The sequence below is a fragment of the Suncus etruscus genome, chromosome 2, assembly GCF_024139225.1.
Source record: "Suncus etruscus isolate mSunEtr1 chromosome 2, mSunEtr1.pri.cur, whole genome shotgun sequence".
Classification (NCBI taxonomy): domain Eukaryota; kingdom Metazoa; phylum Chordata; class Mammalia; order Eulipotyphla; family Soricidae; genus Suncus; species Suncus etruscus.
The window spans coordinates 99,536,445-99,658,340 of NC_064849.1; the positions used below are offsets into that span (position 1 = coordinate 99,536,445).

Sequence of the window (121,896 nt, forward strand, 5' to 3'; positions counted from 1 at the left end):
GGCCCTGAAAAGGAGCTGCCTCTGCCTTGGAAGGAGGAGCCCAGAACACCTGAGCCACTACCTCGGGAGAAGCTGTGCTTTAACTTCAGACTGTGTGCCAGGCCCTAGTTCGCTCCATTTCTCATGGCTCTGCCTGTTTCCCATTCCAGGTCCAAACAGGAGCCAAATTGGTGTCAACTGGCTTATGTTTGGCTTATGGCCCTGTCCTTTCTGGTTCTTGACGCTGTTTTTCTTTAAAGGCATTCTCGATTTTCCTTTCATAAATTTGTCATCCCATTTAAACCAAACTTTTTCGCACATTCTGCTTAAGCATGTGTGTCTCTCCAGGCTGCTCTGCATTCCTGCCTCCATCCGTCACTGGCCCCTCATCTCAAGTCTAGTTCTCCAGCCTTCCTGCTAAGAATATGAGCTAGCCTGCCTGCCTTCCTTTCTTCCTTTCTTCCTTCCTTCTTTTCTTCCTTCCTTCCTTCCTTCCTTCCTTCCTTCCTTCCTTCCTTATTTCTTTCCTTCTTTCTTTTTTGGGTCTCACCGGGTTATGCTCAAGGGTTACTCCTGGCTATGCACTCAGAAATCACTCCTGGCTTGGGGGACCATATGGGCCGCCGGGGGATCCAACATGAACCTTAAGGCCCCCACTTCCTGCAAGACCCAGCATCCCTCTTAGATTGGTTGTTGCTTGGCTTGCGCCACTGCTCTGGCCCCTCTTGTTTTCTTCCTTCCTTCCTTCCTTCCTTCCTTCCTTCCTTCCTTCCTTCCTTCCTTTCTTCCTTCCTTTCTCTTTTCTTTCTCTCCCTCCCCTTCCTTCCTTTATTTTTTCTTTCTTTCTCTCTCCTTCCCTCCCTCCTTCCTTTCCTTCCTTCTCCTCCTCTTCTTCTTCTCTTCTTCTTCTCCTCTTCCTCCTCCTTCTTCCTCCTCTCTTCCAAATAGAATGCTCAGTGGATAGTGGCTCCTCCTGTTTTCATTAACTACCCTAGTTCTGATATAGCTTCCATCGGGTCCCCCCTAGCTGCTGCCACAATGATTCCCACAGTGGAGATCACTGCTCTACAGAACTTTGCTGGTAGATCTGGACATTCTACCACTTTGGGCTTTTGCAAGTCCTGTTCTGTGGCCTGCAACTGTTCTAAGGCCACCCCTGAATTAAGACTTAGCCAAAAATCCCTCCATCTTAATACATCAGCCATTTTATGCACACTGTCTGACCTCTCAGGCACACACACACCTCAACCTCCCTGCTCTTTGAAATGAGGCTCTGTGCAAGCAGACAGGGTGAACTGACCTCTCAATCACTCCCAATCTTACTCTGAAACTTCCCAACCATGTCTTGAACAAAGTATCACTCTATCAAATAAACAGAAGGAAATTGGTGCTTTGACAGTTCCCAAGAATATGTGAACAATTCTACCTTCCAGGTAGAACTGACCTATCATTGTAAAGGACATAAGGAAATTGTAGGATTGCAGTTTTTCAGAATATAAAAGTAAGACTTTACCGAAGGTCGGAGTCACTCTCCTAAAGGAAACGGCCTTGGCCGGTCATCTCAGGACTCAACACTTGCTTGCCTTTGGATTTGTGTATAATAAAATCTTTCATACAAAGTTCATTGCTTTGTGTGATCTTTTAGATACTAGACCCTAATACTGTCTTCCCACAAGTTTTTATCTATTATCTCCTTTTACTGGGATTTCAGTTCAAAAGTCAGCTCTGTGGGGAAGCCTTCTCTGCATGCTGGCTCTTAAACAACTTTGTCACTAATCTCCTCAGCCTGCTTTTCCTTTCAAGGTTTCCATCATTAGTGAGATCAAGAAGCACAGCCCCGGGGCCGAAGAGATAGCATGGAGGCAGGGCGTTTACCTTGCATGCAGAAGGATGGTAGTTCAAATCCGGCATCTCATATAGTCCCCTGAGCCTGCCAGGAGTGATTTCTGAGCCTACATAGAGTCAGGAATAACCCCTGAGCGCTGCCAGGGGTGACCAAAAACAAACAAAATAAAAGAAGCACAGCCGGGGCCGGTGAGGTGGCATTAGAGGTAAGGTGTCTGCCTTGTAAGCTCTAGCCAAGGAAGGACCGCGGTTCGATCCCTCGGCGTCCCATATGGTCCCCCCAAGCCAAGGGCAATTTCTGAGCGCTTAGCCAGGAATAACCCCTGAGCATCAAACAGGTGTGGCCCACCCCCCCCCCAAAAAAAAGGCACAGCCCCTCCCTCACTCCTAGGAACTGGTCTGCTGGGCACAGCCAGGTCCAAATGTAGGATATAATCTTTCTGTGATCTCCAAAGTCCCCTTCTTATGCATCCCCCGAGTTATCTTCTATTGCTGTGGTCAAAGCCCTCGTTTTCATGATAGTTAAACTTTGTTGAGATACTGTGACTTACAATACTTGACAATGGCTTCATGCATAAATCTTTCCAAAAGCACATCCCACAGCAAGGCACCCCTTCCTTTCACCAAGGTCTCAAAGGCCCCCCTCATCCCAGGAGCTCAGTTCTGTGAACCAGCTCTCCAGGCGATTTACTGCTCCCTTGCTACTTTGGGGCGGAGAGTTGAGCCACAGCCAACAGTGCTCAAGGATTTTCCTGGCTCTGCACCCAGAAATCACTCCTTGCAGACTGGGGTGGGGGATGACAAAAGGGAAGCCGAAGATTGAAACTAAGACTATCCCTGGTCGGCTGTGTAGGCAAATGTCTACCCACTGTGCTATCACTCTGACCCCACTACTATTTTTATTTTAAGAATTATATTGGGGGGCCGGGCGGTGGCGCTAAAGGTAAGGTGCTGCCTTGCCTGCGCTAGCCTTGGACGGACCGCGGTTCGATCCCCTGGTGTCCCATATGGTCCCCCAAGCCAGGAGCAACTTCTGAGCACATAGCCAGGAGTAACCCCTGAGCGTTACCGGGTGTGGCCCAAAAACCAAAAAAAAAAAAAAAAAAAAGAATTATATTGGGTTGGGCATGCCAGACTGATCTTCAGGGCCACACCTGGTAAATCGGGCCCTGGGGGGAGGGTGGGGGAGAGAAATTCCTCTCCTATGCATACACAAACTACAGAGGCAGGGGCTGCACCCAGAAGACTCCACATGCCAGTTCTCTGTTTCTCTTCAGCTGGTATGTTGGGGGCTCTGGACAGGACAACTAACCATAGGCCTCCTGGAATGACCACTTAGTCCAGGGGACTGAGATCCCCTCATGCCAGGCAGGTCTTCATGGCCATGCCTGGTAAATCGGGCCCGGGGGGAGGGGGAGAATGGGGGAGAGAAATTTCTCCCCTATGCATACTAGAACCCATTCAGGAGTTCTTTTCTTACTAGTATTCATTTTCAAAAGCACTTCAGGGACTGAAGCAATAGCATAGCAGGTACAGCATTTGATTTGCACGTGGCTGGCATGGGACCAACCCAGGTTCAATCCCCGACATCCCATATGGTCCCCTGAGCCTGCCAAGAGCAATTTCTGAGCACAGGGCCAGGAATAACTCTTGTTTGTCATCCCTGAGTAACCCCTGGCCAAAAAAAAAAAAAAAAAAACAGAAAGAAATTGGGTATTTCAGACAGTTGAAGATTTTTCCTATCGATGACTAAACATAAAAAGACAAGACTCTTGGCGCTGGAGAGATAGCACAGTAGTAGAGCATTTGCCTTTGCCTTGCACATGGTCAAACCAGATTCCCGGCATCCTATATGGTCCCCCAAGCCTGCCAGGGGCGATTTCTGAGCACAGAGCCAAAAGTAACCCCTGAGCACCACCTGGTGTGACCCAAAAACCAAAAGAAAAAAAAAAGGCAAAACTCTTGTGTGAAACATTCAAGAAACTACAATAGGCTTCTGTACATCTTTATCAATGCAAGCTATGGGCTACCAGGTCTAATTCTGGCAGAACCAATGCCCTACCTATTCTCAACCTGCCCCAGGATGGCAGAGATGATGAATGGCCCTCTGTGGTCAGAACTCATTACTGGGACTCTCAGGCACAGAAGCGCTGAGGGAGTGGTATACAGGTAGATTAATTCTAAAAAGACCTTATCACATCTTTGGGGTCCCCTGAAATCAACTAGGCCCTAGGTTGGAATTCATTTCATAGGAAAGGAATGTCAGGTACTATTTCTTACTGGGAAAATGTTAGAAGCTACGTGTTGGTATTCTAACCAATACACATGTTGAGGCCCAATCCATAATGTGAGTGTATTTGACATAAAGTTTTGGAAGGTGACGCGGTTAAATGGAGTTCTGAGTGTCAGAGCAATGAGTGATAGTACAATGGGTAGGGCACTTGTCTTGTAGGAGGCCAATCTGGGTTAGATCCTCAGCATCTCATATGGTTATCCAAACCCTGCCAGGAACTGTTCCTGAGTACAGAGCCAGGAGGAGTGAGCCCTGAGAATAGTTGGGTATGGCCCAAATGCCTCACAAAAAGGGAGGCCGCTAAGGATGGGACATTTATGAAGGAACACTAAAGACTCTCTTTAGCCTCACTCCCTCTTTTTCTATTTCCTCTGCCCCTTTCTTCCTTTCTTTCTCTCTTGATTCCTCCCTCTCTCCCTTTTCTTCTCCTCTTTCCTCCTCTCTCCCTTGTTCATTCCCCCTCTCACTTCCTCTCTCCCCTCACTATCCCCTTCTTTCCCTCTCTCTCTCTCTATCTCAGATTGCCTATGCCAAGGAAAGACAAAATGAGTAAAAGCAAGTAAACCATCTCCTCACAGGAAGCGAGCTCTCAGCAGAAAGCAAGGCTAGCAGCCCTGGACCATGCACTTTGCAGTCTCTTGCACTGTGCGAAATCGTTTTCTGTTGATTTAAGCCATCCTGTCTGGTATGTTGCTATGGTAGCCCCAGACGACTGAAACAGCAGCCTTCCCCTTCTCTAGCCTAACAGAATCCTTATTTTATAATGGGTAAAAATCCCTGGTGACAAATACGAAGAGGTTGAAGAATGTCTAAGGCAATCATTGTAATACCAGTCCCCCTTTTCAATAATGGACTTATGGATGGACATGGCAGTTCTAGTTAATCTCTCTCTCCTCCCATCTTTCTCTTACTCTCTCTCTTACACACACACATACACACACACACACACACACACACACACACACACACACTACTAAAGAATCATAAAATATCTCTTTTCCTTTACCCCTTCTGCCTTTAGAACACAGTCTGCCATCTCAAGTCAGGTAATAATACAGGCCAAGAAGTAAACACTTAGGTGATAGTTAATTCTTAATGCATTAACCAAGGATGCTTAATACTACGACTGAGGCTGTTTACCCAGCGCTGGACTTTGCAGCTAGTAACCAAAAATAGTCTGTACTGTCAAGTCATACTAGTAAAATCATTAAGCCAGTGGCTCGATACAATGGTCTGAGCATGCAATGCTGCTTCAGCCCTGTGGTGCCCCAGACACCCAGGGAACTCTGGAGTTGCACCCAGTGTTGCCAGAGAACCATGTGGAGCCGGGGATAAACCCTGAGTCTGGCACATGCCTAGCATGCACCCTAACTGCTATACTAATTGTTTCAGCATGAATTGATAGCATTAACTTCAACTTTCGTATACGTCTGAAATGGTGCTTATAATGATCTAGCTTAGCATGTCAGTTGGCTTTGATGTAGAAACACAAAGCCAAGTTGCTCCCAATTAGAAACAAATGCCTTTGTGGTGAAAATAGAAGAATGTTCGGGCCAAGTTCTTATCAAGACTTGGCTAGGGCCTGGAGAGATAGCACAGCGGTGTTTGCCTTGCAAGCAGCCAATCCAGGACCAAAGGTGGTTGGTTGGAATCCCGGTGTCCCATATGGTCCCCCGTGCCTGCCAGGAGCTATTTCTGCGCAGACAGCCAGGAGTAACCCCTGAGCAATGCCGGGTGTGGCCCAAAGACCAAAAAAAAAAAGACTTGGCTCAAGTTGTTACCTCTCTATAAAGGACAACATGGATACCCTTGTCTGCTAGGTAGTTAGATGCTGCCCCTAGCTCACACACTAGCTGCTGGAACATTGCTTACTGCCCTTTTCAGTCCCACTGAGCAGTATCAGAGATCTTCCATTGGGTGCATGTTTGGTAGGCGCTCACATCCAGAAGTGCTCAGGGCTTACTCCTGACTCCATACTCATCAATCAGTCCTAGCACTGCTTGGGAGACCATATATGGTACCAAGAATCAAATCTGGGTTGGCCACGTATAAAAGAAGTACCTTAACCCTGTACTGTCTTTCTGACCCTGATATATGCTATTATTTTATTATCAACTTTCCCTCTAGAGTTTTCTTTTTCTTTAAATATTTTTTGTTCATGACCACACCTAGTGGAGTTCAGGTACTATTATTCCCAACTCTGTGCTTAGGTGCCACTCTGGCAGTGCTCAATAGATCAGAGTTGTGGCTCAAACCCAGGACCTCCCACATACAAAGGAAGTTCAGCTCTTTTAGTTCCCTCCTCATTCTTTTTCTTTATCTTTTAGAGAAGTCACCCAGGTGATTTCACCTGTCTAGGGCCTAGGACCACTAGTCCCAATGATACTTGGCCGGCCCCTTATGGGGAGGGGGACGGTTCAAAGTTCAGAGCTAGGCCCAGTAGCACTAGGGGCCCCCAGAGCCACCCCATCCTCCTTTCGTAGACTCTGGCCTGCCTGGCCACCCAGCAGAATCCACTCTAGATGTGCTCAAGACTGAATTTGCTTGATTTCAGGAGATGGCAGGGAGGAAAGGCTGGCAAGTCACACAAAGAAAGGCCTTGGCTGAGTCACAGCCCAGCCCCACGGGGGGGTGGGGGGGGACGACGACATTGGGGGGTAGGGAATTGCTTGTCAAGGGAAGGATGATGATGACTCAAATCTCAGCAGAGAAGGGAGAGCTGCTCAGCTGAGGCTGCAGGAGGCAGGTGGAGCTGAGCTCACAGGTGGAGCCTGGAGTGGGCTGAGAAGGGGAAATGTTTGAGAATGAGGAAGCAGACTTGGGAGGTAGGAGTGGAGAAATATGGGTACGAATGATTGTGTTCTCAAGACAAATGCAGATCAGAAATATCTAGAACTGGGGCTTCAATGGATAAGTAACTCACTTCAACAGGGGAAAAGTTTTGTTTCCCCTCAACCAACATAAAAGATCCTAGCATAGGGATGTGTAGGGGAAAGTCTTCTGTGGGCTCTTAGATTCCCAGAGTCCAGTCTCTCCCCCAAAGTAAGGAGTAGCCTCCAGACTTTTCACATCCTCGGGAGGTTGGGGTGAGCAAAATGCTTCTTTCCCAAGCTTCCCTGCTGGTGAGAGTCCCTTGATGGTAGTGGTGGTGGTGTGGGGGAGAATTGGAAGGGGGGATGCTTGCCCAGCAGAGGGTTTTCTGCCCAGTCGGATTCCAATCTAGTGATACATGGTGGGATTTAGAGACTTGCGTCATGGGAAGAATTTCTGTGTGATCCTTTCTTATCGTAAAACCTGGATTTAGAACAGTCTAACTCTTTAAAATATCAACTGTCCAAAATGTTCTGTTCTGGAGAAAAGTCTTCAGTGATCCTCCTTTGCAGATAGAGATTAAAAAGGGGTTTCTGGGTCCAGAGAGATAGTACAACAAGTAAGACTCTTGTATATAGCAGATCCAGGTTCAATCCCCAGTACTACATATGATCCTCAAAGCCCCACCAGAAGTGATTCCTAAGTGCAGAGCCAGGAGCAAGACAGGAGCATTGTGGATGTTCACCCAAAAAAAGGGGGAAGGGTCTCCTAAACAATGAAGAATATAGATAAGCACTTTTGAAAGGAGTGATAAGGATAAGGGATAAGGAGAGAAGGGTGCTTGCCTTGCATACAGCCAACCCAGGTTCAGTCCCTAGTACCCCAAATGGTCCCCAAAGAGTGAGTCCCACCAAGAGTGAGTCCTTTCAAAAGTTGGCTAAGCAGCACCAGATATGGTACAAAAATAACCAACAACAACAAAAAAGACATCTCATGGCATCGGTTAAATTTTTTAATGGGGCGCCAGAGAGATAGCATGGAGGTAAGGTATTTGCCTTTCATGCAGAAGGACGGTGATTCGAATCCCGGCATCCAATATTGTCCCCTGTGCCTGCCAGGTGAGATTTCTGTGCATAGAGCCAGAAGTAACCGCTGAGCGCTGCCGGGTGTGACCCAAAAACAAAAAACCAAAAAAAAAATTTTAATGGACCATAGCAATAGTACAATGGGTAGGGCATTTGCTTTTCATGTGCTGGCTCAGTTTTGATCCCCAGCATTTTATATGGCCCCCAAATCCATCATGAGTGATCTCTGAGTGCAGAGCCAGGAGTAAACCCTGAGCACCACAGGTGTGGTCCCCAAACAAACAAAAATAAGATTTAAAATAACCCTCCCTCCAAAATATACAATAAGTCATCATGCACGGCCTTTGTCAGCATAATACGTGCAACTCCCTTCCTTGGTTCTGTTGGTTTCCACACCTCGCAACCTGTCACTCAAAAGAGAGGAGTATCTTCTCTGGGCATTTTAGTGTAGAGCAGAGAGCCAGGCTATCAGAGGGAAATGTATAATAGTAAATGCCCTTTTTAAATCTGTCATCTGAATTCTGTTTCACACACCAGTTCAAGGGCCAGCAGAAAACAGAGCAGTGGTTTTCAACCTGTCTATATGTGTGCACTGGCCCCACTGGTACTAGATACCATTGATGTATGGCCCTGTATAAAATCTGGTACATGGGGCCAAAGAGAGTCCAACAGGTAGAATTCATGCTTTATATGTAGGAGACCTGCCTTGATCCCTGCTCTATACTGTACCCTAAATTCCACTGGGAGTGATCACAGAGCACTGAACCAGGAGTATTCCCTGAGCACCCTTGGTGTGGCCTCAAACACAAAATACGAACTAAAGATGTGGGAAGTATCCAAGGAGTATTTGTGGACAATGTTTAGGCAGCCTAAACTTTCTCCAGTGAGGGTCAGGTTGCTTTAGCTCAATTCGCAACTTAAGTAACTAGACCTAGGGAAAAACCTAAAACTCAAGACTAGGGGATGGGGAAGGAGGGAGATGGGTCAATGGTCCTGGGAAGGTTACACTGGTGAAAGCGGGTGTTCTTTCCTATAACTGAAACCCAACTACAAACATGCTTGTAATCATGGTGCTTAAATAATGATATTATTAAAAAATAAATAAAACTCAAGACTAGGGGCTGGAGTGGTGGCGCAAGCGGTAGGGCATCTGCCTTCCACATATTAACCTAGGACTGACAGCAGTTCAATCCCCTGATGTCCTATATGGTCCCCCAAGCCAGGGGCGATTTCTGAGCATATAGCCAGGAGTAACCCCTGAGTGTCACCGGTTGTGGCCCAAAAAACAAAAACAAAAAAACTCAAGACCAGCTCCTTCTAGCAGGTAAGGTAGTTGCCAGAAGTAACTGCTATGCCCCCCTCCCCCAAGAAAGAAGAAAAATTCAAAGGAAGAGAAAAGCTTCTTTAAAAAAAAGCTATTTTTCATGAAGGTAGTACTGTTAGTAATATTTTAGTGACTGGAGTGATAGCACAGTGGGTGAAGTGCTTGCCTTGGACATAGCCAGCCCAGATTTGATCCCTAACATCCCAAATGGTCCCCCGAGCACCGCCAGGAGTAATTCCTGAGTTCAGATCCAGAAGTGACCCCTGGGTATTACCAAGTGTGCTCCTCCATAAAATATAGCAATATTTTGGGCATGCAATGTTGCTACCTGTTGCATAAAAGCTCTTGGATGGGCTTGGATGGTGGTGGATGGTGATGGAGGGATAAGAGGCCTTTCTCCTCCAGCCCAGGCCACGTGTCTACAACTCCCTCCAGTCCGCGGGTCAGCAGGTTCAGGATAGCGGCGAGGAAATCATCCACAGACAGGTTCCAAGAGGTATCAGCTTTATTCATGCCCTAGCCACCACATGTGTGGCCTACAATCTTAAACATATTTAAGCATGCTCCTCAGCTTGCCCTACTTCTTCCTCCATCTCTCTTGCTGAATCCTCCTCAGTCCCCTCAGGCCAAATCTTTTGTTACCTACCAAAGACCCCTCCCAGAAATGGGCAGGTCTTATTAGCAGGTAAGGTTACAGGAAGAATGGAGGATGGTCTAACAGCTACCTTACATCTACCTCCAGTTTCAGTGCCCTCCATCACTGCTTCCCTTTCATCCCTAGCCCCCAAATTGAGTATACTCAGTCCTTTTGCTTTGCTTTGTTTTATTTTGTTTTCTACCACACACAGTAATGCTCAGGGGTCACTCCTGGCTCTGTACTCAGAATTACTCCTGGTGGTATTTGGGGTCAATATGGGATGCTGAGAATTGAACCCAGGTCAGCCAAATGCAAGCCAAGCACTCTACCCCCCCCTGAAACTCAGTTCTACAGGCAGACTCTCAAGATCTGTGACATAGGCCATTATTTATTTCTTTAATGTGTTTGTTGTTTTTTGGGGGTCACATCCAGCAGTGCTCAAGAGCCATTCCTGGCTCTGTGCTCAGGAGTCATTCCTGGCAGTTTTGGGAGACCATATGGGATGCCATAGATCCAACCTTGGTTGGACACATGCAAGAAAAACACCCTACTGCTGTGCTATCACTCTGTCCCTTGTGTGTGTGTGTGTGTGTGTGTGTGTGTGTGTGTGTGTTTGGGGCCACATCTGGAGGCTCTAGCTTTACTCTTGGCTCTGTGATCAGAATCCTTCCTTGAAGGCTCAGGAGACCACATGGGATACTGGGGATTGAACCCAGCTTGACCACATGCAAGGCAAATGCCCTACCTGCTGTGCTATCACTTTGGCCCCTTATTGTGCTTTCCTTTTTAATACTCCACATAATGAGGGCCCAGGGAGATAGCACAGCGGTGTTTGCCTTGCAAACAGCCGATCCAGGACCAAAGGTGGTTGGTTCAAATCCCGGTGTCCTATATGGTCCCCCGTGCCTGCCAGGAGCTATTTCTTTTTTTTTTTTTTTTTTTTTTTTTTTTGGTTTTTGGGCCACACCCGGCATTGCTCAGGGGTTACTCCTGGCTGTCTGCTCAGAAATAGCTCCTGGCAGGCACGGGGGACCATATGGGACACCGGGATTCGAACCAACCACCTTTGGTCCTGGATCGGCTGCTTGCAAGGCAAACACCGCTGTGCTAGCTCTCCGGGCCCCTCCAGGAGCTATTTCTGAGCAGACAGCCAGGAGTAACCCCTGAGCACCGCCGGGTGTGGCCCAAAAACCAAAAAAAAAAACAAAAACAAAAACAAATACTCCACATAATGAGAGATTATTCGATATTTGCCCTTTTATTTTGGGGCACTGCAGTTTACAATACTGTTCATGATACAGGGCTTCATAATGTGTTGTTTCAACACCATACCCTCCACCAGAGTGATTCCCTTCCCTCTGCAATTGGTCACCTCCACCCTGCACTCTGCCCACTCCCTCCCTTGGTAAGCTCAGTTCTATGACCTGGTCTCAAGTTCTGTTGCCTTTGAAACCATTTGCTTTTTTTTTTCTTACTCTATTTCTTTATCTGTATGTGAGACAAGATTCTGTTCTGTTCCTCTCCTTCTGACTAATTGCACTCAGCATTCTGCTCTCTAGTTCCACTCAAAGAGTGGCAGGTTGCATGACCTCATCTCTTCTTGTACCTGAGTAGTATTCAATTGTGTTAGACTACAACTTCTTTAGCCATTCATTTGTTTTTGAACACTGGGCTGTTTCCAGATTTTGGCTATTAAGAATAGTGCTACATTGAACAGAGGAGTGCAAAAAACTACTTAGAAGGAAATGTTGGAGCCATTGGGGTAGATTCCAAGAAGTGGAATTGCTGGGTCATATAAAAGCTCGATTCTTAGTTGTTGTTGTTTTTTTTTTGTTTTGTTTTGTTTTTGAGACATCTTCATATTTTTTCCAAGGAGATTGAATCATTTGACATTCCTAACAGCAGTGGTTCCTTTTTCTCTAGATTCATGCCAACTCTGGTTGTGTTCTTTCTGATATATGCCAGCCTCCCTATGTGAGGTGATACCTCATTGTTTTGATTTGCAGTTCCCTGAATATAATGATAGAGAGCATTTTCCCATGTACCTAATGGCCATCATCTGTAGGTCTGCTTTGGGAAATGTCTGTTCACCTCTCAAAGGGGGCTTCTTACAGTGGAAAAATCTCTTGTATGAACATATACATTTATTTTCCTGCTTGAATTACACCCGCTGTGGGACTGAGCTAATTGACACAGGTGCTCAAAGAAGCTGGTGAGTTGAGTTGATTTCAATCAAAGTGAAGGTATAGATATTAAAGACTTTTGCTTCTTTCTACTGATATTTCTGACCTAAAGGAAATAAGTCCTCTTAATGTGTTTATTTTGCAAAGTTAGAGTTGTTAGTCATGCTAACTGGTTGCAATAAACCTATGGACTAAATAAAATTGGTTTCAGATAGAAATTCAGAATGTGTCAGCATGTGGCACTGCATTAAGGAGCTGAGATGAACAAGAGACTTCTTCAGGACCCATTTCTCTATGTGTATCCTTTGGGAAGTTGGGCTTGGTGGTAACTTATTTTTATTGAGTCTAAGATGCATGATTTTATTTCCTTTATGACAATGAGATGGGAGGTTGGGCCACAGCTGATTATACTCCTGGCTCTATGATCAAAGATCACTCTTGGCCATGCTCAGGGTATTGGATGTGGTGCTAGGGATGGAACCAGGGTTGGCTGCATGCAAAGCAAACACCCTACCTACTGTAGTATCATTCTGGCACTTTTTTCTAGTTTAATATCTCTAAATCTAGAATATAACTTATAACTCATGGTTTCTTGCAATTGTTATCAGCAGGTTTCTTTCTATTCTGCTTTTACCATCTACAACAGATTAGTGGGGGGCAAGCAGATAGTTCAAGGAACTGGAGAGATGCTTTGAATGCTTTAAATCTGGCTCAATCCCTGGCACCTCTACTGTACCTCCAGAGGCTACCAAGCACAGCTGAGTGTGACCCTGTTGACTCCTTAGAGCCCCAAATGATGCCAATGGCCTGCAATCCTATAGGCATAGTCCTGGACACCTCTGACTTCTCTTGGGTGTAGTCCCCAGCCACTCTCAGGCCTCCCAGTGCTGTCTGCAGTACTAGATGTCCCAAGAAGCAGAGCACAATTTAGAGAATATTGCCAAGAGTAGTCTCAGAGCCCCCTGAGAGCCTCCATCAAAAGGAATTGACTAAACACTGTACCTACAAATTTAATTCTAACTGAGGCTTCTAGACTCTAGAAAAAGACTGAATCATATATTCCACAGTAACTATTATTAACTGTTTATAAAGAACTAGGCATTATCTTAGGCACCAAAACCATAAAGTTAAATAAACACATATTGTAATATTTAAAAAGAAGAAGAAGAAGAAGAAGAAGAAGAAGAAGAAGAAGAAGAAGAAGAAGAAGAAGAAGAAGAAGAGAAGGAGGAGGAGGAGGAAGAGGAGGAGGAGGAGACAGAGCAGTGGTGCAAGTGGTGGGGTATTTGCCTTGCAAGTGCTGATCTAAGACAGACACAATTCAATCCCCCAGCGTCCCATATGGTCCCCCAAGCCAGGAGCAATTTTCTGAGCTCATAGCCAGGAGTAACCCCTGAGTATCACCGAGTGTGGCACAAAAACCAAAAAACAAACAAACGAAGAAAAAAAAAAAGAAGTAGTGTATATATGAGAAGAGGCTGGAAGGTATAACATACTCTCACAGGAAGATGACCCAGAACCCTGATACCTGATCCTGAGGTCTTGCTCTCTCTTTCTGCAGCCATGCCTGCAGCCTTGTAGAAGAACCCTCTTGTAAGTGGACCCATTAAGGAAGGAGATAAATAAGAAAGACTCAAGGGCCTGCAGCATTCATCGATCTATGGTCAGACAACAGTGGTGAAAAGAAGACTCCCCAGAAGCAGTATGTGGGGTCTATATCTTATCTTCTGCTTCATGTTATATAAAAAGAGACCAAATCTATCTATATATATATTAAAGAGCGCTGCTTGCCTAGCTGGCCAATTGATTCAAATCTGAGAAAGTGAGAGGTCCTAAGTGATAATACAACAGTGTTTGACTTGCAAGGTTTGATCCCTGACACCCCAAATGGTCCCCAGAGCCCACTAAAAGTGATCCTTGAGTACAGAGTCAGGAGTAAGCCCTGAGTACTGTTGGGTGTTCTCCCATAACAGCCCCAAAAAAACAAACTTAGAATATAGGAATGAGATATAGTGCAGAGTAAGATATTTGACTTGCATGCAGCTGATCCTAGATTGATCTCTAGATACTGCTGGAAGCAACCCAGAGCACATAGCCAGAATAAGCCTCTATGCACTACTTGGGTTCCCCCATTCCCCCAAAAAAGTAACTGAAGAAACTAGAGAGATAGTACAGTGGGTAATGCACTTACCTTAAAAGCTGCTTACACAGATTTGATTCCTGGTACCCCATATGGTTCCCTTAGCACTGCAAGAAGTGATCCCTAATGTGCAGAGACAAGAGGATGCCCTGAGCACCATGGAATATGGTCCCCATTTCCAAAAAGTTAGCTGTGAAGACAGATGTGTGCATTGGCAGTAGCTGAAGGGACAGTGGCTGTCACATTCTGGCCATGCTATTCTCCGTTTCATTGCAGTAAATGACTTCAGTGAACAGATACAGGATGAAAGAGTTCAGTTCCTGGCACCATCCCACAAACTGGCCATCTTCTCACAGGCACTGCTTTTTAGGGTTTCCAATAGCACAACAAAGGGTTGGCCTATCTATATCACACTACCTCAACCAAGTTTGTGTGGGTGACCGGGCTATCATAACAACAAATGGAGAAAAACAAAGAAACCAACCACCACAACAAAAAAGATGTGTTAGCAGGTTGGAGAGATAGTATAGTTGATGCATGCAAGCCATCCCTGGTTCAATCCCCTGCATCCCAGAAGGCCACCCATGCACCACCAGATTAATTCTGAGTGCAGAGACAGGAGTAATTGTTGAGTACTGCTGGGTGTGGCCCAAAACAAAAACAAAACAAACAAAACAATCTGTGTTTATTGGGGAGTGAGTACATTGGGACAAAGGGGAGCATATTTGTCAAAGATTGGAATTAGACTTTCAGCATAGAACACATAGAACTTAATGAAGTCCCAATATTGGTTCTCAAAGATGCATGACTGATGATGTATGGCAGTGTTCGAATGCAATGATCAATATACAAAAGAAAGGCAAAACAAAATGTCTTAGTCATGGTCCCTATTGAGCAGTGTATTGGGGTTTTGCTGTTTTAGCTTTAGTTTTGTTTTCTGTTTTTTTTTTAATAATTTTTATTGTGACCAACTTGAATTACAGTCTTTCACAGTAATATTTAAGGTACATAGTGTCATTGAATCAAGGGTATTCCCACCACCAGTGTTGTCCTCTCTCCAACCCTGTTCCCAGCATCCCCTTCCTTTGCCCCCCAGACTGCTAGTATTACTGGTCCCCTTTGTTGTTGAAGATTGGGTATCGATTCTGTTGTCATTGTTGGATTTGGCATTTAAGTATGATCATTTTTTATTTCTACTCAATGTTCATACGACTGTTTGATTCTGGTGCCAATCATTTTCTTTCCCCTCAATTTATGAGGCAGACCAAGATGATTCAAATTATGTGGTTCTGTTTGGAAAAATGAAAAGAAGAAAATGAAAAAAGAAAAAACAACAAACAAAAAACTGGGAGGAGTCCTTCTAGAGATTATAAATATCAATTTAAAAAGAAGAAAGTAAAAAAAAAGAAGAAAAAATAATAAAAAAACACAGACAACAAAAACCATGTTTTCTGTTGGAACATCCTAACATTGCATGAGCCTTGACTTCAGGTATGTGAATAAGAATTAGCTGAGACTGGACAGATGGCTCAGAGTGCTGGAATACACTGTGTGTAAGACCCCTAGGTTCAGTCCCTGATACTTCATGGGCTGAGCCCTGATGGGAGTGACCCTTGAGTAATAAAGTCAGTTGGGAACCTTAAACAATAAGGGTGTTGTTGTTTTTCTTCCCCTTTTAAGCCCAACATAATTTTTTTTTTTTTTTTTTTTTTTGGTTTTTGGGCCACACCCGGCGGTGCTCAGGGGTTACTCCTGGCTGGCAGGCACGGGGGACCATATGGGACACCGGGATTCGAACCAACCACCTTTGGTCCTGGATCGGCTGCTTGCAAGGCAAACACCGCTGTGCTATCTCTCCGGACCCAAGCCCAACATAATTTTTTGCCAACTAATATCATGAGTGAGCCTGAGGTTTTTATCTTATCATTTTGTTTTTGTTTTTATTTTGGGTTCACACCCAGCAATGCTTAGAACTTACCCCTACCTTTGTACTCAGGAATGACTCCTGGTGGTGCTCAAGGGGCCTTATGGGATGCCAATAGTCAGCCATATAACAAGGCACCCACATTTGAGGTTTTTGGAGTTGCACAGTCTGACAGTTGAAAGAGCTTCTTGGGCTGGAGAGATAGCATGGAGGTAGGGCATTTGCCTTGCATGCAGAAGGATGGTGGTTCGAATCCCAGCATCCCGTATGGTTCCCCGAGCCTGCCAGGAGCAATTTCTGAGCATAGAGCTAGGAGTAACTCCTGAGCACTGCCGGGTGTGACCTCACAATCAAAAGAAAGAAAGAAAGAAATAGCTTCTTACAAAAATTTCTCTTTTTTCCCTCCCCTTACAGAAATTTCTTTCTTTCTTTTTTTTTTTTTTATAAAATATGGAACGCTTCACGAATTTGCGTGTCATCCTTGCACAGGGGCCATGCTAATCTTCTCTGTAACGTTCCAATTTTAATATATGTGCTGCCGAAGCGAGCACTCCTTACAGAAATTTCTTACAGAAAGTTGGCAGGTGCTATAACCTACAGAGAAGATCATCTCTCTCTGATTGCTCAAATTGTAGGCTCTATTGAGGTGAGAACAAAAAATAACTTGAAGATCTATTTTGTTTTTTGGGGAGGATTTTGGTTTTGGGCAACACCCAGCAATGTTCAGAGATTATTCCTAGCTCTGCATTCAAAAATTACTTCTGTTGGAACTCAGGGAACTAGATGGAATGCTGGAAATTGAATCTGGGTGAACCACATGCAAAGTAAGCACCCTGTCCACTGTACTATTGCTCGGGCCCCTTGAAGGCCTATTTCACCGACAACTTAGAATACTAAATATTTGGTTTTAAAACCTTTATAAATGTAAAAAGTTGCCCTCACTTAAATAATATAGTTTTCAAAGCTGAATGTGCTCAGTGGAGCTTTTTTTCCTCCATAAAATACCAAAGCTACTTCTTAAAATCCTAGGTAGAAAGACTACTGTTTGGAAGATCTGGGACTGATCAGTCTTACTTGAAGATAATTACTTTTTCCCCTGAATAATGGTGTAAAAAAAGTAGAGCTTTATGAAAGTCAAAAATAAAATTTGTGGGGGCTGGAGAAATAGTACAGCAGGTATTTGCTTTGCATGCAGCCTATCCAGGTTCAATCCCTGGCATCTCAGATGGTCCCCCGAGACTGCCCAGAGTGATTCCTAAATTCAGAGCAGGAGCAACCCACTGAACACTGCCAGGTGTGGCCCCAAAACAACAACAGCAAAAATAAAATAAACTTTAAGAAAATGAAATTTGGGGGACCAGAGAGACAGCACAATGGTAGGGCGTTTGCCTTGCATGCAGTCAACCCAGGAGGACAGTGGTTCAAATCCCAACATCCCACATGGTCCCCTATGCCTGCCAGGAATGATTTCTGAATACAGAGCCTGGAAAAACCCTTGCGCAATAGCGGGTATGACCCTCCCAAAAAATATCAAATTTGTGCTTGAGCTCTGAGCTCCAACCTGTTCACAATAATGGGCAGGATTTGAACTTGAAATACTAACTTCTCCACACAGAATGGAACTGGTGATGAATGAAAAGAGCCCTTCACAATTTTTGAGTGCTTAGCCAGGAGTAACCCCTTAGCATCAAACGGGTGTGCCCCCCCAAAAAAAGAAAAGAAAAGAAAAGAGCCCTTCAGTCCTGTTGAGTGGAGGGATGAGGTAAAGCAGTTTCCGAGAAAGAGAACTTCTACAATCATAGAGCCTCTATTACATGAGGAATGGACGCTGAGCCTGCATATAAGGTGCACATAGTTTTCTTTTTTTTTTTTTTTTTTTTTTTTTTTGGTTTTTGGGCCACACCCGGCGGTGCTCAGGGGTTACTCCTGGCTGTCTGCTCAGAAATAGCTCCTGGCAGGCATGGGGGACCATATGGGACACTGGGATTCAAACCAATCACCTTTGGTCCTGGATCGGCCGCTTGCAAGGCAAACACCACTGTGCTATCTCTCCGGGCTCCACATAGTTTTCTTAACAAACTTTTTGTTGCTGTACTGGCAGGGAACACAAATATTTTTACAATGAGATAAGATAAATTTATTTAAAAAAAAAAAGCTGGTTCATTGAGATAGGTGAGTAGAAGAGGAAGATAAAGGAATATTTGATATTGAATACAAGAGGAAGATGTAGAAATATTTCTTTTTTTGCAACAATTTTTATTGCTGTTGATGTCAACCAAAGAGTCATATTCAATATTAAAAGCCAATATTCTGGGGCATTAGCTCAAAAACTTTATTCATTATTTCCCTGGAAACAAGGAGCCTTATAAAGGTAACCACTGAATTAATAATCCCTTCATGCAACATATTAATTCAGGTGTGCTGCTTTAATTCTCTTAAAAAAGGAAATTTAATTAAATCATTTTCTGATATCACCATAGTATCCAAACATAAAATGGGATCATTAGGGTCAGAGATAACTCCACACACGGAAGGCCTGGATTGAGCTCTCCAGAATTGTATGGTTCCTGGGCAAAGCCAGGAGAAATTCCCCTGAAAACAAAATCATTTGTTCCTGAACACTATATTGAATGTGCCTGTCCCTGTGTGTGTGGGAGGAGGAGCAATCTCATCCCAATGTCAGATATCTTTTAAAAGGGAATAGTTATCTATCTCTCAATTAACTAGCTATTTGGTTGTTGTTCATATTTTCAACTGTCTTTTTATAGGAAACTTTTTCAGCCCTGTCTGTTGAAAAGCAGGCAGAGAAACCTCCCAGATGTCAATACAGCAGCTTCATCTCTGAAACAGTGAAGCAAGCAGGTTGCTCAAATATTCTAGAAAAGGAGCAGCAGCACATACTGCACTAATGCAGCTTGAATGATGATTAAATAATCTCTCTTAGGGCAGGAGAGATAAATAGCCCAGTGATCTTGAGGGCATGCTTTGCAGGCTGGAGGCCCAGGCTCAATTCCCAGCACTCCCTAGTTCCCCAGGAACTTCCAGGGTAACTTCCACCCACCAGCACAGAGTCAGGTGGTGGTTCCTGAGCTCTGCTGGGTGTAGCTCCAGAAATAAAGAAATAATGCTTTCTCAAAAGTTCAAGATAGCTTATTAGCATTTTTATTTTCTTCTTTTTTTTCTTTTAACTTTTGGGCCACACCTGGCAGTGCTCAGGGGTTACTCCTGGCTCTGTGCTCAGAAATCACTTTTGGCAGGCTCAAAGAACCATATGGGATGCCTGGAATCAAAGCTGGGTCATCCTGGATCGGCCACATGCAAAGCAAATGTTCTACTGCTGTGCTATCCCTCTGGCCTTTCTTTTCTTTTCTTATAATCTTTTTGGTTTGTGGGGTGGTCAAATTCTGCAGTTCTCAGGACTTACTCCTGGTTCTGTGCTCAGGGATCACTTCTGGTGGAATCAGTGGACCTATGGGATGCCGGGGATTGAATCTGAGTGAGCTGCACACTAGACACAAGCCTTATTTGCTTAATATTGCTTCGGCCCAGCATTCTTTTTTTTTTTTAACTTCTTGACTTCTAGTTGCCTTAAACTTAAATTGCTATAGAATTTTCATTTTATTTTATTTATTTATTTATTTTATTTTTGGTTTTTGGGCTACACCCAGTGGTGCTCAGGGGTTACTCCTGTGTCTGCTTAGAAATAGCTCCTGGCAGGCACGGGGACCATATGGGACACCGGGATTCCAACCAACTACCTTTGGTCCTGAATCGGCTGTTTGCAAAGCAAACGCCGCTGTACTATCTCTCCGGGCCCGAATTTTCATGTTATAATATTAGATTTTAAAATACATAAAATACTATTGTGAGTAATAGTTTGTATTTCTGCTTTAGCAGTTCCTGAAATACTTGTCTTTTTAATCATTCTGCAGGTGTGAAGAGGTTGAAAATGATTGTGCTAGAGTACGAAGAGAGATTGGAGGACTGGACTGAAATATGTTGGCGTTGGCTTGTGTCCCCGGTGCTATGTGAGGTGGTAGTTGGAGGAGAGAGGAGGAAAATACCAATGATATTACTTGACAGAGAGATAGCATGGAGGTAAGGCATTTGCCTTTCATGCAGAAGGTCACCGGTTTGAATCCCGGCGTCCCATATGGTCCCCCGTGCCTGCCAGGAGTAATGGCTGAGCACTGCCAGGTGTGACCCAAACACACACACACACACACACACACACACACACACACACAACTACTACAACCCTAGAGGCCGGAGCGGTGGCACAAGCGGAAAGGCATCTGCCTTGCCCGAGCTAACATAGGACAAACTGAGGTTCAGTCCTCCGACGTCCCATATGGTCCCCCAAGCCAGGAGTGATTTCTGAGCTCAAAGCCAGGAGTAACCCCTGAGTGTCACTAGGTGTGGCCCCAAAACAAAACAAAAAAATGAACAAAAAAAACCCCTTGTCTTTGAGGCCGGTGAGGAGGCGCTAGAGGTAAGGTGTCGGCCTTGCAAGCACTAGCCAAGGAAGGATCACGGTTGGATCGACCGGCGTCCCATATGGTACCCCCAAGCTAGGGGCGATTTCTGAGTGCTTAGCCAGGAGTAACCCCTGAGCATCAAACGGGTGTGGCCCGAAAAACCAAAAAAACTACTACAACCAAAAAACGGGGGGGGGGCAGAGAGATAGCATGGTCATTTGCCTTGCATGCAGAAAGACGGTGGTTCAAATCCTGGCATCCCATATGGTCCCCCGAGCCTGCCAGGAGCGATTTTTGAGCCGAGAGCCAGGAGTAACCCCTGAGTGCTGCTGGGTGTGACCCAAAAACAAAACAAACAAAACAAAACAAAAAAAACTACTGTCCCCCAGTACTGAAGAACACAAGACTGATCTTACTCATTCTACAAGTATTGTGAAATGCTTGTTATGTTCTCATCATGGAATTTAGTAGGAGATAAAACAGATATGGTTGGGCCTGGAGAGATAGTACAGACAACAAGTAGGGTGCTAGGGGCCGGAGAGATAGCATGGAGGTAAGGCCTTTGCCTTGTGTGCAGAAGATCGGTGGTTCGAATCCCAGCATCCCATATGGTCCCCCATGCCTGCCAGGAGCGATTTCTGAGCATATAGCCAGGAGTAACCCCTGAGTGCTGCCGGGTGTGACCCAAACCCCCCCCAAAGTAGGGTGCTAGCCTTGCCCAAAGCTGACCCGGGTATGATCCCCAAGATCCTTTCTGGTTTTTGGGTCACACCCAGTGGCGATCAGGGGTAAATCCTGGCTCCTGGCTTTGCACTCAGAAATCGCTCCTGGTAGGCATGGGGGACCATATGGGATGATGGAATTTGAACCACCATTTGTCCTGAATCAGCTGTGTGCAAGGCAAACGTCCTACCACTGTGCTATCTCTTCGGCCCCGTGATCCCCAACATCCTATATTGAGCATTGCCAGGAGTGATTCCTGAGTTCAGAGCCAGAAGTAACCCTGAGCATTGCTGAGGTGCCCCAAAACAAAGCAAAATTGAAAACCCAGTCATGACTCCTGACCCCATGAAACTTATAATTTTATCCTGGAGAATAAATCTTTTGCTTTTGGGGGAGGCTGGTCATGCTTATGGCTTACTACTGGTTCTGAGTTCAGCGATCACTCCTGGTGGGGGCTAGGGCACCATATAGTGTGCCAGGGATCAAGCCCAGGTAGGCTGCATGCAAGGCAAGAGCCTTCTTTACCTGCTGTATTATGCTCCAACCCCAGAAAAGACATTTCAAACTGTCTTTTTCTTACTTTGCTTAATATAATCCCTTCCAACTCCTTCCATTTGACTATAAATGGCAAAATTTTGCCCCCTCTCACATTACTGTTTTCCTTTTTACCACAGCTTATAAACCTCTTCATTCTCCGATAATCTATAAATGGAATTTTTTATTGCCTCTATTTCTTAGCTCTTGTAAAGAATGCTGATATAGACATTGAGGTACATATTATTTTTAGTTGATATTCTTGAATTTGACATTCTTCAAGTAGACAATGTCCAGAAGAGAGATTGCTTGATCATAAGGTTGTTCTATTTTTAGCTACTCCATGACTACACTGGTTCACTTGAACCAACAGAGTTCAAAGTTTCTTCTTTCTTTTCTTGCTCTAAATAATGTATTGTGGATATAGATACATATTCCCAAACTGTAATAGTATTGGGTCATAAAAAGCATCAAATCACTTATACATTCTACAGCACAGATGAAATAAAAGTGTTAGACTATTTGGTAGTGAGTTAGCTTTGGAACTCAGGTGGAAGATGTGAGGAGAAATGTGAAGCAAAACCCCTGAAATCTCATAATATGGTAAACCAATATCAAATCTATTTAGATAACATAAAATTTTAAATAAAGAAAATAAAACCATGGACTGGAGAGATAGTACAACTTGTAAGGAGCTAGCCTTGCACATGGTCTACCCAGGATTGATTCTCTGCATCCCATGTGGTCCCCTGAATACCGCCATGAGTGATTCTTGAGTGTAGAGTCTATGTCTGAGAATCACAAGGTGTGACCCAAAACAACCACCACCAAAAAAAAAAAAAAATTAAACGAAACAAAAGAAGCCAGACATCAAAGCAGCACATTTGTATTTCTTTGTCTAAGAATTGTCCAGTAGAGACAAATCCATACATAGAGAATTAATTACCTGTGTGTATCTTTCAGGTAAAAAATAAAAAGCAGGTTAGTTCACAGGCCGGAGAGATAGCACAGTGGTAGGGCATTTGCCTTGCATGCAACTGATTCAAAGAGATGTGGTTCAAATCCTGGCATCCCATATGGTCCCCCCTGCCTGCCTGGAGCAATTTCTGAGTGCAGAACCAGGAATAACCCCTTAGCGCAGATTAGTTCTTTCCAGAGATTTGAAGAAAAAGAAATGACTAATAATGGGAACCTGATTAATGATTGGGGTGATGAAGATGTTCTGAAATTAGATATTATTTTATTTTATTGTTTTTGAGGCATACCCACTTGCATTTAGGTGTTACTCCTGGCTCTGCTCTCAGAAAATGTTCCTGGCAGCCTTGGGGGACTATATGGGATGCCAAATATTGAACCTGGATTGTTCCCTGGTCGGCCACATGCAAGGCAAGCATCCCACCCGATGTGTTATCGCTTCAGCCTCAATTTTGTGATTTTATTAAAAATTATTCAATTTAAAAAAAGTTGAAAGAGTTAGTAGTATGGTCATTGTATTATATATATAGATATAGATATAGATATAGTATAAAATTGGGGCTGGGGTGTAGTTCAGTACACATACAAGATTCATGCCTTGTATGTGTAAGACCCTGGATTCAACCTTCTGAACTGCAAAAACAAAGAAAAAATTAAAAATATGTTAGCTATAACAGGATGACAGATATCAGTCTCTATGTCAAAAGATCCTTTTCAATAGCCATTCTTTCTTGAGGATGACCATAAGAACAGCATGAGCAGTAAGTGAAATGTGTTCAGTCCATTGAACTATTTCTTTGACCCAATGATTCTTTTTTTTTTTTTGCTTTGCTTTATTCCATTTAGGGCATTCCAAGTAGGCCTGGGATCCAGAACTGGCCATCTGGGACCTTTCAGGATCACACTCAGTAATGCTTAGTGATGCTCCTGTGGTGCTGGAGTTGGAGGAATGGCCAGGCATAGCCTGTACCCTAGCCCTTTGTACTATCTCCTCAGTCCCTCAGGGATAAATGTTATATCCTCTGTTTAACCTTGCAATTTGGATCTCAGTTTGTTCCTAATTCCCTCCCCCACAAATTCTTCATGTCTTCATCCATTTCTCTGTCATGCACTGAACAAAAGTTCAAGAAAAGGGGCCGGAGTGATAGCACAATGGATGGGTTGTTTGCCTTGCACACAGCTGACCTGGGTTCGATCTCCTTCAGCATCCCATATGGTCCCCCGAATCTGCCAGGAGTAATTTCCACACACTGTTGAATGTGGCCCAAAAAGAAATGAAAAAAAAAAAAAAAGTCAAGAAAGTACTTCTGGAGCTGGAGAGATAGCATGGAGGTAAGGTGTTTGCCTTTCATGCAGAAGGTCATCGGTTCTAATCCCGGCATTCCATATGGTCCCCCGTGCCTGCCAGGAGCAATTTCTGAGCATGGAGCCAGGAGTAAAGGCTGAGCACTGCCGGGTGTGGCCCAAAAACCACAAAAAAAAAAAAAAAAAAGTACTTCAATTGGATTCTAAAGGAGAGCTTTCCACTTCTGCACATCTCTTAGAATAATTATTGTTGCAAGGGGAGGAAAGAGAAAAGGGGAAAGAAGAAGGGAAGGGAGGAGAAAAGCAGAAAGATTTTAGATGGACCTCTCTCATGATCTTTCCCTTTCAGACCTCACCATCTGGACTATATGTATCCTGCAAACACAGGTTTTTTTTTCTGTTTGTTTGTTTTGTTGTGTTTTTTTTGTTTTGTTTTGGTTTTGGGGTCACACCCGGCAGTGCTCAGGGATTACTCCTGGCTCTAGGTTCAGAAATCGCCCCTGGCAGGCACAGAGAACCATATGGGATGCCGGAATTCTAACCACCGTCCTTCCACATGCAAGGCAAATGCCTTTACCTCCATGCTATCTCTCTGGCCCCAACAGACACAGGTTTTATACTTTCTTTTGAACCTGGAGCATTGTCCCACCCCATATGCACCTCAATAACCAATCTGAAAGCTACTTGAGCTTTCTAGACTGTTATCCTCATGTGATGTCCTATCTCATCACCACTTGCTATGTTAGTAAGGTCCTTGAATACAGGAGTCTAAAGCTATCAGAGTCATGATGACATTGGTCTCAACTGTAACACTCATTGTTGCGGTAGAAACATCACATGAGCTTCCTGACCATGCTGTGACCCTGCACCAGACAATGAAACTCCAGCAGATCTTTCCCAATTCTCCACCCTCTTCGTTGTTTCCTCTTTTTATACCCTTCTGGCCCTTCCCTTACAAATCGACCCATCTTTGAATGTGATAAGAAATGGGCAGTGATTGCTTTTTGAATTCTGACCAGAGTGTGGCAGAATTGTCCCAGAAAAACACCATGGCTAAAGAGCTATGGAAAGTGGTTCTATCCCTGGAAACGTCTGCGTTTATGAAAACAGCAACAACAAAGCCCAGCTCCAATATATACTTGGTGTGTTCTTAAAAATATTTGTGTAAAGCTATGGGGAGTTGGTGGAATTCTAAAAAAATTCTCATTTGTCAAACCTAGAAAACATGGAAGCTCTATGCAATATGCTGAATTTCTCTTGCATGCACTTGAAAAATTAGTCCTGTTGGTTCAGGAATATGGAGTCATGTTTGGGTCTCTAAAATGGAAGAATTCTTTGTAGCTGCCAATGATGGTAAAGGATTTCACTAATGTCAACCTCTAGAGCCTTGGTCAAAGGTTTATAAGTGGAAGGAATCAATCTTAAAGAGATTGGTGAACCTCAAAGAGAAGTTGGTGAAAAAGTCATATTTAAAAAACATGAAGCCAGAAGAAGGATAAATACAGAATGATACCTCTTATCTGTAGTATTCAGAATAACTGCATGAAGAAATGGAATGGTTTAAATGGGAGTTGTCTCAACACTCTTGGCCCCCAGAGTATAAGAGAAGGAAGGAAATTAAGTGGGGGGGGTGGAGCTTGGCACAAGTGGTAGGTAGGGCATTTGCCTTGCATGCACTAACCAAGGACAGACCATGGTTCAGTCCCCTGGCATCCCATATGGTCCCCCAAGCCAGAAGCGATTTCTGAGCACATAGCCAGGAGTAACCCCTGAATGTCACTGGGTTGGCCCAAAACCAAAAAAAGAAAAAGAAAAAATTGAGTGGGGAAGGAGAAACACAAATATGAAAGGATGAGGGCTAGAGGCTAAGAGGTCTCAGGTGTACAGGTATATTGGTGGTGTTAAGAAAGGACAGGAAAAAAAAAGTTAAGGGGCCGGAGAGAGAGAGCATAGCAGTAGGAAATTTGCCTTGCATGCAGCCGACCAAGGACAGATGGCGGTTCTAATCCCAGTATCCCATATGGTCCCCTGAGCCTGCCAGAAGTTATTTCTTTTTTTTCTTTTCTTTTCTTTTCTTTTTATTTTGTTGTTGTTGTTGTTGTTTTTTTTGTTTGTTTTTTTTTTTTTTTTGGTTTTTGGGCCACACCCTGTGACGCTCAGGGGTTACTCCTGGCTATGTGCTCAGAAGTTGCTCCTGGCTTCTTGTGGGACCATATGGGACACCGGGGGATCGAACCGCGGTCCGTCCTAGGCTAGCGCAAAAAAAAATTGTTGTTGTTGTTGTTGTTTTTGGGTCACACCCAGCAGTGCTCAGGGGTTACTCCTGGCTCTACATTCAGAAATCGCCGCTGGCAGGCACAGGGGACTATATGGGATGCCGGGGTTCGAACCACCGACCTTCTGCATGCAAGGCAAATGCCTTACCTTCATGCTATTTCTCTAGCCCCCAAGGACAATTTCTGAGTGCAGAGCCAGGAGTAACCACTGAGCACCACCGGGTGTGACCCAAAAACAAACAAAGAAACAGAAAGAAAAAGAAAAGAAAGGACAGAACTAGAGGCTGGAGCAATAGCACAATGGTAGGGCATTTGCCCTGCACGCAGTCAACTCCGGACGGACCAGGGTTTGATTCCTAGTATCTCATATGGTCCTCCAATCAGCCAGGAGCAACTTCTGAGTGCAGAGCCAGGAGTAACCCCTGATGAGGACCTCTGGGTATGGCCCAAAACTCTAAAGAAAAGAGACAGAACTAAATATCCAAGCCAGTGTCAACAATAATAAAATCATGAGACCCAAATTTTAACAATCAATTTTTTTTGCTCAGTGGTTACTCCTGGCTAAGCACTCAGAAATTGCCCCTGGCTTGGGGGGAACCATATGGGACGCCAGGGGATCGAATCGTGGTCCTTCCTTGGCTAGTGCTTGCAAGGCAGACACCTTACCTCTAGCGCCACCTCCCCGGCCCCTAACAATAAAATCTTAAAACAGACCATGTATGCTGGCAGGCTGGGAGCAAAGATGGTGGCATGGGATAACATCTAGGAACATTGGTTGAGGGAAGGCAACACTGATGGTATGTTTGGCCCTGAATATCTGAAATCCAACTATAAAGAACTTTGGTTCTTTGGAAACAATGGTTTCCAAAAAAAAAAAAAAAAACATGAAGAAAGCAAGAAAAGCACTAGTAGTCAAGGCTGGTGAAATAATTCATCTTTTTTTGGTTTTGGTTTTGGTTTTGGTTTTGGTTTTTGGGCCACACCTGGCAATGCTCAGGGGTTACTCCTGGCTGTCTGCTCAGAAATAGCTCCTGGCAGGCACGGGGGACCATAGGGACACCGGGATTTGAACCAACCACCCTTGGTCCTGGATCGGCTGCTTGCAAGGCAAACGCCGCTGTGCTATCTCTCTGGTCCCAATAATTCATCTTTTAAAATAAATGCATTTGAGCCAAACTGATTCCAGGCTTAGAGCTTCCAAACTCTAAGAGTTCTTTTGAATTTTCTATGCTCATTAGGACTTAAGAGTGATAGTCTAGTAAATTCACATGAAAAATAATCTGCCAGGGGCCAAAGAGATAGCATGGAGGTAGGACATTTGCCTTGCATGCAGGACAGTAGTAGTTAGAATCCCAGCATTCCATATGGTCCCCCAAGCCTGCCAGGAGCAATTTCTTTTTTTGTTTGTTTGTTTTTTGGTTTTGTTTTGTTTTTTGTTTTTTGAGGTCACACCTGGCAGCTCTCAGGGGTTACTCCTGGCTTTATGCTTAGAAATTGCCCCTGGCAGGCACAGGGGACCATATGGGATTCGAACCCATCCTTCTGCATGAAAGGCAAATGCCTTACCTCCATGCTATCTCTCCAGTCCCAGCCAGGAGCGATTTCTAAGTTTAGAGCCAGGAGTAACCCCTGGAGCACTGCTGGGTGTGAGCCCAAAACTGATGAAGAAAAAAACGAAGAGGAGGAGACAGAAGGAGAACAAGGAGAAAGTGTAGGAAGAGAAAGATGAAAGAGGAGGAGGAGGAGGAGGAAGCAGAAAAGGAAGAGAAGAGAGACTGGGTGGTGGTCTGAGCATCAACAACCAAGCAGCTCAATTCACACTTCTGAAGCTTCAATTAGGAAGTATGGAGCCTGATATCAACACCTGATACAAATGCTACTTTTTTAAAAAATTTTATTTTAGGTACCATGATTATAATATTGTTAATGAAAAGGTCTCATGCATACCGTAGTTTATTATAGTATTAATGATAAGGTTTCATGCATAACACATTCCAGCGAGATGCTACTTTTATCTTTTCTATTTACAGAGGGGCAATTGAGGATTGTGGCTGAGGTCACAGCGCAGTGTCAGAGCTGAGCTTTGAAGCCAGGTGTTCCCATGCTCTCCTTCACTGTGCAATATTCCTCTGCTGTAGAAGGTTTCTGTATTACCCTTCTCACTAACATTTGTGTTTTCAGGACACTGACCTCGACTCAAAGGAGGGACTAAAGATGACAGCAAGTAAGCCTTCTCTGGTTTGATCCACCAGGTGGTTAAAGGCTCTTCAACTAATCTTTGCTCACGGATGCTAACTTGCTCACAGATGCTAACTGGGGTGCCTAAGCGGTGCCTAAGGATGACCCTGGAGACACTATTGGTACCAGAACTACCTCCTGCATCAGCAAATATTAAATTATATTAATCTTGTGCATTCACTCCATGAGCATCAACAACCACTCATATTCATTATTGGCACCCTGCCATGTCAAACTGTAGTTTGATGAAGGGAATTCATATTAACCAAAAACCAAAGTCTAAATCAAAACCAAAGTAGAAAACCTCAAAATATGAAGCCAGAATGATAGCATAGTGGGTAGTATGTTTGCCTTGCACACAGCTGACTGGGTTTGGTCCTAGGCATCCTATATGGTCCCCTGAGCACAGAGCCAGAAGTAACCCCTGAGTGCCCCTGAGTGTGGCGCCAAAACAAAAGCAAATAAACAAGAAAACTTCATAATAAGTCTAAGTGTAAGATTTCAATTGTGGGGCCCGGAGAGATAGCACAGCGGCGTTTGCCTTGCAAGCAGCCGATCCAGGACCAAAGGTGGTTGGTTCAAATCCCGGTGTCCCATATGGTCCCCCATGCCTACCAGGAGCTATTTCTGAGCAGACAGCCAGGAGTAACCCCTGAGCACTGCCGGGTGTGACCCAAAAACCAAAAAAAAAAAAAAAAAAAAATTTCAATTGTGACATGAACATCTGAGGGAGTTCTCTGGTGCTTTAAGGAGCACAGAAAAGGTGGGAAATGAGTACAAAAAGGTCTGAAGCAACCCAGTAAGCCTGGGAAGGCAGACAAGAAATTGCAGGACTAGAGATATTGAAGCATGAAGGCTAAGTGGATAAAGAGAGGAAGGAAGCACATTCTAGATAGGGAGATTCCGTGTCAAGCCCTGCAATTATGAGCAGGAGGCTAAGATTTTTGGGAGGGAGAGAAAAGGAAGGACGATGCAATAATGATGATGATGAGATGAGAAGAAGAAGAAGAAGAAGAAGAAGAAGAAGAAGAAGAAGAAGAAGAAGAAGAAGAAGGAGGAGGAGGAGGAGGAGGAGGAGGAGGAGGAGGAGGAGGAGGAAGAGGAGGAGGAGAAGGAGAAGGAGGAGGAGGAGGAGAAGAAGGAGGAGGAGGAGGAGGAGGAGGAAGAGGAGGAGGAGAAGGAGAAGGAGAAGGAGGAGGAGGAGAAGAAGAAGAAGAAGAAGAAGAAGAAGAAGAAGAAGAAGGAGGAGGAGGAGGAGGAGGAGGAGGAGGAGGAGGAAAAGGAGGAGGAGGAGGAGGAGAAGGAGAAGGAGGAGGAGGAGGAGAAGAAGAAGAAGAAGAAGAAGAAGAAGAAGAAGAAGAAGGAGGAGGAGGAGGAGGAGGAGGAGGAGGAGGAAGAAGAAGAAGAAGAAGAAGAAGAAGAAGAAGAAGAAGAAGAAGAAGAAGAAGAAGAAGAAGAAGAAGAAGAGAAGACAGGGGGCCGGAGAGATAGCACAGCAGCATTTGCCTTGCAAGCAGCCGATCCAGGACCAAAGGTGGTTGTTTCGAATCCCGGAGTCCCATATGGTCTCCTGTGCCTGCCAGGAGCTATTTCTGAGCAGATAGCCAGGAGTAACCCCTGAGCACCGCCGGGTGTGCCCCCCACCAAAAAAAAAGAGAGAAGACAGAAAACAACGAAGGCGAAGGTGAAGGTTTCTCTCTCCTTTCCCTCTTCCTCTCCCTCTTTCCCTCTCCTCTCTCCCCCTTTTCCCTCCTCTCCCCCTTCCTTTCCCTCTCCCTCTCTCTTTCTCTTCTCCCTCTCTCTCCCTCTCCTCTCCCTCCCTCTCTCCTTCTCCCTCTCTCCTCCCAGTCACTCCTTTCTCTCTCCTTTCCCTCTCTCCCTTTTTCTTTCTCCCTCCCTCTCCATCTCCTCCTCCTCTCTCTCCTTCCTTCTCTCTCCCCTTCCTCCTTCTTACTCCTTTCTCCTTTCCTCCTCTCCCTCTTTCTCTCTCCCTTCCTCTCTCTCTTACCCCTCTCCCTCCTACTCCCTCTCTCTCCCCCACTCTCTCCCTCACACTCAAAAAAAAACAAAAAAAAAGATGAAGAAGATGAAGAGAAGAAGACAGAAAAACGAAGAAGGCAGAGAAGATAAAAAATGAAGAAGGCAAAGAAGAACAAGAAGGAAGAAGGAAGAAGAAGAAGAAGAAGAAGAAGAAGAAGAAGAAGAAGAAGAAGGAGGAGGAGGAGGAGGAGGAGGAGGAGGAGGAGGAGGAGGAGGAGGAAGAAGAGGAGGAGGAGGAGGAGGAAGAGGAGGAGGAGGAAGAGGAAGAGGAGGAGGAGGCAGGGGCTGGAGAGATAGCATGGAGGTAGGGCATTTGTGTTGCATGCAAAAGGACAGTGGTTCAAATCTGATCCCGGCATCCCATATGGTCCCCTGAGCCTGCCAGGAGCAATTTCTGAGCATAGAGCCAGGAGCAACCCATGAGCGCTGCTGGGTGTGACCCAAAACAAACAAAAAAATAGAAAAAGAAAAAATGAAGGTGAAGAAGAAGGTGGAGGAGGAGGAGGAGGAGGAGGAGGAGGAGGAGGAGGAGGAGGAGGAGGAGACAGCTGGGCCAGACCACAGGCTAAGTAAACCAGAGGGAATCATTTCGTTTTAGCCTAAGAGGAAGGGAAAGCTCCCAGGATTTGGCCAACTTTGCATTTTAAAGGCTTCACTGACTAAAGTGCAGAGAATTAACTACTTAGTGAAATAATTACTTAGTATAATATTTTGTACCACTTAAAATTTTTTTATTATAACACTGTGATTTACAAAATTGTTAATACTAGTTGTTTCAGGAATTAAGTGCTCTAACACCAATCCCATCACCAATGTGACCTTCCCTCCATCAGTGTCCCCAATTTCCCACCCACCATCCTAGCCTTCCCCGTTGCTGACACAAATAAGTTTACTTCATATTGTCTATTACAACACAAAGGCAAATGGAATTCTCAAAACTTAAATCCACAAGAGTCAATTTGAAATAATTGGCAGAGCTATTTATGGTGTTACTAACGTCAGTATCTAAGGATTTACCAGGCTGTGATCGGTGCTAGTTGAGCCTTCGATGTTACTATTTAGGCTCATTGGGCTTAGTAATTTTATGAAATTTTCCCATCAGAATTTCTGTGATACTCCTGGGCTGACACTACTATAAAATTTTGATATGCCACACCAGCCACTTGTGGCCCTGTAGTCCAGAACTTATAGATCTGAAACAAATTTGGTAACTACAGGAGTTTAATAAAGTTACATTGTGGAGTGGGGTCATTTCTGTTGTAGGGTATGGCACTGGATTGCTGTACCTTCAGGCAGAAAGTGGAACTCCGGGCCCGGAGAGATAGCACAGCGGTGTTTGCCTTGCAAGCAGCCGATCCAGGACCAAAGGTGGTTGGTTCGAATTCCGGTTTCCCATATGGTCCCCCGTGCCTGCCAGGAGCTATTTCTGAGCAGACAGCCAGGAGTAACCCCTGAGCACTGCCGGGTGTGACCCAAAAACTAAAAAAAAAAAAAAAAAAAAAAAAAGTGGAACTCCCCTCTCCTCCACGTATTCTGAGAAAGCTGCAGAAGTATCAAACAGGAAAAGATTACCTGGTTAAAGTTAATGGCCTGGGGCTGGAGAGATAGCATGGAGGTAAGACGTTTGCCTTTCATGCAGGAGGTCATCGGTTCAAATCCCAGCATCCCATGTGGTCCCCCGTGCCTGCCAGGAGCAATTTCTGAGCCTGGAGCCAGGAATAACCCCTGAGCACTGCCGGGTGTGACCCCCCCCCAAAAAAAACAAACAAACAAAAAAAAAAAAGTTAATGGCCATTATTTGCTTTTGGAGCTTGATAGAAAAGTTGGGCTATTTTTCTACAGGAAAGATAGCAGATTGGTATTCACTTTTTATTTTCTTGAGTAAGTTATTCAGCAACTACTTCTGGCATGGTACTCAGGGATCTTGTTCTGCTGGTACTAGGAGAATATACAGAGATAGGAATCTAGTTTGAGACTCCTCCTCTGAACTATCTCTCCCTGGCCCCTGGTTTTATTTTTTTTTTCCTTCTTTTTTGGTTTTTGGGTCTCACCTGGCAGCACTCAGGGGTTACTCCTGGCTCTATGCTCAGAAATCGCTCCTGGCAGGCTCGGGGGACCATATGGGATGCTGGGATTTGAACCACCGTCCTTCTGCATGCAAGGCAAATGCTCTACCTGCATGCTATTTCTCCAGCCTGCCCCTGGTTTTTCTTTTACTTAATACCTACAAGTGTTCAGGTTTTCCTCTTAGTTCTGTGTTCCGGGGTCACTCCTGACTGTGCTCAAGGAACCTTATGAAGTACCAGAGATTAGAGTCAGGGCAGCCACTGGCAGGCAATCTGTACTATCTCTCTGACTTCCTATGCCTTCTTTTTAAAAAATGGGGTGAGGGGGAAAGAGCAATAATTGTGGGTAGGACATTTTTTGTTTTGTTTTTGGGCCACACCCAGCTGCACTCAGGGGTTACTCCTGTTCTGTGACCAAAAAAATCACTCCTGGTGGCTCGGGGGACTACATAGGATGCCAGGATGAAACCCTGGTCAGCCATGTGCAAAGAAAATGTCCTAACCACTGTGCTATCGCTCTGGCCTTGATAGGGCATTTGCCTTGCACTTTGCACCAGCTGACCCAGATTTGATCCCTGGTTTCCCATATGGTTTCCCCAGGAGTGATTTTTTTTTTTGTGGGGGGTTTGGGTTTTGGGTCACACCTGGCAGGGCAGCGCTCAGGGATTACTCCTGGCTTTACACTCAGAAATCGCTCCTGGCAGGCTCGGGGGACCATATGGGATGCCGGACTTCGACCCACCGTCCTCCTGCATGCAAGGCAAATGCCTTACCTGCATACTATCTCTCAGGCCCCAACCCCAGGAGTGATTTCTGAGTGCAGAGCCAGGACTAATCCCTCCCTGAGCCCTGTTGTTAGGTGTGTCCCAATAACAAACAAACAAAAAATATTGGGGAAGGGAGAAAAGAGATAGTATAGCAAGCATGCCAAGAATCCTGAAATCTTATCCCTGCCAAGAGTGAAGAATGAATGCAGAGCAAGGAGTAAGCCCTGAGTAAGTGCTGCCTGGTTTCCCCCCCCCACCCCCCAAAAAAAAGGAAGAAAGAAAAAAAAGGGAGAGGTACAAATATTTAATCCACATACCCCCCCCCCTAGTTCAAACCCAAGACTCCACGTGTGCAAAACATGTGCTGTCCCCAAGCTTCAATCTTTCTTTCAGTCTTCTGAAGGCAACCATTTTTGGAGTCTAATATTGCTGACTGCTTCCAGCCAAGCCTCCCACCTGCTGTCCTGCAGAGGGTAACTCATGACTGATTGCCTAGACTGGAACAAAATCTTCCAGGACAAAGTCACCTGACTTTTTGTTTTGTGTTATATTGTTTTGGGGCCACAGAGCTCACTCCTGTCTCTGTGTTCAGGGATCACTCCTGGTAGGCTCGGGGACCAAATGTGCTTGTGAGGATCCAATCCAGCAAGCACCCTACCTGCTGTGTCACCACCTACCCACTGTACTATCTTTCCAGCCCTAGTTCTAGGTGAGTGACTTGCACAAAACTTTCACTTACCAGAGGTACTTTAAAATACACACACACACACACACACACACACACACACACACATGACCTGGAGTGATAGCACAGTGGGTAAGGTGTTTCCCTTGCACACAGCTGACCTGTGTTTGATTTCTAGCATCCTGTATGGTCCCCTGAGCCTACCAGAAGTGAATTCTGAGCATAGAGCCAGGAGTAACCTCTGAGTGCTGCTGGATGTGGCCCCAAAACAATATATATATATATATATATATATATATATATATATATATGTATGTATAAATCATACAACATAGCTCTTTTTACATGAATACCCAGTATTTGACATTATTTTAGAACAGCTACATCATCAGCCAAAATTTGGTTTTTTGAGGGCGATGTTATAGATATTCTTGTCCTATAGGTCTACAAAGGTTAAATAACATATATCCAAGACATTCATCTACTAAATGGCCAGGAAAAAGACACAGGTCTTAATCACCAATTCTCTTCCAAATTCCTTTTTTTTTCTTTTTTTTTTTTTTGGTTTGGTTTGGTTTGGTTTGGAATGAAGCCATATTGGTGCTTTGGAGCTAATCCAAGCTCCAGGGTTTACAGATTGTTCCTAAGGGTGTTGGGGTGGGGGGCACATGTGTTAGGAATCAAACCCACCTCTCTGGTAAGCAAATCCTGTGCTTCAACCTATTGAACTATTGGCCAGCTCTCTCCCCTAGACTCCTATTTTTTTTGGGGGGGGGGGCACACCTGGCAGTGCTCAGGGATTACTCCTGGTTCTATGCTCAGGAATCACTCCTGGGAGCTCAGGGGACCATATGGGATCCCTGGAATCGAATCCGGGTTGGCCATGTGCGAGGCAAATACTCTATCTGCTGTGCTATCTCTCCAGCTATCAGCTATCTTATATGTTTAAAAACTCTCCCACATATCTACTCTTCCTTCCTTCCTTCCTTCCTTCCTTCCTTCCTTCCTTCCTTCCTTCCTTCCTTCCTTCCTTCCTTCCTTCCTTCCTCCTTCCCTCCCCCCCTCCTTCCCTCCTTCCTTCCCTCCCTCCTTCCCTTTCTTCCTCCCTCCCTCCCTCCTTCCCTTTCTTCCTCCCTCCCTCCCTTTCTTCCTACCTCCATCCCTTTCTTCCTACCTCCCTCCCTTTCTTCCTTTCCTAATATTGGGGATAAAATAGAATTTCATGTATGCAAAGCATGAGCCTTACCATTGACCACAGCCCTGACTCCAGAAACCTCTCTGAGTAGAGAACCATTGTCAGTAATTATCACAATTGGGCCCGGAGTGATAGCACAGTGGTAGGGCATTTGCCTGGCATGCTGCCAACCCGGGACGGACCTGAGTTTGATCCCCGGCATCCCATATGGTCCCCTGAGCCTGCCAAGAGTGATTTCTGAACTCAGAGCCAGGAGTAACTCCTGAGCACCGCCAGGTGTGGCCCCCACAAAAAAACAATTTCACAATTGTCAAAGCCTACCCCATCTAAGAACCTGTCATCCAGAAAAAATGTCTCCCCGTTCTTTGCTGGTTATCTACTGCTCATTGGGGTCTACAATGCCCTCATGCTAAGCAACCAAGTATAAATTTGGCTTGAAAAGAATCTTATGGGACTGGAGACAAGGGGGTGGGGGCATTTATCTGGCATGCAGCCAACCAATGGCTCCTGAGCACAGAGCAGGGAGTAAGTAAACATTAAGCATTTTCAGGTATAACCAAAAATTAAAAAAGGACTATTTCGGGGCCAGAGAGATAGCATGGAAGTGGGGCGTTTGCCTTTCATGCAGAAGGATGGTGGTTCAAATTCTGGCATCCCTTATGGTCCCCCGAGCCTGCCTGGAGTCAGGAGTAACCTGAGCACTGCCGGGTGTGACACAACAACAACAACAACAACAACAACAAAAGACTATTTTACAGGTAACATCTGCCATATCTCCAATTTTGTTTAAATAATCTGGTAACTAATGGCTTGAGTTTTGACTTTTGCAAAGCAATTTTCAGTCTACGCCTTGAAGACTTGATTGCTCTCTGAAGTTCAAGGCAAATTACCATTAAAAACACCACTCTAACATGCTAGGTGTGGGAGATCTTTTACCTTGGCAACTAACTTGAAGTACAATTCTTTTTCTGAGGAAACATCAGTATTCTCGTAAACAATGCCACCAATTTTTCTCAAATGTTCTATATTTTCTCTCTCTTTGAAATGAGTAAGAGGAATAGTCAGGTAGGTTACTGGGCCTGTGCCTTTGTAAGAGGTCCAGGAGAGAGGCTTGGCACAAGCACCAATGGAGGTATTGTTTCTGCTCTGGCAAAAGGAGGGGGGAGAGAGCCTCAGGGCTCACCAATGAGCTCTGCTTTATTCTTCTGCGGTGGCAGACAGAGGTGAAGGTCATCTATCCTTTCTGTCTCTAGCACCTCAGCCTGGGGAAAGAGCCTGAGGGGAAATTTAGGAGCAATGAGAGTCAGCAATGAGCCCTGGCAAGGGCAGACCTCAGGTCTCACCAGTCCCAAAGAAGGTCATCAAACCTCACCAGGGGTCTACTTGTTCTGCCAGGCAAAGGAAATGACTCTTGCCACTCTATTTCCCAGGGAGCTGTGGAATCAAGGCTGGAATGAGGAACTGCTCTTTCCTGGAAAGGAAAGTCTGTTCTAAATCTTACCCAGGCATTTTCAAATCGGTTGCCTTCTCTCACGGAAAAGAATTTTAGGAGGAGAATAATAGTGAAGCAAAGCAAGTCTATTGGGGGAAATAAAGAGTGGGGGGAAGAGAGGGATTATGAGAAAGACACACAGAGAGATAGAGAACCCAGATTTCTCTAGAGACCCCAAGGACATTGGCAGTGAATTCTCAAGACAGAGAATACACGTTTTAGAGTAAGAAGTACATATCTTGGGAGAGGTGCAGGCACATGGCCACTGTTCCCTCTACCAGTAAGTAACAAACTACTGATAAAATTAATTTATGTACAGTTTTTCCAAACTTTTCCCCCAACCCTGCCCAAAGCTTAATGCTAAGAGAGTTGCCAAGAGAGAGAGAGAGTTTGGAGTTATTGATGGTCTCCTGATATTCTTAGCATGCCTTCGTTCCAGCCCTGGAATTTCTCTTGGGGTTCAGCCACAATCTGGGCCTGGAATTCTGCATCTCAATGGCTTTCAGGGCTCCTCAAGTGGGTCCTTGGGTCTCAAAGGCCTTCATGCCTTTGGGCTGATTTATGCTCTAGACTTCTCCCTACCTCACCCCAAAAGACATTACCAGGGTTCCCTATTTCTCTGTCTACAGTATTTTATTTTATTTTTTTTGAATGCTTGTGTCAGGTAGTAGAGGGACCTGAGGCAGGTATAGAGACATTGAGGAGCTGTGAAGGAGTTATTGTGCACTGACATTGTGCAATGCAAGAGGAGGAAAATGAGTGGAAATGAACAGGGACGGAGGGAGGCATAGGGTCTCTCAGAGCTCTGGCAGGAGCCACTCCTGAACACTGAGCAGGAATTGGCCTCTAAGCACCCCGAAGTATGCCCTTCTCCCTAAGGAAACCACCCAACGCAGTAAAAGGGAAGAAAGTGAGTGAGAAAGTAGAGGGCAGCTCTTAGTGTGAGGCTGAGAGATAGGATTCTGTTCTCTCCAGGAGCTATCAGGCCCCTTCCTCTCAACTCCAGACACACCAGCTTCCTGGCTGCGCTGGGTACTTCGAGGTTAGGACTCTGCACTTCTGTCTTACCTCAGGCATCAGCCCCTTAGTGCCCTCGCTTCCCTTTGCTCTGCTCAGAGGTGCCTTATGCAAACCCTCCAGCAAATGAGCGGCTCTACACACTTCGTGCTGCAAGCTGCAAGTAGCACAGACTGAACAATTTATTGGCCTTTTTGTCTGACACACTCCCAGCTTTCCAGAAGGCCAGGACTTTGGTACACTCTTCTAGGTCCAGTGCCTGACACTTTCGGGGTGGTGATGGTGGTCATGGGGGAGATTGGGGTGTTCCTACAGGTAAATTGACTCAAGGAAAAAACAAGGGGGGATTTGAGGGGTGTGCTTCAGGCCATTAGAACTGCACTTATTTGCTATGTTTTCTTTTTTCCTACTCTTTCCACCCCATCTTCCCCATTCCACTCCAGAGGCTGGGGTGATCAGCAGATGGGAAAGCGGGGAAGGAGGGGAGAAAGAGTCCTCCTTCCAACCCCTGCAACCTCTTTTTTATTCTTTTTCCGATGAAAAGAGGTCAGACAGCCTAGCCTGCTAGGGAGCACTGCGAGGGAGCGAACACGAGTCCCTGTCCCCCACGCCTTGGCCCGCAGAAGTCCAAGAAGAGGAGTGCGAAGTGAAAAAGAAAAAGGCTACTAAGTAGCAGACGTCACTTTCTCCAGCCGCTCGGCCTGACTCCGGGGCACGCACGCTCCTCCGTCGCCCGGGCGGCGGGTGCTCCGTCCCTCCCTCTGTCCCTCCCTCCCTCCGTCAGCCCCCTCCCCTTCCCCTCCCGCCCCTCCGGCCTCCAAGGGGACCCAACCCCTCCCACTCGGGGGGGCCGGCGCCCGGGAGTCGCGCCGGCGGCGGCGGCGGCGGGAACTACAAGCCGGGCGCGGCGGGAACTACAACTCCCAGCATGCCCGGCGCGGCGGCGCCTGCGCAGAGCGTCGGGAGGCGGCGGTCTGTTCTCCGCCGAGGAGGAGCGGGGTAGAGGAGGGAGGCAGCGGGTGAGAGTTCAGAGTTCAGCGGCAGCCCGAGCCCGAGCCCATGATTCCCATATGCCCGGTAGTTTCTTTCACCTATGGTGAGTCCTCGCCGCGGGGCCGGGCCGGGGGCCGGGGGCCCGGGCGGGGGCGGCGGGCCGCGGGCCGGCTGCGGGGCGGCGGCCGCCGGGGCGTGCGAGGGAGCGAGCGGGCGAGGGAGCGAGTGAGTGCGGGAGTGCGGGCGGGCGGGCGTGCGGGCGGCATTGGCGGGCGGGCGGGCGCGGGGAGGCGGCGCGGCCGCGGCCCCGGCTGCGAGCGGCGCGGGCGGCTTCTCACGGCGCTTCTCTCTTCTCTCTCCTCTCCCCCCGCGTGTGCGTCCGTCTCTCCGCGGCTCCCTCCCGCCATGGCACCCGACTCGGCGCGCCCGCCGCAGTGCCCAGCCGGCTGGGGGAAGATGCCAAAATGGCGACCGGCAACTACTTTGGATTCACCCACAGCGGGGCGGCGGCGGCGGCGGCTGCGGCCCAGTATAGGTAACGGATCGCTTCGCCGGCCTGCGCCCTCCGCGCCCGCCGGGCCGGGCCACGCCACGCCACGCCACGGCGCAGCGCAGCGCACCGCACACACCACACCACAGCGCGACGCCCCCGCGCCCGCGCCCGCGCCCGCCCCCGCCCCGGGCCGCGCGCGCCACGGCGGCGTCCGGAGCGAGCGCCCGAGGGGGCGGGCGGGAGGGAGCGGGCCCGCCGCACGGACGGACGGGCTGCCCAGCCGGGGACGCGGGGTGCAGGGAGCGCAGGCCGGGCGGCGGGCGGGCTGGCTGGCTGGGCCCCGCCGCTAAGATGGCCTCCCGCCCGGCGCCCGGCAGGCCGAGGCAGGCAGGGAGGGAGGAAGCGAGCAGGCGACAGGGACGGGCCCGGTGCCCATCGCCCCGACGGATCGGACCCCAGCTCCTTCGCCCCAGCCCAGCACAGGCCCTCGGGCTTGCTGGGGGCTCCAGCCCCCGTCTGCATGCGGCTCCCTCCCCTCGGCTGTCCCCGGAGCCTTGACGTGTCTCCACGGCCCGACCACCTGTGCGTGGGGCGGGCGATCGGACGGGGACAGGTCGCCAAGTTTTCCTCGCGCCTGCGGAAGGCCCATGGCCTGGCTCCTAGGGAGTGTTTCTGCATGTTTTCCCCCCCCCCCCTGGGGTTTTCTTTTTTAGGGGGTGGGGCTGGGAAAGGAGCGTGTGGCGTTGTTTCTTTGCACCCCGCAGACATGGCCCCCCACACACACCCCAAGGCCGGGTAGCTCCAGTTTCTCGGACGCTTCTCTGTGTGTGTGTCTGTGTGTGTGTGTGTGTGTGTGTGTGTGTGGCCCCTTTGTGCAAGCTGGACCTGCTGGTGGAAAACACTGGATTTTTGTTTTCGTTGTTACTTTTTTTTTTTCCTTTGGGCAGCCGGGCAAAAACTGGCCCCCGCCCCTGCGGCCTTCTGGCCTTCTTTCGGGAGAACGACGCTCCTGTGCAGAGAGCGGTCTTGGGGTGCCCCGGTTAAGGAGAGCCTGGACGGCTGCAGCAGCTGCTGCTTCTGCCCCGCTGGGGTTCTCCGTCCGTGGACTTCGGGGACTTCCGGCAGCGCTGTAGAGGGCAGCGGAGGGAACTAAGAAGCCGAGGTTCCAGGCCCTCCGCCTCTGTCTAGGTTGATGACGTTAGGGACTTGCTTGCATTATTTGGGGCTTTGATTTTGTTGTTTTTTTTTTTGATTTTCCTCATTTGCAAATGAATGAACTGTCGGGAGGTCTGGTGTTGAGATGTGCGATCTCGAGACCCAAAACTGCCATATCTCACGGAATTCTAAAATACTCTTTATTGTAATGTGTATTTTATGTATAACGCATCGATAGACCCACGCAGACACAGCCACCGATTGACCAGAGGCTTCCTGGCCTCTCAGTAGCAAGAACCTTAAAGTTTCGTTTTTGTTAAGCTGTTTCAATGTCCGCTTTATGGAGGACGTTAGCATTTTGCTAATTGTTGAATGCCCATAAGATGCGTGCAGGGTTTTAACGAGTAGCTTTATCTTGAGGCTCCTGCGAGAACAAGGCCGCACAATCCTGAGGCTTTTTCAGGCACTGATCAGTGCCTTGCTTACAAGTTGTGATAATTAAATTACAGTCTTAGCTACTCTGATACAGCCTTTTAGGTCAAATATTTTTCATGGAGAGAGGAAAATCAAGCTGTATTTTTTCTGGGAAATGAGATTGGTAATTAGCATCTGTCATAAATCTACTGCTTCTAAGTACTGTATGTTCTGTTCAACCAGGGCTCTATTTAACCATGAAAGGTTTTCTATTATTGTGAGCAGAGATTTGTTAGATTCTTAACTATTTACTGAAATGTAGTGAATTAGTTCTTTTTGAAGTTTTTAAATACTTTACCTAATGAGAACCTACAGATAGAAATGAAAAGGAATACTAATTTAAAGAAATTCTTATTTTTTACAGTAAGTTATTCGTATTATATCTCACCGTAGGAAGCTACCCAAATTTCTGTTCTAATTTTTCTTTAGCTTTGAAAAATCTTAAAACTTCTGTAAACAGTAACAAATCCAAGGGACTAAATTGCTTATGAAAGTGTATGTCTAAGATGACCAGTAGCTCTGTGCTTCGCTTATTCCTGGTGGGGTTCTGGGGAACATACAGGGTGCCTGGGATCAAACCCAGGTCAGACTCATGCAAGATAAGCACCTTCCCACTACACTATCGCTTAGGCTTCTAACACTAGTCTTTTAACATTACTTAAGCATCTATCTACAAGGAAAACTAATTAAGATGTTCGGCCTTGTATCCAAATATAGCAAGTACATGGGCTGTTTACTTCTAATGGAAAAAATCAGGTCCAGTTAGATGTTAGAAAGGTTCTAAGTTCTATTAACTTTCTGGTTAAACAAGTTTTTCATTTGTATAATGCATATTAAACTTTTTTGTTTTGTTGTGTCTGAAGCAAGATAGCTTTTATTAGACCTTTATTCAGACTTAAGTGGGGAAAGGGGGGAACACTAACATAGGCTGGTGGAAAAAAGTCAGCTTTGTGTTATCTTTACAAGCTAATAAATAAATAAATCTTAGTCCGTCATTTTTTTTTTCTACTCTCAGAAATGTTATCTTTTTCATTTTCCCTTTTTGGTTTTTGGACACACCTAATTATGCTCAGGACTAACTCGAGGCTTTGCACTTAGGAATCACTCCTGGCAGTGCTCAAGGAACCATAAAAGTAGGATGCCAGGGATGGAACCCAGGTCAGCCAACTGCAAGGCCTTACCCACCATACTATCTCTCGTGCCCCTTTATATTTCATTTTCTAACGTCTCATGAACTTGTTTGTTAATTTTTTTTATATGAGGAAATAAAAATATTTTCTTTCTTTAGAATTCTTTTTTTTTTTTGGGTTTTGGGCCACACCCGGTGACGCTCAGGGGTTACTCCTGGCTATGCGCTCAGAAGTCGCTCCTGGCTTGGGGGACCATATGGGACACCGGGGGATCGAACCGCGGTCCGTCCTAGGCTAGCGCAGGCAAGGCAGGCACCTTACCTCTAGCGCCACCGCCCGGCCCCTTTCTTTAGAATTCTTTAGAATTGTATGTCTATGTAATACTTCTGATTTGCTATGGTCAGAACAGATCTTAAGGGGCCGGGAAGGTGGCGCTAGAGGTAAGGTGTCTGCCTTACAAGCGCTAGCCAAGGAACGGACCGCGGTTCGATCCCCCGGCGTCCCATATGGTCCCCCCAAGCCAGGGGCGATTTCTGAGCACATAGCCAGGAGTAACCCCTGAGCGTCAAACGGGTGTGGCCCAAAAACCAAAAAAAAAAAAAAAAAAAAAAAAAAAGAACAGATCTTAAACATGGCAAAAAAAAAATAGTGATGTCATACCAGAAACTTGGTTGGATAAATAATTGGATATCCATTCCTCCATATTCTTCTAGTCAGCAGATATTTGTGATTACTATTTAAGTGGGGGTTTTGTTTGTTTGGTTTTTGTTTTTGCTTTTTGGGGCCACACCTGGCAGTGCTTAGGGATGAATTACTCTGGCTCTTGGCTCAAGGATCACTCCTAGCAGGCTTGGAAGACCATGTGGGATGGCAGGGATCAAACCCAGTTAGCCACATGCAAGGCAAATGCCCTACCTGCCCTGCTATGGCTCTGTCCCTATTTGAGTGGTTTTGACTAATACCTGGACAGTCGTATAAATTAAGTATTTGCAGGTCTAAAGAAGGCATCTCTGGGGGCCAGAGCTATACAGTACAGCAGTCAGTGTTTGCCTTGCACATAGCTGAGTTCAATCTCCCAGTACCCCAGATGGTTCACTGAGCAATGCTGGGTGTAACCCAAAAATTGGGAGGTGTCTAATGATTTTGGGGATATATTCAGGACATCTGTTTCTAAAGGATACATTCATATCACTAATATAACTTGGGTAGGTTAATCATCCAGTGAATGTTCCTTAAAAGTATATTTTCATTTGTGGGAGGGCCATACAATGCTGGTGTTCAAACCTGGGCCTCCTCCCTGCTTTTGAATTGTTTAAGGGAAAAGGGAAGTAAAGATCCTCCCACAAATATGGAGGATTCTGTCTAATGGGAACATGATTTTTTTTTTCTAGTAAGGTAATGTGTTTACAAATGATGTTGATATGGTCTTGGTATATATAATTACCTTACCACTACCAAAGTGTTCATGATTTTGCTGCCTTCCCCCAGGCACACAACCAATGTAACACAACCAGTCCACATACTCCCTTCCCAATCTGGTCTGAATTTGTTTTGTTTGGGGACTGCACCCAGCTGTGCTCTGGGCTTACTCCTGGCTCTGCACTTCTGGGCCATCACAATAGTGTCCTGGAATTTGTGCTGAGTATGTCACATGCAAGGCAAGTGGCTACTCATTGTCCTGTCTCTCTCTCCAGCCCCCAATTTAAAAAAAAAGTCTTGTGATTTGCAATGCTGTCAGAGACAGGCTGTCGTGCATACGTTATTCCAGCATCATTTCCTCCTACCAGTGTCCATTTCCCTCCTGTTGTTTAACATGGTCTTTAACCTAATGCAGTGGTCGGCAACCTTTTATCAACGGAGCCAAATCTCGCCAAAACCACGATTGAAATTTATTTTGAGAGCCACACAGGGCGTGCACTGACAGAGGCTAGGAGCAGAGTTCTGACTCCTAGAGTGGCACACAGAAGAGCCAAATTAAAAGTGTAAAGAGCCAGTTGCAGGTTTCCGACCACTGACCTAATGCATGTGATAGAAATTTACTGCCTCTTAAATTGCAGTTACTATTGTTGAGTAAGTGTTTGCTTTGTACAAGGCAGACCCAGGAGGACCTGGGTTTGATTCCCAGCATCTCATATGGTCTCCTGAGCCTGCCAGGGGCTATTTCTGATTGCAGAGCCAGGAGTAACCCCTGAGCGCCGAAGGGTGTGGCCAAAATTTTTTTTTCTTTTATATTGCATAAATGACTTTGAAATAATGAAAATCTCTTCCCAAAAGGATGGTTAGAGTTACACTAATATTCCGATGTATGTATTTCTCAGTAGTGTTAAGAGTAGGTGAACCACAATCTATATAGAATGTTTAAGGTGTTTCGTAATCTGCTTTATAATGTACTCTGGTGAAAAAAGCTTGAAGTTGAAACTAGCCAGACTTAAAATGAATCCCATCTTTATCTCTCCAGTTTCTTGACCTTTTAGAGACATAACCTTAATACTTTCTTACCTGAGTATACCTCAAGGTTAAGATGAAATGTTAAGGGGTTAGCAATAGTACAGTAGGTAGGGCTCTTGTCTTGCATGTGGCTGAACCTGTTTGAGCTTCAGTACCCTTTTTGGTTCTCCTAGTTGTGATTCCTGAGTGCCCAGCTAGTAGTAAATCTTGAGGACTGCTATCTGTGGCCCCCCAAAAATGCAGATGTAAAAATTAAATGTAAAATTTCCTAGCTCAGTGATTTTTCTTTAGTTATTTACTTTCAGTAGGGATTTTGCCAATATTGGTTTTTTAATTCTTAAATATTATTACAAGAGATTTGAAAAAACTTTTAGTTGATGTCTAATGTGTATCTAATAGTTATGCCACATTTTTGTTTCCTAAGGCATATAAAATTTTTGGTTTGCGTTATATATGTATTAAGCATGAAGGACCATTAAGTATTGTAAAAAGAAATGTGCACTCGGGGTTCAAGAGTGATTAATGCAGGGGTTAAAGCTATTTCGCCTTGCAAGCAGCATTTCCAGGTTGTTCCATCCCCAGCACTGCATATACAGTAATCTACACACTACCAAGAATGATCCCTGAGCATTGTCAGATGTGACCCAACCCCTGCCCCATCACATTTCTTTAAATAAAGTTCATTGGGAAGGAAGGAAAGTCATTGCCAGGAGGAGTCACCTGGCTGAGCAAGGTTTCAGACACCCTTTTCCCCAAGACACATACATACATGCCTTACATTGGAGGGGAGGAGGGCGACAACACACCAGGCTTACTTACATAGGGGTTCTAACAGTGCTCAGGGATCACTCCTACCTGGAGGTCCCAGAGATTGTATAGTGGGGAAGGCATTTGCCTTGCATGCAGCCGACCTGGACTTGACTCCTGACATTCCGTATGGTCTCCTAAGCCCTGCTAGGAATGATTCCTGAGCATAGAGCCCAGAGTAAAACCGGAGCATTGCCATGCATGGCCCAAAAACTTAAAAAAGGAAAAACCCCAATAAACAAAAAGAAAAAAGAAAAGATCTCTCTCTAGCATGTTTGTTGACTGCTGTTTGTCAACATTTGGTTTTTGGGGGTCCATATCTGGCAGTGCTCAGTACTCCTGGCTCTGCACTTAGAAATCACTCCCTGCAGGTTCACGGTATCACGTGGGATGCAGGTGATCAAACTCAGTTCAGCATCGTGTAAAGCAAACACTTTATCCACTGAGCTATCGCTCAGGCCCTGTCAACTTTTTTTTTTTTTCTTTTGGTTTTTGGGCCACACCCAGCGGTGCTCAGGGGTTACTCCTGGCTGTCTGCTCAGAAATTACTCCTGGCAGCCTTGGGGACCATAGAGGATGCTGGGGATTGAGTTCTGGTCGGCTGCATGCAAAGCGAACACCAACAGGCTGTGCTATCACTCTGGCCTTCTGTTTTCATTCTTAATCTATGAAAACAGCTCCTTCTACAAGTTTTATTATGAGGTCACAGTAATTTGGTTGCATCTTTATGCTCACTTCTAATTCTACTTCTATGCTCTTTATACTATAACTTGTTTTTCCATTGCAGTCATTGAATCACCATATTCTTTTTATTTTGGGGCCACATGGTTTAACTCTTGATTCTGCACTTAGGATCACTCCTGGTTTGCTTGGGGGACCAGGGATCAAATTCAGGTCAGGAGACAAATTTCTACCAACTGACATTTGTGTGTGTGTGTGTGTGTGTGTGTGTGTGTGTGTGTGTGTGTGTGTGTGTGTGTGTGTGTTTTGAGGAGTGTTGGGTTTTGTTTTTCGTCGGGGGGGGGGGGGGGGAAGCACACCTAGTGGCACTCAAGGTTACTCCTGCCTGGCTCTGTGCTCAGAAATTGCTCCTGGCAGGCTTGGGGGACCTTATGGGATGCGGGAAATTGAACCTGGGTTGGTGTGGGTCAGCTGTGTGCAAGACTGTTGCCTTACTTGCTCTGCTATCGTTCTGACCCCTCCCCCCTTCCCCAGAAGTGTCAGTCACATAACCATATCTAGACTTCCTATAGCTTTATATGCCAGGGAAACCAGATTTAGTGACACTGGTGTGTGTGTGTGGGGGGGGCGACTATGGGAAGACCAGAGGGGGGAATCTCATTTCCGATTTTTAGCAGTCAGTGAAATGGATAGACAATGGTAACAGATGAAGTCAGATTCAATCCCTCCATCTGACTTTTTTTTGGTTTTGGGTCACACCCACACACACACACTCAGGTTACTCTGGCTCTTTGCTCAGAAATCGCTCCTGGCAGACTCGGGGGATCATATGGGATGTCGGGATTTGAACCACCATCCTGCGTGCAAGGCAAGTGCCCTACCTCACCCATGCCATCTCTCTGGCCCCCCATCTGACATTCTTAATGTCATCTAGAATGGTTGAATGCTTTCTAGAAGGTTTTCAGTTTAGTTTATATCCATGATAAGTGCTGGATTTAGAATGGATAAAACATACTTCTCAAGTTTGAAAGAATTCTTGGAATAGTAATTTGCATCGGCTCTTTAACTTGGAAGTCAATTAACCTTAAAAGAGAGCCTGAGTACTGGCACAGCAAGTAAGGCAGGCGTTTGCCTTGTGCAAGGACAACCCAGGATCCAGGTTTGATCTTTGTCATCCCATATGGTCCCCCCAAGCCTGCCAGGAGTCATTTCTGAAAGCAGTTCCAGGAGTAACCCCTGAGTGCTACTGGACGTGATCCAAAAACAAAGAGAGCCATTTTGTCCTCTTTAACACTTTCTTTTTTTACTTTCTATTTGGGGACCACACCCAGCTTTTCCTGGTGGTGTTTAGGGAAAAGACTGGACTAACCAACACCATGTGGTGCTGGGGATTGATCCAGGGGTTTCTGACATGTAAAATATAATCTGTACTAGATTATAGATAGAGCTAACTACCTGGCCCCTCTCCTGAAACTTTGTCCTCTGAAAGTCTTTAGCTGTCAAAGTCTTAGATGACATATTCTTTTGAATAAAAGACTTTTTTATCTTGAAAAAATCGATTGGTGTAGTCACATTCATGAGGTTTTTTTTTATTTTAGATAGTTCATTACTTGCTGCAATTTCTATGTCAGTACTTGCTGTTTGACCTTGCTTTTTTGTTTGATTTTTTATTTTGGGGTCATACTCCTGGCTCAGGGATCCTATGGAATGCCTGGAATCGAACTGGGGTCCATTCTGTGTTGGCCATCTGCAAGGCCAACACCTTCTTACTGCTGTGCTATCGATCTGGCCCTGGCCTTACTTTTTTTTTTTTTTTTTTTTTGGGTCACACCTGGCAGCGCTCAAGGGGTTACTCTTGGCTCTAAGCTCTAAGCTCCTGGCAGGCTCGGGGGACCATATAGGATGCCGGGCATGCAAAGCAAACGTCTTACCTCCGTGCTATCTCTCCGCCCCATGACCTTACATTTTTATAACAGATATGGTTTGTGAACCACATTTGGCCTTCTTTTCTTCTGTAGGTTCCTTACCCTTTCAGCCTTTATTGAATGAAAAGCACAAGGGCTTTTTCCGGATTGGCTTTGGTTTAAGGAATGTTGTAGTTGATTTGTTCCTCTATTTAGACCAGTGAAACTTTTCTTCAGAGTCAGTAGTGAGACTTTCTACGGAGGAGCACATTCCTTCAAGAATTTAACTTTGGTGCTCACTTCGCCAGCACATATACTAAAATTGGACCCGAGTAAGTAGTTGTTTGCCTTGCACACAGCTAACCCCAGTACCATTCCTGGTACCTCACATGGTCCTCTGAGCTGGCCAGGAATGATCTCCAAGTATAGATCTAAAATGAAAAAATTTTTAACTTTTCAGGCCTCAGTTGTAGCTCAAAGGTAGAACATATGTCTTAGATGGTGAGGCCTTGTGATTTGATCCTCATCACCCACTTCTGTTGTTGTTTGGGCTATATCTGACAGTGTTTGAGGATTACTGTTCTCAGGTCCATGTCTGGGAGGCTTGGGAGGACTATATGGGATGCCTGGAATTGACCCCAGATCGGCAAACAATACTGTTACTCCAGCCCAACCAACTTTTTTTTAAACTGCTCTGTAGCAATTTCAGTGCGAAGTTCAATGCCAGTTTATTAGAGAAGTGCTTAGTGATATGTTGGTTTTTTTTTTTTTTTTTTTTTTTGCGGGGTGGGGGGGTAAGGCTGTTGTTCACAAACAACAACAAGAATGTTTAATATATGTTCTGAATCTAAAAATCAGGTAAAATTATGGTGCCGGGGAGAGATAGCATGGAGGTAGTGTATTTGCCTTGCATGCAGAAGGACGGTGGTTCGAATCCCAGCATCCTATGCTCCCCCGAGCCTGCCAGGAGCAATTTCTGAGCATAGAGCCCAAAGTAACCCCTGAGCACTGCCAGGTGTGACCCAAAAACCTAAATAAATAAATAAATAAATAAATAAATAAAATCAGGTAAAAATAGTAGTATTCCTGTTTCTTTTCTTTCTTTCTTTTTTTTTTAGTATTCCTGTTTCAATAATACTGTTAGATGATTAAATCAGAGGTCCAGTTTATAGCAAACTATATTAAGAAAGTAGAAATAAAACTAATGGTGGAGTTGTGGCAGAAATACAGTCCTGGATTTGATCCCTGGTACTGCACAGTTTCCCCAAAATGCCCCCAAATGATCTCTGAATACAGAGCCAAGATTAAGCCCTAAGCACACTCAAACCCACCCCAGGAACAAAGCCATTATTATGATTTGCCAAACATTGTAAGGAAAAGTTATGATCAGAATATTGTACAAACCAGAAGACACTAAATAAAAGAAAATAGACTGAGTTTATGGAGTGAAGAAAATCTTGACCAGGGTGGGAGAGATAATAGTGGATAGGGCTCTTACTTTTTACATGGCCAACATGGTTTTGATCCCATGAGCACTGTTAGTAGTGATTCCTGTCTGGCCATGCCAGGCTGGTATGGATTGGGTGACCCATGGCCTTGCTGAAGGCCCTAGGACTGGGGCCCTGTTGCCCAGGTGTCCTCCCCCGGCGGAAGCTTCCATGTCCCCTAGGAGTGATTCCTGAGTGCAGAGCCAGGAATGGCCCCTGAGCATCACTGTGTGTGTACCCACAACAAAACCAAAAATCATTACCATCAAGTAATCTATATTTTACTTTTTTTTTTTTTGGGTCACACCCGGCAGCACTCAGGGGTTACTCCTGGCTCCATGCTCAGAAATCGCTCCTGGCAGGCACAGGGGACCATATGAGATACCGGGATTCGAACCAATGACCTTCTGCATGAAAGGCAAACGCGTTACCTCCATGCTATCTCTCTGACCCCAGAAGTAATCTCTATATATATATTTTTGCCCCCCCCACCCTGCCCCTTCAGTAATCTATATTTTAATAAATTGGGTCCTTTTGTTTGCCAACAGTTGGTGGTACTAAAGTTACTCTTGGTCTATAAACTGGAGATAATCACTACTCCTTGCTTGATTGGATAAATTTAAACAACAAAAAAAAAAAAGAAGTTAAGTTATATCAGGGGTCCTCAAACTTCTTAAATGGGCCAGTTCAGTGTCCCTCACACCATTGGAAAGCCAGACTGTAGTTTAAAAGAAAACTATACACATTGCACATACCTTATTTTGAAGTAAAAAACCAAAAGGGGAACAAATATAGTATTTAATGTGAAGAACAAGTAATGGGAACTATGGGCCCCGTGCCTGCCAGGAGCTATTTCTGAGCAGACAGCCAGGAGTAACCCCTGAGCACCGCAGGGTATGGCCCCAAAACCAAAACAAACAAACAAACAAACAAAAAAAAAAAACGGTAGGCTGGATAAATTTCCTGTGGGTTGCATGTGGCCCATGGGCCATAGTTTGAGGACCTTTGAGTTATATAAAAAGTTAAAATTTGGGGGCCGGAGAGATAGCATGAAGGTTGGGCGTTTGCCTTGCATGCAGAAGAACGGTGGTTCGAATCCCTGCATCTGATATGGTCCCTCGAGCCTCCCAGGAGCGATTTCTGAGCGTAGAGCCAGGAGTAACCCCTGAGTGCTGCCGGGTGTCACCTAAAAAAAAAAATTAGAATTTAACATATAGTTGGTAAAACTTGATCAGATATAAAGTGAACATGCCTCTGTGACTTTCACCCAGTTCAAAATGTTATAAGCATGCCTGTAGATCCTGTAGTCTGCCTTGTGTTTTGAGAATTCAGTGAGCTAATGTTTATAAAGCTTAGCATACTCTGGGGCTGGAGCGATAGCACAGCAGTAGGGCATTTGCCTTGTATGCAGCCAACCCAGGACAGACCCTGGTTTGATTGCTGCCATCCCATATGATCCCCCTAGGCCGGAGAAATAGCCTGGAGGTAAGGTGTTTGCCTTGCATACAGAAGGTCGGTGGTTCAAATTCCGGTATCCCATATGGTCCCCCGAGCCTACACCTGCCAGGTGTAACTCAAAAAAAACAAACAAACAAAAACATATGGTCCCCATGTCTGCTAGGGGTGATTTCTGAGCAAAGAGCTCCTCGTAAATAACCCCTAAGCATCTCTGGGGTGTGACCCCAGAACCCAAACAAAAACAAAGCTCAGCATACTCTATAAACATCATTACAATCCTGTCAGTGTTAGCTATCAATGGGCTTTCAGAAAACACAGAAAACGGATAAAGTTGGTGGTGTGAATCTGGTAGTCATCTATATGGTGATAAAATACTATTGTTACAGCTCTATGAAATCAGAGTAAGTACATTTCCTGGTATATGTGAAAAATGTTGTGACTCTTTTTTGATTGTATGAAGAAAATTAGAGCCATGTTAGAATCTTTGGGGACATCTGGTTCTGATAGAATCAGATAAAAACAGTGAACAAAGCCATGGGAGGAGAGGGTTGTGAAGATAAGAATAGTTGTTAATAGGGGCTTGAGTAGGACACTTGTCTTGGACATGGCCAATCTAGATTCAGTCCCCGGTATCCCATATGGTCTCCCAGAGCCTTGGGAGAGAGCTTCGAACCTGGTTCAGTTGAACCTGTTTCAGTCACATGCAAGTAATTTCAAGCACAGAGCCAGGAGTAACACCACCTCCACCCCATAAAAGAATGGCAGTTAACACGTTAGGGCTTTAGAGAAAATCAATTACGATTAGAGAGTTACTAACATAATTTCAATGGGTAGCCATTTTTTTTAAACTATTCATTGGTTTTTGGGCCACACCCAGCAGCACTCAGGGATTACTCCTGGCTCTGCACTCAGAAATCACCCCTGGCTGGCTGGGGACCATATGGGATACTGGGAATAGAACTGGGTCCCTACCAGGTCTTCCGCATGCAAGGCAAATACCCTACTACCGCTGTGCTATCTCTCAAGCCCTGGGTAACCGTTTGTTTTTGTTTTTGGGCTACACCCGGTGACGCTCAGGGTTACTCCTGGCTATGTGCTCAGAAATTGCTCCTGGCTTGGGGGACCATATGGGATGCTGGGGGATCGAACTGTGGTTAATCAAGGCTAGCGTGGGCAAGGCAGATTACCCCTTGCACCACTGCACCGGCCCCCCTGGGTAGCCATTTTAAGACAATTGGAATTTGAATACTTTTGAGCTACAGAAAAACTAGCATAAAATTTTGCCTACAATACAATTTATGGGGTGGGAGAGAGAGTACTGTGTGTAAGGTGCTTATCTTGCTTGCAGCTGACTTGGGTTTAATCCCTAGCACCAAACAAGGTCCCCCAAGTTCCTATTTAGAGTGATTTCCTGAGTCCAGAGCCTTGAGCACTGCCAGGTGTTGTTAAAAAACAATATAAATACATTTGTGGTCTAATTTAGTGTTCAAATATTTGAGGATCTTAAAAAGGTCAAATGGGCTTAAAATAGTTGGGAAGAGTAGTATTTGAAGATCAGTAAATGAAAGCATTTTTTTGTTTTTGGGCTACAGCCCAGGTACTCTAGGGGTTGGTGCTACTGACACTAGTGCTCAGGATCACTTTGGGTAATTTTGGATTGAACCCAGTGTTCTGGCATGCAAAGCATGCACTTTAGCCTGTTGAACCAATCTCCCTGGCTTGAAATAATTTTGTTTTTATTTCTGGGAAATGATACGTATAAAGTGCATTACATTGCTATTATAGTCTGTGAAAATTTCTTTGGAAATTTGAAGAACTGTGACACTTTTTGAAAGGAGTAACAAAGCATTTTTATTTTGGCTCATACCCAACAGTTTTCAGGGGTTACTTTTATCTCTGCACTTAGGAATCACTCCTAATGGCCTAAAAGGACCATGAGATGCTGGGGGTCAAACCTGGTTCAGTCACATGCAAGGCAAATGCTCTACCTGTTGTACTATCGTTCTGGTTCCAGAAAGCCATTTATTTATTAAAAATTTAAAAAAATTATTTTGCCCAGTGTATGGGGTTGTGGCACACCTGGTGTTGCACAGGTTATTTCTGGTTTGGTGCTCAGGGGAACCTACCTACCTACTGTTCTTGGCGGATCATGCATGCAGGCAGGGAATCAAAGCCATGTATGCTTCACACATCCACAGCAAGTGCTCTGCCATTGACCTACCTACAACTACATTCCTAGCCACAGTAGCCTTTTATTTTATTCTATTCTTTGCTTATTTGTTTATTTATTTATTTTTTTTTTTTGGTTTTTTGGGCCACACCCGGTAATGCTCAGGGGTCACTCCTGGCTATGTGCTCAGAAGTTGCTCCTGGCTTGGGGGACCATATGGGACACCGGGGGATCGAACCGCGGTCCGTCCAAGGCTAGCGCAGGCAAGGCAGGTACCTTACCTTTAGCGCCACCGCCCGGCCCCTGCTTATTTGTTTATTAATCCCCAAGCAGTGTTCAGGGAGTGTGGGAGTCACTTCAAACATTACTCATCCAGTCAGGCTGACAATTCAACATGACACTATTTGGGCCCAGCAATCGGGGCCACCAGGGCCACCTTTGTGTTGTTGGGCTGGGGAAGAGCCTACCCCCAAGGCTATACCTGGCAATGTGTGGCATTCATTTTTGACAATTCACGTGCATTAGGAAAGTAATGACAAATTCCAACCTGTTAGAAATTTGTTTGAAACCTAGGGGCCGGAGAGATAGCACAGTGATAGAGTGTTTGCCTTGCAAGAAGCCTATCCAGAACGGACAGTGGTTCAAATCCTGGCATCTCATATGGTCCCCCATGATTCTGCCAGGAGTGATTCCGAGCACAGAGCCAGGAGTGACCCAAAAACAAAAAAAGAAAAAGAAAAAAGAAATCTACTTGAAATCTAGAAATCATTTATGAGATAATATTTTTCAGGTTCATGTATGAAACTTGACAGGCAATTAGTTACCTTTAGAAAACATGGTACCTTTGGGGTGTGTATGTCTTTAAAACAAGAATAATATGGAAGACAAAATTTGACTTACTATGATTTTTATTTTGAAATCTTGATTAACTTTTATGTTGCTCTGGTTTGGTTTTGGGCCACACCTGGTGATGTTAAGGGGGACAGTATGGTGCTGGAAATTGAACTCTGAGGTTCAATGCAAAGCATGTCCTCCATGGTTATTTCCCGTACTCTCCATGGTTATCTCTTATTCTTACATTAATTTTCAAATACTGTCAGGAAGGAGCAGGGAGTAAAAGTCCCAATGGATTCAGGTGGTCAAATAGTGATAGTTCTTAATATTTCTGGAATATATTAAGAATTGAAGACCCCCAAGAAAGACTATTAATTCATATTAGACACTCCATCACCCCTTGTCTTCCAGTCTGTGTGGGTGGATTTTATAAAATAGAATTTTTTTTTGTTATTCCTGGCTCTGTACTCAGAAATTTCTCCTGGCAGGCTTGAGGGACCATATGGGATGCCATAGATTGAACCTGGGTTGTCCTGGGTTTGGATGCATGCAAGGCAAACGCCCTACCGCTTCGCTATTGTGCTGGTCCAAGAATAGAAATTTTTTAAATAAGGGGCCGGGCGGTGGTGCTAGAGGTAAGGTGCCTGCCTTGCCTGCGCTAGCCTTGGACGGACCGAGGTTCGATCCCCCAGTGTCCCATATGGTCCCCCAAGCCAGGAGCAATTTCTGAGCACATAGCCGGGAGTAACCCCTGAGTGTTACCGGGTGTGGCCCAAAAACCAAAAAAAAAAAAAAGAAAGAAAAAGAAATTTTTTTTTTTTTTTTGGTTTTTGGGCCACACCCAGCAGTGCTCAGGGGTTACTCCTGGCTGTCTGCTCAGAAATAGCTCCTGGCAGGCACGGGGGACCATATGGGACACCGGGATTCGAACCAACCACCTTTGGTCCTGGATCGGCTGCTTGCAAGGCAAACACCGCTGTGCTATCTCTCCGGGCCCAGAAAAAGAAATTTTTAAAATAAATTTTATTATTTACAATTGATTCACAACAAATTGGTTGTTTTGTTTGCTCTAGTTTTTGTTGGTTTTGAGGTCATACCCAGTGGTGCTCAGGGCATACTTCTGGCTCTTTATTTGTAGTTTACTCCTGGCAGTGTTCTGGTAACAGTAAGCAATGCCTGGATTCAATTGGGTCAGCCTTGTGCCTTTTTTTGTTTTTTTTGTTGTTTTTTTTTGGGGGGTCACACCCGGCAGCGCCCAGGGGTTATTCCTGGCTTCATGCTCAGAAATCGCTCCTGGCAGGCTTGGGGGACCATATGGGACGCAGGGATTTGAACCGATAACCTTCTGCATGAAAGGCAAACGCCTTACCCTCCATGCTATCTCTCCAGCCCCAGCCTTGTGCCTTAACCCCTGTATTCTCTCTTTCTCTCTGACCTGTTTGTTTTAGGGTTGTTTTGTTTAGTTTTGTTTTGTTTCTGAACCACACCCGGCAATGCTCAAGGGTTTCTCCTGGCTCTGCACTAAGGAATTACTCCTAGCAGTGCCTAGCAGTGTGTTGTTATTTTTTAACTTTATTAATTGTTTTTTTGGGGGGGGTCACTGGTGGCACTTGGGCTACTCCTGGCTCTGCACTCAGAAATCACCCATGGTAGCTTGGGGGACCATATAGGATGCTGGGAATCAAACCAGGTCCCTCCCTGGTCTTCTGCATGTGAGGCAAATGCCTTAGGGCTGTTCTAGCTCTCTGGCCCCTCCTAGCAGTGTTTAAGGAACCATATTGGGTACAGAGTTGGCCATGTGCAAGGCAAACACCTTACCCATTTACTATCTTAAATATAAGAATAAAGTAGTTTATCTTGGGCTAATTTTGCATTATTTTTAAATTGTAAAATATTAGGGTCTAGAGAAATGAAGCTCAGTGAGGCAAGCACATTATCTGATGCAGGAGGCCTGGGTCTGATGCCCTGGCCTGAGCATTGCCAAGAGCAATCTTAGAGAACCACGATGAAGCACTGCCAAATGAGACTCAAGTGACCTCTCAGTAAAATAAAATATTAAAATTTAAGGGGCCCGGAGAGATAGCACAGCGGCGTTTGCCTTGTAAGCAGCCGATCCAGGACCTAAGGTGGTTGGTTCGAATCCCGGTGTCCCATATGGTCCCCCATGCCTGCCAGGAGCTATTTCTGAGCAGACAGCCAGGAGTGACCCCTGAGCACCGCCGGGTGTGGCCCAAAAACAAAACAAAACAAAAAAAAATTTAAGAGGTTAAAATCTGGAGACAAGGGCTGAGTTGTTGTACACTTTGCATGTGGGAACCCCGGGCATCATGTGGGCCTCTTCACTTCTGGGAATACCCCACCCAATATAGAAAGAAGTTAAAATGCTATACTTTGGGGGCCTAGGCTATAGTACAGCACCTAGGGAACTTGTTTTGCATGCAGACAACCCTGGTTTGTTTCCCGGCACCCATATGGTTTTCTGAGCCCCGTCAGGAGTAATGTCTCCCAAGTATCTCCGGATGTGGACCAAATGCATAACCACCAAAAAAAAAAAAAAAAAAAAGCTGCAATTTGACCTAGAAAAGTCCAACATGAGCTTTATATTTGCATGTTTTCCATGCAGATTTTCTTCCAGGAGAGAAAAAAATATATCTAGTAGGGTAAACTATTTCTGCTTCTGCTTGTGGTTTCCCTTGAAATTTAGCATGAATATTTCATGTAAAGTTAATTATTTATTCTTATACTAAATAATACAGAGACTTAAAAATAACCTGTGATTAGCAATCTCCTGCCCCTTTTATTTTGTGCTGTTATTGTATGATATTTTAGATTTAGGTTAGGATTGGTTAGGATTGACTGTGATTCTCATATGCTTAGTCATGTGTTCTAACCCTTTGAGCTGTTACTCAAAACATTGTAGCATTTTGAGAAAGATAGGCATTTTGTGGCCCATAAGAAGCACTGGCAAGCTCTAATGATTAACTTCCTTGCTTAGATGTTTTCAGATAGTGGTGTGGGCCTGGGGATGGCTTTCAAAAATGAAATAAGAAGAGTATTTATATGACTAGAAGCTTTTCTTATCTGAAAAGTACAAAAGTTCAGTGGTACCTGGGATTGAACCCAGAACTTTATACATTCAGGCAGATAAAGTATCACTAAATGGCATCTCTAGTTCTCAAAATACATTTTCTGTAGCTCAAAATTAAATTTTGTTTTTCTTTGCTTTTTTTTGTTGTTTTGTTTTGGGGCCATACCCAGTGGTGCTCAGGGATTATTCCTGGATCTGCACTCAGGATATACAACTGGCAGTGCTCGGGACCATAGAAAACACCAGATATTGAATCTAGATGCGCATGCAAAGCGAGCACACTACCCACTATACTATTTCTTCAGCCACAAGATTTAGGTTTTTATTTACTAGTTGCCCCTTATTTTTTAAAATAATTTAAAAAACTGCTAAATCTTATTTTATGTAAGGAAATTAAAATTTTGACACTTTTTATACCAAACCTCAAATTGGACAAAAACATTGATTTGCAGTTTAGACTTATGACTCATATACTTCAAACTGGTGTTTCTGACAGCATGTGATGCCATGGTGGGGCTCATTTGTAGCTTCAGGTTTGATTTGTGGGGAATGCTGAGTGATTTTTCTTTTTTCATGTGAAGAGGGTAAAAGGATTAACTATATTTGGGAACCCCTGACAACGCATTGATCCTGGTTTGTGCCAGTTTCACAGTTGAATGTAGTTCACTTATTATAAATTTCAGCACTTGCAACAGCATGTATATTACTTAGATATTTGCTTGAATTGGTATGTGCTCACTGGTCAGATATGTCAGGTAATAGATACTTTTTCTAAAGATACTTGAAAATGAGTGAAACTTTCTCAGCTGGATTCAAGATAACCAGAGAATCTTTATTCTGAATAGCAGGTACACTAGTACTTGACCCTCTGGAAACTGGGACCGGATCATTAGCCTTCATCATTGGTAGAGGATCAATTCCAGACTAGAGAATGGGTTAGGTTTCTGGCTTATACAGTTTAGGGGTAAGTTATAGGCCTAGGGATGGCCTATAACTGTGCACACAGTTCCTGAAGATGGTGATTATATGATTTATTATTTAATTGTGACACATAAGAGGGTGAAAAATTACTATTAATAGGGACCATATGGGATGCTGAGAATTGAACCAGGGTCTCTTCTGGGTTGGCCATGTGTAAGGCAAACGCCCTACCACTGTGCTATCACTCCTGCCCTAAAATCTGTTCTTAAAGTTAAGAAACCTTAAAAAAAGGTTTTCAAGAACTTATAGAAGGCTGGAGGCTTTTTACTATACCATAACATATACAAATCTTAATTGTATGCCACAATTTCTGTGGTGTTGTACATGCCAATGAAGGTATGTACCAGAAAATCAGACACTCTAGCTTACTGAGTACAGTCTTCAGTTTATGCTGTCTTTTTTTTTTTTTTCTGAGTTAAACTTAACTAGTGGCTCACTAAAACTCATGGTCAGCTAAAAGCTATTGACTAACTATTGCAGCTTTCCTTCTTTAGAAGGCATTTCTGCCTTATAATTCAGCTTTTGCAAGGAATTATGAATCTGATTCAGAGAACCCAGAACAACAAATAATAATTTATATGCTGACATCAAAAAGCCTTCAGTTTTGGGGCCAGCGAGATAGCATGGAAGCAAGGTGTTTACCTTCCATGCAGAAGGACGGTGGTTCGAATCCCGCCATCCCATATGGTCCCCGTGCCTACCAGGAGCAATTTCTGAGCACAGAGCCAGGAGTAACCCCTGAGCGCTGCTGGGTGTGACCCAAAAACCAAAAACAAAAAAACAAACAAAAAAAGCCTTCAGTTTTTAGATTCTCAATCTTAATTTAAACGTTAAAAAAGTAACCTGAAAATTTCTTTATATGCATGGTTTGGGGAAATGTGTTTACAGTTTAAATGGTTATGACTGCTAAGAATCTAATTTAGATATCCTTTTACAACATATGCTTTATTTTTATTTTTTGACCACATCCAGAAATGTTTAGGGGCTTTTCTGGGCTCTGCTCAGGAGTTACTCTTTTTTTTTTTTTTTTTTGGTTTTTGGGCCACACCCGTTTGACGCTCAGGGGTTACTCCTGGCTATGTGCTCAGAAATCGCCCCTGGCTTGGGGGGACCATATGGGACACCGGGGGATCGAACCGCGGTCCTTCCTTGGCTAGCGCTTGCAAGACAGACACCTTACCTCCAGCGCCACCTACCCGGCCCCTCAGGAGTTACTCTTGGCAGTTGTATTGAACTAGTGTGATGCCAGGGATTCTGACGAGGTTGGTGAGATGCAAAGCAAGTGCCCTCAGCCCCTTACTCTTCCTAGCCCCAATATGTGCTACATTTTATAGAGGTTTTTAAATGTGCATAATGAAATAATTTTATCTAAAATAATAGACATTTATTGTAGGTTTTGTATTCTAAATAGAGTTAAGATTCTGAACCTCAGTCCTTACTGACAATCTTTGGAAATTCTTTGTTGTAAGTCATTGTCTTGTGCAAGAAAGACACGTAGCACCATTCATCACTGGTTCCACATTGCATGCCAGTAGTTATTTATCACACAGCTTTCTCTGATTTTTGCCATCACAAATATCTCCAGACAGGGCAAAGCAACAGTACATCTGACCTTAGTTTGTTTCTCTGCATCCTATATGGTCTTCTAAGCACTGCCAGGAATAGTAATTCCTGAGTGCAGACCCAGGAGAAACCCCTAAACTTTACTGTGTTGTGCTCCCCTTCCCCGCAAATCTCCAGACACGACTAATATCCCATGAAGGCTGGGGATGAAAAAAATTGTCCCTATTATCCTGTTCCCTAGAGCTTGGCAGTGCTTCTCAACTTAATTTTTTTTCCTGTGGCTACTCGTCATACTATTTTGTTCTCTAGTCTTATGTCAGGGCTCCCCATTGACAATTTTTACCTGTTCCTTGAAATACCCTAGGGGTCCATATGTCACTTGGTTGAGAAATAATGAGAAACGCATCAGAAGCACTTGTGTCAGTTGAGTAATGATATCTTCCTATCTTTTTTCATAATTAGAGTGAAAATACAATATTTTCTTCATATGATAGCTATTTATTGATTGATTGATTGATTGATTGATTGATTGTGTTTGGGCCATGCTTGGCAGCACTCAAGGGTTATTCCTGACTTTGTGCTTAGAAATCATTCCTGGCAGGCTCGGGTGACCATATGGGATGTTGGGGATTGAACCCGGGTCAGCAGCATGAAAGGCAAATGCCCTACCTGCTGTGCTATTGCTGTGTGACCCTATAGCTGTTTTTCTTAAACTGTAGAACATAGGAAAGCATAATATTAAAGATTATTTTTAAATTTTCTTTGTTTGCTTTTTATCCCTTATCACGGCTTTGAGATATGATCTATGAGCTGAAATAGTATGTGTAGTTAACACATTGAGATTAAGGAAATGAAAATGAAAATTAGTAAAGTTTTGAAATATTAAAAAGTATACAACAAAAATTGCACAATAAATAATTAGTAATTAAGAAGTTTATTAAATTAAAATATTTTGCTTTAAAAGCCAATACTTGGTCTTTTGTAGTTCACAAATTATGTAAAATGTCCTTTTTATGTTCTTTTTATTTGATTCAGTTCCTTTAGTTTTTAATACTATTATTTTGTTCTTCCACTCTACAATATAGCCAGCAACCAGCTTCGGGCGTAGCCTATTCGCATCCAACGACAGTTGCTAGCTACACCGTCCATCAGGCTCCAGTAGCTGCCCATACAGTTACTGCTGCTTATGCACCAGCAGCCGCCACAGTTGCAGTTGCCCGACCTGCTCCAGTAGCTGTTGCAGCTGCTGCAACAGCTGCGGCATATGGAGGTTACCCCACTGCACATACAGCAACTGACTACGGTTATACTCAGAGACAACAAGAAGCGCCCCCACCACCACCACCAGCTACTACACAAAACTACCAGGTAAGAAAGACAAGTACTGGATTCAGTAGACATTAGTTCCCTTTCAATAATGACTTACTATCTAAACTAGTGTTTTTCACACTGAGTCTTGCAAAGACTTATCTAATATACACCTTATTTAGGGACATAGTCCAAGCATTGTTTTTATTTGAGGGGTCCCTACAGGTGGTGCACAGGGCTTACTTCTGACTGCACTCATGGGTCACTCTTGGCAGTGCCTAGGGGACCATATGAGGTTCTGGGGATTTAGGTTGATCACATGTAAGGTAAATGCCCTGTTGTACTGATGCTCTGGCTTCCTTGCATTAATTCTTTGCTTAATTATTTTCCCTCTACCCAATCCATTCTTCTCCATTTGATATCTGTGTTGGCCTTTAATTTTTAGATTTGATAAATACATTTATTATAAGCCTTTTTAAAGTTGTTTTTTTTGTGTCATTCCTAGCCCTTTGCACTAGAGTTAGTCCTCGTGGTGCACAAGGACCCATATAGTATCAGAAATTAAACCTGGTCCAGCATACAAGGTATGCCCTAGACTAGTGAAATCTCTGACCCATTTGCTCTTAGTATTAGGAAAAAATTGAGACACTGCAAAAATGCCCTTGACTTACGATATAGCTATGTCTCCTGTTTTTGAGAGCCATGGACCTAAGCTATAAAGGACAAATAATACATATTGTTTTGAAACTTTAAAAAGGTGGGAATTTTGTGGCCCACATTTTCATAGAACTGCTCCTTACTGGTATGTAAAATCATTTTTTGTCTCTCTGTCTCTCTTTCACTCTCTCTGAAATAAGATTGCTTTATAGAGAAACTTTTATTGAAAGATGTGATGGGGGAGAAAGAGAGTAAGTATGTACTCAAGGCTTGAAGAGCAAGCTCAAATTATATTCCTAATTCATCTAGTTGCCGCTTAATTAGTCTTTATAAAAATCAAGTTTTTGTGTTATATGTTTAGTAATGGCATTAAACTTTAAACTTGCCCCTAATTCTCTGGCCTGTTCCTATTATTTTGTTTTTGGGTCACACCCAGCAGTGCTTAGGTATTACTCCTGGTTCTGTGCTCCTGGTGATCTTGGGAGACAATGGGGATGCTGGGGATCAAACCCAAGTCAACAAACATGCATAGCAACTGCTCTTACCACTGTACTATCTGACACCTTGTTTTGTTTTTCAGCTCTGTCTTTTAGAGTTAGGCTTTGGTGGTTTGTTTGTTTTAAAATTCAAAAGCATTGTTTCTCAGTTAAGGTCCATATTTTCCTTACGAGGACCCAATGATATTCAAGGGACCACAGGTGAAAATTGGATGAATAGAGAGCCATTGCAGGTGTCTAGGGAACCAACCTGTAAGACAGAGGGGCCACAGTTAGAAAACTGCGAGAAACAGCACACACATAAAAGAGTGCATGTTTTTTTTGGACTCTGCCTACTTCTCCATCCTTTGCTTTTCCAGCAATATCATTGGGTCCTCGTATGTTTTTACTATAGGATCCATCTTTAGATGGTGGTTTATGAATTCTTAGTAATATGAATATAAAATAATTGAAATGTTTTGAGTTTTTTATGTCTGTTGTTCCTGAGGGTATGAATCCCTGTGGAGCTTATGGTGGTAGGATAAAGCACACCTAGGATTCAAACCTGGGCTCGTGGGGCAGGAACAATAAATAGTGCAGCAGATAGCACACTTAATCTTTCCCACAGCTGATCAGGGCTTGATTTCCAGCACTCGATATCACGACCCAAGCCTACCAGGAAAAGGCTCCGAGTGCTGCTGGATGTACGCATGCACTCATGCACACCGACACACACACACACACACACACACCCTACACACCACATGTCCCGGGCACACCGACACACACACACACACCGACACACACACACACACACACACACACACACCCTACACACCACATGTCCCAGCCACACACACCACACACATACCCTACATACCACACACCCCAGACATATATACACACACACACACACAGACCTGAGACTTATCTTTACATACCACACACATGAGAATACACACACATGAGAATAATTTTTTTTTGGGGGGGGGCCACACCTGGCGGTGCTCAGGGGTCACTCCTGGCTGTCTGCTCAGAAATAACTCCTGGCAGGCACAGGGGACCATATGGGACACCGGGATTCAAACCAACCACCTTTGGTCCTGGATCGGCTGCTTGCAAGGCAAATGCCACTGTGCTATCTCTCCGGGCCCGAGAATAATTTTTAGGGGTCAAGAAGAAACCTCAAGTGATAGAGTATGTGTCTAGCATGTGTGGATCAGTGAATTTAGTTCCTGGCACTACATTGTGTCCTAAATTATCTGTGATTTTTCTCAAACCAAACATTTAATGGTTTTGATTTTACTTGATGCTGAAAAATTAATCTTTTTTTATTTCTTTGTTTGTTTGTTTGTTTGTTTTTGGTCACACCCAGCAGCATTCAGGGGTTGCTCCTGGTAGGCTCTGGGGACCATATGGGATGCCGGAATTTGAACCACCATACTTCTGCATGCAAGGCAAATGCCTCACCTCCATGCTATCTCTCCAGCCCCTAATTTCTGTTTTTGATTTGTCTCTTTAGGTCTGGGTACATATTTAGTCTTTTTTTGTTTGTTTGTTTTTTGTTTTTGGGTCACACTGGACTAATTGAGCCTTCTGTATAATACTTTTTGCTTTTCTGGGGGGAGTCAAACCCAGCAGCGCCCAGGGGTTACTCCTGGCTCTGTGCTCAGAAATCGCTCCTGGCAGGCTCGGAGGACCATATGGGATGCTGGGATTTGAACCGATGACCTTCTGCATGAAAGGCAAATGCCTTACCTCCATGCTATCTCTCTGGCCCCACATATTTAGTCTTTTGTTTTTCTTTCTTTTCTATTTATATAGTAAAATGGGTTGTTTTTTTATTTCTGTTCAGCTCACTCACCACAAATTTTCTTTCCTTGCCTTTCTCTTTAGGATTCATACTCATACGTGCGATCCACAGCTCCTGCAGTAGCTTATGATAGTAAACAGTACTATCAGCAACCAACAGCAACTGCTGCTGCGGTGGCTGCCGCTGCCCAGCCTCAGCCTTCTGTTGCTGAGACCTACTATCAGACAGGTAAATTTCCTTAATATGTTGGTTTCACTGTAAATTAGTTCAGTGCTACACCAACATGGGGGGCTTGGGGGGGTTGTTTGTTTTGGAGATAAGCTTTTGAAGTTTATCTCAACTCAGTTGTATTATATCATCTAGAAAGACTGGTTCTGGCTATACTCTCTTTCTCTGCTGGGATGTCTTTAGTTTTAAAGAAAAGGCCATGGAAGGAATTCATAATCATGTCCTTTTCTCCTGGAAATAATGGATTTATGTTAGTATTGTAAGTCATTTAGCTATTAGACATTAGTTTTCTTTCATATTTTTTCATCTATATATGGCTCAAATTTTATACAAGACAGATTTATTCATATATTTAGGCATTTGCCTTACATGCATCTGGTTGTGGTGTAAAGCTACTCTATCCCAAATTTCTTTGATTATACAGGTAAAATTTTATAAAATAATTTTGAGGAGAAAATATGGCAGTGCCAGGCTTGGTGCTTGGGGTTGTGCTGCTGGGGATGGAGCCAAAGGCTCTTCTTTCTCACTAACGTTTTCAGAGGTGGGGGTCTGGATGGGTTGCATCAGTGTCCCTTACTCTGTGCTTAGGAATCAATTATGCTGGGTATTTCTGGGGAGCAATGGGGGGGAGGCACAGCCACTCAGGGGTTACTCCTGGCTCTGCACTCCAAAAATATTCCTGCCAAGCTCGAGGGACCATATGAGCTGCCAGGGATTGAACCTAGGTCAGCACAAGGCAAATGCCCTTTCCTCAGTGCTATCACTCCAGCCACTCTGGGCATTTCTTGAGGGACTTGTGTGGTGCCTGGGATTGAACACTAGTTGGCTTCATGAGAGCTGAGAGGTGCTTACCTGCTACCTGCTGTTCAATGTCTTGATGCCATAATACCTATATTTTATTTATTTGCGTACTTTGCCAGTGTCATTTTAGAAAGCCTCTGCAAGGATGGCAAAGTAGCTTATTAAAAATGTTGATTTGGGGCCCGGAGAGATAGCACAGCGGCGTTTGCCTTGCAAGCAGCTGATCCAGGACCTAAGGTGGTTGGTTCAAATCCCGGTGTCTCATATGGTCCCCCATGCCTGCCAGGAGCTATTTCTGAGCAGACAGCCAGGAGTAACCCCTGAGCACCGCCGGGTGTGGCCCAAAAACCAAAAACCAAAAAAAAAAAATGTTGATTTGGGGCTGGAGAGATAGCATGGATGTGAGGCATTTGCCTAGCACGCGGAAGGTCAGTAGTTCGAATCTTGGCATCACATATAGTCCCTGAGCCTGCCAGGAGCGATTTCTGAGCGTAGAGCCAGGAGTAACCCTGAGCGCTGCCGTGTGTGACCCAAAAACCAAAACCAAAAAAAATGTTGATTTGTAAGTTAGTCATTAATAGGCATTGTATCTCTTTTTTTTTTGGGGGGGGGGTCACACCCAGCGGTGCTCAGGGGTTACTCCTGGCTGTCTGCTCAGAAATAGCTCCTGGCAGGCACGGGGGACCATATTATGGGACACCGGGATTCAAACCAACCACCTTTGGTCCTGGATCGGCTGCTTGCAAGGCAAACGCTGCTGTGCTATCTCTCCGGGCCCTCTAGTTTTCAATTTACAATAATTGTAGTGATTTAACCTTTAATTATGTTTATGTCTCTTTCCTGCTTAGCCCCCAAAGCAGGTTATAGCCAAGGTGCAACTCAGTATACACAAGCCCAACAAACTCGACAAGTGACAGCCATAAAACCAGCCACACCAAGTCCAGCTACCACTACGTTCTCTATTTATCCTGTGTCCTCCACCGTCCAGCCAGTTGCAGCTGCAGCTACTGTGGTGCCGTCCTACACCCAGAGTGCTACTTACAGTACCACCGCAGTTACTTACTCTGGTAAGATTGATGCACTTTGTCTGTATATGAGAAGACAGATTGAAGATTGACTGTATTTTGCATGCACAATAACTTGAATAAGGAGCAGTGGCATGTGTGTGTATGTCAGCATTTGATCTCATTTGTTAGGATTGTACTCGTAGAACAAATTAGAAAAAGACTATGTGTGTGGTGATTTTTACTTCCAATGGCAAGAATTGAATTCAAAAATTTTTGTGCATAATGTGACTAAATTATAAATTATATGGTTTTTGTTTTGTTTTTGTTTTTCTAAAGCCAGGACACTTTAGCAGAATGGAGAGACTTGTAAGGGGTTTGGAAGCTCATTGAGAGTCTTAAGCCTATCATTGCAATTAGAGAAAAATCATACACAAGATTCTTTTTTCTTTTCTGATTTTGCCAAATGAATTTGAAAATTCAGCATAAACATTGCAGGACTACCATAACAGATTTTTGTGTTCATTTTAGCCCTCCAGGAGCTATTTTTTCTTACTGTGAGAATAAGTAATCTTGAATGTAATGGGTAGCCTGTGTAAGCATCCATAAGATGATAGTTAAGTAACAGTCTTTTGGAAGGATAGATTAGCTTACTTTTCCTTAAATAACCATATTTTCCTTAGAGATTTATAAGCACAAGCTATCCCATATGGCCCCTCCGAGCACCACCACGAGTAATTCCTTAGATAGATCCAGGAATATCCTCTGAACATCACCTGGTGTGCTCCTCCAAAAAAGTATGCTTAAAAAATATTAATGTAACTAAATTGAATTATTTCAATTTGACATTGAAGAAACATGTTCAGATAAGTTTCAACAAAGTAGGTACTTTTTTTTTTTAAGTAAGTACTTTCTCCTAGCCTTCGTAACATGTTCACCTTTTTCTCTTTTTTTCTGTCTCTACCTTTTTATCTTTTATAAATTTATGTAGAATGAAGATAATTTTGTTTTTGTTTTGGGATCACACCAATAGTGCTGAGTTCTTACTTCTGGCTTGGCCTTCAAGAATCACTCCTGACAGTTTTGGAGGACCATATGGGATGCCGATATTGAACTTGAGTGGGCCGTGTGCAATATAAGTACCCTTCCTGCAGTACTATTGCTCCAGCCCTGTAGATAATTTTATTTTGTGAAAAACAGTGATTTTAAAACTGCTTTTTAAAGGAATTAAAAAATAATCCATAGACATCTACTATACTTCTAGCGCATATAGCTTTCTATAGATCTATGTAAATACATATATATAAACATGTATGTATTATATTTTTGGTTCTCAAGGCTTGAATCCAGGGTCTCATGCATCGAGGAATGTTGTTCTACTCTGAACTATATCCCTGACTTGTAAACTTTGATGGTTCTTTTTTGGGGGGAAATTGTGGGTTGACCCACACCTGGAGGGCTCAAGGCTTCCTCCTGGCAGTGCCTGGGACCATTTGCAGTGCCAGGGATTAAACTAGCATCTGCTATGAGCAAGATAAGTGCCTTAACCTCTATACTATTCTTCACTATGTCCCCACCCTATCTCATGCATTCTTTATGTTAAAAAAAATTAAATTCTGGGCCGGAGAGATAGCATGGAGGTAATGCGTTTGCCTTTCATGCAGGAGGTCATCGGTTCAAATCCCGGGGTCCCATATGGTCCCCGTGCCTGCCAGGAGCAATTTCTGAGCCTGGAGCCAGGAATAACCCCTGAGCACTGCCGGGTGTGACCCCAAAATCACCAAAAAATAAATAAATAAATAAATTCTTTGGGAAAGTTGAAATACTCACATATTGTTTATAATCACCAAATATTAATATTTATCAAGTTGCTTTATTTGTCAAACAAAATATATTAAATATTTTTAAATTGAGCTGAAGAAAATACATCAGTTAAGGTGACTGCTAATCTGGGTTTGATCTCCATCATCCCATATGGCCCCCCAACACTGTCAGTAGTAATTCCTAAGTGCAGAGCCAGGAATAACTGCTGAGCATTGGTGGTTGTAACCCAAAAGTAAAACTATATTTTGAAACATGCCTTCTCAAAATATTTTTTTAGGGCTAGAGAGATAGATAGTATAGCAGATAGGCTTTGGTTTTTTTATACTTTATATATATATTATCAAATTTTTCCATTTTTCTAGAAGTGTCTTATGGCTAGACTTTGCAGTATTGGTGTCTTTATATCTGTGCTTTGTTTTCTGGCATCAGTGAAGAACCAGAAATTGTATTTGATATTATTTCTTCTTTTCTTAATGTAGCATTTTCATACTGCTAAATTGAAATAGGGGTGTGTGTGTGTGGAGGGGGGCCAGGCAGAAGCAGGCAGAGATCTGGTGCATGGTACTCTCAGCTTTGTGCTTGAGGCGAGTTGTTCTTATAAATGCTTGGGACCTTATAGTGTTAGATTGAACCAGATCTCCTATATGCAAAGCTTGCACTACATTTCTTTTAGCTATCTCCCAGACTTACAGTTGGTACTTTTATAACATGTGCCAGAAAGAAAAAGTGATTTGTATAAACCCATGTAATGTATATGGGGCACAACTTTGGCTGAAGCTAAATCACATCACCTCAGTGGGCCCAAGTTTGTCAGTCAGGATGGAATATTGCCTCCTTTTAATTTTTCCTCATATTTGCAGTACTGCCTGGGATCTGCTATCACCACATCATCTACACCACCAGGGGTCCTTAAACTTTTTAAACAGCCAGTTTACTGTCCCTCAGACCATCAGAGGGCTGAGCAGTAGTTTAAAATAAGCTAAACAAATTTCTGTGCACACTGCACCTATCTTTTTTTGAAGTAAAAACATAAAATGGGGACAAATACAATATTTAAAATGAAGAACAAGTAAAGTTAAATCAATAAACTTAGCAGTATTTCAACAAGAACTATGAGGCCTGATCGGCAGTGATTCAGGCAAAAGTACCAGTAGGCTGGATAAATGTCCCGTGGGCTTCATGTACTTTTGGGTCATATTTGAGGACCTCTGATCTACACTTCACTGTGCTGATAATAATGACCAGCTCCTATTGCTGCTTTTATTTTGGGTTAAATCTGTTAATGCTCAGGGATTACCCCTAGCTCTACACTCAGGGGTCACTCCTGGTGGACTAAGAGCACCATATGGGGTGTGCCAGGGATTAAACTCAGGCCTTGTGCAAGGCAAGTGCCCTACTTACTCACCCCATTATTCTATCCCACACCATTTGATGCTTTTGGTGCATTGAGGGGATAATTTCATTATGGTCTTAATTTGCCTTTTATTCCATATCCACCAAGTTAAATTATAAGCCAACTACTTTTTGTAAAAAAAAAATCTTTTTATTGGAGTGACAGTACAATAGGTTGAGTGTTTGCCTTGCATATGGCCAATCTGGGTTTGATCCTGGCGTCCCATATGGTCCCCTGAACGTACCAGGGAGTAACCCTTGAGCACCTCTGTATGTGGCCCCAAAACAAAAAAAAGCAGTAACAAAAAAAAAAAAAAAAAAAAAAAAAAAAAAAAAAAAACCAAATTCTTCGGGGTTTATGCAGATCCCCAGCACTGCCTACATGTTTACCTGAGCATTGTGTTGGATGTTGGGTGTAGTGGGACCCCCCCCCCCAATTCTCTTAACTGAATCAAATCCTAGTTGCAAAATCCTATTGGATTGATAATTTGCATCTTTAAAGAAAGTCCCTTCTCTTATGATGATGATGATGATGAGAACACTAGTTATTCCTGGCTATGTGCTCAGAAATCGCCCCTGGCTTGGGGGGACTGTCCTAAGCTAGCGCTTGCAAGGCAGATGCCTTACCTCTAGTGCCACCTCTCTGGCCCCTACTATGAGATTTTTTTTTTAATTTTCATTTTGTTTTAGGGTCAGTCTGGCTGTTTGCAGGATGTAGTCCTGGCTCTGTACTCAGTGATCACTCCTGATGGTGTTTAGGGAACCATACGTAGTGTTAAGAATTCAAACCAGAGCTAGCTATATGCTAGACATGCACCTTAACTCCTTTACTATCATTCCAGTCCCTGGAATCTTTTTTGTTTGTTTGTTTTTTTGTTTTTGGATCACACCCAGTGGCACTCTGGTTACTCCTGGCTCTGCACTCAGAAATTGCTCCTGGCAGGCAAGGGGGACCATATGGGATGCTGGGAATTGAATTCAGTTCCATCCTGGGTCAGCTGTGTGCAAGGCAAATGCCCTACTGCTGTGCTATATCTCTGGCCCCTGGAATCTTTTATTTGTTTTTGTTTTCTTGGGCCACACCCATTGATGCTCAGGGGTTACTTTTAGCTATGCTCTCAGAGGCTGGAGAGATAGAATGGAGGTAAGGCCTTTGCCTTTCATGCAGAAGGTCATTGGTTCAAATCCGGCATCCCATATGGTCCCCTGTGCCAGCCAGGAGCGATTTCTGAGCGTGGAGCCAGGAGTAACCTCTGAGCACTGCTGGATGTGACCCAAAACAAAACAAAACAAAACAAAAAAGAAATTGCTCCTGGCTTGGGGGGACCATATGGAACCCCGGGGGAATCGAACGATGGTCCAGCCTAGACTAGTGCTTGCAAGGCAGACAGACGTCTTACCTCTAGCGCCACCGCTCTGGCCCCTGGAATCTTTTTTTAATTCAATGTGATATGATTCACTTTGGATGCTAAGCATTAATTTTTATTTATTTTTTTAGTTTTTGGGTCACAGCCAGCAGCAACAGCGCTCGGGTTACTCCTGGCTTCACGCTCAGAAATCACTTCTGATAGGCTCAGGGGACCATATGGGATGCTGGGATTCAAACCAATGACCTTCTGCATGAAAGGCAAATGCCTCACCTCCATGCTATCTCTCTGGCCCCATTGTTCCAAATTTAACCAATAGAATCCTTTTCAAAGCAGCTCCTGGGTTTTTTGAAGTGGTGCCATCAGTCTTTGAACATTTCTATCCTTTCTGGCACAGTTAAATGTTAAAAACACACTGAACTTTTTTGCTCTATTATCACAGTAGACTGTTTCATGAAGGAGAGTAATCATGGTTTAACTGACAGTGGCTTTAGAGATCAAGATTGGTAGTTAGTTGTGGGCTCCTGGAGGGCTTGTGGGACTGACCATATGCGGTACCAAGGATAAAACCTATCTGTAAGACAAGCAACCTACCCCCTAAATACTCAATTTTTTCATTTTGTTTTGGGACCACACCTGGCAAAGCTCAGAGGTTACTCTTGGCTCTGCACTTAAGAATTCCTTCTGGGGGCCAGAGAGATAGCACAGCGGTGTTTGCCTTGCTAGCATCACTGGGTGTGGCCCAAAAACCAAAAAAAAAAAAAAAAAAAGGAATTCCTTCTGGTGGACGTGGGACAACCATGTGGGATATTAGGGATTTATTGAACATGGATTGGACATGTGGAAGTCAAGTGCCCTACTGTTCCTCCCATACTTATTTTTTAGTGACTGCATACTAACTGTAATATCCATATTTTGAATTTTTTATTTTGAGACATATAGTTCTATATATGATAATCTAACATAACTGTCTAGAAAATCTTTCATGACAGTTAGGCATCTGATTGTAACCCTTTATCTTGAGGAAATGTCCAGTTTGTGATTTCAGAGGACCTGATTTTCTGTGCATCTAAACTCAACTTTCCAATTTATGTTTTATTACCTATTTGTGCAGATAAATATTGGAATGAATCAGTGTCATAAATTCTATTTTTTAGTTATTACAGTCTGCACTTACTTGAGAGACTAGGACATTCAGTGTTAAATAATTCTCTGCTACCCTGACAACTCAGAATCTCTTGAGCCTTAAATGTCTACCCATACCCATTTCTTATGAGGATGAAAAAGGAGGTATTTCCTGGAATTCAGTAGATAGGGTTTCTACCAAAGTAATGGAGGTTTTAGTTTAGAATGGGCAAGTTTACCAGTTTTGAGATACCTTGCAAATAAGAAGCTTTGTCAATTTCAAAACTTCAGATTTTTTTCATTTGGGGGTTGGAGATGTGTTGGGACATAGTCATTGCTGCACTTAGGGATTGATTACTCCTGCTGATATTTGAGGGAACATATAAAATTTATAAAACTTTATAAATCTCTGAATACAAACAGTATAGATATGTTAATAGCAAGCACAACATGCTTGCTCATAAGAGACTTCAAATAATAGAAATGAATAGAATCCATGTGATTGGGAAGTGTACTTTAATTTAGAAGCTGAGAACCAGTATATTAGGCTTTTGTTGACAAAAATCTTTCATCTTGGCTTTTATTTTCATCTTAATTCAAATTTTATATCAAGAAATTCTGTTAAGCTTTGTTATTCACTCTGCTTCTACAAACCAGCTTCTGTCAGCTCCTTGTATCATCACTTACTGGAATTCAAAATCTTAGTGTTATCTTTGTTTCTTCTTGTTTCATATCTTTATCCTTTTAGACACTATGCATGTAAAAATCTTAATTTTATGAGTTTGTTCTTTCTTACCTAGTATCCTAATATTTTCCTCAGATATAACTAACACTTCCCAAATAGTATTTCACAGGAATTCTATTTGGGTAAATTACAGGTTTTTCTAGTTTTTCACTGTCACATTCTTCCAACTGAATTAGAAGGTTCTTGAAGTTCAGGGACTTAGATTTTTGAAGGCAAATATTTCATAAAACCTGGTATATATGAGTAAATACTTGTTCATTTATCTGAAAAAGGTAAGTCTTTTCCAAGTAGAGATTATTGGGGTGGGGGAGTAGAATACATGTTAGTATGCATATGTAAATCAGGATTTGTTTCATTTAAATTCCTAACATTTAACCTGGCCATTTGTAATTATGTAACTTGATCTTTGTTTGATTTCATTTGTAAGGTACATCTTATTCAGGTTATGAAGCAGCAGTGTATTCAGCTGCATCCTCCTACTACCAACAGCAGCAGCAGCAACAGAAGCAGGCAGCAGCAGCAGCTGCTGCTGCTGCTGCAACAGCTGCCTGGACAGGGACCACCTTTACTAAAAAAGCACCATTCCAAAACAAACAACTGAAACCAAAACAGCCTCCCAAACCACCCCAGATTCACTATTGTGATGTGTGTAAGATCAGCTGTGCTGGACCACAGGTACTTATATGTATACCCTCAGTCTTCATGGTTGTTTTGATACTTAAGTATACTTAATATTCTAATTTGTAAGCCTACATTTTCTCTTGTTAGCATTTAGCTAATGCAGACACATTTTGCTAAAGAGATATTTAAAAAAGGTATTTGTATAGAGATGTGAGATTACATTAAAAATAAAAATATGAATGAAAATGAGTAGAATAAGTTTTTAAGGATACTTTGCTCTTTAAACAAAACTTGAAAATTTATTGAATTTTGGAGTTAAGAATGAAATTTTGGGGCCAGAGTGATAGCATAGCAGGCAGGGCGTTAGCCTTGCACACAGTCCAAATGGATTCAATCCCCGGCATTTCATGGTTCCTAAAACCTGCCAGGAGTAATTTTCCGAGTGCAGAGCCAGGAATAAACCAGGCATAGCCAGATGTGGCCCCAAAACCAAAATAAAATAAAGGAAATGTTCTTGCATTTTGGTATCCTAACTTTGTATATAAAACTTCTCAACTTGGGGCCGGTGAGGTGCTGCTAGAGGTAAGGTGTCTGCCTTGCAAGCGCTAGCCAAGAAAGGACCGTGGTTTGATCCCCGGTGTCCCATATGGTCTCCCAAGCCAGGAGCGACTTCTGAGTGAATAGCCAGGAGTAACCCCTAATCGTTACGGGGTGTGGCCCAAAAACAAAAACAAAAAAAAAATTTTTCAACTTGACAGAATTTTTTTTCACAAGTTCCATTTTGTGTATGATTATACATGTAGATTTTTATAAACAAAAGGTGATTGTTTTTTGCTTTATATTTTTGTCTTTTGGGGGGGCATACCCATTGACGCTCAGGGGTTACACCTGGCTCTACGCTTAGAAATCACTCCTGGCAGGCTCGGGGGATTGAACCTCAGTCCGTCCTGGGTCAGCCATGTGCAAGGCACCATCGCTCTAGCCTGTTTTATATTTTTGTAATTAAAAGATGAGATTTTTTTGAAAATATTATTTTTGAAGTAAATTAGAAATATTACTGGAATGCTAAAATCTTTTGGGGGAGTCCACACCCAGTGTTTTTCGAGTTACTCCTGGCTCTGTGCTCAAGAAATTGCTCCTGGCAAGTTCGGGGGACCATATGGGATGTCAGGATTTAAACCCTGTTCCTGGTCCATTCTAAGTTGGCCACGTGCAAGGCAAACACCCTATGTTGTGTTATCTCTTTGGCCCCAATTTGATCATAATTTTTAAGATTGTTTTTAATATGACTTGGGCTTATAGAATTTTGAGATTACAGTTCTACAGAATGTAACTTATTTCTTTTATAGAACATAACTTATTTTTATGTAATATAACTTATCTTCATGAGGAAGCAAGAATTTTGGAAATAAGAAAATTATAAGCAGATATTTTATTCTAGTACCTGTACCTTGCTTGTTATACCTAATTGTTATAAAGGCATAGCTTTGCTTAGCAAAATCTAGTAGTAAGTTCAGTTTGTAATCAGTAGTAAGTTTTGTTTGTTAGAGTATCAGCTTTGAGGTCTGGGAGATAACTCAAAAGTCTCAAGTACATGTTTTGTATGCAAGAAGCTTCAGTACTCTTGAGTGTGGCTCAGAAACCAAAAGGGTAAAAGTGACTAGTTGTGGGGGGGTGTGGTGGTGAGGTAGGGGCACACCTAGCTGTGCACTCAGGAATCACTCCTGGCAGTCCTCAGAGGATCATATGGGATGCCTGGGGTCAAACCAAGGCCAGCCACATGCAAGCCAAATGCTCTACCCATGTACTGTCGATCTAGGCCACAGATGTCTAATTTTCAATGAAAACCTTTGACAAGACATCTGGCAGATTAAAGGTATATTTTTTAAAAGGGCCTTTTCCCCCCCCAATTATTTCTTCTAGTTTTATCCATCTCCTGCCCATTCCCACCATGTTTTTTGTTTTTTTGTTTTTCAGTTAAATTTATCCTCCTAATTTGTTCATTATATTTATTACCTACATCCCTGAGTTACATTATTGATAAAAAATTAGGGGACACTTTATATGTGGTTATCACATAAAAGTCTCTCCTTGTTTAGAGTAGTAAATTTATCAGTTATCAAAGGGGTATTTGCAGTGAACCAGGATTAAACATGCAGTGGAACAAACTGTTAGTACAGTATTTGAGGAATGTATCCTACTTTGATGACTGTTTAGAGGGAATGACCTCTTAAGTAAAACTTAAGTAAACTCCAATGTAAAACTGATTATTAAGTGCATCTGTATAAAAGAACATGGCAAAGATGATAGGTTAGCAACACCATACATATATGTGTGTATATATATATGTATATATATACATACATATATATATATATATATATATATATATTTTGCTGCACAAGAACATGTCAAGCTATTTCCCAGAAGTGTGGTACTGTCTCCTGAAATGTGCTGGCTACCAAAATGATCAGTGATGGGTAGTCTAGTGCTCATAAAGAAATGGAGAGTAGAGATGGTTACTAGATTGGAAGAGGTCATGGTTTCGATCCTTGTTCTGCCCTAACAGTGGCCTTGAGCAAGTTGGAGACCTTACCTTCTCTAAGCTTTTTTTTCCTTTTACTTCTATAATAAGGACCTGTTCTAAAGTAATTTGGATTGCTTCATAGTCACTTTGGACAACTACAGATTTGGGGTCAAATGTCTGAATCTTAGGTCTCCTCCTCTTGTTTCAAAACTAGCAGCTTTGCTTGTGAATAAGACTTCATGGAAGGGGGGTCAGGAGAAATTATACAGCTGGTAGGGTGCTTGCCTTGCATGTGGTTAACTGGGTTTGACCCCCAGCATCTCATAGATCCCCTGAATCCTGCCAGAAGTGATTCTTGAGCACAGCCAAAAGTACACCCTCAGCATGGCTAAGTATAACCAAACAAAACAAAACACAATTCATGAGGGAGTGGGGATATTAGTTGTTTGTAAAATTAGGCAGTCTTTAGAATATTTTCATATTATAAAATTCTGTGATAATATGAAATGTATTGATAATCATGTCAGTCTGATTTTATTTTTTTTCTTATTTTTGGTTTTTGGTTTTTGGTTTTTTGGGCCACAGCCTGGTGACGCTCCAGGGTTACTCCTGGCCATGAGCTCAGAAATCGCTCCTGGCTTGGGGGGACCATATGGGATTGAACCCAGGTCCGTCCTGGGTCAGCCACATGCAAGGCAAACCCCTATCAATGTGCTGTTATTCCGGCTCCTGAAAAATAATTTTCAAATAAAAGAGCTGGGAGATACCTTACTTTTAAAAACTTTTAGAATTTCCTTTCTTGTGGATGTTGCAGTGACTGTATTGCATATATGCCTGGTTATGGTGTGTATGGCAGAGGTGGGGGTCACACAATTAGATTATGTGCCTGCACATATACCCTCAGATAACCTACTATCTTCCTTGTTTCCTTCCTTCTTTTTTTTTTTTTTTTTGTTTTATAGTGACAATCTTTCTAGAAATTTACAAGTTATAGTTAGACTCATTGAATATCATTGCAGTGCTCACATAGAGGTTTCATTTCTTGCCAAGGCATTTGCACATCTTTTCATCCTCTTACTGGGTATCACACTCATTTTTGTAGTATAGGTGGAAATTGCTTGTGCCACTGGGGGGAATCACACAGCGGAGCAGCCATGATTGTGATCAGTTCCTGAATTCAAGCTCACTAGTATATTGCAAGCGATATGCTTTAAGCCTCTGCTGTTTCTCCAGTCCCAACCCCATCTTGTTTTACTAAAATACCTCGGTGCCAGAGATTGAACATAGACATGCTTGCTGAGGTTGAGCCACATTTCCAGAACAACTTTTTATGTATAGTTTTACTATTTCTTGTCAGTATTCCAGTAATACCATTTTTCTTTGAAAATATGAAGTATAACTGGCTCCTTTATATATATATATATATATATATATATATATATATATATATATATATATATATATATATAGTTGGTTTTTTTTTTGTTGTTTTTTTGTTTTTTGTTTTTTTTTTGTTTTTGGGCCACACCCGTTTGACGCTCAGGGGTTACTCCTGGCTATGGGTTCAGAAATCGCTCCTGGCTTGAGGGGGACCATATGGGACGCCAGGGGATCGAACTGCGGTCCTTCCTTGACTAGCGCTTGCAAGGCAGACACCTTACCTCTAGCGCCGCCTTCCCGGCCCCCCCTTATATATATATATATATATATTTTTTTTTTTTTTTTTTGGTTTTTGGGCCACACCCGGCATTGCTCAGGGGTTACTCCTGGCTGTCTGCTCAGAAATAGCTCCTGGCAGGCACAGGGGACCATATGGGACACCGGGATTCGAACCAACCACCTTTGGTCCTGGATCAGCTGCTTGCAAGGCAAACGCCGTGTGCTATCTCTCCGGGCCCGCCCCTTATATATTTTAAATAGACTTTTGTTCAGTGATGGATTACCTATGAAAATGCCCCTTGACTTAGTAAAGTTTATTTTTTAAACAAGCATACATTTTTGTAGTCTTGTTAGTAACTTTTACTTTTCTCGTGTATGTACATTTATTCCTTTCTCATAGTGATCCTGTAAATACATTATATATGTGATAATTTTTAATCTGTTCTCGTTCAAGTATTATAAATAAAAATTAAGCCTTTGCACTTGAAGCCAAAAAGGGTTATTTTTGTCTTTATGGTTATGTAATACACGATTTATTTGAAAGTAAAATATAAATAAAAATTTGGGGACTGGAGCAATATTGCAGTGAGTAGGTTGTTCGTTCACATTTCATGTGGCCAATCCCAGTTCAGTTCCTAACTTCCCACGTGGTCCTCCAAGCCTGCAAGGAGTAATTTCTGAATACAGAGCCAAGAATAACTCCTTAGCACCACCAGGTGTAGCCCCAAAACTATATAAAGATATATATGTATATATATGTATATACATATTCATAAATTTCAAGTGTTATACTTAAATGTATTACTATGGTTTGAACCATGTTGTTGTCATTTTTTTCATGTTACGCTTTTTATATAAGCACACTTTTAAAAGCAACAATAGGACATAAACCTGGTTTGCAATTACAAATTTGTTAGTAGTAAATTATTTGTCCATTATTTTACTTGAACAGATAGATTTTTAAAAATAATTTTTAATTGAATCACCATGAAATTCAGTTATAAAGTTATTTTTGATTATTTCAATGTCCAACACCTATACTTTTACCAGTATATGTTTCCTATCCCCAGTTTCCCTCATGCCCTCCCCTTATGGCAGATATTCATTCTCTCAGATATTCTTTCTCTCATTTAAAATAGTTACTGAAGGGTTATCATGCATATCATTTTACCTCCTTTAAGCACTCAGTTCTTGTCCAATGTGATTCATTTTCAACTATCAAGATAGTTTTTGTTCCTTCCTTTTCAGGCAGTTTACTTATCATATGAGTCTTACCATTCAAACGTTGTTTATTAGGACTAGAGTTTATTAGGGCTGAGTCGTAGGACATTTACTTTGCATATGCATGATCTGGTTCAATTCCCCATCATCCCATAAGATCTGGAGTTCTGCCAGGAGTGAAATCTGAGCACTAAGCCTGGATTAAGCTCTGTGCACCATTGGGCGTGGCCGAAGACAAAACAAAACAAGAACAGAGTTCATTATTAAAAGATAATAGATAGATTAGATGATAATGGATACCCCCAAATCTAGTTGGTTATCAACTTGACTAGCCAGTGATTAGTGAAACTAGTGTGAAAATATATGTATTAGATACCTTAAGAAACATACTTGTAGTAAGCACTCAATTTGTCAGTACCAGGGAAAACTTGATCTTTAAAGTTTGGAAAATAGCATGCAAATTCTTGAAGCTGAAAGTAGTTTTGTTATTGGTATGAAAGTGCTTCGTTAATTGAAGTACAGGTAAACATATTGTTTGTGAAGTATAGAAGATCATAAAACATATGTAGGGAATTCTACATTTTTTTGTTCAGTTGTCTTTAAAAATCACTTATAATTCATTCTGAAATGAATGTTAGATTTGAAAAATGGAATAATTTCATATGATATAGCTAAAGATTAGCAAAGCAAAACTTCTCTTTTTTGTTTGAAACAGACTTATAAAGAACATTTAGAAGGACAGAAACATAAAAAAAAAGAAGCCGCATTGAAAGCCTCACAAAATACCAGCAGCAGCAACAACTCTACACGTGGGACTCAAAATCAACTACGTTGTGAGCTCTGTGATGTGTCTTGTACAGGAGCAGATGCATATGCTGCCCACATTCGTGGTGCTAAGCATCAGAAAGTAGGTGTTTTTTTCCCCCACACAAACCCTATGTCTTTCTCTGTTTTCTTATACATTTTCAGTGAGAGGTTAAGTAAAATTGACTTCAGAAGTTGAAAACTGGGGTGCCAGAGCAGTAATACAACAGGTAAGGCACTTGCCTGCATGTGCCTAACCTGGATTCAACCTCCAGAACACCATAAAGTCCCCTGAGCACCACCAGACATGGTCCCCCAAAGGATAACAAAAAAAGAACTTGAAATTGTAATTTCAAGTCTAATTCTAAGTCTTCTGTGTTAATGCATAAAAGTGATATCAAGTAATTGTTTAAGTAGGGAATAACTAGGTCATTTATTCTCATTGAATATTGAAAAGTGTTTGCTTTTCCTTTTGTAAGTCTAGGCTTAAATTCATGTGACCACGTCATTCCATCTTTCTTTTCCTTGAAGGTAGTTTTCTCATCTCATATTAGTTGGTATATAAATACATATCAGAGATTAGTGCAAAAGTAATTGAGTATAGTGCATAAAAATAAGTAACAAAAGTACAGTGTAGATAAAGCTTTCATTTTTTGTTACCTTTTTGACAAACTTTAAAAAACCTACAGTTTAATGTATTGACAAATAATTGTGGTTTTGTTTTTTAGGTGGTTAAATTACACACAAAACTTGGTAAGCCCATTCCTTCAACAGAACCAAATGTTGTTAGCCAAGTCACTTCTTCTACTGCTGTGTCTGCTTCAAAACCAACTGCCTCTCCTTCAAGCATTGCAGCGAGCAATTGTACTGTGAATACTTCATCAGTTGCAGCTTCTTCAGTGAAAGGTCTTACAACTGCAGGAAACTCATCTCTTAATAGCACATCCAACACTAAAGTGTCAGCAGTGCCTACAAATATGGCTGCCAAGAAAACATCTACACCCAAAATAAACTTTGTTGGCAAGTACTAAACATTCTGAATCTGTGTTCCTCCTAACTGATCAAAGTCATGTTACTCTTCCTTCTTGATAACTTTGTTCAGTCATGTATCTCTTGAATTTTCAATCTCTTAATGATGTTTCTCCTCTTCCATTTTAATCATACTTCTATTCTGTTCCCCATCTTTTTTTTTTTTTGGCTTTTGGGCCACACCCAGCAGTGCTCAAGGGTTACTCCTGGCTGTCTGCTCAGAAATAGCTCCTGGCAGGCACAGGGGACCATATGGGACACCGGGATTCGAACCAACCACCTTTGGTCCAGGATCGGCTGCTTGCAAGGCAAACGCCGCTGTGCTATCTCTCCGGGCCCTCTGTTCCCCATCTTAAAATATTTTCTCCCTAACTACTTATCAGTGTTAGATTTTTGTATTTCCTTATTAGACTTCAGTCTGTTTCAGTGTTCTTTGCTGTATCCTTTTCTGAAACTTGGGAATCCCAAACGATGCAGTAGGTAAAGTTAGTTTTCTTTATTGGTTCTTCTGCCTTCGTGTGTCTTTAAAAAAATATGGTGTTTTAACAATTCTTATTCTCCAGTTTCACTCACCCATATTCATGAATATATTCTCATCTATTATGATGGCTGCAGTGTCATTAAATCTCACTGAGTTCTAGATCTATATAGGTATTTCTTAATCATCTTTGTATATATTTGTGTAGATCTGTATTTTAGGTGTTTCTTGGTCGTGTGTGTCTATATGTTGCTTTTCTGTATCTCATAGTTCAGAACTTTTTAAATTGTTGACTTCTCCACACAGAAAAGCTTGCTGATATCACTGTTTGTAAAAACAGTCTTTTTGATAGCCATTGTCTTGTTTTGAGACCCAGGCATCTCTTCCTCCAGATACTTGTCTTTTTGTTTCTAGAATCCCTGCTCTCCCTTGTTAAAGTAACAAAATAACATTGCCATAGTCTTCTGCTTAAAGTTTCTTAGTAACTTTTTCTTTGATTACCAAACCAAACCAAAACAAAACAAAACCTCACTATATTCTATAGCTGTCATCCAAAGCCCTGCCCAGTCTTGACTTCTCCCCCAGATCTCTCCACCTCTATTTTGGTAATTCAAACTTAATTACTGAGTTCCCCCTGAATTTATGAAGCTTTTAAGCACTGTATACAGCTCTTTTACACATAGAATTTCTAGGCTCTCTCTTAAATTCTCTTTCTACCTTTCATCATTCTTTCAGAGACTAGTTCCATTGTCACAAATTTAGTGAAACTTTTTCTGGTTGGATTATGTTAAAGGGTGGTAGCTCTCTTTCTTTATAGTTCCTCAGCATGCTACTTATAGTTACTATAGCACTTGATCACATGGTATGATACTTAGTTGTACCATCACTTAAATTGTTAGTATCTGAAAAGCAGAAACTACAATATCTTAATATATTACTAGAATTAGGATGGTGCCCAGTTCTTTGGCAAGAAAATAGGGATTGAGACATAAATTAGGCTTATCCCTTTTTAAGTTCTTGCTGTTTGCTTTCATGTACTGGATATTCTTTATGGGGAATGATAGAATTGTTAAATATTGGGGGTGGACATGAAATGAAAGAAAACATACATGTTAGTAAGAAAATGAACAAGCAATTGATATAGTTCTTCAGAATTCTGGTCTATAGTATGTTTAATAGAAACTTAATTATTAACAAAAGATAACTGAATTTTATTTTTTTAATTTATCAGGTTATATATTTTTATCCCCAAAATTAAAATGTTATAATTCTTTTATGCTCTTCTAGGTGGTAATAAGCTACAGTCAACAGGAAATAAAACAGATGACTTGAAAGGAACTGAATGTGTTAAAAACACTCCTGTTACATCTGTACAGATTTCTGAAGTCAAGTCAGATACAATGTCAGAATCAGTCACGCCCGCGTCCCTTGCTGCTTTGCAGAGTGATGTGCAGCCAGTTGGCCATGATTATGTAGAAGAGGTATAAATTTTAAAATCTTTTTGCTGTGCCCTAGTATAAAGGGAAGAAGTGTGTTACTTTGTTGGAGGCATTCCTTACATGTAGATTTTTATTCAGCACCAGGGAGATATATCATAGATCATATATACTTAACTCTCTAGAGGCATGGTTTCAATTCCCTCATTGTAGTTCTCAGAGCATGGAGCCAGCAGTAAGCCTCTTAGCACTGTTAGTTCTCCTCAACCACCAAACAAACAAACGAACAAACAAAAAACAAAAAAGGTGATAGTACTAACTCAATCAGGGTCAGAGCAAGAATATAGCAGATAAGGTGCCTTGCATGTGGACAACTTGAGTTAGATCCTCAGTACCCCAGGTAGTTCCCCAAGTCCTGATGAGTGATCCTGGAGTTCAGAGTCAGGAACATGCCTGGAACACTACTAGGTTGGCTTAAAAGCCAAAAGATAAAATTAAGGTTGCTGATTTAACCAGTTTTTTTCTGGTTTTTCTGATACGAAAACTTACTGTTTTACAAATAAAGTGAATCAAGGAGTGAGAAAAGATTAGAAGGGTTCAATGAATATTGGCCAGAGTGATGTAGCATTACTCTTAACTTGCATTATAATGTGGACATATGGGGCCGGGCGGTGGCGCTGGAGGTAAGGTGCCTGCCTTGCCTGCGCTAGCCTAGGATGGACCGCGGTTCGATGCCCCGGCGTCCCATATGGTCCCCCAAGAAGCCAGGAGCAACTTCTGAGCGCATAGCCAGGAGTAACCCCTGAGCGTCACAGGGTGTGGCCCAAAAACCAAAAAAAAAAAAAAATAATAATGTGGACATATAATAGTAATAGAAACTTACTAAGGGGTCCGGGCGGTGGCGCTAAAGGTAAGGTGCCTGCCTTGCCTGCGCTAGCCTTGGACGGACCGCGGTTCGATCCCCCGGCATCCCATATGGTCCCCCAAGCCAGGAGCAACTTCTGAGCACATAGCCAGGAGTAATCCCTGTGCATTACCGGATGTGGCCCAAAAACCAAAAAAAAAAAAAACAAAAAAAAAACTTACTAAGTCCCCAGAGGATGCCTAAAGTCATAAATAGTATCAAATCCATATATATATACATATATATATATGTATGTATGTATATATATATTCTCTTTTACATACATGATAATTAAATTTATAAATTGGGCAGAGATTAAATATAGCAAATAAGTTAGAGTAGTTAATATGATTTTTATTAAGTATATAAAATATTTTTTATTGCACATAACATTTTGAACCATGTTAAATGGCTTATATTAAAACTGGAAAATAAAATCACAGTAAAGGGTCCAAAGAGATAGCATGGAGGTAGGGTGTTTGCCTGGCATGCAGAAGGACGGTGGTTTGAGTCCCAGCATCCCATATCGTCCCCTGAGCCTGCCAGGAGCAATTTCTGAGCGTAGAGCCAGGAGTAACCCCTGAGCGCTGCTGGGTGTGACCCCAAGCCCCTCCCCCCAAATCATAAGTAAAGTAAGATGGATTGTGGGTCCTTCATGCATATGTATTTACATTTATAAAATTGAGACATTTCTCGGGGCCAGAGACATAATAGAGCAGGTAGGGCACTTGTCTTGTATGCAGCTGACTCAGGTTTCATCCCTGGTGTTATATATATTACATATAATCCCCAAGCCCCTCCAGGAATGATTCCTGAGTGCAGAACCAGGAGTAACCCTTGAGCATAGGTGTGGCCCAAACTCTTCCCCGTATCCCCCAAAAGTAAAGTTGGCACTTATTTCAACAAAATCAAATAGTCTCTAACACAGTTCTATATATATAGTAGATTGTTGTTTGACCTTTTCTCCAAGGCATATTACATACTATTTTGAACTCTTTTTTTTTTTTTTTTTTAATGAGATGGGTAACTAAATTTTGCAGTTTATTAGTATGCTCACAAACATTTTTGGATGTGGAGCTGGTTTAGTCCTTTGGCTTTTATTAGGAAGCATGCTCTTTGCCTTTGAACCATATTCCTAGCCAACTCAAGCTAATAAGTTACAGCTCTTAGTAAGACTCAGTTATCTAAAAAATAGAACTGTTTCATTAAGAGAATCGTAAGTGGGGGTCAGAGAGATAGCATGGAGGTAGGGCATTTGCCTTTCATGCATAAGGACGGTGATTTGAATCCCGGCATCCCATATAATCCCCCGAGTCTGCCAGGAGCGATTTCTGAGCCAGGAGTAACCCCTGAGCGCTGCCAGGTATGAGGCCCCCCCCCCCCCCCAAAAAAAAGAGAATCATAAGTGGATAGTGCTAATCCAACACTCTCCCACCCGCTATACTCATTATCAGGGTTAGACCCCAGGTTGTCACATAGATTCTACCATTGAGCCACATGCTAGACTTTCCCTCTTTTTAGACCTGTTAACATTCTAGTTTGTCTTCCCAATTAGTTGTTTAGTTTGGAAAAAATTGACATTGGTAATCCATAAAGTTACATTTAAAAAACTTTTGACATTGGATTTGGAGCAGCAATACAGTAGGTAGAGTGCTTGCCTTGCATATGGCTAACCCACATTTAATCTCCAGCATTCTATTATCTCCCATGCACCACCAGGAGTAATTCTTAAGTGCAGAGCTAGGGTCACAGATGAGCACTGCTGGATGTGATGTGCTGGATGTGTAGCATTTTATATACCAAATAGTGCCTTTAACATTTAACATTTGTTTCCTGAAAAAGTACTTTACGAGTAGGTGATACTGAGTAATTTTATTAACTAGAAGTATGGGGCCGGGGAGATAGCATGGAGGTAGAGCATTTGCCTTGCATGCAGAAGGAATGTGGTTCAAATTTCAGCATTCCATACAGTCTCCTCAGCCTGCCAGGAGCTATTTATGAGCATAGAGCCAGGAGTAACCCCTGAGCACTGCTGGGTGTGTTCCAAAAACAGCAACAACAACAACAACAAAAAAGAACTGGAAATATGTGATTGCATTTAAGGTTTAATTAAAGATAAAAATATTAAAGTCAGTTACCAAAATATATCCTGCCATGCTACAATTAAAAATTCTGTTTATTGGGGCTGGAGCGATAGCATGGAGCAAGGCGTTTGCCTTTCATGCAAAAAGGACGGTGGTCCAAATCCCGGCATCCCACATGGTCCCCTGTGCCTGCCAGGGGCGATTTCTGAGTGTAGAGCCAGGAGTAACCCCTGAGCACTGCTGGGTGTGACCCAAAAAAACAAAACAAAATTTCTGTTTATTTTTGTAGATACCCTTTAAAAAATTATTGACATCACATTTTCTTACTCCTTATTTATGCTTGGTTAGAGAATCTGAGGGTTTATCAATCAGGTCTTCAACTATAACATTTCCCATTACAATTTTTGAATTTTTTTCCTCACATCAAGGTACGAAATGATGAAGGAAAAGTTATTCGATTCCATTGTAAATTATGTGAGTGTAGTTTTAATGATCCCAATGCTAAGGAGATGCACTTAAAAGGACGAAGACACAGACTTCAGTATAAGGTAAGATTTCAACTATCCTGAGGCCTGAGCCTCAGGTGCAGCGGTATGGCATTTGCTTTGCATGCAACTGACCCAGGACTGACTTCAGTTCAATCCCCAGCATCCCATATGGTCAACCGAGCCAGGTGCAATTTCTAGGCGCATAGCCAGGAGTAACCCCTGAGTGTCACTGGGTATGACCCCAAAACAAAACAAAAAAGATTTCAACTATCCTAATCTCTTTTTTAATATGTAAATATAATAACTTGAAACATTTTAGGTGTAAAGCTATGCTCAGGCTATAAACTCATTATAGGTAGTGTGTTTAGTCCCACTATGATTCAGATAGCTGGAGTCTTTTAATTAATTTGTGATATTAATAGTTCAGAGGTCAGAGCAATAGTACAGCGGTAGGGTGTTTGCCTTTCACGCTGCTGACCCAGGACAGACGGTGGTTTGATTCCCGGCATCCCCCAAGCCTGCCAAGAACAACTTCAGAGCCCAGAGCCAGAAGTATCCCCTGAGTGCCACTGGATGTGACACAAAAACAAACAGAAAGAATAGTTCAACAGTTTAGGCTTTATTATTTTTAGTGAGTGTAGCAAAATGTAAGATTGCTTAGATCAGGGCCAGAGTGATGGTGCATGGGGTAAAAGCACTTTTCCACACATAGCTGACCTGAATTTGATCCCTGGCACAATGTTTCCCATCCCTTGCCAGAAGTGATCCCTGAGCACAGAACCAGGAATAAGCCCTAAGCACTACCATCTGTGCTTAGAATTAGGACAGAAAAAATGTTCACTCAGATCAAGCAAATGCTTGTCTAATGATTTTTTTTTTTTTTTTTTTTTTTTGCTTTTTTGTTTTGGAGCCATTTTTCTTTAAAGAAATGGCAAATCTCCACCTTTATCTTGGGCAGATAAATACATTTGGAGATGAGAAATTTTTCATTGTCAACACTTGCAGTCTTAAATCTAAATATTATCTTTAACATTCTTTTTTTTTTTTTATGGTTTTTCGACCACACCCAGTAACACTCAGGGGTTACTCCTGGCTATGCACTCAGAAGTCGCTCCTGGCTTGGGGGACCACATGGGACGCTGGGGGATCAAACCACGGTCCATCCTAGGCTAGCACTGGCAAGGCAGACAGACACCTTACCTCTAGCACCACTACGCCGGCCCCATCTTTTAACATTCTTAATCTAGGTGAACTGATGTACTGATTCATGTCTTCTCTTCTAAATACCTAAGGAGTGGTAGGGCTTAGAGAACAATTCTAGTTTGATGCTCAGCACCAACGGGCCTCCTGAGCATCTCTGTGATGGTAACTCTGATGGTTTCTAGCACTGTACAGCCCAAACTACATTTTATCTGAGGACATAGCACTGAATTGCCTGGCCCAGTTGGTCAAGTATCTTTTGGAGTCATCCTCATATTTCAGATATGAGCTTCTCGGGAAGCCCAAAAACTAAGGTAAAAATTTTTTACAGAATAAATACAAAGGGTAAAAAGTATCTTAATTCTGACCAGAACAGTAGTGGGCAGGGTGCTAGCCTTCCACACAGCATACCTAGGTTTGAGCTCTGCTAGGAGTAATCCCTGAACACAGAGTTAGTAGTGAGTGAACCTTAAGCACTGCCTTTTGTAGCCGCCCGAAAAGAAAAAAAAATCAATTGAAACAGTATAGTCTGTTAAAGAACAACAGTTTTATGTGGAAAGAGACTTGGATGGGGCTGCTGAGGTAGAACCCAGGGTCTCTCTAGACAAAGCAGTGACTCTGGAGATTATTCTGGCACCAATTTTTTTCATCTTCCTTCCTCAACTCAAAAGTGGTAGAATTTTTTTATAGACAAATAATGGAATTTTCAATACTTATTAATCCCCCAGGGATTTTTATTGTTGACCAACACTGAGTTGTGTACTTTTTATTAAGTACAAAGTATGTAATTCTAAATTGGACAGTATATTTGAAAGGAGGGAAGATTTAAAGTATATTCTGAGACTTGATTCTGATTCAATTTACTAACTTTGCTCTTAAAATTGAAAAGTTGCGAGGCTGAAGAGATAGCATGGAGGCAGGCTGTTTGCCTTGCAAAAGGATGGTGGTTCGAATCCCGGCATCCCATATGGTCTCCTGAGCCTGCCAGGAGCGATTTCTGAGCATAGAGCCAGGAGTAACCCCTGAGTGCTGCCGGGTGTGACCCAAAAACAAAAACAAAAAAATGTATTAAAAAATGTAGAGATTGTTGGGGCCGGAGCGGTAGCATAAGTGGTAGAACATTTGCCTTGCATGAGTCTAAGAACGGACCACGGTTCAATCCCCAGCGTCCCATATGGTACCCCAAGCCAGAAGCGATTTCTGAACGCATAGCCAGAAGTAACTCCTGAGCGTCACCTGGTATGGTCCCCCCCCCAAAAAAAAAGAGAGAGAGAGAGACAGACCTCAACAGATAGTCTGTTGAAACGACTGATGGTTTTTTTTTTTAATTGTCTACTGCAGAAAAAAGTCAATCCAGATTTACAGGTTGAAGTGAAACCCAGTATTAGAGCAAGAAAGATTCAAGAAGAAAAAATGAGAAAGCAAATGCAGAAAGAGGAGTATTGGCGAAGACGAGAAGAAGAAGAACGCTGGAGAATGGAAATGAGGTAAGGTTTAGTAATAAAAAGCACTTCAGCCTTTCTAAAATAATACAGTTATTCTGAGTATCTTATTTCCCTTCCTTTTAATTTTTAAATTTTATTTATGTTTTTATCAGTAAATGCCCTTGTTTTAATAGGTAAAATAAAAACATTTGGTTGACTGACTAAAATATTCCAAATACAAAATTAAATGGATTGAGGCATTAAGAATGTGTAGGCGGGGGCCGGGCGGTGGCGCTAAAGGTAAGGTGCCTGCCTTGCCTGTGCCAGCCTTGGATGGACCGCGGTTCGATCCCCCGGTGTCCCATATGGTCCCCCAAGCCAGGAGCGACTTCTGAGCGCATAGCCAGGAGTAACCCCTGAGCATCACCGGTTGTGGCCCAAAAAAACAAAAAAAAACAAAAAAAAGAAAAAGAAAAAGAAAGATCTGAGGGGAGAAAGGGAGATATACATGTTTGAGAGAGAACACAGGCTTTTCCAGAATGGAAATAGTTAAGCATTATCTTTTCACCTACATCTACTTTAATTTTTTTTTTTTTCATTAAAATTCCAAACTCTCAGGCCCGAAGAGAGAGCACAGTGGTGTTTGCCTTGCAAGCAGCCGATCCAGGACCAAAGGTGGTTAGTTCGAATCCCTGTGTCCCATATGGTCCCCCGTGCCTACCAGGAGCTATTTCTGAGCAGACAGCCAGGAGTAACCCCTGAGCACTGCTGGGTGTGACCCAAAAACCAAAAAAAAAAAAAAAAAAAAAAAAATTCAAACTCTCATGTATCACCAGTGTATCTACATTCTTCTCACAAGATCCAGTGCCCTTATTTTTCAAACTCCTCCCCCACCTCACACAAAAAAATAGTTTTATGCATTACTTTTCTTGTCTTGCCCTTTATTGTTACCATTCAGTGTGTCTTTAGGTCCTACGTACAAGGAAGATTAAGTATTCGGTATCTATATTTACTTCCATATATTTAAAGTGAAACCAAGCAGGGGAAATCAATTTAGTTGACGGTATTGGAGTATGCGCTTAGCATGCTGAGAACATGATTTGCCTGGTTCAATCCCTTTTGCCCCTTAGCACTATGGTGGGAGGAGTTATTTCGAATGTGGTGCAAGTATCCAAAATTAGGGGCTAGAGAGGTAGCATGGAGGTAAGGCATTTGCCTGGCATGCAGAAAGTTGGTGGTTCAAAATCTAGCATCCCATATGGTCCCCCGAGCCTGCCAGGAGTGATTTCTGAGCATAGAGCCAGGAGTAACCCCTGAGCGCTGCCGGGTGTGGACCCCTCCCCCCCAAAAAAAAGCATACAAAATCAAACCAAGCAGACTTTCACAGATAAAGTAGAAAAGAAAGATAATTATCAATGCTGGCAAGGAGTTAGTTGTATTTTGTTTTGTTTTTGTATAATAGCTTTTTATATAATGATTTTATGTTTTTGTGTATATAATGTATAATATTTTAATGTAATAGCTTTTTATATAATGCGATTTTTATGGGTTGCATTCTTCTTATATCGGTTCTCTGTGCGTCAGGCGCTATGAAGAGGACATGTACTGGAGAAGAATGGAAGAAGAGCAGCATCATTGGGATGACCGTCGCCGAATGCCCGACGGAGGGTATCCCCATGGTCCTCCTGGCCCATTAGGCCTTCTGGGAGTTCGACCCGGCATGCCTCCTCAGCCACAGGGACCTGCAGTGAGTGTACATTTCTTTTTTTTTTTTTTGGTTTTTTTTTTGGGGGGGGGGGGGTCCTCACCCGGCAGTGCTCAGGGGTTACTCCTGGCTCCATGCTCAGAAATTGCTCCTGGCAAGCACAGGGGACCATATGGGACGCCGGGATTCGAACCGATGACCTTCTGCATGAAAGGGAAACGCCTTACCTCCATGCTATCTCTCCGGCCCCGAGTGTACATTTCTTATGCAGGGCTTGAAAGTAAGAGTGCGGAAGATAAAAGATAACTTCTGGTGGGGAATAAAGGGATTATTATCTTAGTTGTAATTTTTTTTGGTTGGTTGGTTGGTTTTGGTTTTGGTTTTTGGGTCATGCCTGGCAAAGCTTCGCTCTGCTTAAGAATTACTCCTGGTGGTGCTTCAGGGACCTTATGGAATGCTAGGGATCAAATCCGGATTGGGTGTATGCAAGACCACGGCCTTACCCACTGTACTATTGCTCCCACCTTTTTATTGCTTGGCTCTTTAAATACAAATAAATACAAGCTGAATAGAGCGAAATTTATTTTGCCCGTCCTTATTTCAAACAAGATTTGCTACTTTTGTTATCATTTAGATTAGCTGAAACAGTTTTTGTTTTTGTTTTTTGTTGTTGTTGTTGTTGTTGTTGTTTTTCTTACTGGGCCACACCCGTTGACCTTCAAGGGTCACTCCTGGCTTGAGGACCATATGGGACGCCAGGGGATCGAGTTGAGGGTCCATCCTAGGTTAGCGCGTACAAGGCAAATGCCCTACTGCTTGCACCACCACTCTGGCCCTGGAACAGTTAGTTTTGAAAGCAGCTGCTTTTTCTGCTTTCAAAATAATTTTCAGCTTGCCGTTTACCAGTAGCTTACCATCTAGAACCCACTAGTTCTAAATTGTTTTCTAGGGCCGGAGAGATTAGCACAGTGGTAGGGCGTTTGCCTTCTTGTGGCTGACTTGGGACAGATCTGGATTTGATCCCCGGCATCCTATAAGGTCCTCTGAGCCTGTCAGGAGTGATTTCTGAGTACAGAGCCAGGATTAATCCCTGAGCATTGTCAACCCCCCAAAAAAATTGTTTTCTAAAGAAAACAAGTAAATTTTGTTTTTATATAAGAAAATAGCAAAATTTGGGTCCAAATCAATAGCACAGCAGGTACAGCGTTTGCGTGCAGTTTACCCAGGTTTAATCTCTGCCATCACATATGGTCCCCAGAGCATGCCAGGAGTAAAATAATGAGTGCCACTAGGTGTGGCCAGAAAGAAAGAAAAGGGAGGAAGGGAAGAAGGGTGGAAAGGAAAGAAAGAAAAGCAAAGAAAGAAGCAAATGTCTCTTTACCCTATTTCTCTCATTTATAAAGTGATGGTTTTTTGTTTTTTTTTTTAACTTGTGCCCATATTCAGTGATGCTAAGGGGTTACTTCTGGCTCTGCACTCAGGAATTACTTAATGTAGTGTGTGGGGAGGGGTGAGCGGGAACGAGACCATATGGAATGCTGTGACTAGAACTAGGTAGGCCACACGCAAGGCAAGTATCCTACCCTTAATTCTATTGCTAAGGGCCTAATGTGGCATTTCTAACACTATTTTAAGTAAAAGCGGAAATAACCAGTTAAGCTTAGATAATTATGTAATATAATTTTGCTTATTTTGAGATGTTCATGTATACATAATAGTATAATCTTGTATAATTACACTTACTGCTTTACTAAAATAAAGGAAGAAAGATAGATATAACTGACGTGTGCATTTGAAAAAAAATAGCTAATTTTTGCTCGTTGATTTTTAAAATAAAGTGATATTTTTTGTAGCCTTTACGTCGTCCTGATTCATCTGATGACCGTTACGTAATGACAAAACATGCAACCATTTATCCAACTGAGGAAGAATTACAAGCAGTTCAAAAAATTGTTTCTATCACTGAACGTGCATTAAAACTTGTTTCAGACAGTTTGTCTGAACACGAGAAAAGCAAGAACAAAGAGGGAGATGACAAGAAAGAGGGAGGTAAAGACAGGTATGTTTTCAGAATTTATTTTGTATAAATTTTTTCTTTTGTGAGCTTTTTTACATTTAAAAGTCACAACTTCTTGGTAAATATCTACATGCCTTATTAGACGTACATGATTTAATATATCCAGATGCATTTTGCTAACCTGGAATATAAGTCAAGGTGTATCTATGTGTATATAATTAAGCCTTAAGTTATAATTTGCCTTGGTGCTGGAGCAATAGCACAACAGATGAGGTGTTTGCCTTGTAAGGACCATCCAGGACTTAATCCCTGGCTTCCCAGATGGTCTCCCAAGCCAGGAGTGATTTCTGAGTGCAGAGCCAGAAGTAACATTTGAGCATTGCCAGATGTGGCCCAAAAACTTAAAAACAAAATAAAACCATAACCTAAAAGTTTGGGGTCATAGAGATAGTACAGCAGGTAAGTGCCTTGCATTCTGGGAACCTGGATTCATCTCTCATCCTCCATATGATCTCCTGAGTTCAGTCAAGAATAATCCCGGAGCATTGTCAGGTGTGGCCAAAAAACAACCAAAAAATAACCTTAAAACATTGTCAATTTTATTTAAATTTATGTAAAGTAATTTGAGTCTGTTTTTAGTGCAACCTTTGCAGTTTTCCCGTTGCTTTCAGCACCTACTCAGTTGGGTAGGCGAAATGGGGAGGGACTTGGAGCCACATTCAGCAGTGCTTAGGGATCACGTGATGACAGATTGACTAGGGTGTTTTGCATAGGAGAGCAAATGCCTTACCTACTGTTCTGTTTCTCATGCCCCTCAATTTTTCTCAGTTTTATTTGTCCCACATTTTTTGGATCCATACCCAGAGCTTACTCCTGGCTCTATTTTCAGGGATCACTCCTGACAGCGCTCAGATGACAATATGGGGTGCCAGAAATTGAACCTGGATTAGCCACATGGAAGGCAAATGCCCTGCCCCACTGTTCTGTGGCACTGGTATCCCTCCCCCTTATTTTTTTTTTTTAGTTGCTTTTCTTCTTGATGATGTGTGTGAGAGGGAGGGAGGAAGGGCTTCCCAAATAGTACTTCAGGCCAAAGTGATCACTCCTAGTGATAGGGAATATTTAATGCTCAGTCCTGGAGTGCTGGTGATGGCTACAACAACATCTAGTAGTAGTACTCAATGCTCTAGAACAGTGATGGCTAACCTTTTTGAGACCGAGTGCCCAAACTGCCGCATAATGCCCGGTCCTCCCAATGGCCAGTCCAGCCCTGTTGCCAGGTGAGCTGCAAAGCAGACACCTCTCCCGCATCACCGAATATCTTAATTGCGGACCCCTTCCCCTGTGCCAGCTGCAAGGCCTTCTCATGCTACCATTGGCACACGTGCCATAGGTTCGCCATCGAGGCTCTAATATACTTACTTGGCAGTGCTGGGCAGAGTCATGAATAACTAGGAATCAAGATGAGTAGTTCTTAAGCTTGTCAAGCATGTATCCCTGACCCAAGCCCCCATGACTTCCTTTTGTTTGTTTGTTTGTTTGTTTGTTTTTCCTCTACATCCAGCAGTGTTCAGTGGCTACTCCTGACTCTGCTCAGGAATTACTCCTGGCTCAGGGGACTATATGGGATGCTGGAGAACGAACCCTGGTTGGCTGCATGCAAGGCAAATGCCCTACCCATTGTACTATTGCTGCAGCCCGAGCATGATACATTTTAATGTGTTTAGTTGCTTATATGAGACAGAAACTGTGTCCTTTGCTTGGCAGGTTTGCAATTGTCCCTGTGAGAACTTAGTTCTGATTTATGCTTTTATGCTTGGGGGGTGCAGTAGGGAGGAACGGAAGTAGTGTTGGGCCATGTGTAGCACCATTTGGGCTACCTCTGACTGTGCTCAGAAGTCACACCTGCTGTTGCTCCAAATGTCATGGGAGAATGAGCTAGGATTGATTGCATGCAAGGAAAGCACCTTTGTCCTTGTATTGTTACTAACCCCATCTTTAAAAAAATTTTTTTAAATGAAGAATAATAAAACTATTAATAAAAATTGTTAAAAAAATTTAATAGCATACCAATTATTTTCTGTTTAGGATTTAGAGTTTATAATGGTTTTGACTTAGATAAGAAACATAATATAATTTGATTTCACTGCAGAGCTTTAAAAGGAGTTTTGCGAGTAGGAGTATTGGCAAAAGGATTACTTCTCCGAGGAGATAGAAATGTCAATCTTGTTTTGCTCTGTTCAGAGAAACCTTCAAAGACATTATTAAACCGAATTGCAGAAAACCTACCCAAACAGCTTGCTGTAAGTATAATTGAAATACTCATTTTTACCCCTGTCCTATTCAAAAGTTTTGGGCAGAACTAAATTTGCTTCAGATTAAACCCAAGTCAGCCTTGGAAATTTTGGCTTGACTTTTCCATGCTGAGTTTTTTTGCTCTGTAATTGCAAAATAGGTAGAACTGTTTCCCCCATTGTCTTTAAACTCTTAAAGGTGCTTAGATTTAGTATAAAATAATCTTGCTAATTTATTTAAAATGTAGAACTATAGCACTTGTACTCTTTGTGTTTTATAGGACAGAAGTAATTTTTATTTTGAAACCCTTTTTTTTTTCGGTTTGATTTGGGATATTTTTGGCTATACCCAGAGGTGCCTGGGCTCTTGGCTCTGTATTCAGAAATCACTTCTGGGGTGCTTGGAACCATTTGGGATGCAGGAGTTCAAACCCAGTTCAGCCACATACAAGATAAATGCTCTACCCTCTGATTTATTGCTCCAGCCCAGTAATGTTTATTTTGAAATAAACTTATTATGTTCTTGACTTTGCGCTCAGGATCAGACCTAGCTCTGTGCTAGGACCGTATTCGTGCTAGGGATTGAACCCTAGCCTGGATTGAACCAGGCCAGGTGTATGCAAGGCAGACACCTTACCAACTAAGTAGTCTCTCTATCCCCAATATCAAAATTGTAAAACTCAAAGAACATCCCTAGTAGAATATATCTTTTTTTTTTTTTTTTGGTTTTTGGATTACATCCAGCAGTGCTCAGGGGTTACTCTTGGCTCAACTCTCAGATATCGCTCCTGGCAGGCTCGGGGGACCATATGGGGTGCTGGGATTCAAACCACTGACCCTCTGCATGCAAGGCAAATGTCTTATTTCCATGCTATCTCTCTGGCCCCAGAATATATCTTCTTAAAGAAATAAAGTAACTGAAATATTTCTGGTTTTAGTTGTTTCAGTTTTATTCACTCTTTTTAGTTTTTACTTACTATAATGGTAACACTTGCTTCTCTTTAGCATATCATGGTAATGATCAATTGATAAAATATTCTCTTTTTGGTCTAAAAGTAAAATATTATGTTAGGGTTATTTTTTTAAGGCCACATATGGTGGCAGTTAGGGGTTACTCCTGACTAACTGCTTAGAAATTACTTCTGGTTGATCCCAGGAATCATATAAGTCCAAGTTTAAAATATTTTTGCATATTAGCATGTCAGGATTTCTGTCTGAGATTTAAAATGATAATTCTTGGGCTGGAGTAATAGCACAGTGGTAAAGCATTTGCCTTGTATGCAGCCAACCCCTGATGGACTCTGGTTCAATTTCCGGCATCCCATATGGTCCTCTGAGCCTTCCAGGAATAACCTCTGACCACTGCTGGGTGTGACCCAAAAATTAAAAAAAAAATTTTTTTTTGTTTGCATAATGTACAAAATGATTCTTTTTTTTTTTTTTTTTTTTTTTTTTGGTTTTTGGTTTTTGGGCCACACCTGGCGGTGCTCAGGAGTTATTCCTGGCTATCTGCTCAGAAATAGTTCCTGGCAGGCACGGGGGCCCATATGGGATGCCGGGATTCGAACCAACCACCTTAGGTCCTGGATAGGCTGCTTGCAAGGCAAATGCCGCTGTGCTATCTCTCCGGCCCCAAAAATGATTCTTTTTTTAATTTTGGTTTTTGGGTCACACCTACTGGTGCTCAGGGGTTACTCCTGGCTCTGCACTCAGAAATCGCCCCTGGGATGCCAGGAATCAAACCACCATTCATTCTGGATTGGCTGTGTTCAAGGCAAATGCCCTACCTCTGTGCTATCTCTCTGGCCCTGTACAAAATGATTTTTTTTTTCAAAATCTTTTAGTTTAAACATTATAAATCCAGGGGGGCGGAGAGATGGCATGAAGGTAAGACATTTGCCTTGCATGCACAAGGACGGTGGTTCGAATCCCGGCATACCATATGGTCCCCCGAACCTGCCAGGAGTGACCCCCGAGCGCTGCCAGGTGTGACCCAAAAACCAAAAAACAACAACAACATTATAAATCCTATGAATGTGTCATTGATAATTACATATTGTTTGGTAGCAAGCCAGAATAGTATGTGAAAACAGTACAGTTATTGGTAACAAAGAGTAACAGTAATGCTCATTGTTTTGTTTGTTTGTTTTTGGGTCACACCCGACAGTGCTCAGGGGTTCCTCCTGGCTCTACAGGCTCAGAAATTGCTCTTGGCAGGCAAGGGGGACCATACGGGATGCTGGGATTTGAACCACCGTCCTTCTGCATGCAAGGCAAATGCCTTACCTCCATGCTGTCTCTCCAGCCCCAGTAATGCTCATTGTTAACTTAAGCTCCAAGTGATAGTACAGCCAGGGTGTTTCCTTACACATGGCCAATCTGGATTGAATCCAGTATCCCATATGATTCCCTGGAGAAGTTCAAAGCCAATAGTAACCCCTGAACACCACCAGGTGTGGCCCCAATTTTAAGTCCTTGCAGATTTGGGAGCCTGCTAAATTTGCATTATGTATCTGCTCTGTTGAGGCCTCCAGGGCAACAAATGGTGTTTGCCTTGTATTCGGCTGACCCCGGACAAACCTGGGTTTGATCCCCAGTATCCCATATCCCGAGCCTGCCAGAGAAATTTCTAAGTGCAGTCAGAAGTAGCCCCTGAGCACCACCAGATGTGGCACCCTTCCCCCCTCAAAATGAATGATAAGAGTCGTGAAATCATTATATAATGTGCTATGAACATTGGTTGTGGTGCTTAGTAAATAGTAAAGCAATAATACTATAATTAAGTAACAATTAAGCACAGCTAAAAGTTTAACTTTGTACAAGTTAAGGTTCTTGCCTGTATCTACTAACCCTGGTTTGTTTGTTTGTTTTTTGGTTTTTTGGTTTTTGGGTCACATCCAGCACAGCTCAGGGGTTTCTCCTGGCTCTATGCTCAGAAGTCGCCCCTGGCAGGCACAGGGGACCATATGAGATGCCAGGATTTGAATTGAACCACCGTCCTTCTGCACACTATCTCTCCAGCCCCACTAACCCTGGTTTGATCCTGGGTTCAATACCCTATCCTTAGTATCTCAAGACTCCCCAATCTCTATTGGGAGCTCCACCCCATCCTTTAACCCCCACCCAACAAAAGCACATAAGAAATGGAAATAGGGGTCCCTGTAATACTTTTTTTGTACCAGGCAATGTTTTATGTGCTTTCTATAGATTTATTTATTTATTTATTTATTTATTTATTTTTAGTTTTTGGCCCACACCCGGTGGTACTCAGGGGTTACTCCTGGCTGCCTGCTCAGAAATAGCTCCTGGCAGGCACGGGGGACCATATGGGACACAGGGATTCAAACCAACCACCTTAGGTCCTGGATCGGCTGCTTGCAAGGCAAACGCCGCTGTGCTATCTCTCCGGGCCCTCTATAGATTTATTTAATCTTCCAGCAGCCCTATAGTTTAGGTTGGATGCAGTTATCTCCATTTTATAGAAGCAGGAATAACAGTGTTAAATAATTTGCCCATCTTTGTGTTAACATAGCAGAGCTATGTTTTGAATCTTGATAATTTACCACAAACATGATTTATGTAGTCTTTAAATATAAAAGCTCCAATTACATTTCAACTGAATAGCAACGATATCTGATTTTTCTTAATGTTAATTAAAATTTTCTTCTTCGTCATGAAATGCAGATCTAGGGGCTGGAGTGATAGCACAGTGGTAGGGTGTTTGCCTTGCCTTGCAAGGCATCCAACCCCAGACGGACCCTGGTTTGATTCTCAGCATCCCATTTGTTCCCCCGAACCTGCCAGGAGTAACCCCTGAGCACTGCCAGTTGTGACCCAAGCCCCCCACAACCCAAATGCAGATCTGTTGATTACAGAAACATAAGCTATAGAAATAACTGATTTATGACGTCTTTTTCAAATTCTGCAAATACATGAATCTTTTACTGAAGTGGGATGGTGTTTCTTTTGTCCAGGAATTCATCGTTTGAGAGAGATCTATACCTGTATAGATAATTAGGGATTGAAATAATGCTATATATTAACTCAATAAAGAATACTGAAGCAGGGCCAAAAATGTGACTCAGTGCTATAGTACTTACAGGTGTCAAACCCAGGTTCAGTTCCTACACTGCCCAAATATAAAGGGAATTATACCTTATTTGTGTCTGAACAAAGGACTAGAATGTATGTTCTATCCCTAGGCCTATGTAGTCCCCAAAAAACTTCCAAAGAAACCTCCAAGCATTGCCATACATGGCCCAAAAATAACAAATGGAATTTTTTTTTAGCAGTTCATTTATTAATTGATTGGTTTTGGGGCCACACTAGCAATGCTCAGGGGTTACTCCTGACTCTGTGCTCAGAAATCACTCCTGGTAAGCTCGGGAGACAATATGGGATGCCAGGAATTCAACCGGGTCTGTCCCAGGTCAACTGCATGCAAGGCAAATGCCCTACCCACTGTACTATCTTATCTCTCTGGCCCCACAAAAGGAATTTTGAAAGTAAAGAGCAAGAGATTGACGGATATTGCCAAAACACTTAACGTAAGGGCTGGAGTGATAGTATAGCATTGCATGTGGCCAACATGGCTTCAATTCCCAGCACTCCAGATGCAGGAGTAAGCCATGAGAAACGCTAAGTGTGGCCCCGAAACAAAATCAAGCCCCCCAAAAACGCTTAATGTGGTAAAGTAAGAAGGACACAGGGAGGGGCAAGAAATATAGTACATAGATTTGCCTTGCATGTGGCCACCAGCTTTGATCTCAGGCATTTCATACTGTTGAACCTTCTATGGCCAAAAAAGAAAAATAACAGCAACATCATTTAGTGTAATTGTTTTCATAATATCAAAGGCTCAACTAATTTCTTATATTCTTTATCACATAGGTTATAAGTCCTGAGAAGTATGACATAAAATGTGCTGTGTCTGAAGCTGCAATAATTTTGAATTCGTGTGTGGAACCCAAAATGCAAGTCACTATCACCCTGACATCTCCAATTATTCGAGAAGAGAACATGAGGGAAGGAGGTTGGAAAGCCATTAAGCATTATACTTTTCTGTTCACTTTTATTTATTTACCTACGCTATATGATGGCATTAAGCCCTAGAAGGCAACATGCTGGCATTACATATGAATCTGATAGGGATTAATTTACATAGCAACCGGTTTTTTCTTACGATAAGTTCCCAGAAAGTAAATGTTATTTTTTCTTTTTTCTTGTACTTTTATATAAAATATTAAAAGTATTATTTCCTTGGTCTCCCTTATTTTTTGCTAACCTCAGATTTCTAGAAAATTCTGATTTGGTACTGTCAAAATAGACAAAAACATTTTAATTGTTGCTATTAAAAGGCTATAAATTTAATTTATATTTTTGCTCTTGCCTTATCTTTACAAAAAGACAAGAGTTTCAGAAATAAATACACATAACACATTTTAAGAAGCTTTGTTGCATATGTTATGGATTTGGCTTTTTTTATGAGGTAATTATTTCTAGTTCTCTGAGGTTTGGAGCACTTTTATAAATGCAGAGGATTACAATGCACTTAGATTGGGCCTTTGGTCCAGTACTGTATTAGAGATACATGTTGTAGATGTAGTTAATTATACATTTCAGGTTTTTTTTTTTAACTTTACAAAGTAGACTGAAATCCTGCTGGTGCCAGCAATGTTGCTTTAGGGACTGTTCTGTAACATTTCTGAAGCTTCAAAAGCTTTTAAACCAAAAGCATGGTCAGTGTCTGCGTATGTTGGTTCTGTTGTTTTATGGGTCAGATAAAATTTACTTTGTTTCCTTTCATGTTGTTTTTGTACCTCTTAACTTGAGTTTGGAGTTAAAGTCTACTGCTATTATTTCCTTGTAATACAGATGGAGGAGAAAAGAGCAGTATAGAACATTAAATTATTTTGTCTAAAATAGCATCTCTAGGCTCATATTATCTCTTTAAATTTCTTTTCTTATTGGAGCCTCATGGGACAGGCTTTTGCCTTGCCTTGTATGACCCGGGGTTTCATTCCACGGGTTCCATCCTGAGCACCACCAGGACTAATTCCCGAGTACAGAGCCAGGAGTAACCACTGAGCAATGCCGGTTATGGCCAAAAAATACAAAAAGTTTAAAAAATTTGTCTTCTTGCAGCAAAGCAGTGTCTTTTTTTTTTTTTAAGATACTGGACATTTCACAGCCCAAGAAAGCACATCTTACTAAAAATGAAGTCATTGGGAGACATGTCTAAGCTTTCATACTTTATATATACAGAATATTTAAATATTATATAAGCTTTGTTAAAAGTTAATGGGTTTGTAAAATGGCTCTTTTGAATGATCATGAGTTTCTACTCAAGATCTAGCCATAGATATTGTTGGAATAATAGTATCTGAATCAATGGAAATAATTCATATGCAGCATATGATTTAGGATTTGGAAATAAAATTAACATGGATTTATATTTATATTTAGCTTTCTCTTAGAACATGTTCTGTCCAATTATATTTAGTCTTAATTAAATATGTGTATTATCAAGACTTTTATGTTGCAAGACTCTAAAGTTAAAATATTGTATTTGTAGTAGAATCTTTGGTAAAGTATTCCTCCTAAAGGAAACAAAATTATATTTTTGTCTGACCCAAACTTGAGTTTAGAATTATCGCTTCTAAATTTCATAAATATGCTGAGAGAAATGATTGGTCCAAAATTGAAAGATTTTTCTTAAAGACACTGAGCTGGAAAGTTGGATGTGCAAAATATGTAGAAACATTGATAGTGTTCCTTGCTGCAGAAAACTGCAGTAAACCATGTCTTTAGCTTCATTATGAAGATTGCTTCTTTCTTGCTGCAGAACAACGGTATGTATTCTCTCTCACTGCAGCTCCCAATGCTCTGTGTCTTAAAATCATTTAAAGCTTATAGCTTGCTTCGGGGAATTTAGTACAGGGGTTAAGGAAGGCTTTGCCGGAAGAACACATGTAAATCACAGGACATTTGTGTAGTGCACTGTGTGGTAACCTCTTTAATAAATAATGGTCCTGTTTGATAAATGAAAAAAATTAAATTATTAAATTGTCCAAATAACTGTTAAACACATGGCAGATTTTATTTTATGTGTTTGACAGTTAAGTAAACATTTAATTGACTGGAAACTTGAAATGTTCAAAATGTTCTAACCCTTGCTACAGAATATTTCTGTAGCAAGTCAATTACTATGTGTGTATGTGTGTGTTTTTTTTCACCTGTATCTTATCAGGCCCGGTCCAAAGCCTTCTAGCAGAGGGGATTGGTTCCTGTCAGGGGCTGCTGCCAAGACATCGGAAGGATTTTTGACCAAGGTTTTCAAAAGCTCAGTGTCACACCTGCCATTTGATTAAGGAGGGATTTTTGGATGCAGGGTCTGGCATTCATCATCTTTTGTGACTGTTTTGTTTTGTCCTTGTCTCTTCCAGAATTGAGCAGTGTTCACACTAGTTTTTAAGTGGTTGGGTGGATGATATATTTTATATAACCATGCTAGTTTAAATTAATATATTCCCATTAACTTTTAATCAAAATAGTGTGGACACAGCATGTCTTCTAACTGGTGATTAACCCCTTAAAATCTATTAAATACATTTGTGTAGGCTAATTTGCCTTTTTATTTTAAATTAACGATTGTTTATTTAACTGGGTCTTAGGCAACAAGAATGACAGTGCATTACATTACATAAGGGGTTAATCCACTTGATATATAAAATGGGTACAAAAATCCACACATTCTAAATTTCATAAAGATTTCCTCTAATTTGTTCTTAAGATACAATAGGTGTCTTGGCATCTTTGAAACTGCTACTAAATTTTTACTGATGAATACTTATGCATAAAAATTTTTTGTACATATTGGAGGAAATTTAACAATATTAATTAGCATTAAAATTAGGAAAATTCTTTTAGAGATGACACATTGTCACTTATTTGCATTCTAGCTTTAGCAAATAACATAAATAAAATGTTTTTTTACCATTATCTATAATCTTGTGAGTTTAGGGAGTGACTCTCCTCTCTAATTTTCTTTCTTCCTTAGCTGGGCTTTGTTGTGCTCTTTCCTTATCTAAGAATAGCACATATCTTGTATTCAGTATATTCAGTGCATTCGGGAGTTGGTTTACAGGTTTAGATATGTTTATGCTTTTAAAAAATATTGCTGGGCCAGAGAGATAGTACAACACCTGGGTTCAATCTCAGGCATCCCATACTGCACTGTCTCCACCTCCACCCCTCTAAGCACTGCTGGGTGTGACCCCCAAAACTAAAATTAGATGTATAAGTTGACTTCCCAGAAGTTACAGTAAAACTTTTAAATGATGTTAACAAATTTCTTTCATTATTTATTTCATATTTTGTTCATTAAATTCACTTGGCACCCCTAATGATTTATTAAGTTTTATTCCTAGTGCTATTTAATATACTTAATAGCCAGGTGGCTATTAAATTTGATAGATTACTTGTCTGGCATTTAATTTTTCTCTATGTAGAAAAACACCTAAATCACCAAAAGTTTATTATCTTAATTTTCAAGTACATGAGTAGTTTTATTAGCTGATATATTGTTATTTTAAATACACTTCACAAATGAGTTTAGATAAATATAAAGTTAATCCTCCAACTACATTTTTTGAATGTAAAAGTTCGTTTCCTAGTTTCAGATCTTCTCAAGTTGTATGTAGCTCATACATTTTAATGCAGTTGTTTGATGTAATGGTTATTACACTAATTTTACAATTTAAAGAAGCCTATATAATTATTTACCATTAAAACATTCTACATATTTTATCTCTTCTATTTCCATACTTATTCTAACTATTCTAAATCCTATAGTCTTTTGCTTTGCCCATTGTTTCTACAGTTACTATTTGGAGATAAGAAGTTTGGATTTCAAAGAGTATTTTGTAATTAAAATATTTCTTGTAGGGCCCGGAGAGATAGCAAAGCGGTGTTTGCTTTGCAAGCAGCCGATCCAGGACCTAAGGTGGTTGGTTTGAATCCCGGTGTCCCATATGGTCCCCCATGCCTGCCAGGAGCTATTTCTGAGCAGACAGCCAGGAGTAACCCCTGAGCACCGCCGGGTGTGGTCCAAAAAAAAACAAAAAACAAAAAAATATTTCTTGTAGAAAGAAAGCATTGAACTGTTAGAAATGCCTATTTGGGCTCTTCATTTTTATCTGATTATTATTGGTCATTTCATATTTCATTCTTAATTACATTAGCCTTATGTAGAATAACCCGTGACCTTTAAAATCCTGAACAAACCCAATAGTTTATTGTACAATCTCATTAAGGTGGATTTTTGTGTTCCCCTTTGTCTTGTCTTTTTTGTGCCTAGTACATTGTGTCCAGTAATCCCTCCTTTTTTAATTTTGGTGAATAGGGTTTAAACCTACAGACTTATTATTTCTACTTATAGTGCTAGATTGAAGATTTAAATTCTCCTTTTTGATGTTCATATTGGATTATGTTGAAAATAATCCCTGGGTACAGTAAAGTGCTAAAAAATTCTCAAATGGCTCATGTGACACTGATGCTGCCTTAAGGAAGTGTCTTGCTCACCTGGTCAAACACCCATTCCTCACTGCATTTTGCCAATTCAATCCATTTTAGATGTAACCTCGGGTATGGTGAAAGACCCACCGGACGTCTTGGACAGGCAAAAATGCCTTGACGCTCTGGCTGCTCTACGCCACGCTAAGTGGTTCCAGGTTCGGAACATCATTTTACTTTTTTCTTGTAGCCTTATGAGAGAGTAGTTCAGTACATGTTTAACTGTGTTTAAACATTTGAAAAGATTGTCCAAGCAACACTATTTAAATTAAATCTCAGAATAAAGTTAACATAGAAAGCTGGAGATGGAGATCTGCATATTGCAGTTACTATTAATTTGACAGTAACTTAGGCTTGGGGGTGTTTTGTAGTTTGGATTTTTTATTTTATTTTTAGTGGCTATATTTAAAGTTGACTTGCTTAGGAGCATCATGTTTGTATTATATTCCATAAGGCTGCAGATTAACTTTGCTTTAAATAATGGAATATGTTTAAAGCTTTGTGTACAATTTAAGATCTTCCCCCACCCCCTCTTTCTCTTAAGTTATAAGTGTAGGGAATGAAAGGTGAGGAAGCAGCTGTTTGGTTTAGTGACTTTGCAGTCATGCAAAGGCACAGAAGGGAAACCAAGCAGATTTCCTTAACCTTTCAGTCCCTAGACAGACTTTTTAGCTCTTTACTTTTCCTTTTATTTCTAATGTAGGCAGAATTTTTTAAGTTGACTGTTTTCAATGAACACAGGTCAAGGTTCACAGGGGATCAAGAAATTTTATTCTTGTATAATCTGTTTACTTTGACCTAAAATACCAGCTTTTAAATACTAACCCTGCCTTAAAATACTGCTGTAAATGGCAGCTCATTGAATCTAATTTAAGCGTGGTTTTGTTTATATTTTTATTTGAGCTTCCATTGAACAGTGGTATTTTAACTTTTTTCCAGCAAGGTAAGATTTTGATATTTCTAAGATTAATTCAGTTGGTTTTTTTGTTGTTGTTGCTCTGAAGGCTAGAGCTAATGGTCTGCAGTCCTGTGTGATTATCATACGTATTCTTCGGGACCTCTGTCAGCGAGTTCCGACATGGTCTGATTTTCCAAGTTGGGTGAGTAATATGTGACTGTTGTGGTTTGGTTGTTATGAGGAGTTGGGGGAGGTTAAGGGATATTTCTACATTTTTTGTATTCTTGTTGACATTTAATCTGAAACTTTTTGTTTGGAGGTCATACACAGCATCTGTGCTCAGGACTTAACTTCTAGCTTTGCACTCAGGAAATTACTCCCAGTAGGGTATGGGGGGACCATTTGTGATGCCAGGGATCAAACTTGGTTTTGCTGCATGCAAAGCAAGCAAATGCCCTATCCACGGTAATATCTCTTTGGCTCCTAAATTTTTTTTATCTTTATTTAAACACCATGATTACAAATATGATAGCAGTTGTATGATTTCAGTCAAGTAAAGAACACCCCCCTTCACCAGTGCTTCTTTTTTTTTAAGTTTCCTTACTATTTCTTTTTCATTTTCAATAAAAGTTTTTTATTGTTCAATGAACCATCAGTAGAAATTAATAGCAGGAAATTTATCATTCCTTACTATTTCTTTTACAGTAAAAAATCCTGGGGCTAATTCAAAATCTTAAGTGTCTAATTTTCTGAGAATTTTTTAAAGAACTGATTATTTATTCATTTGTTTATTTATTTTTGTTTTGGGGCCACATGCAGCGGCGCTCAGGGGTTACTCTTGCCTCTGTGCTCAGAAATCACTTCTGCCAGGCTCAGGGTACTCTATGGAATGCTGAGAACCAAACCCAGGTCCGACCTAGGTTGGCCACATGAAAGGCAAATGCCCTGTCACTGTGCTATTGCTCCGGCTCCTGGGAATTCGTTATTTGAAGAATTGTATTTGCTGATGAAATAGCTCAATGGCCTGGAATACATGCTTTATTTATTTATTTATTTATTTATTTATTTATTTATTTATTTATTTATTTATTTATTTATTTGCATGCAGGAGGTCCAGTTTCAAATACCTGCATCACGTGGCTCTGAAATAATCTAGCTTTTAATAGCCACTGACCACCATTGAGTTAGGCTCCCTCCTAAGAAACAGAATTGCGCTTAAGTTTTGAATCTTCTTCTCCTCTTTTCCTCTTCACACAGTGTTAGTTTTTAAGTAATAACAATTAATTGGTTTTCACATACATGACACATGAAAGGTACAAAGAAGGCTAAAACTGGACTTTTTTGGAGGGGCCATGCCTATTCACGCTCAGAGTTTATTCCCAGCTATGCGCTCAGAAATCTCTCCTGGCTTGGGGGACCATATGGGATGCTGGAGGATCGAACTGCGGTCTGCATAAATTAGCTGCATGCAAGGCAAATGCCCTACCACCGAGCCACTGCTCCAGCCCCTAAAAATGGACTTTTAGTAATGTATTGCATAAGGAACTTTAATTCAGAAAAATAAATCATTCTAAAGTAATGCTTAAAGTTAGAAAATATATAGGGCCCGGAGAGATAGCACAGCGGTGTTTGCCTTGCAAGCAGCCGATCCAGGACCAAAGGTGGTTGGTTCGAATCCCGGTGTCCCATATGGTCCCCCGTGCCTGCCAGGAGCTATTTCTGAGCAGACAGCCAGGAGTAACCCCTGAGCACCGCCGGGTGTGGCCCAAAAACCAAAAACCAAAAAAAAAAAAAGCTAGAAAATATATACAGAGAGGTACAAAATAGAAGATGATTTACGAATAGGTTTAGTGAGGGCCAAGCAGTGGCACAAGTGGTAGGGTATTTTCCTTGTAACACACTAGCGTAGGACGGACCACGGTTCAATCCCCTGGCATTCCCAAGCCGGGAGCTATTTCTGAGCGCATAGCCAGGAGTAACCCCTGAGTGTCACCAGGTGTGGCCCAACCCCCCCACCCCCCAAAGAATAAGTTTAGTGGTATAACATTTGCTTCCCTTTTTTTGGTTTTTTTTTTTTTTTTTTTTTTTTTTTTGGCCACACCCGGTGGCATTCTGGTTACTACTGGCTCTGCACTCAGAAATTGCCCGTCAGGCACAGGGGACCATATAGGATGCTGGGATTAGAACCACCCATCCTTCCTGAATCAGTTGTGTGCAAGGCCAACGCCCTACTGCTGTGCTATCTCTCTGGCCCTGCTTCCCTTTTTTTGTTGGTTTTGTTTTTGTTTTTTCGGTTTATTTTGTTTGGTTTTGGTTTTGGTTTTTGGGTCACACCCGGCAACACTAGGGTTATTCCTGGCTTTATGCTCAGAAATCGCTCCTGGCAGGCTCGGGGGACCATATGGGATGCTGGGATTCGAACCACCGACCTTCTGCATGAAAGGCAAACGCCTCTCTTCCATGCTATCTTCTCTGGCCCCTTGATTTTGTTTTTGAAGGCAACATTTAGCGGTGCTCTGGGAGCTATATGTGGTGCCGTGGACGGACCCCCAAGTCAGCCTTGTACAAGTCAAGCTCCATGCCTACTAAATTTACTATTTTTCTATTCCAGAGTATATGCTTCTTATATATTAGGCCATAGTTCAATCCCTGTCGCTATTTAAATAAAAAACAAAAGGGCTGGATTTCCCAGTTAAAGGGCAGAATGCATACTTTGTATATTATAGGGCCAGGTTCCAAACTGGCACTGTATGATCCCTCAGTACTGCTCCAAGAGTAACCCCTGAGCCTACCCCCCACACACAAATAAGAGGTTAAAGAAAGATACTTGTACATATATGCATTATATATCTTTCTGTTTCTTTAATTACAGATATTAGGTATTCTGTTGTTTGAATCTTTTTGCTTCCTCGACAGTGAGAATTTAGATAAGGAAGTAGGAACCCATTCAGAAAAATAATTATAGAGTTGGAGTAACTGAGAGCAGAATGACCAGAGTTGTTTTCAATTTTTAATTTCCTTAACCCTGGGAATAGCAGGCTCTCTCCATTTACATCTTTTATTTTTTATTTTATTTTATTTCATTTTATTTTTGGTTTTTGTGTCACCCCCCGCAGCGCTCCGGGGTTCTTCCTGGCTCTACGCTCAGAAATCCTGTCAGGCTTGGGGGACCATATGGGATGCCGGGATTCGAACCACCATCCTTCTGCATGCAAGGCAAACGCCCTACTTCCATGCTATCTCTCCGGTCCCTCCATTTACATCTTTTTTGACAGGAAGCACCCCAAACTCTTTGTAAAAAAAAAAAAAAAGTAAGGCACAGTCAGATGTCTGTTTCTCTGTATTGACTACATGTCAATGCAATACAATGTACAATACTGTGTATAAGTGTTCCATGTGTTTAAATGGTATCTATCTGAGGAACACTTAGGCTTTGGCTTTTAAATCTTAATTTTGGGGACCAGATAATGCTCACATAATACAAGTCTTAGAGCAGCATTGCATTGCTGAGCCCAACACCAAACCATCAGGCCCTCATGTCAGGAGTGACACTCTAGTCCCAAAGGTCTCCAACATACCCCACCCCCATCCCCAGTTTTATTTTAAATTTAAAGATTAGCCAAATGTGGATTCAGCATGTACAGCATGTGTGTATCCCTTTTCTAGACAAATGCTTGTTATTTTATGATAGCAACCAAAAGTCTTAAGATTAAATCCTGGTTCTGTGCTCAGTCACTCCTAGGATTTAGGGGTATATTATGATGCCAAGAATTGAAACTGTATCAGCTGCATATAAGACAAGCTCCTTGTCCATTCTACTCCCTTTCTGACCCAAGAATTTTTTATTACTTTATTTAATCCTTGAATTACAGTAGCATAACCAAATTATGTTTTGCAGTCTATGTTCATTATTCTGTTTTAATTTTTATTTCTAGTCAGAGCCATAATACAGCTGAGCAGGTAAGGCTTGCAGCCTTGCACATGGCTGACCTGAGTTTAGTCATCAGCATCCTTTTTGACTGGGTCTTCTGAACACAAGCCCAGGAGTAACCCCTGAGCACTGTCAAGTGTGGCCTCAAAACAAAAGATTGTATGTCATTTCATTCTTAGATTAAAGTTTTCATTTTAGTGAGGGAAAATAATTTTTAAAAAACGTTTGGTTTGGGCCAGAGGAGTGGCACAAGGGGTAAGGCATCTGCTTGCCCGCGCTAGCCTAGAACGGACCGTAGTTCGGTCCCCTGCGTCTTTATTGTCCCCCAAGCCAGGAGCGATTTTTGAGCGCATAGCCAGGAGTAACCCTTGAGTGTCACTGGGTGTGGCCCAAAAACCAACAACCAAAAAAAAAAAAAAAACATTGGTTTGGTTTGGTTCTGGTTTTGGGGCCACACCAAGTGGCATTCAGGGGTTACTCCAAGCTCTGTGCTCAAAAATCACCCCTGACAGGTTCAGAGGACCACATGGGATGCCAGGTCATTGAACCCAGGTCAGCTATGTGCAGAGCAGATACCCTGCCCTTTGTGCTCTTGCTCCGGCCCCAAGGCTTGCTTTTTTGTGTTTTTTGTTTTGTTTTGTTTTGTTTTGTTTCGTTTTTTTAATCTTTAAGGTCTATTATATTGGCATTAGGCATTACTTTTTCTGTTTGCTTTTTTACCTCTCATCAAAATTGAACAGGAAGTACAGAGACTTAAGAGATACCTAATTCCTCATAACACGGGCTCCCCATTTCATTAGATCTAAGAACGATAACTTTATTGCAAACAATAAACTTATATTGACATACCAATTAGCTGTTTTTCTTATCCCATGAGTTCTGCTTTGAGGAGTGCTTAAGGAGAGGAGTAGAATTTGGTGCTTGAAGCCTTGTAAGTGTGACATGGAATTTGCTTGTGTCTTGATGGAATGTGCTGTAGTATTCTATGAGGTTTTTTTTTTACACTTTAGACATCAGGTTTGAAGCCTAGGATGGGCCTCCAGAATCTAGTTCATTTGTTTCTTGAACCTATCTACTATTTCCTTACATGAATAAAATTTTCCATACCAAGAGTGTATGTCGGGTACATAAAAATTTGGGACCCTTATGAAGAGTCCACAGCTACATTTGATACTTTTACTACTTAGTCTTAGGTAGATTTTTACAAAAATTTTCCCCCGGGCCGGGCGGTGGCGCTAAAGGTAAGGTGCCTGCCTTGCCTGCGCTAGCCTTGGACGGACCGCGGTTCGATCCCCCGGTGTCCCATATGGTCCCCCAAGCCAGGAGCAACTTCTGAGCACATAGCCAGGAGTAACCCCTGAGCATTACAGGGTGTGGCCCAAAAACCAAAAAAAAAAAAAAAAAAAAAATTTTCCCCCTTTGGGGCTGGAGAGATAGCATGGCAGTAAGGCGTTTGCCTTGCATGCAGAAGGACGGTGTTCAAATCCTGGCATCCCATATGGTCCCCCAGGCCTGCCAGGAGTAACCCCTGAGCGCTGCCGGTTGACCCAAAAACAAAAACAAAACAAAACAAAAAAGATATCTTTCTGACACTTGGAATTCTCCCAAACTTTAATCATCAATTTTAGTTTTCATGTGGATTACATGTAATAAATCTTTTAAGTAATTTCTGACTTTGGAATTAGGAACACTGCTCTACTCACTGGAAACATCCTTATTTTTCATGCAGGTGACCCAGGGAATTTGATCCCCAGTACTCCGTGTGGTCGGTCTCCCAAGACCAGCCAGGAGTGATCCTTGAGTACAAAATTAGGAAGTCTGGAGTACTACTGGGTGTGGCCCAAAAACAAAAGTTAGCTCAGCAGACAGCAAATGCTTTGTAGGAGACTTGGTTTTGATCTCTGATACTAAAGTTCCCTAATGATTGTTGGGATTAACTGCTTAACACAGCAGAGCCATGAGTTGCTCATGCACAGCTGGATGTGTTCCCCAAAGAATAACAAAAGGACTCTAAAATGGTGTTATATGAGTTGTATATGACTTTTGGGGTGATGGTACTGCTACATCTTATGGTGCATTAGGAGTCACTTAGAGCACTCCCTCTAGTACTTAGGAGACTGCGAAGTCTGAGGCCATGAAAAGCACTCACTCAGTCCTGAGCTGTCTCCTCAGCCCTGACTGGCTTTTTAAAACATGACCTTGTGAGGCCGGAATGATAGCACAACAGTAGGGCATTTGCCTTGCACACAGCATCTGGATGGTCCCAGGTTTGATTCCCAGCATACCATATGGTCCCCCGAGACTGCGACTGCCGGGGGGCAATTTCTGAGCACAGAGCCAGGAGTAACCCCAGAGTGCTGCTGGGTGTGGCCCAAAAACAAAAAAACATGACCTTGTATGTGTGGGAGCTGGTGGGTGGGTTACACCCAGCAGTGCTCAGGGGTCACTCCTAATAATGCTTGGGACCTTATTGACAGTGGGGATTGAGCTACAATTAGCCATGTGCTGCAAAGCAAATGCCATAACTGTTTAACCCGTTTACTACCTCTAGGACCTCAAATGTGACTTTTTAAAAAATAAAATGATCTGGGGACTATGGAGATAACTCAAAGACTGGAGCACATTCTTTGCAAGAGGGAGCCCCATACTCTATCTTGATACTGCATCATCCCTCAGCACCACCCTGTGGGACCCCAATATATCTGTAATCTAGAATTTGATGTTGTAGCTAGTGGTAAGGCCCTACTTTGCATGTGTAACAGGTTCAATTCCCCCACACTGCTCCCCATGACTAGGTCTGATCCTTTGCATTTCTTTTTTTTTTTTTTTTTTTTTGGTTTTTGGGCCACACCCGGTGACGCTCAGGGGTTACTCCTGGCTATGCGCTCAGAAGTCGCTCCTGGCTTGGGGGACCATATGGGACGCCGGGGGATCGAACCGCGGTCCGTCCTAGGCTAGCGCAGGCAAGGCAGGCACCTTACCTCCAGCGCCACCGCCCGGCCCCTGATCCTTTGCATTTCTGAGGCGCTATCTGACACAACAACAGATGTGTGACTGGGCCATCACAACAGCGACAGCAAAATGAGGGCAAGGACAGTCTTGTCAATTGAAGGCACAGTTTCCAGAGAAGACTGAGAGATTGGTATCGTGCTTCCTATTCAGATAGCAATTGAAATATGTGGTTCATTATTGGCATTTACTTAACTGAAACTTGACCACATACTTGACCCAAACTCTCCAAGAGTGGGTTCTGTTTCGTTTTGGAGTTTCGATATCTTGTTGTTGCTGTTGTTGTTTAGGGTTTTTTTTTTTTTTTTTTTTTTTTGGTTTTTGGGCCACATCCTGTGACGCTCAGGGGTTACTCCTGGCTCTGCGCTCAGAAGTTGCTCCTGGCTTCTTGGGGGACCATATGGGGCGCCGGGGGATCGAACCGCGGTCCGTCCTAGGCTAGCGCAGGCAAGGCAGGCACCTTATCTCCAGCACCACCGCCCGGCCCGTTGTTTAGGGTTTGAGTCTCACCCAGCAGTGCTTAGGATTTACTCCTGGCTCTGCACTCAGGGGGATCACTCCTGGAGGAGCTCAACAGACCACCATAATAGTGCCAGGGATCAAAGCTAGGTCAGCATCTAGAAGGGCAAGAACTTTGTATCATTCTGGTCCCCCTCCAAGAGTATTATTTGTAAATGTTTTATTTAACACATTGACACCAGCACTGCAATTTGTGTTAATTAAACTACATTCAAGTGTGAGTGGTATGTGCAAGCGTGAACATGTTCATTTATTTTATTTATTTTTATTTTTTGTTTTTGTTTTTCGGGTCATACCTGGCAGTGCTCAGGGTTTCACTCCTAGCTCTATGCTCAGAAATCGCTCCTGGCAGGCTCGGAGACCATATGGGATGCCGGGATTCGAACCACCATCCTTCTGCATGTGAGGCAAACGCCTTACCTCCATGCTATCTCTCCGGCCCTTCATTTATTTTTAAAAAAATTTTAGGACACCGTACCTGTAGTAATAATTACTGTCTGCTGGTGTTTGGTGCACTATGCAGTGCCAGGTACAGAGTGAGCCTGGTGCTCCCATATGCAAAGAGATATGCTTCTAGCCCTTTGCGGTATCTCATCCCAGCTCCCCAATATTTGTTAAGGAAAAAATAGATATGGGTGAGCATGTCAGACCTTTACAAGTGCTTAGGAAAGTACTTGGTTACCGTGCAGTGCTAGAAATCAAACTCAGGACCTCACTATTATAAGGCACATACTCTGCCACTGAGTTATATCCACAACCTTAAAGGAATAATTTATCATCTTCATCGAAGTTCATTCGTTTTTAAAGTTTTCTGTTTAAACCTGTAACTAGAAACTTTTGGGAGGGTTCTATATTAATACATACTACATACAACAAATTAATAAAACTGAATTATGTAAGAAGATTGTTTCCTTCTTTTGAAATAAGTAAAATAATTTCAGATTTTGGGGGCTGGAGAGAGTACAGCAGTAAGATACTTGCCTTGCATGCATCTGACAGGGTTCATTCCCCAACGTCCCCAAGCACTACCAAGAGTAATTCCTGAGTATCTCCAGGCATGGTCCAAAATCAAACAAAAAAAGTTAAGTTCAGGGGTTGGAGACACAGCATGGAGGTAAGGCCTTTGCCTTGCATGCAGAAGGACGGTGGTTTGAATCCCAGCATCCCATATGGTCCACTGAGCGCTGCCAGGTGTGACCCAAAAACCAAAAAAAAAAAGTTCAAATTTTAGAAGTCATAAATAGAAGCACACAAAAGAATGGGGCAACACAGTGAGGTAGATGATAAGCAGAAAGTTCCTGCCTTGCAAGCCTGAGGCCAGTGAGACTTTACTGGAACACCACCCCACTCGCCCAAATGAAATCCCAGTTCTGCTTTGGGGACCCCAGCATGACGATGAGTTTACATTCTTCTGACACCTCAGCAAGCACATAGAAGCACCAGATGCTGTGACACCAAGGGGGGGGGGTGGTTAAAAAATAATAAACGTTGGGGAAACATTCAGAGAGGTGTAATTTAGGCTGGAAATGGAAGAATGAACTTTAAATGCGATTTCTATTATTTCCCCAACTTAGAACAAAATTTAGTGTCTATTCTATGGCTTATGAACCCCAGAAAATCAGAAAGTTTGTTTCACTTTTTTTTTTGGTTTTGTTTTTGGGCCACACCGGTGATGCTCAGGGGTTACTCCTAGCTATGTGTTCAGAAGTTGCTCCTGGCTTGGGGGACCATATGGGATACCGGGGGATCGAACCGTGGTTCGTCCAAGGCTAGCGCAGGCAAGGCAGGCACTTTACCTCTAGCGCCACCACTCGGCCCTTGTTTCACTTTTTGAACTTAATATATTATAGCAGTTTTATACACCTCTTCAAAAGTAAGTTTTATAGGGGCCAGAGCGGTGGCACTAGAGGTAAGGCCTTGCAAGCACTAGCCAAGGAAGGACAGCGGTTCAATTCCCCGGTGTCCCATATGGTCCCCCCCAAGCCGGGAACAATTTCTGAGCGCATAGCCAGGAGTAACCCATGAGCATCAAATGGGTGTGCCCCCCCCCCCCAAAAAAATAAGTTCTGTATACTCTGCTCTACCACGTAGGTATCATGATGACTCCCAGCACACCTTATCCGGCCCCCTCCAGCCTTGGTGCCCTGAGTATCCTCTCCTTTGGCAGCCTCAGCTGTGTGATCTGGACTCAGTTGTAATGATCAGCACAGAATTCCCATTGTGGTCACAGTGTGCAGATGAGTTCACAAGCTCTGTTGTAACACTTTAGGGTCCCAGATTGTTGACAAGGCAGAGCTAAGTGCATGGACAGCACCACAGATAAGAATTGTCATCTCAGAAGTAGAATGCCTGTCTCAAATACAGGCAAGGGTTGGGGGGAGCAGCATTGGTGGTGGAAATGTTGCATTGGTGAAGGGGGGGGTGGTGTTCTGTTTATTACTGATATTACTGAAATCCTGCTTGTAATCATGGTGCTTAAATAAAGACATATATATATATACACATATATATTGCATATATATATAAAAGAAAAAGAATTGTCATCTCAGCTGTGAGGCAGTCAGCTCAGTTGCACCCTGGAATAACGTTGAATATAATTGGCTTTTCGTTATTTTCTTTATTAAACTTTGAATATTTTCTATGTAATTTTGAATTTTTTCCATGATATATGTAACTTTTCCCATTTTAAAATGGACTTTCTAATTTTGTTTGAAAATGAGTAAATTTTCTTGTTTTCTTTGCTTATTAAAAGTATTTGTATTGTTGTTATTTTAGGCTATGGAGTTACTAGTAGAAAAAGCAATTAGTAGTGCTTCTAGTCCTCAGAGCCCTGGAGATGCATTAAGAAGAGTTTTTGAGTGCATTTCTTCAGGAATTATTCTTAAAGGTAAGTCTTCATTTCTAACATCTGTGTGTTTAGTAGTTGAATAAGGACTCCTTTTACAGATAGTTAATGCTTTCTTTTCCCTGTGACTACTATAGGTAGTCCTGGACTTCTGGATCCCTGCGAAAAGGATCCCTTTGATACCTTGGCAACAATGACTGACCAGCAGCGCGAAGACATCACATCTAGTGCACAGGTACTAATGTCTTCCTAATTACAAAATTTTATTGGGTTTTTGTTTTTGTTTTCTTATTATAATTTCCTGTATAAGTAATCAATGTAGGGGCCAGAGAGAGCACAGCAGCGGAATCTCTTTGCACATGGCCAACCCATTGCGTTTCCCAGCCCCATATGATTCTCAAAATTTCACAGACCTGAGGCCAAAGCAATAGTACAGCAGGTAGGATGTTTGCCTTGCACACAGCTGACCTGGGTTCAATCCCCAGCATCCCAAGCATTTTCAGTAATAACCTCTGAGCACAACCCTGGAGTAATCCCTGAGCACCACCAGGTGTGGCCACCCAAACCTAAATAAATAAATACTCCAAAGGCCCAAGTTTGCATGCCCCCTCCTTCTAAGCAGATAGACAGACAAGAAAATAGATTCTCCTCCCATTGTTTCATATAATTAGATCTGAATCCTGGAGGCTGGAGAGATGCTGGTACAGGAATAAAATCACATGTCTAGGCATAGAGCTGACCCCAGTTCCATGCTGAGCACCACAGTGGTTCTCAGGAAGTACCTCCAGCGCATCAAAAGATGTGAACCAATTCCAAAATTGAGAACCCTGGAGTAAAGATTCCTGGGATTGAATACCATCTTTGCCACCTTAGCTGGAGGATAGATGGCGGGGGGCAGGGGGAGTATCTGTCTCTAGACTGTTGAGAGAACGAAATTAGTTCATATGTAGTGCCCAGAGATCAAACCCAGGTCAGCCACACTATATTCTTTCTCTGGGCCCCAACTGTAAAACTTTTTTTGTCATTCCAGAAAATAGGCTAAGAAAGGTGAGAAGTATTAACTAAGATTGTTGTAATCAACTCTAAAGCAGTTACAGTTGTGTTTAAGACCTTAATTTGTTTATCTCTTCTGGCAAGAATAATTTAGAACTTGAAAGATGCCAAGATCTTTTCATGCAGTCTGACCCAGATTTGATCCTCAGTATCCAGTATCGCCCCCTGAGTACCATAAGTAGTCATTTCTAAAATCAGAATGACGAATATTCACTGAATACAAACGGTGTGCCCCAAAAGCAAACAAAAATATGCCAAGATCAAAATAAATTATTATTTGAAAGTACATTAGAGGGAGAGTTGATAATAATAAAGCATAATGAATATTTAAAAGACTTACAAGGTTATACATTCTTGTTAAAGTTTAGGTTTAATGTCTTTGGGTTTAATTTTGTGAGGAAGAACTATCAAATAAAAGTGGCTTTTGCTTCATGTCCTTAGTACTTAAAGAGTTAATTATTTTTAAATTAAGGGGAGGGGGTTGGGTGTCAAAATCGATGAGTTCCCGGCTGAAAGACTTTTTGGTTTTCCTTTCTTTCTTTTTTCCTTTTTTTTCTTTTAAACTACTTCCTGAGCTGGTAATATGTCTCTATGGTAGAACATGTCCTGAAAATTCAAGGCCTGGGTTCAGTGCCCAGCATCTACCTGGTAGAGGCAAGGGGAAGTAGTGACTTTAGAGAACAGGGATGTGATTCATCAGAACACTTGCCCAGGGACCCAAGTGATAGCATAGCAGATGAGGCATTTGCCTTGCATGCAGCCAACTTGAGCTTGATCTCCAGCATCCCATACGGTCACCTGATCCTGCCGGGAGCGATTTCTGAGCGCAGAGCCTGGAGTGACCCCAGCGCCGCTGGGTGTGGCCCAACCCACCAGCCCCATCCCCCAATTGTAGAAGTTTAAAGTATATAATTGGATTTTTACTGTGTAATAAATTTTGAAGCAATATAGTTTATCAAGATGGAAAGTGGATCAGCAATTTCTAGGTGTTTAGAGACGCTCCAGAGAAGGACATGTTCATCTGAATATTTGATTATGAACATGGTTGTTCAAGGCTACACATGATAAAGTTGAATAAAGCTAAACTCCTTTTTATTCCTGCTAAATGTCACTGCTGTTACTCTAGTAATTCTTTTCAGGTTGCTTTTGATATAACATTTCAAGAGAATATTATAATAGACAGGGTGCTTGCCTTGAACTCTGCTGTCCCAGACTCAGTCCCTGGTACCACATAGGGTCTCCCAAGTACCACCAGAACTGATCCTAAGGAAAGAGCCAGGAGTAAACTCTGAACACTGTCAGGTATGGACCAAAAACAAACAAAATTGTAGGGGACCTGAGAGAGCACTTTTTTTGCAAGGCCTCCTGATTAATTATTGCCTGATGCAAATTGCCCTTGGATAGAAATAACTTCAGTATCTTCAGTTTTATATGCTGCTAAAAATGTCAGTTTTCTGTCTGATCAAGAATATTTCATGGGGCCGGAGAGATAGCATGGAGGTAAGGCGTTTGCCTTTCATGCAGGAGGTCATCGGTTCGAATCCCGGCGTCCCATATGGTCCCCTGTGCCTGCCAGAAGCAATTTCTGAGCCTGGAGCCAGTAATAACCCCTGAGCACTGCCGGGTGTGACCCAAAAACCACACACACACAAAAAAAAAAGAATATTTCACACATTCCCAATGATCATACAGTAGATCTCTGAGTTGTTTTGAGACCCCATCCAGAAATACTACCCAGGGACTGGGTAGTTATTGACTGCTTGGAGACCACATGTGCTGGGGTCTGCTGCAGCAAGGCAAAAACCTTAGTTCCTTACTGTCTCCAGCTCCCTGCTAAAGAGGAAAGTGTGTTAGGGTTCCCCCCTCTGGAGAAGCTGTGTTCTCTCTCAAATATCACTCTCTCGTATCTATCTCTCTACACCCCTCATATTTTCTAAAGTAAATTTCTGTAAATAAACTTGATTTTACTTTACTATTTATCTCCTGAAATTGTTTTCTGTGAGGGAGGAGAGTTCCTGGCAGGCCTGTGCAAGTTAGAACCAACTTTCCCTTTTCTTCCCTTCGGAGATCAGTTCCTCACTCTAGCAGGGTTCCATACCGCTCTGTGCAGTCTAAAAGGAGCTTGGGCACAGCATGACAGCATCCTCCTGAGGCTTTTGGGACATTAATCTCCATGCCATTCAGGTGCTTGGAGCCAGCTTCATCAGTCCCGTCCTTGTCAGGCATTTCCCCAAGCGATTTAGGTGACAGGGTGAGAGGTGGCAGCACTATTTCTCTTGGCTACCTCCTTGCTCCCCAGTGTCCTCTGCAAACATTGTGTTACTGAAACCCTATCATCTACAGTTTTGCCAATCACTGTACAAGCCTCCTTAAAAAAAATGCTCTGCTTCCTCTTCTCTCTTGAACTCTATCTCACTTGCTTGTCTCTTTCTGTTTGCTTACAGTTCCTTCCTACTTTGGAAGCCCGTTTTCTCTTCTGAACATACTTTCTCTCTTTCCCCCTCATGTCTTTCTAAATAAGTTTTGTACAAAAAATAAAAACTATCATGCTTCACTAAAAATGTTTTTAAAGATTAAGGAGGTGGGGAACATACCTTGCACCTAGGAGAAACCTATATGCAGTGTAGCAAGTTGATTGGCCAGCACATTCTCTATCTCTCTTTCTCTCTCTCCTTCCCTCCCTCCAACCTCTCCCTCCCTCCCTTCCTTCATGCCCCCAACTCAAGTGTTGCTTTTCTTTGCACTTAAGAGACAGCACAGTGCTGGAGATGGAAGTTGAGTCTCCGTGTGCAAATCGTGGACACTAGCCCTTTGAGTAGTCCAAGATTTACTTTCTATAACTTCGAAGGATCATTAATCTGTTAAGATAAATATTGGATTCTTGATAGTTTCAAAGACATTTAAAGACACCCAGTACTGGCAATATCTAAAATTTTGTACTAACTGGGGGCTGCATAAACTGAAGGCAGGTTTTCTAGATTTCAATGTAAAATAAACTCAGGGAGAAGATCATGTGAACTGGGGGCAAAGTTTTGAAACTGAAGTAAATAGAGGTTAAAAATTTGTCTTGGACTAGAGATGAGTTAAGGGGCTGATTCCATTTTAGCTCCTCACAGGACATATGGCTCAAAAATTCCTGTCATTGTTTCCATCTAGCTCAACAATTTAACTTTCATTTACACACACACACACACACACACACACACACACACACACACAGAGGCATTTATACATATGGGCTATCTAGCTCAACAATTTAACTTTCTTTTTTTTTTTTTTTTTTTTTGGTTTTTGGGCCACACCCGGTAACGCTCAGGGGTTACTCCTGGCTATGCGCTCAGAAGTTGCTCCTGGCTTGGGGGACCATATGGGACGCCGGGGGATCGAACTGTGGTCCGTCCAAGGCTAGCGCAGGCAAGGCAGGCACCTTACCTCTTGCGCCACCGCCCGGCCCCAACAATTTAACTTTCATTTACACACACACACACACACACACACACACACACACGCATTTATACATATGGGCTACTTTCCAAAACGGAGAAATAAAATATCTCAGAAGTTCCACTGTTTTCAGGATTTCATGAAATCTTCAATATTGTTGGCCTAAGATTTGTATGGGGGCCTGAGTAATAGTACAGTACAGTGGGTGGTCCTTGTATTTGACCTACTTGGGTTTGATCCCCAGCATTTCTGTGCACCAGTGGGTGTAATCCGAAACCAAGTAAACAAATCCTGTATATAAATAGTCATGCTGTGAAAATGCTTTTCTTAGTTGATAAAATAACAAGTGACAGCATGAGTACTCTTGTAAAATAGGGAAGGGGTGTGTCAGGATATGCATACACTCATGCTTGGAGCCTACATAGGGTCATGGACAATAAAGGTGTGACAATGTGGATATGAATCATAGGTTTGTTTTGTTGTTGTTGGGTGTTTTGGGGGGGGGTTTTGTTTGTTTTGGTTTTGGGTTTTTTTGGGGTCACACCCAGCAGCGTTCAGAGGTTACTCCTGGCTCCATGCTCAGAAATCGCTCCTGGCAGGCTCGGGGAACCATATGAGATGCCAGGATTCGAACCAATGACCTTCTGCATGAAAGGCAAACACCTGGGCCCGGAGAGATAGTACAGCGGCATTTGCCTTGCAAGCAGCCAATCCAGGACCAAAGGTGGTTGGTTCTAATCCTGGTGTCCCATATGGTCCCCGTGCCTGCCAGGAGCTATTTCTGAGCAGACAGCCAGAAGTAACTCCTGAGCACCGCCGGGTGTGACCCAAAAACCAAAAACCAAAAAAAAAAAAGAAAGGCAAACACCAAACACCTTACCTCCATGCTATCTCTCTGGCCCCCATCTTTTTTTTTTCCCCTTTTTTTTGGGGGGGGGGTGTCACACCCAGCAGCACTCAGAGGTTACTCCTGACTCTACTTTCTGAAATCACTCCTGGCAGGCTCAGGGGACCATTTGGGATGCCAGGATTCGAAGCACTCTGCATGCAAGGCAAACGCTCTACCTCCATGCTATCTCTTCGGCTCCGAATCAAATGGGTTTTATTCAGTGGGTGGGACTTTTTGCTGTATGTTGTTTCAGAATGTTTAATGAACACTAATTTCTTTTTCAATTTGTTGTTTTGTCACAGCATATCAAGCTACAAGACCGAAAATAAAAGCCCCAATACAAAGGGACTTTTTTAGTTGTGAAATAGTTTTGACTTGTTTTGTTTTTTGTTTTTTTATTTTTTGGCCTTGTGGCCACATCCAGCAGTGCTCAGGGGTTTGCTCCTGGCTCTGTGCTCAGAAATCACTCCTGGCCAGCTCGGGGGACCATATGGGATGCCAGGAATTAAACTCGGGTTCGTCTTGGGTCGGCCACGTGCAAGGCAAATGCCCTGCCGCTGTGCTTTGTCCAGCCCTGTATAGAATTTTTCAAGGGTTTTTTTGTTTGTTTTTGTTTATCATTAAATATACTTAGTTTGAGGGATCAGGATGGGCTAAGAACTAATGGACTCTTAATTCTCGTTGTTGCAGTTCGCACTGAGGCTCCTTGCATTCCGCCAGATCCACAAAGTTCTAGGCATGGATCCATTACCCCAAATGAGCCAGCGGTTTAACGTCCACAGCAACAGAAAACGAAGAAGGGATAGCGATGGAGTGGATGGATTTGAAGCTGAGGGGAAAAAAGACAAAAAAGATTATGATAACTTTTAAAGTTTCTGTAAATCTTCAGTGTTAAAAACAACAGGTGCCCATTTGTTGGCTGTTTTCATGCATAGTAAAGTCTACTTTGAAAATTTTATCAAGAATTTATTCATAGAAAAACTAAGTTTTGGGGCCGGGCGGTGGCGCTCGAGGTAAGGTGCCTGCCTTACCTGCGCTAGCCTAGGAGACGGACCGCGGTTCGATCCCCCGGCATCCCATATGGTCCCCCAAGCCAGGAGCGACTTCTGAGCGCATAGCCAGGAGTAACCCCTGAGCGTCACCGGGTGTGGCCCAAAAACCAAAAAAAAAAAAAAAAAAAAAAAAAAAAAAAAAAAAAAAAAAAAGAAAAACTAAGTTTTTCTATGGCATTAAAATCTTTATGTACAGTGTTAGGTATTATATGGATGGAAAGACATCTCCCCCAATTGCGCTTCAACTAGAGGGAAAACAGTGGTTTTCCTCATAGTTTGGTTTTATTTACTGTTCCCCTTATTTTTTGTCTCTTATTAACTAGTCTTATTAAATCTTTACTGTATTTAATGCAGTATCTGTGCTTCAGTTGCTA

The 121,896-nt window shown here is 42.6% G+C and overlaps 1 protein-coding gene and 1 non-coding gene across 2 annotated transcripts; one reads left to right on the forward strand and one right to left on the reverse strand.

Annotated features, from left to right (window-relative positions):
- Positions 1-16,665: 16,665 nt before the first annotated feature.
- LOC126003100 (U6 spliceosomal RNA) lies at positions 16,666-16,772 on the reverse strand. The gene has a single exon (XR_007493642.1). It is a non-coding gene; the product is annotated as a U6 spliceosomal RNA (small nuclear RNA).
- A 22,196-nt stretch (positions 16,773-38,968) lies between these two features.
- On the forward strand, positions 38,969-121,433 carry ZFR (zinc finger RNA binding protein). Its single transcript, XM_049767675.1, has 20 exons — positions 38,969-39,108; positions 39,441-39,540; positions 60,764-61,046; positions 64,016-64,160; positions 65,810-66,028; positions 72,846-73,093; positions 79,162-79,353; positions 79,979-80,270; positions 82,045-82,238; positions 85,610-85,729; positions 88,211-88,356; positions 89,878-90,040; positions 91,852-92,057; positions 94,168-94,318; positions 99,200-99,341; positions 103,943-104,040; positions 104,887-104,982; positions 115,015-115,126; positions 115,222-115,319; positions 121,161-121,433. The coding sequence occupies exons 1-20, from the start codon at positions 39,072-39,074 to the stop codon at positions 121,338-121,340; spliced, it is 3,222 nt and encodes a 1,073-aa protein (XP_049623632.1). The 5' UTR covers positions 38,969-39,071; the 3' UTR covers positions 121,341-121,433.
- The last annotated feature ends 463 nt before the right edge of the window (positions 121,434-121,896 follow it).

What these genes read in the sequence shown, in the direction of transcription:
- ZFR (XM_049767675.1), top strand. Translation starts at nt 39,072, where the DNA reads ATGATTCCCATATGCCCGGTAGTTTCTTTCACCTATG. An exon ending in GCGGCTGCGGCCCAGTATAG is followed by an intron (nt 39,541 to 60,763) that starts GTAACGGATCGC and finishes TCTACAATATAG; the next exon opens with CCAGCAACCAGCTTCGGGCG. An exon ending in GTGGTGCTAAGCATCAGAAA is followed by an intron (nt 79,354 to 79,978) that starts GTAGGTGTTTTT and finishes TTTGTTTTTTAG; the next exon opens with GTGGTTAAATTACACACAAA.